The sequence below is a fragment of the Mesoplodon densirostris genome, chromosome 11 (genome assembly GCF_025265405.1).
Source record: "Mesoplodon densirostris isolate mMesDen1 chromosome 11, mMesDen1 primary haplotype, whole genome shotgun sequence".
NCBI lineage: Eukaryota > Metazoa > Chordata > Mammalia > Artiodactyla > Ziphiidae > Mesoplodon > Mesoplodon densirostris.
In genome coordinates, this window is record NC_082671.1 from 27,919,806 (window position 1) to 28,063,984 (window position 144,179).

The window sequence follows — 144,179 nt, forward strand, 5'->3', positions numbered from 1 at the left end:
CTTAGCAATGAAAAGGAGTGAACAATTGATGCATGAAACAACAGATGAATCTCAAAATAATCATGTTGAATGAAAGCAAAGACAAAAGAGTACATACTGTATAACTGCATTTATATAAAAATCTAGAAAATGCAAACCAATCTATAGTGACAGAAAGCAGATCAGCGGCTACCTGGGGATGGAGGGGATGTGGAGGACAGGAGGGAGAGATAACACAGGGCATTGAATATGTTCAGTCTCTTGATTTTGGGGACAATTTCACGAGGGTACACACATAGCAAAACATCAAATTGTACACTTTAAATATGTGAAGTTGATTGTACGTCAGTTATACCTCAATGAAGCTGTTAAAAATAACATTTGGAAATGAGACACTGATATATAATATTTGTTAATTTCCTCCTTTATTTGCTTTTTCTTTCATTTAACAGAATTTATTGAGTGTCTCAACTGTGGCAGAAGGTAAAAGAGGAATGAGATGGTCTGCCTCTAAGCCCAGTAGGGGAGGCAGGCAGTGACAGTTCTGCATGGTGCTCTTGCTGGATATATCTATAGGAAGCTAAGAAAATGTCAAGATCAGTGTGTGCGTAGGGGCCATTTCCGAGGGCCTTAACTCTGAGCTGTGTTCTGAAGGGTAAGGAGGCGGTTAGGGTCAGTGAGGAGAGGGTGTATGTGTGGTGGCCCCAGCAACTTTGTCTTAAGCAAGGCATGGAGTGAGAGGACCAGGGCTTGCCACAAGAAAGCAAAGTGTGGAGGAGGGGAGGGTTCTGAAACAAGGCAGGATGGGTAAGTAGGGACTGATGACTAAGAGCTTCGGAAGCTGTGATCAGGAATTTGGCTCTGATATTGAAGGCATGGGGAGCCAGAGAGGCTTTCAAGCAAGGAAGAATGAGATCAGAGAGCACGGTCATTCAGGTCAAGTTGATAAAGAAAAAATTATATCTTTCCCTTAGATTGTCTATCATTATGGTTAAGCAAGCATATTTAATTGCTCTCCAAGTCCTGCTAATGGCTCTTCCTGAGTCACGTTCAGATGTGTCCAATTCTTTCCATGCCCTTATCAGTGCTTGCATGGGTTACCACCACATTCTTCAACTGATGTCTCCTTCAATCCAACCTCTCTCTTTGATACCAGCAGCTTAAAATGGTTTTCTAAAACTCAAATCTTCAGCCTCCAGTCTTGCGTCTTACCAGCACTAATTCCATAGTTCCAGTAATGATAATCACAGCGTTTACGATATGCCAGGAACTGTGCTAAGCACTTTACTTTTATCCCATTAAGTCCTCCCAATACATTATTATTATCATCATTATTATTTTACAGAGGAAAACACTGATACTTAGTGTAGGGGAGGAAAAACTTTCCTTTACCCTCTCATGTTCAGTGTCTGGGACCTGCAAGTTAAACTGACAAAAGACAGATAGATTAACAGGAGAAAAAAACAGAGTTTACACATGCAACGCATAGGCACATGAGAATTCAGTGATGAATAACTCATAGGGGGTGGTTAAAATTTTGTGTTTATATACCTAACTTAGTAGGTGTTGATGAAAAATTAATTAATAGTCAATCGAGAGAAGAAATAGAGGTTTTTTTCCGAGCCAACCTGAGGATTATAACCCTGGAGACAGTCTTTCAGAAAACTCTGAGGACTGTTCCCCTACTTAGAAGTCGAAAGCACATTTATATACATTTTTGAGACAAAGGATCATTCATCAAAATGACACACTGACATTTTACATAACGTTAACCAGAGGTACAAAGTCCAGACCTACATGTAGGAAGGGAGCAGCAGGTCACCATGACCCCTTACAGGATTAAGAAAAGAATGTTATCTTCTAAGGAGTTACATTGCTGGCGTCAGAAGAAGGGGAAAAAATGATCTTTATTGTTGAGCAGACATTCCTGCCTTTGAGGAGGTCTGGTCAATGTATAATGTAGATGCACATTGCACGTTAGGAAGAGCCCCATCAGGAAGGGCATCTGCTATGCTTAAATTTTCTTGTCCTGCCTTAAAAAACATATAGTTTATTTCATCACAGGTGATGGGGAAGGAGAGAAAGGGCACTTATGGGCATGACTTTTTGGGAAGATAAATGGTTTTTTTGGAGAATAGATAGGAGATATGATAGTCTTGGGACAATGTCTGTTTGGGTGTGGTGCCCACTTCTCAAGTCCAAGAAGATTAAAGTTGTTCTCGAGGAGGGGTTTTACGACAGTTGAGTTCTTTTGGGAGAGTCAGCTTTAGGCAGATAAGAGATTCCAGAGATTTGAGATCTCTTTCACTCAAAATAATTCCTGTTCCACAATGGCATATCCTAATCCCCTTCATTAGGAAGGTTTAATAATGTGCCCAAGGACATACAGCTAATAAGTATAATTAAATAAGTTGTTCAAAAAACCCTTAAAAACAAATTTGAGTATGGGGATAAACTTTTTTTACTTGCACTTGCAAGAGTGTCCAATTATTAGAGAATTGGCTTGTGTACAAAAATGTAGGCAGCCATTTAAAGGCAAAAATCACAAGGTCAGATGATAGCTCAATTGTTATCAGACAGTTGATGGGTCTGCTTTGTTGCATTTGGGTCAATTTTGATAAAAGCGAGACAGTTCTTTCAATTAAAAAGAACAAAAGGGCGGGACTTCCCTGGCAGTCCAGTGGTTAGGACCAGGCAGCTCCCAATGCAGGGGGCGCCAGTTGGGGAACTAAGATCATCTCGCATGAAAAGTGGCGTGACAAAAAAAAAATCAACACCAAACAATAGAAAAGAAAATCCACGTTTGTTTCTCAGGGTTTACAGTCTATTTCTCTTGGCTTATCTGGTTTATCTTATCTTGTAGGAATGTAAGGCCTTTTTTTGGACTATGGAATGAAAGTTTCAGAAAAAACCATTTCAGCTGCACTATAGAGAGTGGGATAGAGGAAGGCAGGATTGCAGAGATACCAGTAGCAGGAGTTCAAGCAAGCAATCATAAGGCAGAGGCAGGAGGGATGGAGAGAAACAGATCGATTTTAAAACTATCACTGGGATAGAATACAGAAGCTGGTTAAAAACAACAATCCTTGATTTCCCTGGTGGCGCAGTGGTTAAGAATCCGCCTGCCAATGCAGGGGACACGGGTTCGAGCCCCGGTCTGGGAAGATCCCACATGCCACAGAGCAACTAAGCGTGTGCGCCACGACTACTGAGCCTGCGAGCCACAACTACTGAAGCACCCCGTGCCTAGAGCCCCTGCTCTGCAACAAGAGAAGCCACCGCAATGAGAAGCCCGCGCACCGCAACAAAGAGTAGCCCCTGCTCTCCGCAACGAGAGGAAGCCCATGCGCAGCAACAAGACCCAAAGCAGTCAAAAACAAATAATGTGGTTTGATTGCTCATCCATTAAAAAAAAAATCCTTAGACAAATTGATTTTTCAACCGGGGGTGGGTGGCATGCGGGATCTTAGTTCTCTGACCGAGGATGCAACCGCGCCCCCTGCAGTCCAAGCGTGCAGTCTTAACCACTGGACTGCCAGAGAAGTCCCTAGACAAACTGATCTTGAACATCTACTAAGAATTATTACTAGCAAGAGAATCAGTGAGTGTTATTGAAATGAGAAGTTACAGTTGAAAAACAAAAAAGATTGTACGTGTATGAAAATTATTATAAAAGGGAGGACATATTATGATTTAATCCCAGTTGAATATAAGCGTCATTAAGGGTTTGTGCTGTGTCTATTTTGCTCACCGCTCTATGCCCAGTGCCTAGAAGTGTGATTGACACGAAGCAGATGATCCACGGCTTCAGAGTGGATTTTTTAGAAATTAGTATTTGACATTCCCTTATTTCCCAAATGAGGTCAGGGCGCCGGCTGATTTCGCACTTCCTGTCCCTTTAAGAAGCCCAGGTAAGGGAGAGAAAGTGCTGCCGGGAAGGAGGGCGGAGCAGGAGGGCGGGGCGGGGAAGGGGGTGCTGCGTGTTGGCGGCCGGCTCCGGGGGGAAAGTGGGACCCAGCGTGCAGTTGTAAAGAAGGCGCGAAAAGAGGCGCAAAGGCGCGTGACAGACCTGCCCTGTGCTTAGCTTCCCAGGACGGTGTTAGCACAGCCAGGTAAGGAGAAAAGGAGGACTGTGCCTGCCCCTTTAAGACTGACTCCCGTCCTCCATCGAGGGAAGTTACGTGCTAACACTTTGGAACTTGCCCCTTTAAACCTGTCTTCTTAACCGTACCAGGTACCAAGTGTACACCGCATAATCACATATTCATAACGGATGCTTCATTGGTGCTGGTGTGGGCGGGGCGTCATCGGTCTGCATGACAGGGTGTCCAAAATCAATCATCTTGTATTTGCTCTGCTTTCTTTTCAAACCTTAGGCTCGTTAGATTCAAGGGCTGACCCAATCCTTCCCTACGCAATTAGTCCAATGAGGTCAGGCGGTTAGAGACCCTGAGATTACAAGGGATAAACGTGGGCTGGCACACCCACTTAAGGTCTGTCCTTGGTTCACAGACAAACATTTTGCCTCTCCTCGTGTCTTGGTATTTTAACTAATTGCCCACGTTTAAAAGTGGGAGTTTATGGATAAATAGCTGGATTGTTTTGAGAAATTGAAAGATCTGGCCACGTGTCCCCTGGCTGGCTCCTTTGGACTGTTTTGAAATAGTTTCCAGTTTGCCACAGCCCTTCTGTGATCTAACAACCAGCCTGCATCACTCATTTGTCACCAGTCTGGCCCTGGGTAGGCATGAGTTTGGGGCCCCTACTCTAAGTACTTGGGTGGACGTAAGACTATTTATATATTTATGCAGAACAGATCAGAGATCCCAAACAACTGGGTGTATAAGTTGTGCTTAAAGTGCTCTTCCTCATTCTTGTTTTTATCAAGGTGTCTTTCTATTAAGTCCAGGTTTGGTAAAGATGACTCATCAGAGGTATTTACGGAAAGAGATTTGGGAGTTGATATTCTTTTATTACAATTAAATCCATAGTTTTTTGTTTGTTTTGTTTTTGTTTGTTTTTAGGAAAACACCTGAATCTTGATTACATTGATGTTTTATGCTAGGACTATCTTTATTGAACAGTCAGTATAATTTGTATATCTCTAACCACAGTTACAATGCACAATCTCGGCTACACTTCATAAAGGCAAGAACTGTGTTTGCCCTGATAATTGCTCTATTCCATTACTAGAATCTAAGCTTCCTGAAGATGGGGACTTTGTTTATTTTGTCCACAGTTGCCAAGCACAGTGCCTGCTTAAAGGGAAGTGATTTATTAAATGAATGAAAGAACTTTAAAGGTATACCTTATTTTATGTAAAAGGCGTGCTCCTGAGGATTCTCTCAAAATCAGATGCTTGTATATTTGTTGTTGTAAGTTACTAAAAAGGATTCTGTTGTGGAAAGGCATCTTTTAGAAGATTGGATTTTCCTAAATTAATGCACCGACGCTTTCACCTAGAATGAACTTGCACTTGTGCATCATCTGCTACAGAGCTAACACTTTCTTATTATGCAACAGGATTTGGAAGTGTTGGTGAGCCTTGGAGTTTTCAGTATTATTTATGTTTTTAGAGGTCCAGAGATTCCAGCTGAGATCAGTTTGGCAGCCAGACCCTTATTCTTTCCCCAGGAGGAGCAGCTGTTATCAAGAGCAGCACCAACAAACCTGTGCTTTGGGACAGGACCGATGGCCTTGAGCCCAGGTTGGAGAGCGTTTACATCATTTGCCATGAACCGCTGTGGTGTCCTACGGAAGGCTGTGAGAAGCAGCGGTTTTCCCTTGTTTCTCTGGGGCCACTGCCCCTGGAGGGGAACCGGAAGCTTCTTGGACCCTGAGATGAAAGCTTTCCTGGAGGAGAACACTGAAGTCACCAGCCGTGGTAGCCTCACCCCTGAAATCCAGTTGCGGCTTTTGACCCCCAGATGCAAGTTCTGGTGGGAAAGAGCTGACCTGTGGCCCCACAGTGATCCTTACTGGGCAGTCTACTGGCCAGGAGGCCAAGCCCTGTCTAGGTACGGCCGTAAGTGAAGCGGGAACCTTTAGGGCTCCGCGTATCCTTACTCTTTTCAGCCCCTTCTAACGCCTTGTTCTCCCTGCTCCTCACAGAAAACCAGAGTAAAACCCCAAATTCTTTTCTTAATTTAGAGCAGTTTAGGAATAGTTTTGGGTTGCTTTGTTGCATAGCTTTACCTTCTGCTCCAAGCTTATCAAGGTGTTTCCTGATATATAGCTCTCTCCCCAAGAGAAATCCTAGGTCAGCTGTCAAGACCCTAGGTGGCTGGTCATGATCCAGAAATCTCACACTGTTCTCAGGTTCATGGTTCATGATGCATGGCCTGTGCAGAGTTCCTCAGTGGAGCTTAAAGCCCCAGTCTTTCAGGTCGCCTGGTTCAATCCTGTAAATATTGCTCCTTAAACCTTACACTTCCTCCATCATTGCCTCTTCCCAGGCTCCCAAAGAACGAGGGATGTGAGTGATTGGGACATCACTCAGGTGAACTCTGGAGTTGCACCTGCATTAAAATGATTTTTTAAAAAATATTTATTTATTTATTTATTTATTTATTTGGCTGCGCTGGGTCTTAGTTGTGGCATGCGGGCTCTTAGTTGCGGCACTGCCTCTGCTTTTTTTTTTTTTTTTTTTGCGTAGCCGGCAGGATCTGCATTTTTAAGGTTCCCCCTTTCTAACTCCCCATACTGGAAAGGTCTTCTTTAGGACATTTTCTCACACATTCACACAGTGCTTTTTATTAAAACAGCCACTGAAACAAAGGCAAGAACTTAACAGCATTTTAATCTAGTCTTTGCTCTTAGACTGGTAAATGATTTAATCTTTTTATGCCTTGAGGTTACAAAACTGAAAGGAAAACGATAAGGACTTCTCTTTCACAGGAATGGTATGGTCTAGCAGAATTCAGGTTGTATATAGTTTTAAATGCAAAATAAATAAATGCAAACATAGAGCTTTTGGAGAATCCCAAGTTCTGGAAAACTTTCCAGTATCTAACAAGTCCAATATTCTGGCTGTTGTGTTGCCAAATTTTCAAGCTTTATTTACTTATATCATTAAAAAAATACATTTTAAGTGTTATCTATGCAAGTTGTTTATCAACTCCAAATGTAAGTGCCATCAAATTCCTTGAGACTGTCTGAATCAGAGGTCACAAATAAGTGATCCACAGATGTGTTTTCTTTGGCCTTTACTTGTAAACTTAAAAAAAAAAATCAGTTGCTAACATTTCAGACTTGAGGGATTGCGTGTACAAATTTATTTCGATTTGAAAAAAAAGAATCTCTGGGGAATTCCCAGGTGGTCCAGTGGTTAGGACTTGGCGCTTTTACTGCCTGGCCTGAGTTCAATCCCTGGTCGGGGAACTAAGACAGCACAAGCCACGAGGCAAGGCCAAAAAAAAAAAAAATATCTGATAACACTGGATTTAAATCTCTGATAACACCCCATTTCTGTGGGGCAACAATTAGCTCAAGATGGGTAACAGCTGCCCCTTTAGACAGGGTACTACATCCCTGCCTTGCCATAGTTCCTTAGTCTTTTTTTGGCTTGCTGGATCTTAGTTCCCTGATGGGCCCTCAGCAGTGAAAGCATGGAATGCTATCCACTGGACCGCGAGGGAATTCCCTCTGCTCTTCTTTATTATTACAATACTAAGGTCAAGTGTCAGCTGACATTTATTATTTCAGTGTTTTCCCATTCATCTTCACTTGCTTGGTAACTACTTAGCCCAGGTCCAAATTCTTTGGTTGAGCTGGACTTTGATTGTACCTTATCAGAGAGGTCATTGTAAAACAGTTCAAGCAGTACGTAAAACCACTCTCTGTTGAACAATGTAAAGGAGACTGTGAATTTTGCATCTAGCTTACTGAGTCCTGATTTTAGCAGTATTTTGTCAGTCTGTGTTTTTGGTGCTTAGTAGTTTCTGGATCATAGTAAGTGCTCAATACTTCTAAAAAGTTGACTTGAAGAGCATGATTAGTCAGTTGTATGGAACTGCTCTTCACACCTGCCAAAGAGAAAGACCAAAATGACTAGGTCCTCTCTCTGCCACCTCTGCCCAGCTCTTAAGATTGACATTTTATGTCATTCTAGTCAGGCCAAACTTGCCCATGTTGGACCAAATTCTTCTGCTAAGTTTCACTATTTCTTTGTCCAGTCAATCCAAAGAAAAATTTTTGTACACCTCTTATTGACCTTCTTCTATCTTAGATAATGTTTTCCCTTTTCTTTCTAATTTAGGTATATTTTGGATAATCCTGATGTTGTCAGAGGAAAATCTGTGTTAGATATTGGGAGTGGATGTGGAGCTACAGCTATCGCTGCTAAGATGAGTGGAGCTTTAAGGATATTGGCCAATGACATAGACCCTAGTAAGAATTGCACATTTTAAAATATTTGAAGCTCATCTTTTTTTCTTCCAGGATAAATATCTACAGATGCCTCAACCCATCTTAGACTAGCCCATTTCCATGTAAATCTTATAATCTGATATTGTGAACTTACTCAGTGGGACATTATCTGTGGGAATCCTATGAGGCCTGAGTTGATGGTGCATTTTTCACAGGAGGACTTCCATTTGTGTCTGGCAGATATACCAAAGTGATACCAACCTGGGAGCACTTACTGTTGGTCATTGCTGGGCTAGGCATTTCCTGAAATATGTAGGTAGTGTTTAGTTGACCAAAACCCAAGTGAAGATAGGCCAGTGTCTTTGAGGGAGATTTTATTCCATTCGAACCCAAGTTGAGACAGGTAAGTTTTAATTTTATCTGATTTTCTTTTAGTCTTCCCTTTCACTGAGGATCTAGCCCTTGAGGAGCCTTATTGTATATGGGGTCTCAGTTCCAACTTGTCATCCTGCTCAAGCATAAGGCTTGTAGATCAGCAAATGTTCCTTAAAACCTCAACATTTCCAGGTGTTTGGTATTGTTTTATTTTCAGGATATTCATATATTTGAGAATTGCAGGAAATAGCTTATATTGGCATATGCTTTAGGCTTCTTTACCTAAAAAAAAACCAACTTTCAACAGAATGGGAAAAAAACATATTGTTGGAGATTTTCTAGATTATTTAAATTAATTAATAGGGAATTAAAACAACCTAGCAAATATCAATTCACTATGTGCTTTTTTAAAGTTGCAGGAATGGCTATTACACTAAACTGTGAGTTGAACCAACTGAATCCTTTTCCCATTTTAACCAAAAACATGCTGGATTTGGAACAAGATAAGTGGGATCTTGTTGTGCTTGGAGATATGTTTTATGATGAAGACCTTGCAGACAGTCTACATCAATGGCTGAAAAATTGCTTTTGGGTCTACAGAACTCGAGTACTGATTGGTGACCCTGGGCGACCCCAGTTCAGTGGACATAGCATTCAGCATCAACTGCACAAAGTAGCAGAATATTCACTTCCAGAGCCTACTAGGCAGGAGAACAATGGACTGACAACAAGCACGGTGTGGGAATTTCAGCCTTGAGCTGTTGAAGTACCTCCAATATGGATATAGCTATGTTTGGGTTTAACCCTAAAAGACTGTCCAGTTCAAAGAAGGAAATTTGTGTTAAATGGTAAATCTTGTTTCCAAAATATGAAGGTCGAAGTTTTGTCACCCTTTGTCATGTAATTTGTTCTCCAGTAAGCCAAATATAGAAATCTCTATCTGTAATTTTTTTTTCTAGCTTTACTGTTACAGGAATATAATTATAGAAGGGAATATCCACATGTAATTTAAGTAGCTGAGAGGAATTAGATATTTTAGCAGAGTCTCTTTCTACAGTTGAGGACAACTGTGATGTATCTTTGAATTAAACAAAATAAAAAATACAGAATACTATATTTTAAAAAATTATGTTAAGATCAGAGATGCAGTTGGTATGGTACAGAATACAGTAAGTCCCTACATACGAAGTTGTGAGCTTTCAAAGATATTAAAGTGCCCCTGTATGCCAGCTGTTGTACTGTACTACCGTACTTTTCAAGGTACTCTACTGTAAGATGAAAAATGTTTTATTTTTTGTTTTTTATGATTGTGTGAAAAGTATTATAAACCTATTACAGTAGAGTACTGTATAGTTGATTGTGTTAGTTGGGTACCTAGGCTAACTTTGTTGGACCTACGAACCCACTCTCGTAATGGAGCTCGTTCATATGTAGGGGACTTACTTTACATGGGCTTCGGAGTGAGGCCACTCTGTCACTTTCTAGTTGGGATTTTGGGCTAGTTAAGCTCTCTGAGCTTTCATTTCTTCACCTATAAAATAGTAATAAAATTTAATAAACTGCACCTCAAAGGGTTATTATAATAAATGAAAGTATAAAGTGTGTAATGGGCTTCCCTGGTGGCGCAGTGGTTGAGAGTCTGCCTGCCGATGCAGGGGACACGGGTTCGTGCCCTGGTCCGGGAGGATCCCACATGCCGTGGAGCGGCTGGGCCCATGCGCCATGGCCGCTGAGCCTGTGCGTCTGGAGCCTGTGCTCCGCAACGGGAGAGGCCACAGCATGAGAGGCCTGCGTACCGCAAAAAAAAAAAAAAAAAAAAAAAAAGTGTGTAATATAGGATAAGTACATAATAGGGCATCAATTAAGAAACACAGATAAAGATTTTAGAATTTCCTACATACTCAGTACTGTGTTACCTTATGATGCCTCTTTATGGTTTACTAAGGTCAGCTAGAAATTGGTTATGCCACCACTACATGCCCCAGCTTGTCAGGATCTTATATATCAATAAGAACATTAGGACATAAATGAAAAACAATGTGAAGAATGTGTATAGTATACACTATTTATGTAAAAAAGATGTATGTACGAGCTCCTACATATGAATGTATGTGTAAAGAATGCATATTTACTTGAAGTAGATATAGAATATCCCTGGAAAGAAACTGGTAACAGTGGTTGTCTTCTGAGAGGGTACCAGGTGGCTGGTGGATGAGGGTGGTAGGGAGACCTAGTTCTTACTTTTGGGTCTTGTAATTTCGTACCGATTACATGTATTATATTTCCTATTCTCCAAATTAAAACAAAACGTGACCACGATATATGTTACAGGTATAAAACGCAGCCTTGCGCGTGTACCGTTGACGCTTGTACAACATGGGCGTTAGGGGTGCTGACTACCCCACCCACCCCCTGGAGTTGAAAATCTATGTATAACTTTACAGTCTGCATCCGGGGATGGATCGCGTAGTACTGTAGTATTTATTGAAACAAACCAAACAAAAACACATATAAGTGCAGTTCAAACCCGTTTTGTTCAAGGGTCAGCTGTACTCTCCTGTTCTCATATACCGCTTAGGAATTGTTTATGACACTTGCATTATATGCTTTCTAATAACACACACATGCCAGTGGGATTAGGATACCAGGGAGACATGATCAGAGCTATAGTCATTCAAAAGAAATGTAGAGAAAGCAGTTAAGGGCAGGTTGTTGCTTAGACGGGAAAGCAGTATCGATAGGTGGGTGTTTTGGAGCTGGGTCACAGAGGGTCTTGTGATTCTGGAACTCTGGAAGTCAGAATTTATTACAACCCAATGAATCAACTCTTGTTGTATCCAATTTCCATTGGTCTACCGGGGCTTAATTATAAACTCAAAATTTTGATTCAGCATTGGTTAAAATGAATGGAAATGATAGGCTACAGTGGCACTGGATGGCATTTGAGAGGAAAGAGCTTTGTTGACATATTCTTTGAAAATTCAGGATAGTCTGCTGGGTATTGTCCTTCTCAGCAAGATAAGAAAGAGAAAATTAAAGGAAATTATACTCTGGAGCACTGTTGGAAATCAACGTGAAGAGGCCAAGAGTAGATTTAATTTTAAATATCTATGTGGGACTTCCCCGGTGGTCCAGTGGTTGACAGTCTGCCTTCCAATACCTGGTTGGGGAACTAGGATCCCATATGCCGCAGGGCAGCTAAGCCCACGCACCACAACTAGAGAGGAGCCCAAGCGCCACAATGAAAAGCCTGAGTGCCGCAACAAAAGATCCCGCGTGCCGCAACTAAGACCCAACACAGCCAAAAATAAATAAATTAATTAATTAAAAGAAATAATATCTACAACACTGTTTCTGTTATCCTTTCTTAAGTATTTACGAGGAGGGTACAAGAAGGTCTTTGAGATGTCCAAATATTACTTAAAATATTTTAAAATCGCCCATATATATAACGGTGATCCTTGAAATGACTTCATAGCATAACAGATATGTTTGTATTAAGACTGTTCACGTTTAAGGAGATTATTGATATAGCTGGATTAATTTCTACCATATTTATAACTGCTCCCTATTCGTTGCCTTTGTTCCTTGTTTCTTTTTTGTGTTCTACTTTTTCTGCCTTTTCTGGTTTTATCTTGTTTGTGTGTGCTGCGTCTCACGGCTTGTGGGATCTTAGTTGCCTGATTAGGAATCAAACCCCGGGCCCTTGGTGGTGAGAGCACAGAGTCCTTAACCACTGGATCACCAGGGAATTCCCCCTTTTCTGGTTTTAATTGAGGATTTTATGTGATTCCATCTTCTCTCCTCCCTTAGGATGTCAGTTATATTTATTAAAGAAAATTTGTTAGCAGTTGCCCTAGAGTTTGCAGTGTATAGTTACAACTAATACAAGTCCATTTTGAAATAACAAACACTGTACTGCTTCATGATTTTCAGTTTGTTCAGCTTTTATCTTGTGAGGACAGGAGTGATGACTTCCAATCTCTGTACGTCACAGACCAGAAACTTGAAGTATGGGTATTACTTTTATTTATTTTCTTGTCTATTCATTCAACAAATATTTGGGTGCTTATTATGTACCAGACACTGTTCTAGGTATTGGAGATACAGCAGTGAAAAACAGAGAAATAATTTGTCTTCATGAAGCTTATATACTAGGGTGGGGAGACAATAAATACAAAATAAAACATGTCAGATGGTGACAGATGGAAAGGGGAAAAATAGAGTTTAGAGTGACAGGTGAGGGTGACAGGGATAGGTAGGATAGGGATGGGAGACCCAAATTTTTTTTTTTTTTTTTTTTTTTTTTCTGCGTGCGGTATGCGGGCCTCTCACTGTCGTGGCCTCTCCCGTTGCGGAGCACAGGCTCCGGATGCGCAGGCCCAGCGGCCATGGCTCACGGGCCCAGCCGCTCCGCGGCATATGGGATCCTCCCAGATCGGGGCACGAACCCGTATCCCCTGCATCGGCAGGCGGACTCTCAACCACTGCGCCACCAGGGAGGCCCGGAGACCCAAATTTTAAACAGAGTGCTGAGAAACAGCTAAGGTAACTAGCAGTATAAAAAAAAAAAAGATCAAGCTGCAAACTGCTTTAGGATGATAAATCCTTTATAGACTAGACATCTGATACCTTAGATCTTGAAACTAGTTTCCCCCAAAGCAGAAAAAGCTATTGACTTGGTTAGGTGTTCAATATTAAATCTTACTGAATTTGTCTTTAGAAAAATTTCATAGATGGAACAGGCCCTACAAATTTTACACATATATACATATGTATCACCTTTGCAGTGGCAATATATGTTATCTACGCTATAAACATATCACATTTATAAAGTAGTTAATAGTAAGGACAAGAAGTAGAGTTGAATATGTAAACCCTTCCTTCTAAACATATACAAGAAATCTACCATAGCACACTTTCCCTGTTATTCACTACATCACAGTTAAAATAGGAAATCTTTAAGAAAGTTCCACTGAGACAGGCTCATGGCACAGGGACTATGCTGAATTTGGGGGTAGTTTAAGCACAGTATACTTCACAGAATTTTGTGATTATAGAGAGTAATACATTTCATTTGAAAACTAAAACCTGTGTGTTTATTTCACAATGTGAAACCAGTAGAGCTTCAGGATACCACCTCTGTGATGACATTTCGTGTTTACTCATTCTTACATATTCTTGACTGCAGGTTTTAAGGATGAAAGTTTGTAGATGAATAGCATGTATTTGGGAAAAGTAGCCATACTCAGTAACATTCATATGCTGAATGGCTAAGGTATATGATGTCCTGGATTATGACATTAAACTATTATATTTCTTTGTTTCATTGAAATAATAAATTCTGTGAAGAAGTTACAGGCCTGATGTTCAGCTTTGCTTTTTGGCCAGTGGACATTTAAATAATTTGGAAGGTAGCAGCCAAAAAATAGCTAGGAAGGTAATTACGCTTTTAGAAATAACTTTACTTAGAATTCTCCTAATGTTTATCCATATTGGTAAATTTCTCTTACAGCAGCTCAAATATCTAGGTAGGAGAAGGAGATTTCCAGGGAAAGCAGGTAATTTAAAACTTTGCTATTAAAGAAACAAACACAATACCCTTCCCAAATACATCAGAGGGCATGCTAGGATTGTCATTTCAAGAACAATCACTCCTCAAACAAACATAGAAATAATAGCACTATTAAAATGTTTAAGAGCCTGGTTAACTTCAAAGCATAAATCATATTATTGGAAAGCCAATCTCTAGATCGTTGTTTCCTGGGAAAGTAGTATGACGATCATAGCTTTGATAAGCTTCAATAAGCATCAATATACAGTCCACGTCACTTGCTTTAGTTTGTTTGGGCCTACTAATTGCTCCAAGACTTCTCGTGAATGATCTACAAAAGAAAACAATGACAATATATTAATTCACAGTAATCAAAGATATTGAATGTGTCCTCATGTATAAACTGGGGATGATGATAACTATTATATCTCATAGGGTTATTTAAAGGATTAAATGAGATGATATATAAAGCATACTATAAGCTAAAAATACATTTAATTAGTGGTAACCATCACTATTATTAGCTGCAGTAAACATATTATAGTAATACTTCTAAAAAACAGGTATTTACTGTTTTCTCTGTAATTTCATCTTAATTTCACCAACCAGAGAGTAATAGAGTTAAAGTTTCTCAGGGTCCTGGCAGGAAGTAGATGACACACTAAACTAGGGTGCTTGAACAGGTTTTAACTACAAAGGAGTGATTAAAGAAAGCATGGTTAAAGAAAGCCAACAGGGGCTTCCCTGGTGGCGCAGTGGTTGAGAGTCCGCCTGCCGATGCAGGGGACACGGGTTCGTACCCTGGTCCAGGAGGATCCCACATGCCGCGGAGCGGCTGGGCCCGTGAGCCATGGCCGCTGAGCCTGCATGTCCGGAGCCTGTGCTCTGCAACGGGAGAGGCCACAGCGGTGAGAGGCCTGGGTACCGCAAAAAAAAAAAAAAAAAAAAAAGCCAACAGGTATGGTAAAACACCTTGGGAAGCTGCAACATGCCCATAGAGGTTAGGGGACAGAGTAGTTACTAGAACAGGACAACCTGACCTGTAGTTGAACATTTTTCCATGTCATATAATATTTATAAAACACAATTTTAAATAGATAACTATTACATGAATTCCTTGTAATTTAACCAATCTGTATGACTGTACATTTAGATGGTTTTCAATTATTCACAATATATAGCAGTGATTTTAATATAGTTTACATATCTTTTGCAAAGTCAGTTTTATAATTTAATGCTTTTAATGCTTTAATGCAAAAATACTGCTAAAATTTTATTACTTTAAAAATTATTCAGGAGTTTAATAAACTTGTTCCATAGATACAACCTATGTTGTATGTATAACATATCTCTAACCTAGTCTTGGGAAATTTCTAGTTTAGTAGTTCTCAGACTTAAAGATTTCGTAGACCACTAGGAAAAAAAGCAGGCCCAACACATTGTTACTAAGTTTTATTTTAAGTAAAACAAAAATAAGCCAGAACATTAAAGATTTAGTGTAAGAAAGAGAACTAGAGAGTGTTTGGAAACAAGAAGTTATAGTTGTGAAAACGAAGGTTTACTTCAGCAGCTAATTTTTTTTTTTTTTTTTTTTTTTTTTGTGGTACGCGGGCCTCTCACTGCTGTGGCCTCTCCCGTTGCGGAGCACAGGCTCCGGACGCGCAGGCTCAGTGGCCATGGCTCACGGGCCCAGCCGCTCCGTGGCATGTGGGATCTTCCCGGACCGGGGCACGAACCCGTGTCCCCTGCATTGGCAGGCGGACTCTCAACCACTGCGCCACCAGGGAAGCCCAGCAGCTAATTTTTTTAAAAGCAGCTAAAAATATAACAAATGCAGTTTTCATTGTCATAAAAAATATCAGTTATTATAGAGGAAGTCTGTTATTACAGGAGATCTAGATTAAGGACAGGTTTCAAATAGGTTGAAAGTAAAAGGATGGAGAAAGATATATCATGCAGACAGCAACTGTAACAAAGCTGTAGTGGTTATACTAATAGAAGAGGGAGGAACACTTTCCAACTTATTCTCTGAGGTCAATATTACCTTGACACCAAAGCCAGACAAAAACATCACATACACAAAAAACAACAGACCAATATTTCTTATGAATATGTACTCAAAAATCCTCAATGAAGCACAAGCGAACCAAATCTAGCAACACAGAAAGGGTTATATGCCATGATCAACTGGGATTTACCCCAGGAATGCAAGGTTAGTTTAACATCTGGAAATCAATTAATGTAGTACACTGTATTAGCTTCCTCTTGCTGCTGTAACAAATAACCACAACCTTAATGGCTTAAAACAACACAAATTTATTATTGTACAGTTTTGAAGGTCAGAATTTCAAAATGGGTCTTACTGGGCTAAAAGCAGGTATTAGGAGCTTAGCATTCTTTTTGGAGGCTCTAGGGGAGAATCCACCTCCCTGACTCTTCTAGCTTCTAAAGGCCACCACATTCCTTGAATTCCTCCACATTCAAAGTGAGCAACATTGGACAAAGTCATTCTTATGCTGCCATCTCTATGGTTCTCCTTCTTCTGTCTCCCTCTTCTACTTTAAAAGACCCTTATGATTACATTGGGCCCACCTGGGTAATCCAGGATAATCTCCCTATTTTAAGGTCAATATACTTGTAGGTTCTGAGCATTAGAACATGGACATCTTTGGGTGGGGACATTTTTCTGCCTATGGCACCCATATTAATAGAATAAAGGACAAAAATGACACGATCATTTCAATAGACACAGAAAAGGCATTTGATAAAATCCAACATTCATGATAAAAACATTCAACAAACCAGAAACAGAAAGGAACTTCCTCAACCTGATAAAGGGCATCTATGAAAAACCCACTGCTAACATTATCCTTAATGGTGAGAGACTAAATATTTTCCCCCTAAGATCAGGAACAAAGATAAGGATTTCTCCTTTTGCCACTTCTATGCAACACTACACTGGAGGTTCTAGCCATGGAAATTAGGGAAGAAAAGGAAAAGGCATTCATGTTGGAAAGGAAAAAGTAAAACTTTATTTGTAGTTAGGTAATATGGTACTAAGGAATCCACTAAAAATTAGAATAAATGAGTTCAGCAAGGTTGCAGGGCACAAGATCGATATACAAAAATCAAATTATTTCTACACAATGAACAATCCAAAAATTAAAAGCAGCTCTTTGCCCTTTTCCTGTTTTCCCATTTGGGTTCCCCTCTAACCTTAAAAGAACCTAATTATAGGAATGAGATCACTAAGCAATTGAAACTAACTCCTAACTTATGCTCTCCTGAATGCACATGATGCCTTGTCTAACCTGTTGATTCTTTTCCTAGATAAAAAGAAGTAAGAATGAAGAATTAAGCAGTTAAAAAAATGACTTGCTTTCTACCCCCAACAGCTCCCTTAGCAATCCTGCAGGCAGACCATGCAGGCAAGGTTTTCTTCTCTCTGAAGAAAGAGTCAGCCAGTCTGCACTCAATGGAGAATGATGCAAAACCCAACCTCATGCCTCAATGATTCAATGAGATTCTTTCCCCCATTTTTCCATTTAAAAACTCTCATGGCTGAGCAGAATCTCTGGAGTTGGTCTCTGGACACGAGTTTACCATCTCCCCAGATTGCCAGCTTTTCTTTTTCTTTCTTCTTCTTCTTCTTCTTATTTTTGGTCACATCGTGTGGCTTGCGGGATCTTAGTTCCCCGAGCAGTGACTGAACCCGGATCCTTGGCAGTGAAAGCACAGAGTCCTAACCACTGGACCGCCAGGGAATCACCCCGGCTTTTCTGATTAAAGCACCTTTTTTCCCCTTTTCTTAATGGTGATATCTTTTTATTTTTTCTATTATTTATTTTTGGCTGTGTTGGGTCTTTGTTGCTGCAGGCAGGCTTTCTCTAGTTGTGGCGAGAGGGGGCTACTCTTCCTTGTGGTGTGCGGGCTTTTCATTGAGGTGGCTTCTCTTTGTTGCAGAGCACAGGCTCTAGGTTCATGGGCTTCAGCAGTTGTGGCTCGTGGACCCTAGAGCGCAGGCTCAGTAGTTGTGGCGCATGGGCTTAGTTGCTCCACGGCATGTGGGATCTTCCCGGACCAGGGCTCGAACCTATGTCCCCTGCATTGGCAGGCAGATTCTTAACCACTGCACCACCAGGGAAGTCCCAAAGCACCTTTCTTTTCTACTGACACTTGCCTCTTGAATTATTGGCATATTAGTGGCAAGCAGCCAAACCTGGGTTCCGTTACAAAATGAAAGTAAGAAAATAATTTCATCTACATTACCATCAAAACGAATAAAATACTTAGGAATACGTTTAACAAAAGAAGTGAAAAACTTATACTCTGAAAACTACAAAACATTGTTGGAAGAAATCAAAGAAGATCTAATAAATGGAAAGATGTCCATATTCATAGATCAGAAGACTTAGTATCATGTTCATAGATCAGAAGACTTAGTATTAAGATGGCAGTACTCCCCAAACTGATCTACAGATTCAATGCAATCCCTAGCAAAATCCCATCAAATGTTTAAAAAGAAATTGACAAAATGATCCTAATATTTACATAGGAATTCAAGGGACCCAGAAGAGCCAACACAGTTTTGAAAAAGAACAAAATTGGAAACGTGTACTTTCCGATTTCACTTTAGCTGATGCTTCTAAGACTATTTTGGCATTTTTACTAGTTATGAATATATTATCAAATATTATATGTAAATATTTGTTTTCTGACTATATTTGTAGGAATTTATTATTGTACATAAATAGAAAAACACTTTTCCCTCTAGTTGTGAGCATACAGTATATTTTTATGTAATTTAAAAAATTGGATGCTAGAGGGCAGTATTACATTACTCAAAGTCTCCTCAGGCTGCTTTTCTTTTCCCCATAAAAGTATAGAGTATTTAGAGCAGTGAGTCAATAGTAGGAATATTCAATGCCTGTAAGTTTATTACGCTATAGGGAGAAACTGTGGAGTCTCTAAGTATTTCATATCTCTTGCCAGAATACTCTGTAGAAACTGTGGAGGAGGAAAAAGAATTTTCTCTTTACCCTTCTGAGTTCTTAGCTGAGATCCCCTGTGACCAAAGACAGGTTAACAAGAGAAAAACAAACAGAAGTTTGTCAACAAGTATACTTCATGTATACATGGGAGATACCCAGGAAAAATGAGTAAACTCCCTGAGAGGGCCCAAGCCACCACCTTAACTACCATCTTCAGCTAAAGACAAAAGAAAGATTTTGGGGTTGTTGGGAGACCGGTTATGGGAAGTTACCAAGAAAAGCATAGTAGACAAGGGTAATGAAACCAGGCAGGACCCTGTTGGGCCCTCCTGGGTACAAGCCCCTCCATGTCTCCCACTTCCTGTTTGCAGAAAAAGCTTTCGTCTCCTAGGCCTTCCCCAAGTTCCAAAGAGCAGACTCAAAACAGTTAATGATTAGAGAAGTAGAAAATATAGAAACAAAGAAAGCAGGCAAGCAAGAAAAGTAATAATAGCTTGAACAATAGAGTCACAGGACTCCTAGTTCCTCCTGAAGGGATAGAGATAACAATCTGACATATCTTTGAGTTGTTCTGCAGAAACTAGGACCCCACCCTACCCCACCCCCAACTAGGTGAAGGATGTTGACTACATGCTGACCACCAGCACACAGACCCCAGACTGACTGGAACCAGGAGACTGATGATTAAGATTCCCAGAACATCACCCTGTTATTTCACCACCAACCAATCAGAAAAATGTCCACAAGCTGATCACACACCCTGTGACCCTCATCCCTAACGTTGTCTTCAAAACCCTTGACTGAAAGCCATCAGGGAGTTCCAGCCTTTTGAGCATCAGCTGTCCTTTCTCCTTGCTTGCACCCTGCACCACAACCTGGTGTCAGTAGATTGGCTTTGCTGCACACAGAGGAAGGAGACCTGATTTCGGTTTGGTAACAGTAAGATTCACTATACAGATTTAAGTCAGTGCCTTCTCCACTGAATATGATTCTGATTTAGAGTCACCCTTCCCTTCTTAGTACAGAGAGGGAGACACTTTACAAATGGAGATTTCCTTTATAAATGTATATTTTCCTTACAAAAGGGTAACTTCTACTGCTTTCAGAGCTCCTCCAGTGTCTGCTATTTCTGAAGAAAAATTAGCTTAAAATAATCCTTATGCCGAAGAGGCATATTTTGGGGTGGCTTATTCTGCCACTCACCGAAACACAGACTCTCAGGACTGAAAAAGACTCTAAAGGTCGTTTATACCAATCACACTACTGATGCTTGATGTCGCTCTCCTACTTCCTTCCCTTTTCTACTAATAGTGAAACCACTTGACACCAAAGGCTTAGGAAATTGCTCTACTGGGGAAAGAAGTAGAAACTGTGGATTAGGTGATTTAGGTTTTTACTTCCAGTTCTACTATTAACTATTTCTAAGATTTGGGGCAAGCCACCTAAATTCATTGTATCTCTGTTCCCTTATCTTTAAAACAAGGGAGTTGTGTAGATGACCTCTAAGGAACCTTTTACCATCTTTCTAAAAATCTCTGACTAATGTAGTTGGAGACCACTTTTTGAAAGAGATTCATTACGGGAGCTTTTGGAGCCCCAAGAAAAAGAAGAAACTATGGGAAATATAAGTTAAACTAAGTTTTTCAAATGGTCAAGGAAAATGTAATTTAGACATTTTTATAGAATACACAGTGAAAAAAGTGAGGCTGGACACATTTTTACAAACAATGATCAAGGTTCTAATGCTTCACTACAGTGTACGGCATAAAGAAGTTTCGTAATTCTGGATTAGTAATGTATGAATAAGTAATGATAAGGAAAGAGAATAATACAGGATTTAGAAAATAAAATATATGAAATTTAGGGCTTCCCTGGTGGCGCAGTGGTTGAGAGTCCGCCTGCCGATGCAAGGGACACGGGTTCGTGCCCCGGTCCGGGAAGATCCCACATGCCGCGGAGCAGCTGGGCCCGTGAGCCATGGCCACTGAGCCTGCGCATCTGGAGCCTGTGCTCCGCAACGGGAGAGGCCACAAGAGTGAGAGGCCCGCGTACCGCAAAAAAAAAAAAAAAAAAAAAAAAAAAAAAAAATATATATATATATATATGAAACTTAACATATATATATATGAAACTTAAAAAGTAGTTGTCCTTGAAGCAAGGAATCAGCTTTAATTACAGGGAAACTCTGAAGCAAACCACTTGTCTCTTTGTGGTAAATCTTGACATTTATTATATAGGAATCTAAGTAAAGAACTTGCTTATAAGGTAATCAAGCTGAAACAAATCCTCTGATATCACTAAAATTTGAGTCGATTCAGTCAAAGTGGCAGATTTCCTGTTGGGTTTTTCTGCCTTTCAATGTAAACATAGGGACTCTAGTGCTAATTGCTTTATTGCCCTTCTAAAACCTAAACTTAGATGCCTGTGATTACTGTGAAACACGTCTAGATGATAGAAACCGAAATGCACGTCCATTGTAGGAGATTAATAAAATTGTGTGAGTTGAAATTACTGAAAATCATTGCAGACATAATTTAAATTAAAATAATTTAATACATTTAAAAATTATTTTCTGTTTCCATAATGTCTATGATCTACAGTATTTTAAATAGCAGCTTAGTTTTTTGGTCTCTTCTGCAGAAATAAAATCAGAGTCCTTCTAACAGTTTCAAGACTTAATTTATAATGTGGAGTTTTGCTTACAGTCTGATTGTAATGTTAAGAAATTTTATAAAAACTTACAAATACAGTGGAGAAGATAAACCTATTAATTCAGGGAATCTGATGAGTAACTACAGTTGACACTGCCAATTTGGGGGTCAGGTTGCTTTGAGGATAACATAACACTAGAATTGCACAAACATATGATATACATACATTCTTTTTATAGAATATGTATCGTTATTGTCTTATCTAGTCAGATGTGAGTAATCACATGAATACGTAAGAGGAAACATATAAGGTGTCATGAAAGAAGAAAGAACATTTATTTATCAGGCAAAAATAAAGCATTTGTCTTCTCTGGAAAAAAGAGAAATTAACAAATAAATATAAGGTGAATATATTAGCCCACTTTATTTTCACTCAGTGATGGTAGCAAAAATATACAATGATAGGTGCTGACGGGAAAGCGGGAAGAGTAGAGATGATCTGGGTAGTTGAAAAACATCAGCTTTTTTTCTCTTTAAGAATCTTTATCGGTAAAAGCTATTGTATGTGAACTCTTATATTATTATCAGATCACCCAATTTTATGACTGAGAATTATATGTGAGGAAAAGTTGAGGTCCACAGAAGTTAAGTTATTCAATGTTTTGGAGAGATGGTAGGAGACTAGGAATTGGTGCTCATTTCACTTTATCTTGAGATTTTTGTTTAATCTTAGCACTGTTATTAAAAACTATGTCACAATGGACCAATACCATTTCAGTTTCTCACTTTCCTCTTCTGTGAAAAGAGGGATCAAAATAATAATATGTGAATTATTCTGTGTTAAAAAAATATGTGGGAAATGCTTGGGTGGGGGAGCAAAACGTGCCAACCCAAAATGTCTCTTTGGCATGAGGATTATTTCAAGCTGATAACAATCAAGGTCCAAAAGACTCAAGAAGAAATTTTGACCTTCCCCCTTACTGCCTAAAAGAAGTATAGATCAAGTTATCGCCAGAGGTTGTCTGCAAAAATATGGGCTAGGTGTGGTGGTGGAAACTCAGCAGGGCCTAGAGATGAGAGTACCTTTATGGCGCAATTGCGCTGCATGGCCCAACAAATATTTGTTTACCAAACATTTGCTTTTTCATCTTTCATGTGAATTGCCTTCCTCCCTTTTGAAGTCCCAAACCTCTACCCCCGACATCCTCTTTAGCTGCTGAAAATGTTATTTAAGGTGAGGGTTTCAGCCATTTTGGTGAGTTACTCAGTTCTCCTGGGTCTCTTCCATGTATACATGTTATTACACTTTGTTTGATTTTCGCCTCTTAATCTGCCTCCTATCAATTTAATTCTTAGACCAGCCGGAAGAACCTAAAAGGGTAGAGGAAAACGTCTAACTCCCTGGCACTTAGATAAAAAAAGGTTAAGTTTCTTAGCAATAGTTATTTCTCAGAGCCTTTGAGCAATTAATATTCATTAGAGTGGTATGTCGCATTTCCCAAACATTTGGACATATAAACATATTTTGTTTTATGCTTTATCCCTTGATGTCTTCTAGAACGCCGTACCGTATAACTGTAGTTAGTGAGATCAAGGGGTTGTGGGGCAGATCAAGGAAAAAGATACGACCACAAGATGGCAGTAGCACACAACGAGCTTTAATTGGGCAGCACTTGGGTAGGTTTGCATGGAAGGGGAGTCCCTCACCACACAACCTCCGCTTACTCAGAAAGGGAGTAAGGTAAGGGAATTCCCAGAAGACTGAGCTGAGGAGGGGGGTTATGTGGCTGTTGCTCAGCAGCAAGATAGTTGGTAAATTCAGTATTCTGAGCCATTATGTGGATGTGGAAAGATTTAGTGGGATTAAGCTTTCCTAGTATCTATAATCATACCAGGTAGGCATTTCTCTTGAATTCACCGATAATACATCTTTAGTTTCCAGTGATCTCAGTAATTATATAATTTATCTCAAAAGTCTTCTGCTTTAAAAATCAGACTAATGACTGCAACATATTTTCCAGACTTCAAAATTCCTGTTTGTTAGTCATTTCTATACTGATACAGGCACCTTTAAGCATTTTATTATTGGCCTTGTTGTACGCAAATTTTAAGTTTTTGGTTGTACCTTCTAAAGATTTCATTACCTATAGGGTCTTTGATGATTGTTTTAAGCAGTCTGCCTAAGGATAAGTTTTTCTGGTTGACTGTGTGTATAGTTTGTCTTCACTTCTATTAAAAGTAGAGGGGAAATGCCAAATTAACTATTTCCTAATTGTAACCAGAAAGATAATCAAGATAAAATTAGCAAAGGCTGAGTTTATAACATGTTATGTAGCCTAGTTATCCTGAGACAAATACAACAGAACATTAAAACATTAACTATTTCAGCTAAGGTTCCAGGACTAGAGGTACCAGCTACTCTCTCATTCCAAAATGAGACTTGTACATGATTTGCAAATGCTTGGCTGAAAACTCATTTTGGAATCCGTGGTGCCTCATCCAGTCAAAGATATAAAAGTGTTAAAGTGGGAAGTGATGGAAAACTGGAAATTGAAGAAAGGATTTCTTTGAAGACAGTTATGATTTGAGTTGTAGAAAGAGGGTTGCAGGTGCTTGCTCTTGCCTTCAAGCCTAGTGAGGGGGGCTCTAAGGAGATCAGCTGGAGAATCTGATTTGTCCCTTGGTGCTTGGGAAACACATTACACTAATATCAGACCTAAGAAAACTAAAAAGCAAAAGGCTATGGTAAGAGTCCATGTGGCTAAAGAGAGGACTGAAGTTGGGAACTAACCTGCACTCTTACTGTCTAAAGTATTGTGTTTCCTGTGGACAGATGTGGGCTGGCATGGGTTGCCTTGTAGTTTGCTCATGAAAGCAACTTGGATGGTCTAGGAAACCTCAGCAGAAAGAGACTGAAGGTGTACCGCCAGCTGCCTGGGCGCAGAGGAAAAGAAAATGCTAGCTACTGGCCAGAAGAGACACATTTGCTTGAATCAAGAGAACTGTAGATATAGGAGATATATGCAGTGATGAGGGGAGTGGCGGAAAGTGGACCCTGAAGAAGATCAAAAGTGCCCCACTTTTGAGAGAGTACGGATCAGGATCAGCTCCCCCACAGAGCCCTCAGGGCTGACGCTAGATCACAGCGGTAGTAGTCAAGTTAGACTTTTCTCTCCCTTCCCTTCCCTTCTGCTCACCGCAGTCCCACCCTGTACTGACATTGGTGGGGTCAGAAACCATGGTGGGCAAGCTGGGAAAGGAAGAAGAGAAGCGTGAGGTGGTAAAACAGAGAAATTAATAACGTCCCCTTACCCACAGCAGCTTTCCACCTACAGCAAACTTGAGCTGACTGGAGGAGCAAAAAGCTTTAATTTGAACTTGTTTGAAGTATTACATGGGTCTAAGACGTTCTAATTGCTGAAATGAGAGGGTTTCAGTGATATGAAATGACAAGACTTTTAACTATCTGAGAATGATAAGAAAAGTTAGTGGCACGTGTCAGAGATTTTCATTTGGCTTTGGGAAATATTAGGCCCTTTAGAGCAAATTTGTAATTAATATAGTGTGAGGAAAATGGAGTCACTTTATGAGTACCACTTTCTTGTTCAATGTATTGATTAAATTTACATATAGCTCAGTGAGTAGATTTACATACTTTTAGTTGGTATTCTGAAAAGACCTATTATCAAAAATTGCTGTTATTACATTTCACATATTATGGTCTCCTCCACCTTACAATAATAGCCTACTTGTTAGAATATAATTTTCTGCCTTGATTGATGACCAGAGAGCCTCTGCCTGCCTTCTCATAACCCCCAGAATAGTGTTCACGTGTACCAATTCCCCGTACTCAGTCACATGAATTTTTCTGGTTCTAAATTATTTTCTTAAAATTATGATTACTAATTTTTAATAGGTAAAATCATTCACATGATACAAAATTCAAAAGGACAAACGGGTATATGGTGAAAGCTTTTTCCTAGTCTTGCTTCTCCACAACCTTCCCTAGAGGTACCCACTGGTAACAGTTTCTAACGTCACTTTTGGCTTTAGTGTACTGAGAGATGTCTGCCTAAAATAAGATTTAGTCTTCATTATAGATGTCACTGATAACCAAATACAACCCATTACAGGCTTAGTTTAGATTGGTAGTCCAAACACAAGAAAAACCAGATGTCAGAAGGACTTCTAGGGCTTCCCTAGTGGCACAGCGGTTGAGAGTCCGCCTGCCGATGCAGGGGACACGGGTTCGTGCCCCAGTCCGGGAAGATCCCACATGCCGCGGAGTGGTTAGGCCTGTGAGCCATGGCCGCTGAGCCTGCGCTTCCGGAGCCTGTGCTCTGCAACGGGAGAGGCCACAACAGTGAGAGGCCTGCGTACCACAAAAAAAAACCCAAAACCAAAAAAAAAAAAAAAAAAAGGACTTCTAGGACAGTAACTATTAGACTGTAATTAGGAAAAAGAGCTGGAAGGGCTGGGCATAAGTACTGACTCACACATAAGATCCTGGTTATATTGTGGTATGGGACTCACTGTAGGGGTGATGTGAAAGGGGTATTATGGCTCTTATACAAGCCAAAAGGGCTGTGACTACTTTAGTGAAGTACCACATTAGCCAAATGATTCTGAATCTCAATGGCTACAGCTTGATGAGATTACAGTTAACAGGTCATTTATGGGCCTTCCCTGGTGGTGCAGTGGTTAAGAATCCACCTGCCAATGCAGGGGACATGGGTTCGAGCCCTGGTCCAGGAAGATCCCACATGCCGTGGAGCAACTATGCCCGTGCACCACAACTACTGAGTCTGTGCTCTAGAGCCCACGAGCCACAACTACTGAGCCTGCGTGCCACAACTAATGAAGTCCGCGTGCCTAGAGCCCGTGCTCCACAACAAGAGAAGTCACCACAATGAGAAGCCCACACACCCCAATCAAGAGTAGCCCCCGCTCGCCACAACTAAAGAAAGCTCGTGCGCATCAACAAAGACCCAACACAGACAAAAATAAATAAGTAAATAAATAAAATAAATTAGAAAAAAAGCAGGTCATTTAGCATATTTGAAAGATGTAATATTATAAACTTGACCTCATAAAGTATAATGTTTAATATCATGACCACTACCACTGCCACCATCATCCTCCTCAAGGCAGTTAACATTTACTGAGCATTTGCCATCACCACCATCACCATCATCATCATGACTTAACATTTACTGAGCCCTCACTATGTGCTAGGCACCATATGAAGTGTTGTCAGATAATCATCATGACCAAGTTTATGAGGTAGATACTGTCATTATACCCACTTAATGGGAGGAAACTGAATAATGGAATGGGTTAAGTAATTTACTCAAGGTCACACAGTTATTAAAAGGTGAAACCAAGATTTGAACCCAAGCAGCCTCATACTAACCTGTTACCAGGGGGCATCCATGGAAGAGTAATATACATATATGAGGACAGCAAGTAAGGACAGCTTCTACAGCCTCATCAGTCAGATTCACACAATATCCCATATGAATCTCCTATTTAAAAATAAAGAAAGTACAATCAAAAGAAAAAATAGGACAATAATAACAGTGTGAAAAAGCCTGGGAAATACTGTACTCTGATAACAAAAAACCCAAATATCTACTTGCAAGAAAAACTCTATAGAAAGGACCAGTGAAAGTCTGTAGTAATTTGGAAGGTATAGCAGCTTTAAGAGTTAAATGCTCAACCACTTTATAAGGCAATTTGGCAGTATCTATTAAAACTGACAGTAAGTATGCCCCAGAACCCAGCAATTCCAACTGCAGATGTCCATAATATAGAGAGAAACTCTTGTACATGTGCGTAAGGAAACAACTTATAAATATGCCAATTGCAATATTTTCTGTAATAGTAAAGAAGTGGAGACTGGGTAAATAAATGGTGGTTCATTAATATATTGTAATAAGATAAAACAGTTACAATGAAAAATATCTATTTGTATTAATAGACATAAATCTTAAACATAATGTTAGTTCAGACACTTTAGAAAACAGTATTGTAGCATCTTATAAAGCTAAACATGTACTCAACTATATGACCCAGCAATTTCATTCTAGGTATTTACCCCCCCAAAATGAAACCATATGTCTACACAAAGACTTGTATGCAAATGTACATAGCAGTATTTATAATAGTCCAAAACTGGAACAACCTGAATGTCCATCAAATGGTGAATGTATGAACAAACTATGTCATATTCCAGACTATGGAATACTACTCAGCAAAAAAAAGGAATGAAATATTAACACATGCAACAACATGGGTGAATCTCAAACACATTATGCCAAGTGAAAGAAGCAAAAGAAAAAAGTAAAAAACCAAAAGACAATTTACTGCATGATTCCATTCATATAAAAGTATAGACAAGGCAAAACTATACTGACAAAATCAGTGGTTGCGTGGGAGAGGGCCACAGCAGGGCACTGACTGCAAATGGATGGGAGAAAACCTCTTAGGGTGATGGAAATATTCTATACTTAACTGTGGTCGTGGTTACAAGGCTGTATAACAATTACCAAAATTCATCACACTGTACACTTAAAATAGGTGAATTTTATTGTATGTAAATTAAACCTCAATAAAGCTTGAAAAAATTTTAAAACATAATTTTGAATAAAAAAGCAAATTGTAAAATAACACACACACTATGAAACTATTATGTACTATTTAAAAACATATAAAACAATACAATATCTTATTTATGGATATATATACACATACGTACACATATGCCTAGAGAGAGAGATGAAGTATCCAAATATGGAAGGACAGATACACAGAAGAGTGGTTACCTCTGAAGGAAGAAAGGGGGAATGAATAAGGGGAGGGAGCTTTAGATGTAACATATAATAATTTTTTAAAAAAGAACTGGAACAAATGCAGAAAATGTTAAAATTCCAGTGTTTGGTCCACAGGTCTCTGTTATATTACTTTCTATACTTTTTCATATATTTGAAACATTATCTATCTTTTGTTTAATGTTCTAATTCAGAACCCTTTTGCATTGCTGGTGAGAGGTAAAAGGGTACAGTTGCTATGGAAACAGTATGGCAGTTTCTCAAACAATTATATATAGAATTAGCATATGATCTAGCTATTTCACTTCTAGGGATATACCCAAAAGAATTGAAAGCAGGGACCCAAACAGATATCTCTGTACACCTATGTTCATAGCAGCAGTATTTACAATGGACAAAAGGTGGAAACATATCAATGGATGAATGGGTTAAAAAAAATGTGATTATAATGGGCAAATTCATAAAGACAGAAGATAGAACAGAGATTGCCAGAGGCTGGGGGAGAAGATAATGGGGAGTTACTGTTTAAAGGGTAAAGAGTTTCAATTTGGGATGATGAAAAAGTTCTGGAGATAGTTAATGGTGATGGCTGCACAATGATGTGAATGTACTTAATTCCACTGAACTGTACACTAAAAATGGTTAAAATAGCAATTTTTATGTATATTTGCCCACATTAAAAGAATTTAACAACTCTGGAAATAAGATTCATGTGGTAATTGATATGTATACTTATGGTAATATCAACTTTTCAGGAGAAAAGAAATACTATGTTGGTGTACATATTATAATTAATCATATCTTAGAAATAAAGGAAACTTTGAATATATTGAAAACTCATAAAAATTGAGGCAGAAAGCATTGTATATTATACATTGGCAAAGGCATCCTATGATATGAATTGGCAAAGGCTACAGACAATGAGATACAACTGAGAACAAGAGATGGAAGGAACAGTGTTCAAGTCAGGTTTCATTTAAAATATATTAAGGCATTAAAAGAAAGAAAATGTTCAACTCTGGCAAATTGGGGTCCTAGCAAAAACTGTGAATTCACAACATAACCTTTATGGGAAACAATTCAGCAATATGAATTTGGGACCATTAGAAAAAGGATTCATACCTATTGATCCACTTGTTTCATTTTGGAGAGTTCATTATAGCAATGGAAGAAAAAAGTGATATGTCCCAACATATGAATATTTCTAGTAGCTAAAAGCTGTAAATAATCTGAATTACCAACATTAGAAAAATGATTAAAGGAAAGTGATACATAACATGGACAGATTTTGTTCTCTGATATGCCAGTGCCTAGAACATAGCAGATACTCAATAAATATTTGTTTAATAAATGAATAATTTTATACAGCAAATAAAACTTTTAATCATGAAGACTATAGGAAACTATAAAATGTAATATGAAGTTAAGAATATGATAAGATTTATTAGGTGCTACCATATGTCTGGAACTGCAGTCAAACCTGGGGATAAAATGATGACAAAGTGATGAACAAAATGGTCCATGCTCACTGAGAACTCAGATCAACAGAGATTTCAGAGGCAATCCTGACATTCAACAAACGCTGTAGCATACGTTTGTACTAAATGTCAGTCTTGAGGAGAGGTCCTTAGACTTTGAATCAAATTTATTTTCAAATTATAAACTATTTAGCAACATTGGTAATTTAATTGTCCAGAATTGAACAAATTAAAAGCAACAGATTAAAAGAGGGTATCTAATAAATAGCAGGCATACATGTTACCCAAAAGAGAAGAATCAGTTAAAAAGATGAAGACATTTGTATTTCAGTTTCAGTCAGAAATTGTGGTCAGAAAGATGCTATGAGCCAAAGGTTAAAATATATTCGTTTAAGGAAGGAATTAAGTTCTAACAAATTTCGGAAAGATTTCCATTAAAATGTTTTGGCACTTAACAGAAATAAGCTTTGGTAAACTGAAAAAGTGAAAAATTCAATGACACTACAATGACCAACACATTGGTTACTGGATTTTTTCCTAAGTCTGCTTAGGTTGGTGCTCCTAATTTTATAAAGCTGAAGTAAATATGTAGGTATATTTCCTACCACTGCATAACAACTAATTTCCTGGTGGTTTTATTAGGAAGTGATAAACTAGGTTATCTGTTTGAGAACTTTGTTAAAAATGATGGTGACGAACACACCACTGTAAAGCAACTATACTCCAATAAAGATGTTAAAAAAGAAATGATGGTGATTATAGGATAATGTAAAAATTGAATAACCTAATGAATATAAGGCAGTAGCATGGAGGCTAGAATGTAGTAAGTGCTCAACAAATGTTAGTGTTTAAACAGTAAAAATTATGGCAGTTATTGTCCCTACAGTTAGAATGCAATTTGGAATTTGGAACTTCATATTTTAAAGAAAGGAATTTCTTAATTAAAAGATTTGTAAAAATATATATGCTATTTTATGTACACACATACACATACACACATAAATACAAGCAGGATGCAAATATATAAATATCACCAAAAGAACTATTTGAGCATTAAATCAAGCAGAAATATTTTGGCAAAAACATGGCACCACCATTCTATTATAATAGTGATTACTAACTTTTATAATTAATTTATAGCCAGCTTACTTCCAAAAAGGATTTGATGTGACTTATTGTTGAAAAGCACAGCTATATTAATTATGAGTGGGCTTCCCTGGTGGCACAGTGGTTGAGAGTCCGTCTGCCGATGCAGGGGACACGGGTTCGTGCCCCGGTCCGGGAGGATCCCACATGCCGCAGAGCGGCTGGGCCCGTGAGCCATGGCCGCTGAGCCTGCGCGTCCGGAGCCTGTGCTCCGCAATGGGAGGGGCCGCAGCGGTGGGAGGGCCCACGTATGGCAAAAAAAAAAAAAAAAAAAAAAAATATATATATATATATATATATATATAATTATGAGTAAAAACAAAATAAAACACTGTAAACTGAAAAAGGAAAAAAAACAAAATCTTGGGACAAAAGGCTTCTTAATTTTAGAAATAGGTTACAGGTATCACATCAGTCATTGAATACAAAGGCTGAACACTAATTTATGATCTTTTTAAACAGCCGCACAATGTGGCTTCTGGAGAGGAAAAACCTTTTCTCTATCCTCTTATGTTTGTCTTTGGAAGCCTTCGGATTAAACTGACAGTAAGATTAGCAAGGGAAAAGATGAAGTTTATTCACAAGTTCACAAAGAAAGTGGCTCAAAGAAATGGCTAGAATTTAGAGTTTATATACCATCTTAATAGGAGAAGGGGAGGGGGAGAAAGGACACTCAGAAAAACAGGTGACTTTTTAGGGAAGACAAAATGACCTTTAGGAGAATAGATGGACTTAACAATAATCTTGACGTGACAATATTTATTTAATGCAATTTGTCATCTGACTTCCCCACGTATAGGAAGCCTACCTTAAAGGGGGTTTGAGGCAGTTGAATTCTTTTGGAAGGGTCTGCTTTTAGGCAGATGGGGGAAGGTGGGGTTTAAGACAAAGTCTTTTTTTTTTTTTTTAACCCTTGTTTCTCAGACATCTTCAGATCAAAATAATTTTTATGCCACAGTGGTATAGTCTGGATCCCTTCATGGATTCAGAAAAAGATGATGGCAAGAGAATAAATACGATGTCAAGAAAAATAAACTGGCAAGAGAATAAGTATTCCTGGTAAAAATATCAGTCAGACATGAAAATTCTAAAGAATGTCGTTTTACATTGATAAATTTTCAGTATTTTCATCCATAATAAGACTATCTTTAAATGTATTAGAAGCTAAAATTTCTGGAGAATAAGGACTTTTATTGGAAGTAAAATGGGTTTTATTATAAAGTATACTTTATCTCCTAACTTTAACCAGTTTTTCTTCACTCTGGGAATACAGAGGTGGAGGCAAAAAAAAAAAAAAAAAAAGTCCATGGAAATACCTAATGAGAATAAGGCACTGGTTGTCTTCTAGGTTTAAAAAGGAATTTCTGAGGATAATGTGAATTCAGATAATCATCATCTTTACAGATATTTTAAAATTACCTCTAATATCTTGGCACAAGGTCCACTAACAAGCGCAACCACACCACTGTCAGATACCTGAGCAAAGGAAAAAAGGAACATAGCACGTAAATGGAGATGATGGAAGCAAACTTTTATAAAAATTATTAATTATTTAGATATAGTTTTATTTCCTCCCGTTTGGCAAACGTGTCTTAGCCACACATACCTTCCACCCTTACTGAAAATAATTGGGGGGGGGTGCCAAATTATACTGTAATTATTTAACTACCAAAGCATGAAGCCAACAATTTTAGTGGACTTCCCTGGTGGCGCGGTGGTTAAGAATCCGCCTGCCAATGCAGGGGACACGGGTTCGAGCCCTGGTCTGGGAAGATCCCACATGTTGTGGAGCAACTAAGCCCTTGCGCCACAACTACTGAGCCTGCGCTCTAGAGCCCGCAAGCCACAACTACTGAAGCCCACACACCACAACTAGTGAAGCCCGCACACCTTAGAGCCTGTGATCCACAACAAGAGAAGCCACCGCAATAAGAAGCCCGTGCACTGCAACGAAGAGTAGCCCCTACTCTCCGCAACTAGAGAAAGCCCGCTCGCAGCAACGAAGACCCAACATAGCCAAAAATAAATAAATACATACATAAATAAACAAATAAATAAAAAATTTTTTAGCAACAACAAAAAGAATTAGGTTGAGTTATGGAAATACTCTGGGCAAATACATACAGTCTCTACCTTTCAAGTCTGTATTTCATTTACCTGAGTAGATGAAAAATCAACACACTGCAAAAATGGGCAGTTTTCTCCTAACGCCTGCAAGGACACATCAGTAATACCTAAGCAGCCACCTAAATCAATGATCTTTAGCAGCCGGCAATTGAGTGCAAGAGCAAGGACTCCTTCATCAGTGAGATTGCAGCATCTTTTCAAAGAAGCTTCGTGCAGGTAAGAACAAGATGAAGCCACAGCTTTTATTCCTGAGGGAAAACATAATTCTGTATCAATGAGCTATATATGTTTATATATGAGAAATGTGACTGATTTTCATTTCAGCAATCACCAGTACTGATATATCCAATTGCATGTTAGCCTTTTTCAAAGTAGTGCATGTGGGGATATACTTTATTTCCAGTGATGTTGTCATTATTTAAAACTCTTTTGGAATGTTTCAAGAATTCTCTACATAATCTGTAGTATATTCTTCAGAATATCTGCAATTAATGACAAGACTTTTTTGTTTATGATTAGACTTGCTTTTAGGAAATAGCCAAAAGTCATTCAGAACCAAAATAGGTAATTAAATAGTAGATGATACTTCTTTTTGTTAAAAGTTTTAAATAAAGTTAATTTTCTCGTGGACTCTGAAAAGAAATCACAAGTTAAATGGCCCAAATGTCTTAAGTAATAGTTTTCATGCTTATCCTTAGGAATCATACCTGTATCTCTGTGTTCTCTCTTCCCTCTTTGATTCTGCCCTTTGCTACCAACATGCTCCTTCTTTGTTAGCCTGGACCAATCTTACATTTTATTAAGGGTCAAGAAAACAGAAGCCCTTAAATCCAATTCAACTGATGTAAAAGCACTTTAGTGACAGGTACGTGAATAATGTGCCACATAAATAGAAACGTACTTCAGGAATCCTGGGCCCTTCAGTCATGGACAAATATTATAGCCCTGTTAAAAGACACTTTCATGGGCAAAATACACAAAAGGGAAGATGGTAAATTCGTGTGTAGGTCATTTTTATTGTTTTCCATATCTTAAGAAAGAACTCTTATTTTATTCATCAGTGTCCAGCATGAAAGTTCTTTTTAGTGAATCAATATTTGTGTAAACATTTTAAAACTTATGCTTCTTTGCAGTATTATGAATATCCTAACTTGCTAACCGAGCTGATTGTAAAATAGAGCCAACTACCCACAAGATTTTTCAGAAACCTAGGTAGCCAAGTAACTCTTTCTTTCTTATACTGAAGAAAAAGATAAAAATCCTCTATTGAAAAAAAATGGTAAAAATCCATTAATTCATGTAACAGTCACACTGAAAAATGCAGTTTGTCTGGCTATAAAAAACTGTAACTGGAGAGGCCCATGTACCGCAAAACAAACAAACAAACAAAAAACTGTAACTGGACAAGGCCGGTACCAAGTTCAGCTGCTTGCTGCTCGAAAGGCCAATACTCCAGAGACAAGTGTTGGTGGAAAAGGAAAAGTTTGCTGTATTCAGGAGGCCAGCAACCTGGGAAGCTGGTGGACTACTGTCCTAAGACCATCTCCAAGTTGCCGGACGGGAGACAAAGATTTTATAGGCAGTGTGAGGGAGGGAGCTTCAGGGTACATGAGCAGTTTGTACACAATTTTCAGATTGGTTGGCATCAAGGTGAAGTTTCAAGCAACACCAATCTTCTGGTTTCAACCAGTCTGGGGTCTACGTGCTGATGGTCAGCAGTTTTCATCTTGTGGGGGTATGCTTCCTGTAAAAACAACTTAGGAGTGTGTGTTAGACCTTTATATCTTTCAGGGAACTGGGAGCTTGGTGATTTTGCTATATGACTGGCTTATAGTATAAACTGTTCCCATCTTCCAGGCCCATGTCCTTGAAATTGGTATCTGGAATGAAGTTGGTATCTGATTAGTTGGTATCTGGAATTAAGGATTAGTTCTTTCCTAGTCAATCAGTCATTGTCTAATATAGTTTTATGTCAGCAGAAGTGGAAAATATATGATTAGTTTTGTGCTGTTCAAAATGGGGCAGCTTATGCTCTGGCTACAAAAACTATGCAGTGAATAGGCTGAGAGGAGAGTGCCTAGTAAATTTAATCTGATGATGATGATTTAACTTTCTGTTGTAATATTACAAGAAAGCCTTAACAAAGTATGAACTGGTCATTTCTTGTTTCACTATACTAGGTAAAATATTTAAAATATAGAGGTATCTATCCATGTTTATTTTAAGTATGTTTAAACTTCAAGGTAGTGACTTAGTGTATTTCCCAACTTTCAGCACTGATTATAAGCAAGAATTCTAATTTGGATTCTTTAGCTTAGTTTGAATATTTTATTGATAAATATAGTTCCTATTTCTTTGACATATTTATACTCTCTTTTAACATATTTTCCCCTTCTCTGCTCCAAAATTATGCCAGATGGTGAACAGTACTCAACCAATTCATTGTGTTAATAAGCATACCTTTTGAAGTTATGGAAATTCTGTTTTCTTTTGAGGAATTTAAAATTAATTTCTTCAATTTTCTGCAGTTACATAGGTGCAGGAGAGCAGTATCTGAAATATCACAGCTTCGTAGATCTAGAGTTTGGACTTCAGGATGTAAAATCTATAATAAATACATGATTTTGAGAAATTAATATTTCCTATAAATATAAATGTTTATTCCATATTCAGTGTTTTGATGGTCATAACAGACAAACAGAAGGTGGAAAATACAGCAAAGAATACAGAAACATATCTGTGTGAAGACAGATACATACAGCAGGAAAAAACCAACCAACTTCCAACTGGAGGTGCAGCTTCTAGTGTCCCCAAAGTCTCACTGGGACACAGAGCACTGTTGAGACAGCTGGCAGAGAGTAAGGACCCACTAGACCTGCAAGCAGAACCAAGGTGGTGGGAGGAGCTTATCCTCTTCCAGTGGTTCCTATTATTAGAGATTCTAACTCTGTGTCTCTTTGCTCAGCAAGTACGAGTCTTTAAGCACTTATATACCAAACGCTTATCTAGAATATTTACCTCCTTCATTTTTCTTTTTGGGAGCTAGTACAAACAAACCCAGTATTACTGAGTGTTTACTTGAGGACAACAAATAGCAGGTCAATTTCAAAGCATTCTGAGTTCTTTTTTTTTGTGGTTTGCAGGCCTGTCACTGTTGTGGCCTCTCCCATTGCGGAGCACAGGCTCCGGACGTGCAGGCTCAGCGGCCATGGCTCATGGGCCCAGCCGCTCCGCGGCATGTGGGATCTTCCCGGACCGGGGCACGAACCCGCGTCCCCTGCATCGGCAGGCGGACTCTCAACCACTGCACCACCAGGGAAGCCCTGAGCTCTTTTTCTGGGGGTATTTTCCTTCTCTTTTGCTTTATTTTTATGAAAATAGAAATGGCTTATACTTTTCTGAACATGAAAGTAATGTACTGTTATTGTAAAACATTCAGACAGCACAGAAAAATTATAGAAATGATACAAATAACTATTTCTATTTATTGAGCCCTTACCAGGAAGGGTACTGTGTTATATAAAATATGTCATTTAATATTCTCTCTCTCTCTCTCTTACATACACATACACATACACACACACACACACACACACACACACACACCACCCTAAGAGATTGGTCATTGCTATTTTATAAATGAGAAAATTGAATCACTCGGAGCTTAAGTAGCAACACAAAGTACACAGCTAAAAAAGGAGCCGAGCTAGGATGGGAAGCCAGGTCTTCCTAATTCCAAAGGCCATGCGTTTAACTAGTTATAGCTAAAATTACCCATAATATCAACACCCAGTGACAAACATAACGTTAGTTTTGATGTTTTATGAGTTTTTAAAAAAACGTTTGAAGAACAATGGGATCAGATCGTATATATTTATAAATGGGCACTTTTTAAAAAATAATTAATTGTGGTTACATACTATTTCATTTTACGCATGCACCGTAACTTATTAAATGTATCCTACACTGGCAAACACTTAAGTTGAACATTCAGACTGATTTTAAGAGGCAATATAGTACAGTGTATAAACGAGCATGTACTCTGGAGGCAGGCTGCCTGAGTTCCAAGCCTGTGATTGTGATCAAGCTCTGCTTTCTTTTTGTGCCTCACTATCCTCATTAAGATGAGGATGATATTTGTGAGAAATAAAGGCGATCATTTTTTAAATGGAATAAGACATACTAGAATAAAACAGAAAATATCCAAGTGTACTGTACAGAGTACTGTTACACACAGGTGTGGCTTGTGCGCTAGCGTCACAATGTAACATATATATTTCTTATTGTGGGTCTTTTTTTTGCCATTTGTTTATTCACCCTGCATTTTAATTTTTTTCCAGCTTTATTAAGGTGTACTCAATCAAAAAGTTTAAACTTCTTGAAAATATGGGGTTCATGGATGCTATCACCATGAAGACAAGAGAAACACCTGAAAGAATAGTGGGAGAAGATTTTTTAGAAACTATTACACATGGACATTCTGGTTATCGGGAGAAAAAAAGAACCCCAACACTTCATTATATTTTAAAATTATTACGAATCCTACTATAAACCACTGTTCCAAAAATCTGAAACCATAGCTAAACAGTAAACTATAATAGCTTTACAGGCTATACATGCTCTTTGTATATGCTCTTACCTCACTTATATTAGAATCTGTTATCTGCCCCTGCACGCTCATTATTTTGATCAGTCTATCTTTTATGTTGGGTGGCAAAGGCTTAATGTCTGTGATGTATCTCGAAATATTCTTCATGAAGCACCAAAGGCATCTGAAATACAAATACAATATAGTAAATTACACTGTACGGGTACTGATTCCTAATATATTTTTTTAAATAGATCTTTATTGGAGAATAATTGCTTCACAATACTGTGTTAGTTTCTGTTGTACACCAAAGTGAATCAGCCATATGCATACATATACCCCCATATTCCCTCCCTCTTGAGCCTCCCTCCTATCCTCCCTATCCCACCCCTCTAGGTCATTGCAAAGCATCGAGATGATCTCCCTGTGCTATGCAGCTGCTTCCCACTAGCTAACTTGTTTTACATTTGGTAGTCTATATATGTCGATGCTACTCTCACTTCATCCCAGCTTCCCCCTCCCATCCTGTGTCCTCAAGCCCACTCTCTATGTCTATATCTTTATTCCTGCCCTGCAACTAGGTTCATCAGTACCTTCTTTCTTTTTAGATTCCATATATATGCATTAGCATATGGTATGTTTTTCTCTTTCTGACTTACTTCACTCTGTATGACAGACTCTAGGTCCATCCACCTCACTACAAATAACTCAATTTCGTTTCTTTTTATGACTGAGTAATATTCCATTGTGTATATGTGCCACATCTTCTTTATCCATTCATCTGTCAATGGACATTTAGGTTGGTTCCATGTCCTGGCTATTGTAAATAGTGCTGCAATGAACATTGTGGTACATGTCTCTTTTTGAATTATGGTTTTCTCAGGGTATATGCCCAATAGTGGGATTGCTGGGTCATATGGTAGTTCTATTTTTAGTTTTTTAAGGAACCTCCAAGTGCTATTTGTTAGTGCTTAGTCCTTTCATAAACAGGGTGTACATTTTATATGAATATTACAACTTAAGCTTGGTACGATGCAAAAGCCTAGTCTGTGCTCAGTTATGGGCAAGTTTCTTTTCCTCTACAACTTTTTCTCATCATACCTCATTTACTAAAATGCATTCTGATGACAAGATATTTTTCTTAAGTCAGTCTCTCCAATTCCTAAGACACAGTTTCCACCAAGTTTTTAGTCACATATTTCTAACTAAACATTAAATTAGGGCCTACAAATTGACAAATTTTATTTGTTAACCCAACAATCTTGCTTTCACTATTTTTCTTAAAAATTATGCAGGTATTAGAATCACTCAAGAAAGAACTGTAACCACAAAGATTCCACAAATAGTACAAATCACAGATAATAAACTTAGTGCCAGTATTGCACATGCACAAAGCAGGCAACAACCGAGACCTACATGACCAACATACCCCATATGTGGCCTGAGATTCCAACTATCCGAGACACTCATATGTTAAACAAATAATACAAACCTTATTTAATTTCTGCCTACAAATACTCCCTCATATATACACTTTTACATTCATGAATAAATATGATCATACACTTGAATTTTTTTAGTGCAATCTTTATTTTTTCTTCTTTTGGTTGCCTCTGCCTTTCCCTCTCCTTTCCTTCCCCCTTCCATTATTTAGTTCCTCACCCTGTTCCGTGTATGTTCCCTCTTATTTTTTCTCTGTGCTTGTACACACACATGTGTGCTCACACATGTATGTATGTACTCAAACATACATTTAAAGGGTTAGGTTGCGGGTGGGGAGAGATCACTGTTTCCTAGAATGGCATCACTGTATACTTACTTTTCTACACCCTCTTTCACTCAATAATACCTTAGGAAATTCTTTAAAACATCAAGTGTGGTTTTAACTCTCCTTTAATGCCAATATAATATTTCACAGTGTGGATGACTTTAGTCATGAGATGAGAATTCCATGGTAACATATGGTGTCAGATTGTTTTCTTCATATTTCCATCAGCAGTGTTGGAGGGTTCCCTTTCCTCTACATCCCTAAGCAGTAGGTATTATTGTTCATTTTATTTATTTTTCCATTATGTCCATTTCCCAATCTCATCCCCCACCACTCCAGGAAACCATTCTAATGTCTGGTATGTATCCTTTTGTTGTATGTACCCTCTTAACATGATTGTTATATGGATATATTTCTAATTTATGTATGTGGTATTTGTCATAGATTTGCTTAGTCTTTCACTCAGCACTGTTTTTTGTTTTGTTTTGGTTTGGTTTTTTGTTATTTATTTATTATTTATTTTTGGCTGCGTTGGGTCTTCATTGCTGTGCGTGGGCTTTCTCTAGTTGCAGTGAGTGGGGGCTACTCTTTGTTGTGGTGCATGCGTTTCTCATTGTGGTGGCTTCTCTTGTTGCAGAGCACGGGCTCTAGGTGCATGGGCATCAGTAGTTGTGGCTCACGGGCTTAGTTGCTCCGCAGCATGTGGGATCTTCCCGGACCAGGGCTTGAACCCATGTCCCCTGCATTGGCAGGTGGATTCTTAACCGCTGTGCCATCAGGGAAATCCCTTAGCACTGTTTTTAAGATCTACTTACTCTTAAATGTTGGAAGATCTCATGGGTGAAAAGTGGTATCTCATTACTTTAATTTGTATTTCTTTAATTACTAGTAAATTTAGTATCTTTTCATAAACATGCTGGTTATCTAGATTTTCTTTTCTCAGGATTGTCTATTCATATCCTTTGTCTATTTTGCTGTTTTTTACTTAAATGTGTAAGAGGTATTTTTGTGGCCAAATACATGACTGATTTTGTATATGCTCTATAAATATTCAGAGAATGTAAACTCTCTGAGAGATGTAATGTTCTCTTTCTGTGTATTATATGTGTCTAAATATCTCTCTCTGTGTATGTATACACAAATATATTATGTGTATATGATTATTTATTGATTAATACACAAATATCTTATGTGTATATGATTATTTATTGATGAGTATCATTTAATTCTTCTATGTTCTTATTTTTTCTACTAAATCTGTAGAATTCTTAGTTTGCAATACTTGTATTTTGAAATCAACTTTTCTTTTTATTTCTACAAGTTTTTGCTAGTTTATGTACATTACCATTTTATAATGAAAATTTTCAAAAATACAGAAAAATAAAATAGAATGATATAAATCATGTACCCCAAACCAAGAATTTAAAAATTTATTTTATCATTTTGTGTCAGGTACCTTTCATAAGATATAAAACACTTCAGATAAAATTAAAGCCTCGTCTGCCTATTTAGGTTTACTTTCTTTATCTCCATTTGCAGAAACAACTATTACCATGAAGTTGTTCTTTTCTTTTTTAATTTTTATTGGAGTATAACTGATTTAGAATGTGTTAGTTTCAGGTGTACAGCAAAGTGAATCAGTTTTACATATACATATATCCACTCTTCTTTAGATTCTTTTCCCACATAGGCCATTACAGAGTATTGAGTAGAGTTCCCTGTGCTATACGGTAGGTCCTTATTAGTTATCTGTTTTATATACAGTCGTGTGTAGATGTCAATCCAAACCTCCCAATTTATCTCTCCCCCTCTCCCTACACCCTGGTAACCATAAGTTTGTTTTCTATGGCTGTAACTCTATTTATCTCTTGTAGATAAGTTCATTTGTAACCTTTTTTTTTTTTTCTTTTTGCGGTACGCAGGCCTCTCACCGCTGCGGCCTCTCCCGCTGCAGCGCACAGGCTCTGGACGCACAGGCCCAGCGGCCATGGCCCACGGGCCCAGCCACTCCACGGCACGTGGGATCCTCCTGGACCGGGGCACGAACCCGCGCCCCCTGCATCGGCAGGCGGACTCCCAACCACTGCGCCACCAGAGAAGCCCCTAACCTATTTTTAGATTCCACATATAAGTGATATATTTGTCTTTCTATGTCTGACTTACTTCATTTAGTATGACAATCTCTAGGTCCATCCATGTTGCTGCAAATGGCATTATTTTGTTCTTTTTTATGGCTGAGTAATATTCCATTGTATATATGTACCACATCTTTTTTATCCATTCCTCTGTCGATGGACATTCAGGTTTTTACCATGTCCTGGCTATTGTAAGTAGTGCTGCAATGAACATTGGGGTGTATGTATCTTTTTGAATTATGGTTTTCTCTGGATATATGCCCAGGCGTGGGATTGCTGGGCTGTATGGTAGTTCTATTTTTAGTTTTATAAGGAACATCCATACTGTTCTCCATAGAGGTTGTACCAATTTACATTGCCACCAACAGTATAGGAGGGTTCCCTTTTCTCCACACCATCTCCAGCATTTACTGTTTGTAGTTTTTTTTTTTTTTTTTTTTTTTTGGCTGCATCAGGTCTTAGTTGCAGCGTGCAAGATCTTCATTGAGGCATGTGGGATCTTTCGTTGTAGTGCACAGGCTTCTCTCTAGTTGTGGCACACTGGCTCCAGGGCATGTGGGCTCTGTAGCTGTGGTGCACGGGTTCCAGAGCACATGGGCTCTGCAGTTTGTGGCACACGGGCTCTCTAGTTGAGGCATGTGAGCTCAGTAGTTGTGGCGTGCGGGCTTAGTTGCCCCACAGCATGTGGGATCTTAGTTCCCTGACCAGTGATCGAACCTGTGTCCGCTGCATTGTAAGGCAGATTCTTTACAACTGGACCACCAGGGAAGTCCCTGTTTGTAGATTTTTTTGATGATGGCCATTCTGACTGGTATGAGGTGATACCTCATTGTAGTTTTGATTTGCGTTTCTCTAATAATTAGTGATGTTGAACATTTTTTCATGTGCTTTTTGGCCACCTATATGTCTTCTTTGGAGAAATGTCTATGTAGATCTTATGCCAATTTTTTGATTGGGTTGGTTTTTTTGATATTAAGCTGCATGAGTTGTTTGTATATTTTGGAGATTAATCCCTTGTCAGTTGCTTAGTTTGCAAATATTTTCTCCCATTCTGAGGGTTGTCTTTTCATTTTGCTTATGGTTTCCTTTGCTGTGAAAAAGCTTTTAAGTTTAATCAGGTCCCAATCATTTATTTTTATTTTCATTAATCTAGGAGATGGATCGAAAAAGATCTTGTTGTGATTTATGTCAATGAGTGTTCTGCCTATGTTTTCCTCTAAGAGTTTTACAGTATCCGGCCTTATGTTTAAGTCTTTAATCCATTTCAAAACATTATATTAATAATATAATTAATTATTAATAATATAATTATGATATTAATACTAATAATATTAATAAGATTAAATCCATTATATAACATTTCAGATAAAATTAAAGCCTCTGTCCACCTATTCAGGTTGACTTTCTTTTTTTTTTTTTTTTTTTTTTTTGCGGTACGCGGGCCTCTCACTGTTGTGGCCTCTCCCGTTGCGGAGCACAGGCTCCGGACGTGCAGGCTCAGCGCCCAGCCGCTCTGCGGCATGTGGGATCTTCCCAGACCGGGGCGCGAGCCCGTGTCCCCTGCTTCGGCAGGCGGACTCTCAACCACTGCGCCACCAGGGAAGCCTCAGGTTGACTTTCTTTATCTCCCTTTGCGGAAACAACTACTACCATGCAGTTTTAAAAATAGTCCATGATTTTATTATACTTCTAATACTAAAGTATATATGCATAAAGAGCATATAGTATTCGTTCTGTACTTATAAAATATCATGTATTAAGTTTCCTACCATGACTAAATTTGACAATTGTCCTTATAATTGTGACAGTTTTCTTTTTTATAAAACTATGGTGTTGGTTGCAAATTTATGATCATTTTATCTTCTCGTGGAACATTCCTTTTACCCTTAAGTAATGTTCCTATCTATATTGATGTTTTTCACTTCAGTAAAACCATTCAGTTTGGTTTTACTATTGCTCCACCATCTTTCTTTGGCTTCTTTTGCTAACATCTTTGCAAGATTCATCTGCGTTGTTGTAGATAGCTATAGTTTGTTCATGCCCATTTTCACTGCTGCATAATATTCCACTGTATGAACAATTTATTTATCTATTTGACTGTTGATGTACAGTGTGGTGGTTTATAATTTTTTACTATTAGGAATATTAATATGAATATTTTGGGATATGTCTCGGTACACATGTGCCTATGTTTCAATCAAGTACATACCTGGGAGTGGAACTTCTGACTCATATGGTATGCATATGTTTAGCTTAATGCCCAACAGTTTTCCAAGGTGTTTGTACTGATTCAAGATCCTACCATCAGTCAATGAAAGTTTCTGGAATCCATATCCTTGTCAACACTTGGCATTGTCAGTCTCTTTAATTTTTGCCAGTATAGTGAGACTATAGTAACAATGCATTGTGGCTTTAAATTTCAATCCCAGATTATTAATTTGAGCACATTTTCATTCCTTTATTGTATTGATACATTTGGATAGTCTCTTGGAGTTTCTGTCCAAGTATCATGTCCAGTTTTCTTTTGGGTTGACTGTTTTACTTAGTGGTACATAGGAGTTCCTCTTATATTACAGACATGAGCCTTCTGTTGATTATTTATGTTGTAATTATAGACTCCCATTCTGTGGTTTGCCTTTTCATTCTCTTAATCATGTTTTATGTTGTGGAGAAGTACATTTGATGAGGTCCAATATGTGTTTTCTTTATAGCAAGTATTTTTTTGTGTCCTGTTTATGAACTCTTTCACTGTTCTACATTCATGAAAATAGTCTCCTATGCTTTCTTCTAGAAAAAATTCATTCATTGTTTTACCTTTCACTTTTTGACTTAAAAACCCTCTTGTAATTGATTTTTGCAATTGTCAAGAACTGTGCAGAGTCTGAGAGTTTACCCTACTTACTAGTTTATGAGTTAGCTTTATTACCATTTCATGAATGCTAGCAGAAGACATGAGATCCATGGGTCAGAGAAAAAGGACTTTATTACTAATGACAAGAGCAGTAGCCAGAGCTTCATGTTTCTGTTGGTTCCCCATGCCCTCCAAGTCCTGCAAATATAATGTAGGTAGGTCCAGATAGATGTTTGCCCATGCAGTGGGTTGTATTACAGGAGAGGAACACTGAGCTTGGGGGAATTCACCATTCTTATAGCAAACTGAAGCAAGCCTGCTCTTTTTGGAAGGAGAAAATACTTCATCCCTCAAGTCTGTTTGCTACAAACACAACCTTGAGAAATGTCCTAGGTAATCAAGGCCCCGCATTCTTGGTATACCCAGCAAGAATGTGCAGGTCCACAGCACTGCCTCTCCCAACAATCTACCCCAACATGTTCTTGGCTGAATTCAAATATTCATGTAAGTATGCCACTCTGTCAGCCATTTAAATTAATTTGACCAACAGAGGCTAAAACCAAATCCGTTCAATTTGTCACTTAAAGCATTTAATTAAAGCTACTATCAATAGTACTCCAAGTAGCAGGATAGGGCCAACCTGCAGTAATGATGACCTCAAAAGTGCCTGCAGGCAGCCATAAAAAGAAAGGAAACTGAGTTATTTGTAGTGAGGTGGATGGACTCTGTCTGCCACACAGAGTGAAGTAAGTCAGAAAGAGAAAAACAACTACTGTATGCTAACACATATATATATAGAATTTTTAAAAAATGGTTCTGAAGAACCTAGGGGAAAGACAGGAATAAAGATGCAGATATATAGAGAATGGACTCGACAACGCGGGGAGGGGGAAGGGTAAACTGGGACGAAGTGAGACAGTGGCATGGACATATATACACTACCAAACGTAAGGTAGATAGATAGTGGGAAGAAGCCCCATAGCATAGGAGATCAGCTCGGTGCTTTGTGACCACCTAGAGGGGTGGGATAGGGAGGTTGGGAGGGAGACACAAGAGGGAGGGGATATGGGGATATGTGTATACACATAGTTGATTCACTTTGTTATAAAGCAGAAACTAACACACCATTGTAAAGCAATTATACTCCAATAAAGATGTTAAAAAAAAAAAAAACTTAAAAAAGAAAAAAAAGTGCCTGCAGGGTCCCAGACTCAGCTAACTGTGAAAAAGTATGGAATGGGTGGAGGTGGGGGACTAGTAGGTCTTATCTTAAGACAGGATGTGGTCAAAATCCAGTCTATCATCCATTATGAAACATGCAAAGGAATTTAGGTGGTTATTTCAATGACTACCTTTTTCTTTCTTAGGGCTTTTAATTTTTAAAAAATCTGTCCGTTATTTTATCTATATCCTTCCCTTAAGGATAACTGCTCCTTTGTTTTTGAACATTTCCAATATCTTTGTTTTAAAATATTTTTCAAAATTCTATTGTCTGTAGTTCGTAAAGTGTCAATTCTCCTATTTTCTGTGGAGTCTCTTTCATGCTATTTTTTTCTTTAGATACTTTATAAATTTTGGCTGTTAATGCTTCTTTGCACAAGTAGTTTTGCATGAGAGTCCTGTATTCTTTGTGTTGTGAAAGCAAACCTCATAGAGAAGGTTTCAGTTTTCCTCTTCTTAAGGACTCTGTCTTTATCTTGTTGAACTGCAATAACAAAATACCATAGACCAGGTAGCTTAAAAAGAAATGAACTTTAATTTTTACAGTTCTGGATGCTGGAAGTCCAAGATCAAAGTGCCAGCATGGTTGGGTAAGGGTTCTCTTCCTGATTCACAGCTGGGACCTTCTTTATGTGTCCTCACATGGTGGAAGGGGCCAGGGATTTCTCTGGAGATTCTTTTGTAAAGGCACTAATCCCATTCATAAGGCTCCACCCTCATGATTTAAACACCTCCCAAAGGCCCCAGCTACTAACAGTATACCTTTAGGGGTAGGATTGCAACATATGAATTTTAGAGGTACAAAAACATTCAGACCATAGCAGACCTCATAAGTATTCACAAATTCCAAAGCATAGTTAACTGTTATGTATCCATTTTGAGGATATTAACAGTGAAAATTCAAACCATACACCTGCACATAATAAATGCACGAGATACTAGTTTTTAAACAGGAATTCTATTTTTGGCTGGGACTTTATATCCTTGCCATTGATGTGGGCTGCTCTTGGAAGAGTGTGACCTCAAGCTAGGTGGCTCTGCAACAGAGGTAGATTCTGATGGAGCTGAGTAATGGAAGCTATCTGCTCACCCTCCTCCCACAGGAGGGCAGAAAGTCCTTCCCTGAAGGGTGAGCTGGATGGCACATCTCCATGGATTTCACTCCTGTTTTCCAAAACTATGCATTATTTAGGTTGTTTACATGTTTTAAGTAATTCATACTGGATGGACTACAACAAATAAGAAAGGTAACGAGTTTACACTCTCAGCTCTCATTATCCTCAACTCTGTTATGATATTGAAATCAAATGCTCTACCATCGACAGAAAGTGATGTCATTTATTCTAAAAGTTAAAAGCTTAACTAAAAAAGATCATTTGGGGAGTAACTGCTTTATTAAGATATAACTGATATAACAGTGGTTTTTAGTGAATCCACAGAGTTCTGCATCCATCATCATTATCTAATTCCAGAAGATTTTCAATACACTAAAATCAAATCTTGTACCCATTAGCAGTCACCTGCCAATCCTCCCCACCTTCCACAGCCTAGGGAACTACCAGAAGCTCCACAGAAATCCCTAGCCCCTTCTACCATGTGAGGACACATCGAGACAGGGTGTTATTTTCTGTATCTCTAGATTAGCCTATCTGCACATTTCATATAAATGGAATCATAAAATTTGTGGTATTTTATTACTGGCTTCCTTCACTTAGCATAGCATTTTCAAGTTCATCTACATTGTAACATGTATCAGCACTTCATTCCTTTTTACCGCCTTTTGTTTATCCATGCATCAGCTTATGGGTATTTGGGTTGTCTCTACTTTTGGGCTATTATGTATAATGCTGCTATAAACATTTGTGTATGAGTTTTTGGATGGACATATGTTTTCATTTCTTTTGGGGACATATCTAAGAGCTCAGTTGCTGGGTCACATAAAACTGTTGGGTCATATGGTAACTCTATGTGTAAACATTTGAGGAACTACTGAACTATTTTCCAAAGTGGCTACACCATTTTATGTTCCTACCAGCAGTGTGTGAGGGTTCCAATTTCTCAACATCCTTTTCAATATTTGATGTTTTCTTTAATCTTTTAAAAATTTTTATTTATTTACTTATTTATTTTTTTGGCTGCACCAGGTCTTAGTTGCGGCACATAGGATCTTCATCATGGGATGCAGGCTCTTAGTTGTGGCATGCGGACTCTTAGTGGTGGCATGCACATAGGATCTAGTTCCCTGACCAGGGACTGAACCCGGGCTCCCTACATTGGGAGTGTGGAGTCTTGACCACTGGACTGCCAGGGAAGTCCCTAATCTGTCTTTTTTTTTTTTTTTTTTTCTTTTTGCTGTATGCGGGCCTCTCACTGTTGTGGCCTCTCCCGTTGCGGAGCACAGGCTCCGGATGCGCAGGCCCAGCGGCCATGGCTCACGGGCCCAGCCGCTCCGCGGCATATGGGATCCTCCCAGACCGGGGCACGAACCCGTATCCCCTGCATCGGCAGGCGGACTCTTAACCACTGCGCCACCAGGGAGGCCCTGTCTTTTTTTAATATACCCATCCCAGTGGCTATGAAGTAATAACTCATTGTGGTTTTGATTTGCATTTCACTGCTGGCTGATGATGTTGAGCATCTTTGCATGTGCTTGTCAGCCATCTGTATATCTCCTTTATAGAACCATCTGTTTAGATCCTGCTCCCACTTTTAAGTTGGGTTTTGCTATTTATAGTATTCTTAGTTGAGGTTTTTCTTTCAGCACTTTAAATATGTCATCCCACTACCTTCTGCCTCCATTGTTTCTGATAAGAAGTCCACTGTTAATCTAATTAGGCTTCCTTTATACATGAGTAATTTTTCTCTTGCTGCTTACAGGACTTTCTTCTGGTCTTTGGCCTCAGCATTTTTACTATGATATTTGTGTTTAGATCTCTTTGTATTTATCCTACAAATTCATTGAGTTAATTTCAATTCACTGAGTTTATTGGATGTGTAGATTAATATTTCTCATTAAATCTGGCTTTTAGCTATTATTTCTTCAAGAATTTTTTCCTGCTCCTTTCTCTCCTTTTGTTCTGGTATTCCCATCACATGTATGTTGACATGCTTATCCCATACTTCTCTGAGGTTCTGTTCCATTTTCTTCATCCTATTTTCTTTCCACTCTTCAGATTGCATACTATTATTTATCTTCAAGTTCATAATTCTTTCTTCTGCCAGTTCAAATCTACTACTGAGTCCCTCTAGTGATTTTTAAATTTCAGTTATTGTACTTTTTCAATTCCAGAATTTCCATTTGGTTCTTTTTTATATCTAATTTCTATCTCTATATAAATATTCTCTATTGTATCTACTGTATGAGACATTGTCATCATGCCTTTCTTTACTTCTTTTATTTTCCTTTTTTTGAAATTGAGGTGAAATTCGCATAATATAAAATTGATCATTTAAAGTGTACAATTCAGTGGCATTTTGTATATTCATGTTGTGTAACCACCACCTCTATACTTATAAAACATTTTCATTAGCCCAAAAGAATACTTACACTTATTAAGGAGTCAATTTCCATTCCTCTTTTTCCCCAGTACCTGGCATCTACCAATATGCTTTCTTTCTCTATGGAATTTTCTGTTTCAGGTATTTCATATAAATTAATTCATATAAATGTGAACTTTTGTGTCTGGCTTCTTCCACTTAGCATAATGTTTCTGAGGTTCATACATGCTCATGTATCAGTATTTTATTCCTTTTTATGGCTGAATGATATTTCATTGTATGGATATATCTCATTTTGTTTATTGATTCATTGGTGATGGACATTTTGGTTGCTTCTACATTTTGGCTGTTGTGAACACTGTTACTATGAACATTTGTGTACAAGTATTTGTTTAAGTACCCAGTTTCAATTCTGTTGGGTACATACCTAGGAGTGGAATTGCTGGGTAATATGGTAATTCTATGTTTAACTTTTTGAGGAACTGCCAAGCTGTTTCTCCCTTGACTTCTGTAAGTATGGTATCCCTTAGTTCTTTGAACACATTTATAGTAGTTTCTTTACGTCTTTGCTAAGTCCAACATCTGGGTCCTCTCAAAGGCAGTTTCTGGGTAAATACAATAAAAGCTGTTACCACTGTCTTAGACCAGGGGTCAGAAAACTATGGCCAATGGGCCAAATCTGGCCTGTTATCTGCTTTTGTGTATAAAGTTTCCTTGGAACACAGCCATGTCTGTTCATTTATATACTGTCTATGGCTGCTTTCACACACTGTAATGGCAGAGCTGAGACCATATGGCCTGCAAGTCTGAAAATATTCATTGTCTAGACTTACAGCAGTTTGCCAATATCTACCTTAGATAATGGTAATACTATTAAGATTAAGGCTTATATTTTTACTGACTCTTGGACTATTGCCAATTGCCTAGTCACCTGGTCTGCCATTTGCAAGACCACAGTTTGGTAGATTAAAGATCAAGTCCTCTTTAGGACTGTGAATTGTAGAAACAAATTATAGCTGATATACATGGCAATGGCTCATTCCCTAATGGAATGGGCTGGATTCATGCTGTTAATTAAGTATGCCCCACCCAGATCCCTGTCATTGCTACTGGGAATCCATCATCACACTGAACATGGCAACACATCCACCATCATGGCCGAGGAAAGTAAGGATTATCTGTGTCTGATGTTAAAGCTACCACTGCATGCCAGTCTTGTGCCTCCTTTCAAAAGTTTGCCTGTTGGGCTTCCCTGCTGGTGTGGTGGGTAAGAATCTGCCTGCCAATGCAGGGGACATGGGTTCAAGCCCTGGTCCAGGAAGATCCAACATGCTGCTGAGCAACTAAGTCCATGTGCCACAACTACTGAGCCTGCACTCTAGGGCCCATGAGCCACAACTACTGAACCCACATGCCACAACTACTGAAGCCCATAAGCCTAGAGCCCGTGCTCTGCAACAAGAGAAGCCACCACAGTGAGAAGCCTCTGCACCTCAACGAAGTGTAGCCCCCACTTGCTGCAACTAGAGAAAGCCCATGCACAGCAGTGAAGACCCAACACAGCCAAAAATAAATAAATAAAATAAATTTTTTTAAAAAAGTTTGCCTGTTTGTTTTCTAATGAAATAGGCCACAATACATGGAGTGTTGTCCCCTCTCACTCCTGACAAGCTGACTATATTGAGCCTTTGACCACTTGCCTTGGGTCCTCCATTGATGCCTTACTGTTGTCGATACGTTTTCAGGTTATGGTGTCACTGTTCCAGTCTGATCAACCAACTCAAGCCACATTGGCCATAACATAAAATGTGTTATGTTTTTGGCCTTTCAGGCCATATGCAGTTGGACAGTATGATGTCTCTTATTGCAAATGTTCACTCAACACTGGACCAATAATCAAGGTATTCAATGGACTTTCATATCCCTTATTATCCTCAAGCTGCTGGTTCCAACAAGAGGTAAATGGATTTTTTAAAAAGTCAACTAAAGAGATTTCTGACTCTACCTCCTTAACTTTCTCCTGGTCCACACATCTTAATTAAATGCAAACATCCACTGAAAGAGTTGACATCCCCTTGGCCACCTTCTAGATAATGATCAGGATTAAAGGGGTGGAGGATTATCTTGACCAATTCTGAAATTTTAGAATTCTACTCTGACATTTCCTGAGCATGATACATCTTTCTTTTCCCTAATAGCTACCCCAAGCCAGTCTGGTTGGTACAGCTGGGTGGCAGCCTGGCCAAAAAGGAGCTTATAGAATTCAAACTTAATCTTAGTTTAGTCACCTGCATTCTCCTTTTGGATTGAACTGGCTCTAGATCAGAGTCAGCAAACTATAACCCATGGGCTGAGCCTGGTCTGCTGCCTGCTTCTGTAAATAAAGTTTTATTGAATCAGTCATGACTGTTTCTTTATTATGTATTGTCTATGGCTGCTTTTGCTCTACAAAGGCAGAGTTGAGTAATTGTGACAGAAGCCTACAAAACTGAAAATATTTCTCTTCGGCCCTTTACAGAAAAAGTTTGCTAACCTCTATCCTATGAAGATAATGACCATTTGGTTGAGTAACTGCTCACCAAGTTCCCCTGCAGTAACCCATGCCCATGAAGGTGGGAAATATGATGGATTCCTATAAATTTTGGAAAAATATCCTTGTCGGACTACCCTGGTGGTCCAGTGGTTAAGACTCCACACTCCCAATGCAGGGGGCCCAGGTTCAATCTCTGGTCAGGGAACTAAGATCTTGCATGTTGCACGGTGTGGCCCCCCCAAAAAATAAATTAGGGGTACCTTCAAGATGGCAGAGTAGTAAGACATGGAGATCACCTTCCTCCCCACAATTACATCAAAAATACACCTACATGTGGAATAACTCCTACAGAACACGTACTGAACACTGGCAGAAGACCTCAGACTTCCCCAAAAGCAAGAAAATACCCACATACCTGGGTAGGGAAAAAGAAAAAAGAAAAAACAGAGATAAAAGAATAGGGACGGGACCTGCACCTCTGGGAGGGAGCTGTGAAGGAAGAAAAGTTTCCACATACTAGGAAGCCCCTTCACTGGCGGAGATGGGGGGTGGGTGGGGGGGAAGCTTCGGAGCCATGGAGGAGAGCACAGCAGCAGGGGTGCAGAGGGCAAAGCAGAGAGATTCCCGCACAGAGGATCGGTGCCGACCAGCACTCACCAGCCTGTGAGGCTTGTCTGCTCACCCGTTGGGGCAGGTGGGCACAGGGAGCTGAGGCTTGGGCTTTGCAGTTCAGATCCCAGGGAGAGGACTGGGGTTGGCTGCATGAACACAGCCTGAAGGGGGCTAATGAGCCACAGCTAGGCGGGAGGGAGTCAGGGGAAAAGTGTGGACCTGCCTAAGAGGCAAGAAACCATTGTTTCGGGGTGCACGAGGAGAGGGGATTCCTTACCTGTCTGCCCACAGAAGGCAGAGCACCGCCTAAATGAGCTCCAGAAACTGGTGTGAGCTGCGGCTATCAGCTCAGACACCAGAGATGGGGAGGAAACACTAACGCTGCTGCTGCAGCCACCAAGGATCCTGTGTGCAAGCGCAGGTCACTACCCATACCCACAGGGAGCCTGTGCAGCCCACCACTACCAGGGTCCCATGATCCAGGGACAACTTCCCTGGGAGAACACACATGGTGCGCCTCAGCCTGTTGCAATGTCACACCGGCCTCTGCCACCGCTGGCTCACCCCGCATTCCAATTATAACTACTGTACCCACCCTCTCCTGGCATGAGTGAGCCAGAGCCCCTAATCAGCCGATGCTTTAACCGCATCTTGTCTGGGCAGGAACAGAAGCCTGAGGGCAACCTACAGGCAGAGGTGGGGGCAAAACCAAAGCTGAACCCCAGGAGCTGTGCGAACAAAGAAGAGAAAGGGAAATTTCTCCATGCAGCCTCAGGAGCAGTGGATTAAATCCCCACAATCAACTTGAGGTACCTGCATCTGTGGAATACCTGAATAGACAACAAGTCAACCCAAAATTGAGGAGGTGGGCTTTGGGAGCAACTGTGGACTTGGGGTTTGCTGCCTGCAACTGACTTCTTTCTGATGTTTATGTTCATTGTAGTATGGTTTTTAGCACTTGTTATCATTGGTAGATTTGTTTATTGGTTTCGTTGCTCTCTTTTTAAAAATTATTTTATTTTAATAATTAAAAAATTTTTTTGTTTTAATAGTTTTATTTTACTTATTTTTTATTTATTTTTCTTTCTTTTTTTCCTCACTTTTCGTCTGAGCTACTTGGCTGACAGGGTCTTGGTGCTCCAGCCTGGTGTCAGGCCTGAGCCTCTGAGGTGGAAGAGCCGAGTTCAGGACATTGGACCACCAGAGACCTCACAGCCCCACGTAACATCAATTGGGAAGAGCTCTCCAAGTGATCTCCATCTCAGTGCTAAGACCCAGCTCCCCCCAACGGCCAGCAAGCTCCAGTGCTGGACACCCCATGTCAAACTACTAGCAAGAGAGGAACACAACCCCACCCATTAGTAGAGAGGCTGCCTAAAATCATAGTAAGTTAACAGACACCCCAAAACACACCACTGGACTCAGCCCTGCCCACCTGAAAGACAAGATCCAGCCCCACCCACCAGAACGCAGGCACCAGTCCCCTACACCAGGAAGCCTACACAAGCAACTAACCCAACCTTACCCACTCGGGGCAGACACCAAAAACAACGGAAATTATGAACCTGCAGGCTGTGAAAAGGACATGCCAAACACAATAAGTTAAACAAAATGAGAAGACAGAGAAATATGCAGAGATGAAGGAGCAAGGTAAAAACCCACCAGACCAAACAAATGAACAGGAAACAGGCAGTCTACCTGAAAAAGGATTCAGAGTAATGATAGTAAAGATAATCCAAAATCTTGGAAATAGAATGGAGAAAAAAAAAGGAAACGTTTAACAAGAACCTAGAAGAACTAAAGAGTAAACATACAATGATGAACAACACAATACATGAAATTAAAAACTCTCTAGAAGGAATCAATAGCAGAATAACTGATGCAGAAGAACAGATAAGTGACCTCAAAGATAAAATAGTGGAAATAACTACCACAGAGCAGAATAAAGAAAAAAGAATGAAAAGAATTGAGGACAGTCTCAGAGACCTCTGGGACAACATTAAATGCACCAACATTCATATTATAGGGGTCCCAGAAGAAGAAGAGAAAAAGAGTCTGAGAAAATATTTGAAGACATTATAGTTGAAAACTTCCCTAACATGGGAATGGAAATAGTCAAGCCCAGGAAGCGCAGAGAGCCCCATACAGGATAAATCAAAGGAGAAACACGCCAAGACACCTATTAATCAAACTATCAAAAATTAAATACAAAGAAAAAATATTAAAAGCAGCAAAGGAAAAGCAACAAATAACATTCAAGGGAACCCCCCTAAGGTTAACTGCTAATCTTTCAGCAGAAACTCTGCAAGCCCGAAGGGAGTGGCAGGACATATTTAAAAAATGAGGAAAGGGAAAAACCTACAACCAGGATTACTCTAACCAGCAAGGATCTCATTCAGATTCGACGGAGATATTAAAACCTTTACAGTGGCTTCCCTGGAGGCGCAGTGGTTGGGAGTCCGCCTGCCGATGCAGGGGACACGGGTTCCTGCCCCGGTCTGGGAGGATCCCACGTGCCGCGGAGCAGCTGAGCCTGTGAGCCATGGCCACTGACCCTGCATGTCCGGAGCCTGTGCTCCGCAACGGGAGAGGCCACGGCAGTGAGAGGCCCGCGTGCCGCAAAAAAAACAAAACAAAACAAAAACCTTTACAGACAAGCAAAACTTAAGAGCATTCAACACCAGCAAACCAGCTTTAAAACAAATGCTAAAGGAACTTCTCTAGGCAGGAAACACAAGAGAAGGAAAAGACCTACAAAAACAAACCCAAAACAATCAAGAAGGGCTTCCCTGGTGGCGCAGTGGTTGAGAGTCCGCCTGCCGATGCAGGGGACACGGGTTCGTGCCACAGTCTGGGAAGATCCCACATGCCACGGAGCGGCTGGGCCTGTGAGCCATGGCCATTGAGCCTGCGCGTCTGGAGCCTGTGCTCCGCAATGGGAGAGGCCACAACAGTGAGAGGCCCACATACCGCAAAAAAAAAAAAAAAAAACAATTAAGAAAATGCTAATAGGAACATACATATCGACAATTACCTTAAATGTAAATGGATTAAATGCTCCAACCAAAAGACACAGACTGGCTGAATGGATACAAAAACAAGACCCATATATATGCTGTCTAAAAGAGACCGACTTCAGACCTAGGGACACATACAGACTGAAAGTGAGGGGACGGAAAAAGATATTCCATGAAAATGGAAATCAAAAGAGAGCTGGAGTAGCACTTCTCATATCAGACAAAACAGACTTAAAGACTATTACAAGAGACAAAGAAGGACACTACATAATGATCAAGGATCAATCCAAGAAGAAGATATAACAATTGTAAATATTTATGCAACCAACACAGGAGTGTATAAGGCACACGCTAACAGCCATAAAAGGGGAAATCAACAGTAATACAATCATAGTAGGGGACTTTAACACCCCATTTTCACCAAAATGATCATCCAAAATGAAAATAAATAAGGAAACACAAACTTTAAATGACACATTACACAAGATGGACTTAATTGATATTTATAGGACATTCGATCCAAAAACAACAGAATACACCTTCTTCTCAAGTGCTCATGGAACATTCTCCAGGATAGATCATATCTTGGGTCACAAATCAAGCCTTGGTAAGTTTAATAAACTTGAAATTGTATCAAGTATCTTTTCCGACCACAATGCTATGAGACTAGACATCAATTACAAGAAAAAAACTAAAAAATACAAACACATGGAGGTTAAACAATATGCTACTAAAAAACCAAGATCACTGAAGAAATCAAAGAGGAAATCAAAAAATACCTAGAAACAAATGACAGTGAAAACATGATGAGCCAAAATCTACAGGATGCAGCAAAAGCAGTTCTAAGAGGGAAGTTTATAGCAATACAATCCTACCTCAAGAAACAAGAAAAAAATCAAATAAACAACCTAACCTTACACCTAAAGCAATTAGAGAAAGAAAAACAAAAAAACCCTAAAGTTAGCAGAAGAATCAAAAAGATCAGATCAGAAATAAATGAAAAGGAAATGAAGAAAACTATAGCAAAGATCAATAAAACGAAAAGCTGGTTCTTTGAGAAGATAAACAAAATTGATAAACCATTAGCCAGACTCACTGAGAGAAAAAGGGAGAAGACTCAAATCAACAAAATTAGAAATGAAAAAGTAGAAATAACAACTGGCAATGTAGAAATCCAAAGAATCATGAGGGATTACTACAAGCAACTAAATAACAATAAAATGGACAACCTGGAAGAAATGGACAAATTCTTAGAAAAGCACAACCTTCCAAGACTGAACCAGGAAGAAATAGAAAATATAAACAGACCAATCACAAGCACTGAAATTGAAACTGTGATTAAAAATCTTCCAACAAACAAAAGCCCAGGACCAGATGGCTTCACAGGCAAATTCTATCAAACATTTAGAGAAGAGCTAACACCTATCCTTCTCAAACTCTTCCAAAATACAGCAGAGGGAGGAACACTCCCAAACTCATTCTATGAGGCCACCATCACCTTGATACCAAAACCAGACAAAGATGTCACAAAAAAAGAAAACTACAGACCAATATCACTGATGAACATAGATGCAAAAATCCTCAACAAAATACTAGCAAACAGAATCCAACAGAACACTAAAAGGATCATACACCATGACCAAGTGGGGTTTATCCCAGGAATGCAAGGATTCTTCAATATACGCAGGTCAATCGATGTGATACACCATATTAACAAACTAAAGGGTAAAAACCATATGATAATCTCAATAGATGCAGAAAAAGCTTTTGACATAATTCAACACCCATTTATGATAAAAACTCTCCAGAAAGTAGGCAGAGAGAGCACTTACCTCAACATAATAAAGGCCATATATGACAAACCTAAAGCCAACATCGTTCTCAATGGTGAAAAACTTAAACCATTTCCTCTAAAATCAGGAACAAGACAAGGATGCCCACTCTCACCACTATTATTCAACATAGTTTTGGATGTTTTAGCCGCAGCAATCAGAGAAGAAAAAGAAATAAAAGGAATCCAAATCAGAAAAGAAGAAGTAAAGCTGTCAGTGTTCACAGATGACATGATACTATACTTAGAGAATCCTAAAGATGCTACCAGAAAACTACTAGAAGTAATCAACGAATATGGTAAAATAGCAGGACACAAAATTAATGCACAGAAATCTCTTGCATTCCTATACACTAATGATGAAAAATCTGAAAGAGAAATTAAAGAACCACTCCCATTTACCATTGCAACAAAAAGAATAAAATACCTAGGAATAAACCTACCTAAGGAGAAAAAAGACCTGTATGGAGAAAACTATAAAACACTGATGAAAGAAATTAAAGATGATATAAACAGATGGAGAGATATACCATGTTCTTGGATTGGAAGAATCAACACTGTGAAAATGACTATTCTACCCAAAGCAATCTACAGCTTGAACACAATCCCTATGAAACTACCAATGGCATTTTTCACAGAACTAGAACAAAAAATTGCACAATTTGTATGGAAACACAAAAGACCCCAAATAGCGAAAGCGCTCTTGAGAAAGAAAAACGGAGCTGGAGGAATCAGACTACCTGGCTTCAGAGTATATTACAAATCTAGAGTAATCAAGACAGTATGGTACTGGCACAAAAACAGAAATATAGATCAATGGAACAGGATAGAGAGCCCAGAGATAAACCCGTGCACATAGGGTCACCTTATCTTTGATAAAGGAGGCAAGAATATACGATGGACAAAGACAGCCTCTTCAATAAGTGGTGCTGGGGGCTTCCCTGGTGGCGCAGTGGTTGAGAGTCCGCCTGCCGATGCAGGGGACGCGGGTTCGTGCCCCGGTACGGGAGGATCCCACATGCCGCGGAGCAGCTGGGCCCGTGAGCCATGGCTGCTGAGCCTGCGCGTCCGGAGCCTGTGCTCTGCAACGGGAGAGGCCACAACAGTGAGAGGCCTGCGTACTGCAAAAAAAAAAAAAAAAAAAAAAAAAAAGTGGTGCTGGGAAAACTGGACAGGTACCTGTAAAAGAATGAAATTAGAACACTTCCTAACACCATACACAAAAATAAACTTGAAATGGATTGAAGACCTAAATGTATGGCCAGATACTATAAAACTCTCAGTGGAAAGCACAGGAAGAACACTCTTTGACATAAATCACAGCAAGATCCTTTTTGACCCACCTCCTAAAGAAATGGAAATAAAAACAAACATAAACAAATGAGACCTAAAGAAACTTAAAAGCTTTTGCACAGCAAAGGAAATCATAAACAAGACGAAAAGACAACCCTCAGAATGGGAGAAAATATTTGCAAATGAAGCAATGGACAAAGGATTAATCTCCAAAATATACAAGCAGCTCATGCAGCTCAATATCAAAAAAACAAACAACCCAATCCAAAAATGGGCAGAAGATCTAAATAGACATTTCTCCAATGAAGATATAGAGATTGTCAACAAACACATGAAAGGATGCTCAACCTCATTAATCATTAGAGAAACATAAATCAAAACTACAATGAGGTATCACCTCACACAGGTAGAATGGTCGTCATCAAAAAATCTACAAACAATAAATGCTGGAGAGGGTGTGGAGAAAAGGGAACCCTCTTGCACTGTTGGTGGGAATGTAAATTGACACAGCCACTATGGAGAACAGTATGGAGGTTCCTTAAAAAACTAAAAATAGAACTACCATATGACCCAGCAATCCCACTACTGGGCATATACCCTGAGAAAACCATAATTGAAAGAGTCATGTACCACAATGTTCATTGCAGCACTATTTACGATAGCCAGGACATGGAAGCAACCTAAGTGTCCACTGACAGATGAATAGATAAAGAAGATGTGGCACATATATACAATGGAATATTACTCAGCCATGCAAAGAAAGGAAATTGAATTACTTGTAGTGAGATGGATGGACCTAGAGTCTGTCATACAGAGTGAAGTAAGTCAGAAAGAGAAAAACAAATACCATATGCTAATACATATACATGGAATCTAAAAAAAAAAAAGGTTCTGAAGAACCAGGAATAAAGCAGACATAGAGAATGGACTTGAGGACATGGACAGGGGTAAGGGTAAACTGTGACAAAGTGAGAGAGTGGCATGGACATATATACACTACCAAATGTAAAATAGCTAGCTAGTGGGAAGCAGCTGCACAGCACAGGGAGATCAGCTCGGTGCTTTGTGACCACCTAGAGGGGTGGGATAGGGAGGGTGGGAGGGAGACGCAAGAGGGAGGGGTATGGGGATATATGTATACATATAGCTCTTTCACTTTTTTATACAGCAGAAACTAACACAACATTGTAAAGCAATTATACTCCAACAAAGATATTTTTAAAAAGTAACAAAAAATAAATTAAAAAAATAACAAAAACAAAAATCCCTTTGTCCCTCCTGCCCTTGACCACTGTGAGTAGCAGATGATTGGAAAAAAGTGCAATCATTTGCATTGGTATGGGGCACACCAATTTTATGGTCATAAGGGATGTCAATAACTCCAGAACCTGGGGAGGGAACACTTTAGACCCTGGGAAGTCAGTACTTAAGGAAGGGGAGGAATTAATCCTCCCTTCCACCTCTAGATCCAGCATTGCACCTTGGCAAAACAATTATATGGTCCACCTGAGGCAAGCAGCCGCTGCAGCTGACAATCTGACCTACTGTTGGATTTCTCATCATTGTCTTTGTGCTATGATAACTGAATAATTCATGTGAATATGGAAGGCCCTGAAGTATTCTGCTTTGCCTAGCCTCTCTTCATAAGGGTATAAAAACATGGACCAGCACAACTTGTTTCAATATGACAAATACAAATGCATGTTTTCCTTGATGTCCAAGTGATCTTGAGCTACATGTTAACAATCAAGGCTGCAACTACTCAGTGACACTTTCCCATGTCATATAGGCAAAACAATGTCATGGTGATCCAAATCAAGTTTAATAATAAATCCAAACTAGAGTGACCTGTGTCGCTTTGTTTTATATGCCTGTATATAGAGAATAGGCCATGGAATATCTCTCAGTTGGGTTTCTTTTCTTGGCCCATCCATTATATATGTCCCTGTAATTACAGATAACAGCACCAAAGATTAACAGGTAAACTTAAATTTCCTTGTACAGGTCATAATGGAGAATATCCTGGGCTTACACTACATCTTGGATTTCTGAAATAACACCTACTGGTCTCCCCTGGGATTTAGTCACAGTTGCCTGACTCTGGGACTCTGGAGTCATAGCTGAAGTCAATATTGCCAGTTGGCCTCATCCTCCTTTTGGGAGCAATATTAATAGCCTTAGTTGATGGCTGTATGACACAAATTGAATATATTTGGTCCTAGCCTCTGCTGATTAAATGAATCAGTGTGGTGAAGAAGCGTCATACTCATGCGATAATTTGTCAGAAGCTAAGGTGGTAGGACCAAAAGGTGAAATGTTGGGAAAGGCAGTTCTCTACAGGTTTTTCATGGCCTTACCTTTCTTGCTGGGAATGACAAGATTATAAGGCCCTGACACTCTATCTGGGCCACTCTCAGGGTTGTGTTTACAATGAACAACACTGTGAGATAATGTCTCCCTCCAGAACAAAGAGGTTGCTTACTGCTTGCTATAAAATGCAGAGTCCCCAAATTCAGAGTCTGTCTCCTGTAACACAACCTGCCCTTTGTGTAGGTATCCAGCTTGGCCTTCTGTGTTGCTGGCTTGTGTCTTGGAGGTGAAGGGGAAGTGACATAAACATGCTAATGCTCATGCTGCTTGTTGTGCAATGAATAATAAAGTCCTTAGGGTCTCTGACCCAAGACCCAAGCCTTTAGTCTTCTACCAGCACTCGCGAAACAAGACCAAGCTAAAAACATTTTAGCTTGAAGAAGAGAAAAATCAAATTCCACAATCACTCCTCTTATATTTTCCTTTATACAGATTTCAGCTATATTTTAAATGTTTTCTTCTTTCCATGATAACACCCTTTTTTCTCCCCCCTCCCTCTTCCTCTCAGTCTTTTTCATTTTGTTCTTGGTCTCTTCTCTGAGTTCAGGCTGTGCCATGTGTTCCACAGAATAAAGGGTTTCCTCTTTCTGTTCCAGTTCCCTACAGCAGCACTAGCAGAGAGCCGGGACAGAAACAAATGAAATATTTCTTAATATGCTGCTATGCGAACTATTAAATGGCTCACAAAGACCATCCAAAGAGCCTGTTGGTCAAACAAAGCAAGTTTATTAAATTCGCTGCAGCAAGGGTTTAACAGGGTTTTGATAGTGTCTTAATAGGGGAAAGGTAGGGAAGAGCACATTTCAGGATTTGGGGATGAAAGCTCAAGTAGTTTAAGAGGGTTCTTCCCCTCCAAGATGGGGAATGGGATAGGATTAGGCAAAATTTGTGATGTAATGGTTTAAGACTGATGGACATGGGGTCTTGAAGTAAGCATCATGAATAATCTATCCTGATAAATATAATATTTGCCCTAACAATCAAAATGTTTACCCTAATAACCAAATGTTTATTTATTTATTTATTTTTTAAAAAATAATTTTTAATTTATTTATTTATTTATTTTTGCTGTGTTGGGTCTTCGTTTCTGTGCGAGGGCTTTCTCCAGTCGTGGCAAGCGGGGGCCACTCTTCATCGCAGTGCGCGGGCCTCTCACCATCGCAGCCTCTCCCGCCGCGGAGCACAGGTTCCAGACGCGCAGGCTCAGTAGCTGTGGCTCATGGGCCTAGTTGCTCCGCGGCATGTGGGATCCTCCCAGACCAGGGCTCGAACCCGCGTCCCCTGCATTAGCAGGCAGATTCTCAACCACTGCGCCACCACGGAAGCCCCTAACCAAATGTTTATTTAGATAAACTGATTGCAGAAATTTCCTGGAGCAAAAAGTTATATTGACATAAGCAATCTTAGTTCTCAATCCCAAAGGTTAACACAGGTGGTCTCAGTTCTCAAGACAAAAATGAAAAGTGGTCAGCTAAAACTAAACAAATCTTCAAAGCTGTAAAAAAAAAAAAAGGTGTGGGTGTGGGAGGAGAGATAGATATTTCACCCAATATGAACTGCTCTAAATTTTAAAGTTAAAAGAAACAACTTATTAATATTTAGCCAATCAATTATATGGTAAATTAATCTAACAAAGAAATGAATTCAGGCAAAATGGCCTGCTTCTAATGTAAGTGTTGCATAAAATTTGGTCTTTGGCCTCCTTTTCTTCTCTCTATATCCTCTTCCTCAAACTTAACCATGGCTTCACCTACTATCTATAAGTTTACTCCTAATCTTGGACTTATTCCCTGATATCTCTTTCAAATTAAAAATTATATTTTTCCAAGGAAGACACACAGATGACCAATACATGAAAAGATGCTCAGTATCACTAATCATCAGAAAAATGCAAATCAAAATCACAATGAGATGTCACCTCACACCTGTCAGAATGGCTATTATCAAAAAGACAACAAATAACAAGTGTTGGCAAGGATGTGGAGAAATGGGAATCCCTTTGCATTGTTGGTGGGAATGTAAATCGGTGTAGGTGCTATGGAAAACAGTATAAAGGTTCCTCAAAAAATTAAAAATAGAACTACCATATGATCCAGCAATTCCACTTTTGGGTATTTATCCAAAGAATATGAAAATACTAATTTGAAAAGGTATCTGCACTCCCATGTTCACTGCAACGTTATTTACAATAGCCAAAATATGGAAATAACCTAAGTGTTCATCAGTGGATGAATGTATAAAGAAGATGTGGTATATATACTGTGGAATATTATTCAGCCATAAAAAAGAATGAAATCTTGCCATTTGCAACAACATGGATGGACCTAGAGAGCATTATGCTAGTGAAATAAGTCAGACAGAGAAAGACAGATACCATATGACTTCTCTTATACGTGAAGTCTAAGAACAAAAATGAAAAAAACCCCAACCAAAAGTTCATAGCTACAGAAAACAGATTGGTGGTTCTCGGAGGTGGGGGGTGGGAGAAATGGGTTAATTGTTGGGGTTCTTTTAGTTTAAATAAATTGAATTTAAAATGTTTTAAATTATATTTCTAACTGCCTATTTCAACTGGATGTTCTAATTAATTTTCCTGAAAAGATACTTACTCCTCCACAATTATCTAACGATATCACCATTCTCCTGGTCAACAAAGCTAAAAACTTTACAGTAATTTTTAATTTTTGCCTTTCCCTGCTCCCCTTATTCAAAATTGTTCACCATATCACAGATCCAAAGGATTCTCCAAGGCAGTGCTACTCAAAGTGCTGGTCCAGTGAAGAGGTTAAGAACTTATGTAAGGATGTAAACCAAGTAGTTTTCCATCATGGAGAAGTCCCATTCCTGTGGACTTAACAGTGCACTTAGTAAAGCAGTTGACTGCTATTCTGGACCAAGCTTGTTACCAAAGTAACAGAAACCCAAGGTAACCCAGAAATAGCTTGCTGAACAACTGCCAGTCTGACCATATCTCATCCCAAAAAAGGTTAGAAAATATTATCCTAAATGTGGACCTTTACATGGGAGACAACACTCTAGTGTGACAATGAAGGTCACATGGTCATCTTTTTCCTTTAATTCCAATTTTTGGATAATTTTTCTTAATATATTCTTGTTTCCTCTTTTTTCTCTAAGCACTATGTTTTCAAGTTCCATCCATGTGAATGTATACACATCTACTCTTTACTTTTCTAATAGCTGCATAACATTCCATGGCACCTCTCCCAGTGACGGACATTCCAATTCTCTTTTACCAGAATGAATTCCACAAGAACATCTTCACATATGTCTCCTAGTTTGGGCTCTCCTTACTCCTTTCCAAAATCTTAAAACAGTTTCCTGTCTTCTTATTTTTAACTGCTCCCTAATTCAACTCTCCCTCTGCTCCCAGCAGTTCCAAAACTTTTGACAGCTTCCCATGTTACAGAATTAAACACTCTTATTTCATTTTGGTGGCCAAGGTTCTGCTCCTAATTATGTGGCTTTATGTCTTACTATTACACTATTCATATTGTATTCTCCAGCCAAACAGAAATACTATTTTCTGGTCTTCTCATATATTTCTAACTTTCCTGTTCATCAAGCCTTTGCTCTTATTATTATACTCTTTTAAAAATATTTATTTATTTATTTATTTATTTTTGGCTGCATTTGGTCTTCGTTGCTGCACGTCGGCTTTCTCTAGTTGTGGCGAGCAGGGGCTACTCTTCGTTGCAGTGCGCGGGCTTCTCATTGCGGTGGCTTCTCTTGTTGCAGAGCATGGGCTCTAGGTGCATAGGCTTCAGTAGTCGTGGCATGCAGGCTCAGTAGTTGTGGCTTGTGGACTCTAGAGCACAGGCTAGGTAGTTGTGGCTCATAGGCTTAGTTGTTCCATGGCATGTGGGATCTTCCCGGACCAGGGATCGAACTCGTGTCCCCTGCATTGGCAGGCAGATTCTCAACCACTGAGCCACCAGGGAAATTCCTGTACTCCCTCTTGAACACATTTCCTCCCATTTGTAAATCCAGCTTTTGTGGTATTATTATACCTAGATTATATTTATTCATATACTTGTCTTGTGCTAGTCCCATAAGACTATACCTCTTTTATGCTAGTTATTTCCAACAATCATCAGCATAGTGCTTCATATGCCACATGTCCTCTTTAAATACATGCTTAACTGAATAGTAACTCCTAAAAATAAGGAACTGTGGGTACAAAGACTTGATTCTGGCCCCAGGAGTTCATAGGATCATTTGCATTGAACCCTCAAGGAGCCTTAGAATAGAGATTGGAACTAAGAGTAGGAACTAAGCTAGGCCTTAGGAAAAAAGGTCAGGTCTTAGGTAACATATTCCTTGTTACAGTGCTTTCCATGGTAGGAATGATATAACATTAATAACTAACGTAAATGAATACTTACTATGTGCCAAACACTGTCTTATGGAATTTACATGTACTGGCTTTTAATCCTCACAGCAGTTCAGTAAGGTAGGTAATAATATCATCATCTTCCATTTACAGAGGAGAAAACTGAATCCCAGATGAGTTGTAACATTTGCTCAAGATTGTATAACTAGTAAATGTTAGGTGTATGTATAGAACCAATGTAGTCTGTTTTCCTAACTTGCACCCTTAACCTACTGTCTTTACTGACAGAAAGGATATTCTGTTTGGATGAGGTGTAAAAGTTTCACCAAGAACTAAAGCAAAGATACTTTTCTCAGGACTCTACACAAGTCTGATTCTACATAAAGGAGAATCAACAGATTTCCCTTTTATGAAAATTGACTGTGGACCGAGGGCCAGAAGTTTATGAAATATAACACAAATGTCAAATCCTACTGTTTTAGAAGGCATTCAGTAGATTATAGTGATTGTTCTCCTTAGCCTTAACTTTTTTACATGGGAATAATAATGGACCGAAAGCTCCTGGAGAGAAGCAATTGCCATTATAACTGCAATTTTCAGCACAATTTCTGGCATGAAATAACTAATAATAACAATAACTAACACTTAGTAGAGTTTATTATTTGCTAGTGTTAAAGTAAAATAAAATGGAGACCAAGCTTGAAAATCCTCCAAGCAAACAAAACCAGTTAGGCTGCATAAGTTAAACTTAATCTATTGATAGCTTATTTCATGAACATAAGCAAAAGGTAACAGATTATTTCTTGTATATGCCTCTGATAACAATAAGCAGAACTTAAATCATCTTCTAAAATAGTATAAGATAAACACTTTTAACCAGTCTCCTGTCATCTGTAAACTCCCACTGTAACAACCAATCATCGTAAATGTTAAACAACTTCCTCATTCTCACTTTATAAACCATCCGGTAACTACACGCCTCTGAGCTTCTAACCACTTTCAGTTTGAAGCCTCTCTGTTCACCAATAGCTTATTTCTCACTCAATAAAATATTCATATCAAATAAATCTCTCTGAATTTTCTTTTGACAGTTTTTGGTGTCAGAAGTGGGACCTACAGAAGATCCCTGATTAGTCAAGAGGCTGGTGAGTAAACAAGTGCCAGTACTCATGGAGCCCATTATGCTTACTGCTTTCTCACTGACCAAGAAGTTTCACAGTACATCTCTCTTGAATCCAAGCTTCACTCCCTTTCATGATGAGCTCTCCAATTTTATTGAGCAACTATTGTTGAAACTTTTTGATAAGTCACCCTATTCTGTTCCAAAAGTGGGGGAGTGTAAATTCCCTGTGTTTCAGAACAGCTGTTCAAAAACAGGACCCCTCAGGCGGCTAAAAGTGCGGACCCCAGAGACGAGCGTGGGACGCTAGGGCTGCTGCTGCCGCTGCCAAGAAGCCTGTGTGTGAGCGCAGGTCACTGTCCACGCCCCCTTTCCAGGGAGCCTGTGCAGCCCGTCACTGCCGGGTCCCGGGATCCAGGGACAGCTTCCCCGGGAAGGCGCATGGCATGCCTCGGGCTGGTGCAACGTCACGTTGGACTCTGCCGCCGCAGGCCCGCCCTGCACTCCGTACCCCTCCCTCTCCTGGGGCCTGAGTAAGCCACACTCCCCGAAACAGCTGCTCCTTTAACCCCATCCTGTCTGAGTGAAGAACAGACGCCCTCCGGTGATCTACACGCAGAGGCAGGGCCAAATCCAAAGCTGAGACCCGGGAGCTGTGAGAATAAAGAAGAGAAAGGTAAATCTCTCCCAGCAGTCTCAGAAGCAGCGGATTGAAGCTCCACAATCAACTTGATGTACCCTGCATCTGTGGAATACATGAATAGACAATGAATCATCCCAAATTGAGGAGCCGTGTGGATGAAAGTCTCTTGGTGCTGCAGCCAGGAGTCAGTGCTGTGCCTCTGAGGTGGGAGAGCCAACTTCAGGACACTGGTCCACAAGAGACCTCCCAGCTCCACATAATATCAAACGGCAAAAATCTCCCAGAGATCTCCATCTCAACACCAGCACCCAGCTTCACTCAACGACCAGCAAGCTACAGTGCTGGACACCCTATGCCAAACAATTAGCAAGACAGGAACACAACCCCACCCATTAGCAGAGAGGCTGCCTAAGATCATAGTAAGGCCACAGACACCCCAAAACACACCACCAGACGTGGACCTGTCCACCAGAAAGACAAGATCCAGCCTCATCTACCACAACACAGGCACTAGTCCCCTCCACCAGGAAGCCTACACAACTCACTGAACCAACCTTAGCTACTGGGGACAGACACCAAAAACAACGGGAACTACGAACCTGCAGCCTTCAAAAAGTGGACCCCAAACACAGTAAGATAAGCAAAATGAGAAGACAGAAAAACACACAGCAGGTGAAGGAGCAAGATGAAAACCCACCAGACTTAACAAATGAAGAGGAAATAGGCAGTCTACCTGAAAAAGAATTCAGAATAATGATAGAAAAGATGATCCAAGATTCTATTTCCAAGATCCAAAATCTTGGAAATAGAATAGACAAAATGCAAGAAACAGTTAACAAGGACCTAGAAGAACTAAAGATGAATCAAGCATCGATTAAAAACACAATAAATGAAATGAAAAATACTCTAGATGGGATCAATAGCAGAAAAACTGAGGCAGAAGAACGGATAAGTGAGGTGGAAGATAAAATAGTGGAAATAACTGCTGCAGAGCACAATAAAGAAAAAAGAATGAGAACAACAGAGGAAAGTCTCAGAGACCTCTGGGACAACATTAAACGCACCAACATTCGAATTATAGGGGTTCCAGAAGAAGAAGAGAAAAACAAAGGGACTGAGAAAATATTTGAAGAGATTATAGTTGAAAACTTCCCTAATATGGGAAAGGAAATAGTTAATCAAGTCCAGGAGGCACAGAGAGTCCCATACAGAATAAATCCAAGGAGAAATACGCCAAGACACATATTAATCAAACTGTCAAAACGTAAACACAAAGAAATCATATTAAAAGCAGCAAGGGAAAAACAATAAATAACACACAAGGGAATCCCCATCAGGTTAACAGCTGATCTCTCACCAGAAACTCTACAAGCCAGAAGGGAGTGGCAGGACATAATTAAAGTGATGAAGGAGAAAAACCTGCAACCAAGATTACTCTACCCAGCAAGGATCTCATTCAGATTTGATGGAGAAATTAAAACGTTTACAGACAAGCAAAAGCTGAGAGAGTTCAGCACCACCAAACCAGCTTTACAACAAATGCTAAAGGAACTTCTCTAGGCAAGAAACACAACAGAAGGAAAAGATCTACAATAACGAACCCAAAACAATTAAGGAAATGGGAATAGGAACATACATATCAATAATTACCTTAAATGTAAATGGACTAAATGCTCCCACCAAAAGACACAGATTGGCTGAATGGATACAAAAACAAGACCCATATATATGCTGTCTACAAGAGACCCACTTCAGACCTAGAGACACATACAGCCTGAAAGTAAGGGGATGGAAAAAGATATTCCATGCAAATGGAAATCAAAAGAAAGCTGGAGTAGCAATTCTTATATCAGACAAAATAGACTTTAAAATAAAGACTATTAGAAGACACAAGGAAGGACACTACATAATGATAAAGGGATCGATCCAAGAAGAAGATGTAACAATTGTAAATATTTATGCACCCAACATAGGAGCACCTCAATACATAAGGCAAATACTAACAGCCATAAAAGGGGAAATCGACAGTAACACATTCATAGTAGGGGACATTAACACCCCACTTTCACCAATGGACAGATCATCCAAAATGAAAATAAATAAGGAAACACAAGCTTTAAATGATACATTAAACAAGATGGACTTAATTGATATTTATAGGACATTCCATCCAAAAACAACAGAATACACATTTTTCTCAAGTGCTCATGGAACATTCTCCAGGATAGATCATATCTTGGGTCACAAATCAAGCCTTGGTAAATTTAAGAAAATTGAAATTGTATCAAGTATCTTTTCCGACCACAATGCTATGAGACTAGACATCTATTACAGGAAAAGATCTGTTAAAAAATACAAACACATGGAGGCTAAACAATACACTACTCAATAATGAAGTGATCACTGAAGTAATCAAAGAGGAAATAAAAAAATACCTAGAAACAAATGACAATGGAGACACGACGACCCAAAACCTATGGGTTGCAGCAAAAGCAGTTCTAAGGGGGAAGTTTATAGCAATACAATCCCACCTTAAGAAACAGGAAACATCTCAACTGAACAACCTGACCCTGCACCTAAAGCAATTAGAGAAAGAAGAACAAAAAACCCCCAAAGTTAGCAGAAGGAAAGAAATAAAGATCAGATCAGAAATAAATGAAAAAGAAATGAAGGAAACGATAGCAAAATCAATAAAACTAAAAGCTGGTTCTTTGAGAAGATAAACAAAATTGATAAACCATTAGCCAGACTCATCAAGAAAAAAAGGGAGAAGACTCAAATCAATAGAATTAGAAATGAAAAAAGAGAAGTAACAACTGACACTGCAGAAATACAAAAGATCATGAGAGATTACTATAAGCAACTGTATGCCAATAATATGGACCACCTGGAAGAAATGGACAAATTCTTAGAAATGCACAACCTGCCAAGAGTGAATCAGGAAGAAATAGAAAATATGAATAGACCAATCACAAGCACTGAAATTGAAACTGTGATTAAAAATCTTCCAACAAACAAAAGCCCAGGACCAGATGGCTTCACAGGCCAATTGTATCAAATATTTAGAGAAGAGCTAACACCTATCCTTCTCAAACTCTTCCAAAATATAGCAGAGGGAGGAACACTCCCAAACTCATTCTATGAGGCCACCATCACCGTGATAACAGAACCAGACAAGGATGTCACAAAGAAAGAAAACTACAGGCCAATATCACTGATGAAAATAGATGCAAAAATCCTCAACAAAATACTAGCAAACAGAATCCAACAGCACATTAAAAGGATCATACACCATGATCAAGTGGGGTTTATTCCAGGAATTCAAGGATTCTTCAATATATGCAAATCAATCAATGTGATACACCGTATTAACAAAACTAAGGAGAAAAACCATATGATCATCTCAATAGATGCAGAGAAAGCTTTCGACAAAATTCAACACCCATTTATGATAAAAACCCTGCAGAAAGTAGGCATAGAGGGAACTTTCCTCAACATAATAAAGGCCATATATGACAAACCCACAGCCAACATCGTCCTCAATGGTGAAAAACTGAGACCATTTCCACTAAGATCAGGAACAAGACAAGGCTACCCACTCTCACCACTCTTATTCAACATAGTTTTGGAAGTTTTAGCCACAGCAATCAGAGAAGAATAGGAAATAAAAGGAATCCAAATCGGAACAGAAGAAGTAAAGCTGTCACTGTTTGCAGATGACATGATACTATACACAGAGAATCCTAAAGATACTACCAGAAAACTACCAGAGTTAATCAATGGATCTGGTAAAGTGGCAGGATACAAAATTAATGCACAGAAATCTCTGACATTCCTATACACTAATGATGAAAAATCTGAAAATGAAATCAAGGGCACACTCCCATTTACCACTGCAACAAAAAGAATAAAATATCTAGGAATAAACCTACCTAAGGAGACAAAAGACCTGTATGCAGAAAATTATAAGACACTGATGAAAGAAATTAAAGATGATACAAATAGATGGAGAGATATACCATGTTCCTGGATTGGAAGAATCAATATTGTGAAAATGACTCTACTACCCAAAGCAATCTACAGATTCAATGCAATCCCTATCAAACTACCACTGGCATTTTTCACAGAACTAGAACAAAAAATTTCAAAATTTGTTTGGAAAAACAAAAGACCCCGAACAGCCAAAGCAATCTTGAGAACTAGAAACGGAGCTGGAGGAATCAGGCTCCCTGACTTCAGACTATACTACAAAGCTACAGTAATCAAGACAGTGTGGTACTGGCACAAAAACAGAAAGATAGATCAATGGAACCGGATAGGAAGCCCAGAGATAAACCCACGCACATATGGTCACCTTATCTTTGATAAAGGAGGCAGGAATGTACAGTGGAGAAAGCACAGCCTCTTCAATAAGTGGTGCTGGGAAAACTGGACAGGGACATGTAAAAGTATGAGATTAGATCATTCCCTAACACCATACACAAAAATAAGCTCAAAATAGATTAAAGACCTAAATGTAAGGCCAGAAACTATCAAACTCTTAGAGGAAAACATAGGCAGAACACTCGATGACATAAATCACAGCAAGATCCTTTTGGACCCACCTCCTAGAGAAATGGAAATAAAAACAAAGATAAACAAATGAGACCTAATGAAACTTCAAAGCTTTTGCACAGCAAAGGAAACCATAAGCAAGACCAAAAGACAACCCTCAGAATGGGAGAAAATATTTGCAAATGAAGCAACTGACAAAGGATTAATCTCCAAAATTTATAAGCAGCTCATGCAGCTCAATAGCAAAAAAACAAACAACCCAATCCAAAAATGGGCAGAAGACTTAAATAGGCATTTCTCCAAAGAAGATATACAGACTGCCAACAAACACATGAAAGAATGCTCAACATCATTAATCATTAGAGAAATGCAAATCAAAACTACAATGAGATATCATCTCACACCAGTCAGAATGGCCATCATCAAGAAATCTAGAAACAATAAATGCTGGAGAGGGTGTGGGGAAAAGGGAACACTCTTGCACTGCTGGTGGGAATGTGAATTGGTACAGCCACTATGGAGAACAGTATGGAGATTCCTTAAAAAACTACAAATAGAACTACCATATGACCCAGCAATCCCACTACTAGGCATATACCCTGAGAAAACCATAATTCAAAAAGAGACATGTACCAAAATGTTCATTGCAGCTCTATTCACAATAGCCCGGAGATGGAAACAACCTAAGTGTCCATCATTGGATGAATGGATAAAGAAGATGTGGCACATATATACAATGGAATATTACTCAGCCATAAAAAGAAACGAAACTGAGCTATTTGTAATGAGGTGGATAGACCTAGAGTCTGTCATACAGAGTGAAGCAAGTCAGAAAGAGAAAGACAAATACCGTATGCTAACACATATATATGGAATTTAAGAAAAAAAAATGTCATGAAGAACCTAGGGGTAAAACAGGAATAAAGACACAGACCTACTTGAGAATGGACTTGAGGATATGGGGAGGGGGAAGGGTAAGCTGTGACAAAGTGAAAGAGAGGCATGGATATATATACAGTACCAAACGTAAGGTAGATAGATAGTGGGAAGCAGCCGCATAGCACAGGGAGATCAGCTCGGTGCTTTGTGACCGCCTGGAGGGTGGGATAGGGTGGGTGCGAGGGAGGGAAACGCAAGAGGGAAGGGATGTGGGAACAGATGTATATGTATGACTGATTCACTTTGTTATAAAGCAGAAACTAATAAAAAAAAATTAAAAAAACCCAAAAACAGGATCCCTCCGAGTTAAGATGTCCTAGAGAATTAAGGTGAAGAAGGGTTCCACCTGGTCCAAATCACAGGCAAGGATCTTGTGCCTTTTGGAAAAATGGGTGAACTTTATGAAGGATGACTGGAATTGCAGTGGCCGCTTTGGGGAACCTTTAATTTAGATAAGATAGTCCACCTGAGGGACACCCTTAAAAAGAGAATATTCCAAATTTCTCAGAGACAATGGTAGGCAAAAGCTTCTAAAAGACAAAATGACTCCAAAAATAGCTTCTCTAAAAGAATCCTTACAGCACACAGAAAAAAATTTACCAAAAAATTTTGGTAAAAATCTCTAGCCATCAGCAGGTAACCTTAATTTATTCCATCCGCCAGAAATAATTTGGATCCAGCTATTCTTTTGAGTTTTATATTACTGTACCTGACACATGGTTAAAATTTTAAAATGAAAGTTATACAATCTCTATTTGTGTCTGTCTATATATTTATGTATATACGAATTCATGTATGGTCTGTGATATTTTTTAAAGAGCTCTATTTAATCTGCTTAAAGGAAAATAATCACATATAAATTAAGTGTTCTTAAAACTCTCAGAAATATAGAAACTAATCCAAATGCTTTTCAAGTTAGTGTGATCTGGAATGATTTTTGGTAAATAAAAGCTACTTCAAATGTGTTGTTTTAATAAAATAGGCTTGTCCTTAGGGTTGTCAACATTAAATATAATGCAAATATACAAACATTTCTACCCAGGTTTACTAGTAAAATAAGCTCATGCTATCTCTACATTACAAAGTTTGGCAGCAAGAAAAACAATGTAAGATGATGATTATCTGTTTAATGTTTAATCCAAGAACATTTACTAAAAACAAATAAATTAAATAGATGTAAGATAAAAGTTTATACTGTTAACTTAAATGATATTCATTATCTATTATATCCTATCTAGATCATTTCCAAATAAGATAATACACTGAGGGCCTCCCTGGTGGCGCAAGTGGTTGAGAGTCCGCCTGCCGATGCAGGGGATACGGGTTCGTGCCCCGGTCTGGGAGGATCCCATATGCCGCGGAGCGGCTGGGCCCGTGAGCCATGGCTGCTGAGCCTGCGCGTCCGGAGCCTGCGCGTCCGGAGCCTGTGCTCCGCAACGGGGGAGGCCACAACAGTGAGAGGCCCGCATACCGCAAAAAAAAAAAAAAAAAAAGATAATACACTGAAACATTAATTGCTAAACATAAATTTATCATAACTTTTTGGCTTCTTAATTTTTACAGATAAAAGCTACTTGGGGTTATAATAAACATGTCTTTTGCCAGATTAAAAAACTGTACTATCGAAAACATGAACAGGTCAATTATGAATGTGAATGAAGTTGAATCAGTAACTTAAAAACCTCCCAAAAGTTCAGGACCAGATGGCTTTACAGGTGAACTCTACCAAACATTTAGAAAAAAGTTAGCACCTGCCCTTCTCAAATTATTCCAAAAAAAGTGCAGAATGAGGAACGCTTCCAAACTCATTCTGTGCGGCCAGCATCACTCTGATACCCAAACCAGAAAAAGACATCACAAAAAAAGAAAATTACAGGCCAATATCACTGATGAACATAAACACAAAAATCCTCAACAAAATATTAGCAAGCTGAATTCAACAATACATGAAAAGGGTCATACACTACGATCAACGGGGATTTAACCCAGGGATGGGATTGAATCAATCTCATCCAAGAATGTTTCAATAACCACAAAGCAATTAATGTGATACACCACATTAACAAATTGAAGAAAATCATATCATCTCAATAGATGCAGAAAAAGCTTTTGACAAAATCCAACAAAGATTTATGATAAAAAAACTCTCAACAAAGTGGGTACAGAGGAAATATACTTCAACATAATAAAGGCCATATATGACAAGCCCACATCTAACATCATACTCAACAGTGAAAAGCTGAAGGCATCTCCTGTAAGATAAGAAACAAGACAAGGATGCTCACTCTCACCACTTCTATTCAACATAGTATTGTAAGTCCTAGCCACAGCAATCAGACAAGAAAAAGAAATAAAAGGAATCCAAATCAGAAAGGAAGAAATAAAACCATCACTGTTTGCAGATGACATGATACTACACAAAGAAAATCCAAAAGACACTGTCCAAAATCCTACCATAATTCATCAATGAATTCAGTAAGGTTGCAAGATACAAATAAATATACAGAAATCTGTTGCATTTCTGTATACTAACAATGAACTATCAGACAGAGAGATTAAGAAAACAATCCCATTTACAACTGCATCAAAAAGAATAAAATACCTAGAAATAAATTAACTAAGAGGGTAAAAGATCTGTACTCAGAAAACTATAAGGCACTGATGAAAGAAATTGGAGATGACACAAATAGATGGAAAGATACACTGTGTTCATGAATTGAAAGAATTAAAAATGTTAAAATGACCATACTACTCAAGGCAATCTACAAATTCAGTGCAATTCCTATCAAAATACCAATGGCATTCTTCACAGAACTAGAAAAAATAATCTTAAATTTTGTATGGAAACACAAAAGACCCTCCAATAGCCAAAATAATCTTGAGTAAGAAGGTCACAGATGGAGGTATCATGCTTCCTGATTTCAAACTATACTACAAAGCTACAGAAATCAGAAGAGTATGATACTGGCACAAAAACAGAAGCATAGATTAATGGAACAGAATAGAGAGCCCAGAAATATACATTTCTGGTCAATTAATCTATGACAAAGGAGGCAAGAATATACAATGGGGAAAAGACAGTCTCTCTAGTAAGTGTTCCTGGGAAAACTGGAAGCTACATGTAAAGGAATGAAATTAGAACACCATATATCACACCATATATAAAAATAAACTCAAAATGGATTAGAGGGGCTTCCCTGGTAGCACAGTGGTTAAGAATCCGCCTGCCAATACAGGGGACACAGGTTCGAGCCCTTGTCCAGGAAGATCCCATATGCTGTGGGGCAACTAAGCCTGTGCACCACAACTACTGAGCCTGTGCTCTAGAGCCCACGAGCCACAACTACTGAAGCCTGTCTGCCTAGAGCCCATACTCTGCAACAAGAGAAGCCACTGCAATTAGAAGCCTGTGGTGCCACAACGAAGAGTAGCTCCCACTCACTGCAATTAGAGAAAGCCCATGCACAGCAATGAAGACCCAATGCAACAACAACAACAAATGGATTAGAGACTTGAACGTAAGACCTGAAACCATAAAATTCCTGGAAGAAAACATAGGCAGTATGCTCTCTGACACTGGTCTTAGCAATATTTTGGGGTACATCTCCTCAGGCAAGGAAAACAAAAGCAAAAATAAACAAGTGGGACTATATACATCACACTAAAAAGCTTTTGCACAGCAAAGGAAATAATTAACAAAACAAAAAGGCCATCTACTGAATATAAAGATATTTGCAAACAGTATATCTGATAAGGGGTTAATATCCAAAATATGCAAAGAACTCATACAATTCAACATTAAAAAAACCAAACAACTCGATTAAAAAATGACCAGTGGAACTGAATAGATATTTTTCCAAAGAAGACACACAGACAGCCAACAGGTACATGAAAAGATGTTCAATATCACTAATCATCAGGGAAATGCAAATCAAAACCACAGAGATATCACTTCACACCTGTCAGAATGGCTATTATCAAAAAACAACAAATAACAAGTGTAGGCAAGGACGTGGAGAAAAGGGAACCCTTGTGCACTGTTGGTGAGAATGTAAATTGGTGCAGCCACTATGCAAAACAGTATGGAGTAATCAAGACAGTGTGGTACTGGCACAAAAACAGAAAGATAGATCAATGGAACCGGATAGGAAGCCCAGAGATAAACCCACGCACATATGGTCACCTTATCTTTGATAAAGGAGGCAGGAATGTACAGTGGAGAAAGCACAGCCTCTTCAATAAGTGGTGCTGGGAAAACTGGACAGGGACATGTAAAAGTATGAGATTAGATCATTCCCTAACACCATACACAAAAATAAGCTCAAAATAGATTAAAGACCTAAATGTAAGGCCAGAAACTATCAAACTCTTAGAGGAAAACATAGGCAGAACACTCGATGACATAAATCACAGCAAGATCCTTTTGGACCCACCTCCTAGAGAAATGGAAATAAAAACAAAGATAAACAAATGAGACCTAATGAAACTTCAAAGCTTTTGCACAGCAAAGGAAACCATAAGCAAGACCAAAAGACAACCCTCAGAATGGGAGAAAATATTTGCAAATGAAGCAACTGACAAAGGATTAATCTCCAAAATTTATAAGCAGCTCATGCAGCTCAATAGCAAAAAAACAAACAACCCAATCCAAAAATGGGCAGAAGACTTAAATAGGCATTTCTCCAAAGAAGATATACAGACTGCCAACAAACACATGAAAGAATGCTCAACATCATTAATCATTAGAGAAATGCAAATCAAAACTACAATGAGATATCATCTCACACCAGTCAGAATGGCCATCATCAAGAAATCTAGAAACAATAAATGCTGGAGAGGGTGTGGGGAAAAGGGAACACTCTTGCACTGCTGGTGGGAATGTGAATTGGTACAGCCACTATGGAGAACAGTATGGAGGTTCCTTAAAAAACTACAAATAGAACTACCATATGACCCAGCAATCCCACTACTAGGCATATACCCTGAGAAAACCATAATTCAAAAAGAGACATGTACCAAAATGTTCATTGCAGCTCTATTCACAATAGCCCGGAGATGGAAACAACCTAAGTGTCCATCATTGGATGAATGGATAAAGAAGATGTGGCACATATATACAATGGAATATTACTCAGCCATAAAAAGAAACGAAACTGAGCTATTTGTAATGAGGTGGATAGACCTAGAGTCTGTCATACAGAGTGAAGCAAGTCAGAAAGAGAAAGACAAATACCGTATGCTAACACATATATATGGAATTTAAGAAAAAAAATGTCATGAAGAACCTAGGGGTAAAACAGGAATAAAGACACAGACCTACTTGAGAATGGACTTAAGGATATGGGGAGGGGGAAGGGTAAGCTGTGACAAAGTGAAAGAGAGGCATGGACATATATACAGTACCAAATGTAAGGTAGATAGATAGTGGGAAGCAGCCGCATAGCACAGGGAGATCAGCTCGGTGCTTTGTGACCGCCTGGAGGGGTGGGATAGGGAGGGTGGGAGGGAGGGAGATGCAAGAGGGAAGGGATGGGGGAACAGATGTATATGTATGACCGATTCACTTTGTTATAAAGCAGAAACTAAAAAAACCCCCAAAAAACAGTATGGAGATTCCTTAAGAAATTAAAAATAGAACTACCATATGATCCAGCAATTCCACTGTTGGGTATTTATCCACAGAAAACAAAAACACTAATTCAAAAGGATATATGCACCCCTATCTTTACTGCAGCATTACTTACAATAGCCAAGACATGGACGTGACCTAAGCACCCATCAACATATGAATGGATAAAGAAGACGTGATATGTATTTTAAAATGGAATATTACTCAGCCATTAAAAAGAATGAAATCTAGCCATTTGCGACAATATGGATGGACCTACAGGACATTATCCTAAGTGAAGTAAGTCAGAGAAAAACAAATACTGTACGATTTCACTTATATGTGGAATCTAAAAAACAAAACTGAACAAACAAAACAGAAATAGTTATAGATACAGAGAACAAAGAGCTGGTTGCCAGAGGGGAGGGGATGGGGGGCAGAAAAAAAACAGGTGAGGAAGATTAAGAGGTACAAAATTTCCAGCTGCAAAATAAATGAGTCATGGGTATGAAATGTACAGTGTGGCGAATATAGTCAACTACTATATAATATCTTTGTTTGGTGACACTGTAACTAGATTTATCATGGTTATCATTTTGAAATGTATAGAAGTACTGAATCACTATGTTGTGTAACAGTAACTAACATAGTGTTGTAGATTAATTATACTTCAAAAACAAACAGCAAACAAATTCATAGAAAAAGAGATCAGATTTGTGGTTACCAGAGGCAGGGGGAATTGGACGAAGGCAGTCAAAAGCTACAAACTTCCAGTTATAAGATAAATAAGTACTAGGGATATAATGCACAACATGATAAATATAATTAACCCTGCTTTATGTTACATATGAAAGCTGCTATGAGAATAATTTCTAAGAGTTATCATAAGAAAAAAACCCTTTTTTTCTATTTCTTTAATTTTGTATCTGTATAAAACAATAGATGTTCACTAAAAAATTGTGTATGTAAGTCATTATGCTGTACATTTCAGAGTTACACAGTGCTGTATGTCAATTATATCTCCACAAAACTGTAAGAAAAAATTATACTGTGAGAAAACATCTCTAAAAAATATAATTTTTTGTAATTATGTATTCATGAATTTGCTAATCTACTATAGGATGCTGCTATTACGACAGTTCACAACTGCATGCTTCCTAGTTTTCACTGGAAAATAAACGTTAATAAAGGTTAAAATTTATAATCAATATATAAAAAAATACTAGAAACAAGAATGAAAGAAAACAACTTTGTATATAAAGTATGAGAGGAAAATGGGATGTATTTTTAGAAGAAGAGCATGCAAAGAATTTAGGTTGTATTTTTGTTATGGAAAAAAGAGAGTAATTTTGTACAGTAATTTTGTAAAGTAAAATTACTGTTCATTCCAGAATGAGAAAGAGAAAAGGAATAACACAAACTCTAAATGGATATAGAAAGTGCTTGAATTTTATGTTGGAAGGTCAAAGTTAGCTAAAATTATAAGGGTTTTAAAAAATGAGCTCAATAATAAACTGAAACAAACTAGAACGTTTTTACCCTCTGTGTTAAAAGCACAAAGTTTCTTAAATTATTGGTCTGCTCTTAATAAGATACAGTAAGTCCCCTACATATGAACCCTCAAGTTGCGAACTTTCAAAAATGCGAACGTGCATTCGCATGTCCAATCACATAAGTTAGTTCACGTGTCTGGCATACATAGTCACAGGTGTGCATCCTCTACAAGGGTTGTGTTTTTGCGTACTTTACTGTACAGTGCTGTATAGAGTACAGTAGTACAGTATCTTTATTTCAAGCCCAGGATGTCCAGAAGTAAGCGTAAAAGCAGCAGTATACAGCCGATTGTGTTAGTTGGGTACCTAGGCTAACTTTGTTGGACTTATGAACAAATTGGACTTACAAACGTGTTCTCGGAACAGAACTTGTTTGTATGTAGGAGACTTACTGTATTATAAAAGGTTTTTCTTTACCTTTTGTGTAAACTGTCTAGGAACTAAAGATTCTGTGTCTTAGCAAAATAATTTCCTGTGCTTCATGTTATCTTTATCAGGTCCTTAACTACTTAGGAAAACTGAATCTTTACAACATTACAAGAGGTAAGGTTTTTTTGGTTTTGTTTTGTCTTTTACAAATATGTAACTTTCTGTATTTGCTTTTGAAATCTTTTAGTTGTCACTTTGGCTGAATAGGTAACTAAGTTTTGCTTCACAGTAAAGCATTTACAATCAACTACAGGCCAAAATGCTTTGTCTTTATGGAGATTCATGGAAAGGACCCTGACAAGTACTCTGGAATACAGATTTCTGATAACTTTAAGCTCATACCACTAAACTGAGTAAGAATTTCTAGAACTCTAATGGAGAAACTGCTTAATTCATAAAACTGCTAACCCAAGATCAAGCAAAACAAGGATTAATTACATGGGACCAAATGAACTGATGAAAATAATTGTAACTTTTATGACTTTGTTTGAAACACTGTCAGTTCTTCAATGCTTGTTTTCCAGATTTAAAGAACCCTTTTTTCCTCTCCTTCTAAGCTATCTAAACTTAAAACAATTTGGTAAAGTATACTTTTAAAAACAAAAATGAAACATTTATTTTTTCTCCTTACCTGATCCCTTCAGAATTAAAACAAACAAATTAAAAAAAAACAACCCTTACTGAGTATTCTTATTTTCATGGCAATATAGATATTTGCATAAATTCAATAAGAATCTGTTCTCTTTGTAACAGGACACAACTGGACAAGTCCTTCGCTTGCCTTCTTAGCATAAAGAGGCTATTAAAGATCTAACCTGAGATCTTACTTATTAAGATCTTATCTTACTTATTAAGATCTTATCTTACTTATTAAGACAGTTTTAAGGATCTAAAGTAGACTTTATGGAGCCAATAAAGCCCCTTGGATATTACCAAAGCTTTGACTGGAGTACCGTATTTGAGAATGTGCATAAAGTCACTGTTCTTGCTGCACTTATGTAAATAACAAGCCAAGTTTAAAGAGACTAGACTTATTTTACAAACAAATTACTTGTGATTATCTTTGGTAAAAATGAGGTGACTACAGAGAGAAAAATTATGTTTAAACAGAAAACTTTGGCATATTCATAATCAAATTCGAGTCCTGCTTATTGTCTTTGAGGTTTTGTATCTAACTGTAAACTGGACTGGATCCTGAACTCTTCTAGTTTTCTCCAATATCTGGCTATGACTCTCCAAACTAATATTTTCAATTTCCTCCCACCCTCTGACTTGATATAAAAACTAAAACTGTCCTTTTCCTCAAACCCTACAAGCTACAGCTTTCAGTCTTGATATAGACTTCGGAGAAGTCACAACAGATCACATATAGACAAGACAACCTTCATACCTACTTCTATGTAGGCGACTCAGAGCTCAGCAGAACACCTGATGACATCATCAAAGACATTCAAACTGCAAACCAGGAAAATCTATCAGTTTGAAACTGCCACCTTCATTCCACCTTCATCCAAAAGTCCGAGCTCAACTCCAAAAATTTTCTCGACTGGCTGCTCTCTAGACTCAACAACTGCATTTATAATTTGTTCCAACTAATCTTTAATCTTTGCCTTTCTTTTGTTTCCATAGAAATGCTTCTTATTGAATACTTGATTGCTCACACCATATAGAAGCCTACTTAGATGGAAGCTTACCTATAACACCGCCTCCTAAAATAAGACATCCTCATGTTTATCCCATCTTAAGTAATCATGACATAGTTCAGTACTATAAGGCACTAATGCAATACTGAAAGGCTTATTTCCACAGGTCCATAAAGCTTTCTGTGATCTGCTTCCAAAGAAGACAATGTGCCCCATATATTAGAACCTAGAGACTCAGTTTATTGGAAAAGACACCAACAAAAGACTGCACTTAAACCTCATTGGGAGAGACCTTATTCTCTGCAAAATCTCTACAGTTACAGCAAGAATCTGTAAATTCTTTAGCCAGAGTTATTTTAGACAACTGCATAGCCTTAGACACCCTAACCACCCAAGACAGAAGTGCATGTACTGTAACTGGTAAAAAAAAAATGTTGTTTCTATGTTAATATATCAAAAAGATCTTAAAGATCAGATGCCAGTCTTTAATCAAATAGGCAACGCTTCTTCCCTTGATTATTTAGTTGGTTAAATCATGGCTCCTGGGACTCTGCTCTGGAGAATCTTTCAATCCTTGACTACTATTCTCCACATAGTCATTATATTAACCTCCCTAAGTGCCTTGTATCCTCTCAAGAGTTTAAATGTCTTTCAGCGACTACTCACACATCATATGTTATCCATCAGGATTAGACAACTGGAAGAACTCAATGATCCCACTGACCGTGTCCAGGGTGACTATGTAACTGCCGGTAACAGCAATTACATGACCATCCATCCCAAGGACTACATCAAAGGGGTAGTGAGAGTAACACCATATTGGTTCACACTCTAAGCTTGCCGAGAGAAAGACCAAAAGTCGGGGACTTTTTAAATAAAATAAATGGAGACCAGGCTTGAAAATCCCCCAAGCTGACCAAGCCATGTAGACCGCATAAGCGAAACCAAATCTAGTTTATATCATGAACATAAGTGACACTTAACAGGTTATTCCTTGTAAATGCCTCTAATAATCAACTTAAATTGTCTTCTTAAAATAGCGTAAGATAATCACTTTTAACCAATCCCCTGCTGTCTGTAAACTCCCAACGTAATAACCATTGTAAAGGTTAAACAGCTTCCTCGTGCTCACTTTATAAAGCCATCCTGTACCTACATGCCTCTGTGCTTCTGGTTTCTGCCTCAATAAAATATTCATATCAAGTAAACCTCTCTGAAATTTCTTTTAATACTCGGCAGCCTTCTAAGGATTTAAATATGTTACGTTTATTGCTCACTACAACGCCATGAGATAGGTACTGTTATTATACTAATTTTGTAGATCAAGAACTAGGGCCCAGAGAGGTGAAGCTACTCTCCCACAGTCACACAACTGGAGAATAATAGCAAAACCGGGAGCTGAACCCAGCAAGCACAATCAAGGATTTGAGCGCTGTGTCAAAGAAGCAATATTTATCCCTGTTACAGTAACTGGGTGGAACTTTGATGAAGGCTTCTGAGAGCCCCATCCAGTGTTTTGTTTTTTGTTTTGTTTTGTTTTACCAAGGCTTTCAGCTCCCATCAGAGACAGGCCGCTGCCAGAAACCGCCCGGGCGTGCAGCTGTCAAAGCTGACTGATAGGACATCTATCGGGGGCCAGAGGGGCAAGCCTGCCGGGCAGCCCCCCTGGTACGACGGTCCTCAGCGAGGAGAAGACAAAATCAGAGACCCAGGTCTAGAAACACCCGCGGGGCCTTCTCGGTGGGAGGCAAGAAGGGGGCGGGGAAGGGGAGCCGCGCGGGGCGGCGGGCGCGGGCGGCGGGCGCGGGCGGCGCCGGGGCGGGGCGACAGGGAGGCGGGCGGGGCGGACTCACAGATCCAGGAGCTGACTGACCCGCTGCTGGCTCGGCATCGCGGCCGCCCTCGGGAGCCTCTTCCGCGGTCCCGGGGCCGCCGAAATCCAGCCAGAGACCGTCTGTCAACTCCTGCCCCGGAGAGACGCGTAGGCCCTTGTGACGTAGCCCGCCTCTTCCGGTGACCAGGCGCGGGCGCGCTGGCGACTGCCGAGCCCCTTTGGGGCGGAGCCCGGCGCGCTGCGCCGGAGCGGCGGCGGGATAAAATGGAAAGGAGCCTTTCGCTCAGAGAAGCGCTGCGGCAGTTGTCGTTCTGCAGCCCTGTGGCCCGGCTCCGGGGGCTTCCCGAGTCGGCCAGCCCGGCGCGCGACCTAGCTCGGTACCCCTGGAGCCGCGCGTGGCTGCGAGGTCGCTGCTCTTACTACAGGGGTGCGTTTGATGCTGGGCCGAGCATCTGGCGATGCACACCGGGGACCCCCTTGGATACAGACTCCATGACCGTCAAACAGAGAGTTTTAGCGGATCCGAGAGTGACTGCCGTTTACCGAGCACTTTCTGGAAGAAAGCACGCAGCTTTCAGTAATTAACCATATTCTTTTAATCCTGTGAAGTCGGAATTATTTAGCCTTATTTTACAGAGGAGGACATTACGTGCCTACAAAAAAGCTCAGTAAGCATTTCATCATGGAGCCAGGGGCTTGTGTTCAAATCAGAAAATTTTCTGAAGAAGAGGGACCTTTCCCCAGGTGGAATTGTCTCTCCTTGGTTATGCTGCAGAGAACTTGATACTTTTTGGTGCTTTTTCATTCTTCCTTGTAGATTAATTTCATTCTTCCTTGTAGGTTATATGTCTTCCTTTTGTAAGCTTTTGAAAGTTGGAACCCAGTCTTGTTCATCTCTTCAGGATGCTGCTTATTCAATCAGCACGCATTTACCAAGCACTGAAGGAGGGCAGGGATTGTGCTGGGTGCTGAGGATTCAGTGGTGAACCCTTGAACCAGACAAGTAAAAAAAGACAATCAGAACAACTGTTAAATGCTAAGATGGAGTTAGTTCTACTGGAACACCCATGGAAGGGTGGGGGGAGCAGGTTGAGAGAAAAACGTGGTCTGTTAGGGACAGCAAATAGTTCAGGATGGCTACAGTGGAGAGTGGTGAGGTGCATGTAGAGGAGGGAACAGGCAAACTTTTTCTATAAGGGGGCAGAAAATAAATATTTTAGGTTTTGTGGGACATCCCTTGTTGCTGAACCGAACTGGGCTCCGCGTGTCCTACCTGAAGCCAAGCTGATCTACTGACCACTGGGTTGTGGTGAGGGAGAGTACAGGGCGCCAAGCAAGAAGAACAGGCAGCTGATGCTCAAAAGACCGGAACTCACCTGATGGCTTTCTGGCAAGAGTTTTTAAAGGCAACACTACAGGTGAAGGTGGCAGGTGCATGATCAGCTCACGGACATTTTTCTGATTGGTTGGTAGTGAAGTAACGGTGATGTTTGGGGAATATTAATTATCAACCTTCTGGTTCCATCCAGTCTGGGGGTCTGTGTGCTTGTGGTCAGCGTGTGTTCAACATCCTCTACCTGGTTGGGGATCTTAGTTTCTGCAGAACAACTCAAAGATATGCATCAGATTGTTATCTACATCCCTGCAGGAGAGCTAGGAGTTCTGTGGCTATTGTTCTAATCATTAACTGCTTGAGTCTGCTCTGGAACTCATGGAAGGCCAAGCAAGAAGCAGGGGATACGAGAAGTTTGTACCCAGGAAGGCCTCACAGAGTCCTGCTTTGTTTCAGTCCCACTTTTCTTTGATACTCCTCAATCCTGAGGGGAACAGGGGCGGGACAAGAAAGGGAATAAGTTTTGGACAAGAGAGGTTAATTATAAACTTGGCAGGGAAACTCGGTTTTAGGAGGACTGGGTTTCATCCTTGACCTTAGGAGGTCACAGCTACTCACCTTGTAGCTCAAAACCAGCCATAGACCATATGAATGGCGGGGGTGGGGGAGGTGTGTTCCAATAAAACTTTATGGACGCTGAGGTTTGAATATCATGTAGTTGTCAGTGTTATGAAATATCATTCATCTTCTGATTTTTTTCAACCATTTAAAAATGTAAAAACCTTACATTGAAAACTGTACAAAAACAGGCAGCGGCCTAGGTTGGATGGCTGTGGTGGCTTGCCTTCTGATCTAGAAAGCTAAAATGGGGGCGTGATGGCCTGTGCTATGTTAAACAGTTTAGGCTTTGTCTGAAGTACTTTGTGCACAGTCATAGATAGGTTTTAAGCAAGGACGGTACATGCATAGGAAGGATGTTTTTGAAAGAACTCTAGCTGTTCTGTAGTAAACGAATTATAGCGGTCACAGATGGAGACTTGGAGACCAGAAAGGTGTCTTTTGCTAATAGCCTAAACTTAAGTAATAGCAGCAGACTGGATAGACAGATTCAAGAGGTAATGGAACTAGAGCCAATAGGATTTAGAGATTGGTTGGAGTGGAGGGAAAAGAGAAGAGTCAAGGCTAATTTCTAGGCTTTGGATTTGGAGAATTGGGTGACATATGGTGATGCCATTTTAACAAGCTGAGAGGATTACAGGGGTTTTTTGAAGAGAAGGGGAGATTAAATTTTGGACATATGAATTTTGCAGTGTCTATGGAAGATATAGCCTTGGGGCTATAGATCTGGAAATTATGCCGTTTTGCTTTTAAAGGTGAGATTGAACAGCAGCAATAGTACATGTATTTACTTATGAATTCAGTACTTTGGGGGAAGAATCGTCTGCTGCTCTGGGAGTCATTTGGACCTTGGAAGACCTTGACAGATCAGATAAGGGCAGACTTCATGGTCCTTCCTATCTGTTTGTTGAGTGCTGCCCAGCTTGAATGCTACACAGCTATCCATCTAGGTCTTCCTGCTGATTACCTGATTCTTCAACACCAGCAAGGTGCAGGCCACTGCCCCAGTATTATGAGATGTTAAACTTTGGATGCCTGCGTTCTTCTAGATAGTCAGAAGAAAATGTCACAGCTGCTTTTTTATGTTTTTTTCTTTTTAAGAAAATGTCAATTATATAAAAAGGTAAGATAACAAAGTCCTAGTTATTTCTAGCCAATTATTTTAAAGGTCAAAGATTTGTAAACCCTCATGATATCACAATTCTTAGAAGTGTTTTTACAATGATTTCCTGCAGATTTTAGGGCCTACAATTTACAAACTAGCCTCTCAGTTACTTAGCATAACTATGACAAGAATTTGAGTTTCTTGCCACTGAATAATATAGGTCTGATGTATGTTGTGGTTGCCCTAAGGTACTCATCTCATTCCTACCTTATTTTTTGGCAGCGATGTGGTTTGGGGACTGACTTCATCTTCAGTGGTGGGTCCAGATTAAGGCTAATCAGTGATTACTATAGTAATTGATTCAAAGGTTAGCAGGCCTAGATTAATCAAGAAACCACAATATTCCCTCAGCCACCAAGATGGGTTCAAGAATGGGCACGTGGGCATGTGAGTGACCAATAAGAAGCAGGAAAAGTTTTTCTGGAGATTTCTGGGAAAGAAGTTTCCTCAAATTTATTTGTATGATGCTTTGTGAAGAAACACTCTGTTCTCTCGTCATTGTCATTTTGAATGAAGTTAAACAGGAAAACAGAGTAAGAGAATCACAGGAAAACAGCCAGAGACCTGATTGAATCATGCATGAACACCACCCCTCCTCTTTACTATCAGATGACAAAAATAAAACAATTTCGCAAGGAGTTTGATATCCTTTATTCAAGGGGAAACAATCTATGGATTGGGGGAATACAGTACTTCACAAACAGTGGAGCACTCTTCCTGAGGGATGTTTGGGCAACAGTGCATTTTACACAGTGCTCAAAGCAGCAATGAGGAAATGGCATGATTGGCTAGGAGGTCAGGGATTTCCTTATAAGGCTAGCAGGTCAATCAGGGAATAAGGAAAGAGTATTTGGCTTAAGTTGATTGGCTGGGGTTGCATATCCGAAAACAAGGAAATCACAGTTTCTTGGCAGTTGGGGATTGGCTGGCTGGATACACTGTGCTTCTGATCAAGCAGAGCATTTATAGGAACATGAAAATTAGATATCTAAGTTTGGGTTTGTTGACATGCCATCCTGGGCAGGAGCAGCCTCATCTTGGACCTAGAAATTTATTTCAACACTACTTTCTGTTATATAATTCAGTTAATCCCCTTTGTTGTGGGAAAAATTGGTTGACTTGAGTTTTCTGCTTCTTGCTGCCTCAAACAGCCTAACAGTTAACATATTCATAGCAGGAGTCACCAACATATAGACAGAAATTGAAGGTATAGGAATAGATGAGCTCACTTAACAGGTGTATATAGAGTGAGAACAATCAGTCCTTGGAGAGATAGCTGAGGAATAGCAATTGGCTGGCAATTGACACGGAGAAGGAATAGCCAAAGAGGAAGGGAAAAAATAGTGGGGTACTACAGAAGATAAACTTCATCAAAATTGTCACATGCTACAGAGAGGTCAACTAAGATAACACTTGAAAGTGATTTAGCAGCAAGGAGGTCACTGAGGGTCACTGAGGGTCACTGGGGTGGTGGTGGAGGATGTAACCTGATTGTAATGAGAGGAATGAATGGGAGGTGAGGGAATGAACACGTAAGTACAGTAAGTCCCCTACATATGAACGAGTTCCATTCTGAGAGTGTGTTCTTAAGTCCAATTCATTTGTAAGTCCAACAGTTAGCCTAGGTACCCAACTAACACAATCGGCTATATAGTACTGCACTGTAATAGGTATATAATACTTTTTGCACAAATAATACATAAAAAACAAAAAATAAAACATTTTTAATCTTACCGTACGGTACCTTGAAAAGTACCAGTAGTACCAGTTATATCACTGCTGCTTTTACTCTTGCTTCCAGACATCGTGGGCTTGAAATAAAGATACTGTACTACTGTACTCTATACAGTACTGTACAGTAAAGTACACAAAACCACAACCAGGTGTAGAGGATGCACGCATGTGACAATGTACGCAAGACACGTGAACTAACTTGCGTGATTGGACGTGTGAACGAACGTTCGCATCTTTGAAAGCTCGCAACTTGAAGTTTTGAGTACTGTATCCCAACTCTCAAATAAATACTTGTTCAAATGAATTGCTGCTTCTATTTAGATTCATGCTGAGAAGAAAAATAGATTTTATAAGGCTATGTAGCCCTACTTCAAAGAAGGTAAAATGGGGCAATTCAGAACTATTATTTATGGACCTATTTACCCAGATGTCAAACATGATTAATACTCACATGAGTTCACGTAATCATCAGTCTGAGGTATCATGCTATTTTATAAAGTGGGAACTTTCCCAAATAAAAAGGTGTGTCAGACTCCAAACACTATGCTCTTTCTACTCTGTTTGGGCGCTCAGGAGAGAGGTTTATGGTACATCCAGGACCAGCAATATAAAAGTGATTAAGAATTTCAAGACAGTGAGCAGAGCATTAAACCAGGGGTGGGGCCTGTGCAGCTGCACAAGTGGCCCCCCCCCCATGAGTCTGGCTCTTGGTGCATCCGACCTCAGGACTTCCCAAGAGAATCAGTTACAACTACTGACTATTCAGGAGCTCTGTCAAAATAAAATTCAGAGACAAATGTGAACACAGGGAAACATTTTTACTAGCAGTGCAAGGGAGCTAGGCCTTTAGAAAAAATGGCTCATCAAATAGAATGAGAGGAAATTGTAGCTCAGATGATATGGCAGATATTTATAGTTCAGATACAGCAGTTGACAATTCAGATTGGAAAAGAACAAGATGTTCCTGTCTTTTGGTAAGGAAAACAGGATGTTCTTGTTTTTGTGGCTTATCTCAGGAGGCAAAGCTTTTAGGATTTCCTGTTAGTCAAGGCTTTTAGGAGGTTCCTATTATTCATTGTTTATCTTGGAACGCAAGGTTATTAGGAATGGAAGTCTTTTCTGGTGCATGGTCAGTGATTTGTGGACAGTCTGGGCAAAGGGCAAGATGTCATTTTTCCTTTCTCGCCTCTTTGCTTGCTGTGTCCACTTTACTGTAGTTACCTCTAACTCGGAACCTTCTCCATTTCCTTCCCTAGATACCATATAAAGAAAACTTTATTATAGTTTGTTCCTCTGGGTAGGTTATATAAGAATAACAAACAATATTACTTTCCTTAAATCATGTTATTCATTCCTAGTGTGTGTATACAAATATATAATAAGTATATATATATAAAATGATTAAGTATATTTCTTATGCTATATATAAGTGAATATTGCGTCAATAATAAGAGCATGTATGCACATAAGCAGATGGCAATAAATTGTTCAAATCATCTTTACATGTCATATCTCAAAATATAAGAATAGGCCATGAGTTAGGTTCTTCACTCTTAAGCCATACTGATTATATCTGGATTCAAAACAGCAATTGGGGACTTCCCTGGTGGTGCAGTGGTTAAGAATCCGCCTGCCAAGGCAGGGGACATGGGTTCGAGACCTGGTCCAGGAAGATCCCACATGCCATGGAGCAACTGAGCCCATGTGCCACAGCTACTGAGCCTGTGCTCTAGAGCCCGCGAGCCACAACTACTGAGCCCATGTGCCACAACTACTGAAACCTGCATGCCTAGAGCCCGTGCTTTGCAACAAGAGAAGCCACTGTAATGAGAAGCCCATGCACCACAATGAATAGTAGCTCCCGCTCACCGCAACTAGAGAAAGCCCACACGCAGCAACGAAGACCCACCACAGCCATAAATAAATAAATAAATAAATAAATAAATAAATAAATTAATTAAAAAAAATAACAGCAATTGCTCCTCTAATATGAATTTTCAATTCAGTATAACATGTACATCATCATCTATTACTAACCCCAAGTCATTTCAGTTGGCTATTGTTAGAGTGACCAGGTTAGGCCCAAGATGGAATCATTTATGTAAAGCCACCACATTTGCAAACCAGAGTTTAACTTAGCTTCTATCCTCTGCTATCTCAATGGAAGACCTAGGCCAACCAGTCAACGCTTGCCTGCTCAGTAGAAGTTAACCTGACCTGGCTCCAAGATTTCCCTTTGCTCCATATAATGGAAGTAACACAGCCATTGGTTAAAACCAATCAGCAAATGCCCAGTGTCACTTCCTTATACCTCCTTGCTTTGGTCTGTAAACATTTCTTGCCTTGTATGGCTCTTTTGAGCTCCTTTCTATCTGCTAGATTAGATGCTGCCCCATTTATGAATTGCTGAATAAAAGTCTACTTGATCAGTAAATTATCTCTGGAAAATTTTCTTTTAACAGTATCGATGACAACTATGAATATTTATTGAGTGGTTAGAATAATGCCTTGCACACAGTAAGCATTTTACAAGTTCTAACTCATATAATCCTCAAAGTAACCCTGATTGGTAGGTATCATTATCACCCATTTTCCAAATGAGGAAACAGAGGTCCAAAGAGATTAAGAAACATGCCCAAGTCCACATGGCTTATCAGTGGTAAAGCTGGTATTTGAAGCCAAGCAATCAGGCTGTACAGCTGGATTCTTAAGCACGTAGTCATAAGCTATGTGCAAAAGAATCAAACTGGACTGCTTTCTCACACCATATATTTGAATAACTCAAAATGGATTAAAGGCTTACATGTAGTCCTAAACCATAACAATCCTGGAAGAAAACATAGGCAGTATGCTCTTTCACATTGGTTTTAGCAATATTTGGGGGGGTACGTCTCCTCAGGCAAGGGAAACAAAAGCAAAATAAACACGTGGGACTATATACATCAAGCTAAAAAGATTTTCACAGCAAAGGAAACTATCAACAAAACAAAAAGGCCATCTGCTGAATATAAAGATATTTGCAAACAGTATATCTGATAAGGGGTTAATATCCAAAATATACAAAGAACCCATACAACAACAACAAAAAAACAATCGGATTAAAAAATGAGCAGCGGACCTGAATAGATATTTATCCAAAGAAGACACACAGATAGCCAACATATACATGAAAGGATGCTCAACATCACTAATCATCAGGGAAATACAAATCAAAATCACAGTGAGCCATCACCTGACACATGTCAGAATGGCTATTATCAAAAAGACAGGGCTTCCCTGGTGGTGCAGTGGTTGAGAGTCCGCCTGCCGCTGCAGGGGACGCAGGTTCGTGCTCCCGTCCGGGAAAATCCCACATGCTGCGGAGCGGCTGGGCCCGTGAGCCATGGCCACTGAGCCTGCGCATCCGGAGCCTGTGCTCCACAACGGGAGAGGCCACAGCAGGGAGAGGCCCACGTACCACAAAAAAAAAAAAAAAAAAAGAAGTAACAAGTGTTGGCGAGGATGTGGAGAAAAGGGAACCCTCAGGCAGTGCTGTTGGGAATGTAGATTGGTGCAGCCACTATGGAAAACAGTATGGAGATTCCTCAAAAAATTAAAAATAGAATTAGCATATGATCCAACAATTCCACTCCTGGATATTTATCCATAGAGAACAAAAACACTAATTCAAAAAAATACGCACCACTATGTTCACTGCAGTGTTATTTACAATAGCCAGGATATGGAAGCAACCTAAGTGCTTATCAATAGATGAATGGATAAAGAAGATGTGGTATAAAAAATAATGAAATCTTGTCATTTGGAACAACATAGATGGACTTAGAGGATATTGTGCTAAGTGAAATTAATTAAATCAGACAGAGAAAGACAAATACTATATAATTTTACTTATATGTGGAATCTGAAAACCAAAACAAGTGAGCAAAAATAAAAAAACAGAAACAGAGTCATAGATACAGAGAACAAACAGGTGGTTGCCAGAGGGGAGGACTTGTGGGGAGAAGAGAGAAATAGGTGAGGGAGATTAAGAGGTGCAAGTTTCTAGTTATAAAATAAATGAGTCATGGGTATGAGTTGAACACTGTGGGGAATATAGTCAATAATTGTAATATCTTTGTATGGTGACAGATGGTAACTATATTTATCATAGCGATCATTTTGAAATGTATAGAAATATCTAATCACTATGTGTGTAACAGAAACTAACATATCATTGTAGGTCAATTATATTTCATAAACAAACAAACTCATAGAAAAAGAGATCAGATTTGTGGTTACCAGAGGCAGTGAGTGTGGAGGGGAAAGTGGATGAAGGCAGTCTTCCAGTTATAAGATAAAGAAGTACTAGGGGTGTAATGTACAACTTGATAAATATAATTATCACTGCTGAATATTATATATGAAAGTTAAGTTGCAGTGCGCTTGGGGTCCCATGGATCTCTCTTGCTTCAACAGTGTCTGGACTGAACAGACCCAGGGACGCCTCCTTGCTCCAGCCTCTGCAACTATCCTCCAACCTTTTTTCCAGTTGCAACCTTCAGAATCAGCCACTGGCACCAGCCAACACCATTTTTTGACCTCAACTCCTTACAAACATGACCTCCCAGATTCGTCAGAATTGACATGCATGTGAGGGCCTCCCACACCTACCTCTCTCTGGGCTTCTATTTCCACCGTGACTATGTGGCCCTGAAGGGCGTGGGCCACTATTTCCACGAACTGGCCAAGGAGAATCGCAAGGGCACCGCTGGATCATCTCTTGAAAAGACAAAATCATCGTGGCAGCCACGCCCTCTTCCAGGATGTGCAGAAGCCACCTCAAGATGAGAGGGGTAAAACCCAGGATGTTAAAGAAGTTGCTATACTCATGGCAAACAACCTGAACCAGGCCCTTTTGGATCTGCATGCCCTGGGTTCTGCCCGTGCAGACCCCCACCTCTGTGACTTCCTGGAGAGCCACTTCCTAGATGAGGAGATGAAACTCATCTAGAAACTGGGCGACCACCTGACCAACATCTGCAGGCTGGCTGGTCCCCAGGCTGGGCTGGGTGAGTATCTCTTCGAAAGGCTTAAAAGGCTTAACTGAAAGCATGACTAGGAGCCTCTGAAGCCCAGAAACATTTGAGGAGCCCCTCGGGTGTCAGGGCTCCTACCTGAAGCCCCACTCTGCAGCCTCTAGGCAGCTTTTTAACCACCCTGGAACCCTCTCCCAAGCCTTGGACCAAATGAAAACAGTAAAGCGTTTGGCAGAAAAAGAAAAAAAAAAGAAAAAAGAGAAAAAGAAAGCTAAGTGAGTAAATGCTAAGATTTTCTTCATCACAGGAAAAACATTTTTTTCTGTTTAATTTCATATCTCAAGAGATGATGGATGTTCACTAAACTTTTTGTGGTAATCATTTCATGATGTAAGTCAAATTATTTTGCTGTATACCTTAAACTTATATGTGCTGTATGTCAATTATATCTCAATAAAATTGGAAGAAAAATAAAAAAGTCCTTTACTATTGTGTTACTGTCAAGTTCTCTCTTTATGTTTGTTAACATTTGCTTTATGTATTTAGGTGCTCCTATGTTGGGTGCAAAAATATTTACAATTATAAATATAATACATTATATTTATTGTTGGATTGATTGCTTTATCATTATGTAATATCTTTGTCTCTTGTTAGTCTTTTTTTTAAAAAATTATTTATTTATTTATTATTTATTTATTTATTATTTATGGCTGCATTGGATCTTTGTTGCTGCGTGCAGACTTTCTCTATTTGCTGCAAGTTGGGGCTACTCTTTGTTGTGGTGCGCGGGCTTCTCTTTGCAGCGGCTTCTCATTGTGGAACATGGTCTCTAGGCACACGGTCTTCAGTAGTTGTGGTGCACAGGCTCAGTAGTTGTGGCTCGTGGGCTCTACAGCGCAGGTTCAATAGTTGTGGCACATGGGCATAGTTGTTCCGTGGCATCCTAAACCGGGATTGAACCCTTGTCCCCTGCACTGGTAGGTGGATTCTAAACCACTGCGCCACCAGGGAAGTCCTACAGTCTTTTTTAAAGTCTATTTTGTCTGATATAAGTATTTTTAACCCAGGCCTTCTTTTCATTTCCATTTGCATAGAATATCTTTTCCATTCCCTCACTTTCAGTCTGTGTGTATATTTAGATCTGAAGTGAGTCTCTTGACGGTAGCATATATATAGGTCTTGGTTTTGTATCCATTCAGCCACTCTATGTCTTTCGGTTGGAGCATTTAGTCCATTAACATTTCAAGTAATTATTGATAGGTATGTACTCATTGCCATTTTGTTTCTTGTTTTCTGGTTGTTTTTATAGTTCTTTTTTTTCCCCTTTCTTCTTTTGCACCCTTTGTGATTTGATGATTATCCTTAGTGTTATGTTTGGATTCCTTTCTCTTTTTATGAGTGTGTATCTATTGTAGGTTTTTGGTTTATGGTTACCATGAGGTTTATATATAATTACCTATATACATATACTTGATTATTTTAAGTTGATGATCTCAAGTTTGAATGCATTCTAACAACCTTGCAGTTTTACTCTGCCCCCACTGTTTAACTTTTTTTCTTCTTTTTCTTTTTTCCTTTTTTCTTTTATCTTTTCAACTAACGTTTAATACTTTTGACATCATATTTTACATCTTTTTGTTTTGTATATCCCTTAAATACTTAGTGTGAGTATAGATGCTTTTACTACTTTTGTTTTTTAACCTTCCTACCAGCTTTACAAGTGGTTGATCTGTTAACTTTACTGTATGTTTGCCTTTACCAATGAGATTTTTCCTTTTCATAGTTTTCACGTCTTGCTGTGGTCTTTTATTTTCTGCTTAGAAAAGCCCCTTTAACATTTCTTATAAAGCCAATTTATTGATGCTGGGCTTTTAGCTTTTGCTTGTCTATAAACTCTTTATCTCTCCTTCAAATATGAATGATAGCCTTGCCAGGTAGAGTATTCTTGGTTATAGGTTTTTTTCCTTTAATTCACTTTGAATATCATGCTACTCCCTTCTGGCCGGCAAAGTTTCTGCTTGAAAAGTCAGCTGACAGTCTTATGGGAGTGCCCTTGGCCCACTGATGAGAGAGCCTGGGTCTTGGGAGTGAGGGGGTCCAGGACCGACTGATCCCTTCCCACTGGTGGGCAGGTAACCCCTGGTGCTAATAGGCTAGAGGGAAGATTCTAAATTGGCGCTTGTCAACACCATTATCTTCATGGCAGAATGAACTTAGAAGAATGGCTGCCACCAGTTTCTGTCACCAGGGGTGATTCCCAGTTGCCTCCTGCCTCTCCCAGAGGCTCTCCAAGATCAGCAAGTGGGTCTGACCCAGGCTCCTTTCAAATTACTGCCTCTGTGCTAGATCTTAGAGCATGTGATATTTTGCATGCTCCCTTTAAGAGTGTAGTCTCTGTTTCCTACAGCCCTCTGGCTCTTCCATAAGCAGCCCCACTGGACTTCAAAGCCACATGTTCTGGGGGCTTATCTTCCTGGTATAAGACCCCTGGGCTGGGAGGCCTAATGTGGAACTCAGACCCCTCACTCCTTGGGGAGAATCTCTGAAATTGTGATTATCCTCCTGTTTGTGAGTTGCCTACCTAGGGGTATGAGTCTGGACTATATTGTGTCTCCACTCCTCCTACCTATCTCACTGTGGTTGCTTGTTTATATTTTAGTTGTGGAAAATCATTTCTGCTAGTCTTCAGGTCATTCTCATAGATAGTTGCTCTATAAATAGTTTTAATTTTTGTATGCCCATGGGAGGAGGTGAGCTCAGGGTCTCCCTACTCTGCCATCTTGACCACATCTATGATTTCCGAGCAGGAAAATGGCAAAGATGGGAGTAGAAAGTAGACAATCCCTTGTCTAGTACCTTTTTAAAACCTGATCTTTAGGTTATAACTTTGAAGGGGGCTAAGGGCAAATAGAATAAAGATATGCCAAATGAGCCACTACTTTATTCTCCTACCATATGCAGGTTATTTCCCAGTAGGAGTGTCCTTAATTCAAGGTAATGTGAAAATAACATGCATTCTTTTATTTAATTTCTTTTTATATCTCAACTTATGTCTTACTCCAAATTGGAAACAATAGTGCCCATGATCATGAGTTCTTGTGCATTGTTAAAATTTTCCATTAGCTCGACCCATGATTTAATTTGTTTCTAGGCTATAGATCCATGTCTTTCAAATTCTCATGAGTTTGAGGCATACAGTGTATGACTCCAGATCCAAGGCAGGAAACAGCTGGGCAAATTCAAACAGGATAAGTAAGGAGGTGTTAATAAAGGGGCTGCTTACAAAAGTTTGGACACAGTTAAGGGAAAGCAGGGGTAATAATGTTTCAATACCTTAGGACTAGCAATAGCAGGAAGCCCTTACCTCTCCTAGTCCTGAAAGGGCAGGGAGGGAAATTTACCAAAACCTGGAGAGAATGGCCATACCCACCTAAAAGGAGCTATGGTCTTTGGGTCAGTTAGGGAAAACAGCCAGTGGCAACCCAGCCAGGAGGGAGCTGGAAGAATAAATACTCTAACCCATTCTCTATCTCTCCTTTTGATCTGCTGATGCGGTCATGTCCTCAACCCAACCAGAAATCAGAGGTCAAGGGATCCTAGTTTATGCAATCTATAAAGGTCGGCTTGTTAGAGCCCAGAGTAGAGAAGGATAGAGTGCAAAATATCCAATTCATAAACAGACCACTGATTTTTAGATAAAGTAATTAAATATCATTAACATTTTGAAAATTAAGAATAATAGCTTACTAAAGCCAACATAATAATGATCAGCTTTGTAACAGTGAGAGGGATGGCAATTGTCCTTCATCAGGATGCTGACCCACTGCAAAGACAACCTTGTCTTTTTCTAGTTAGCGTCACCAGTTATGTTTATTTTTACAAAATTATATGATTCCTAACTCACATTTATTGGTCATTTAAATGGGAGCAAATGCTTGGTACTTCTGTCAGACAGTCAGACTTTTAAAATCCATTAATTACATTCATTCAAACAGATATTTAATACCTACTATGTGCCAGGCAGCATGTATCAGTAAACAAACATGCCCTCTTGGAGTATAGATTTTAGTGTGAGAGATAGAAAACAAGCACACAAACAAACAATATGTGGAGATAAGATAAGGACTATAAAGAAGAAGATAGGATCAGGGAGAGAGAGGGTGTCAGGGAGAGGCAGAGAGATGAGAGAAGGATTACTTTTGCTCGAATGGTCAAGGGAGGCATCTCTGGGGCTGTGACATTTCTGCTGAAACCTATTAAAAGATAACCTGAAGCTTATTAAAATTTTTGAGAGTTTATTTGAGCAAAAATTGCTTAGAATTGGGCAGTGCCAAACCAGAAGTGGTTAGGAGTGTTATGCTAACAGGATTTGGGAGGAAAGACTTACACAGAGAAAGCAAAGAAGGAAATTATTTGGTTGGCTATAGCTTAAAGCTTAGTGGGCTCTTTGTGATTGGTTAAGTGTTTTAATATCATAACTTTGAGGCGTTTACAGGCTTAGATTTTGGTTTGCTTACATAGGATGCCATGGCATTAGAGCCAACCCCAATCTAGTTGTTTCCCTATTTAATTGTTTTATACTTCAGACCTGAACTATAAAAAGGAGCTAACCATGCAGAGGTCTGGGGACAGAGGGAAGAGAAAGACTCTCGTGAAAGGAAAATAAAAATGGAGTCAGCATTGCTAAGAGAGCTCTCTAAAATGGAGCCAGGAGACCATTAAGGAAGTATGGCTTATGCACATCTCAGCCTGGATGGAATCTGACCTTTTGACCTGATGAAGTAATCCAGAACACCTGCCAGAAACCCAAGATACCTATTGGATCCTTACCCTAAAATAATTCATGATAGTCTATCTAATTATTGGACTCATACCCTAAAACAACTTGTAATTCCTAAGGACAAATATTTTCTGACTCATATCAGAGTCAATCACAATTCTTGCCAGGCAACTTTTAACAGCCTTGTCTTTTTGTCTTTATAAGTTCCTGACCCTTTCTCTTCCTCAGAACTCTCCTTTGGGTTCACCTGAATCTGTGTCTCTCGAATTGCAGTTCTTAAGACCCCAAATAAACTCCTTTCTTATTTGCAGCCTCCTGCATTATCTTTTTGGTTGACACTCTGATGCAAAAAAATGCACTTAGTAAAGTTTGAAGGGCTGAAAGAGGTCAGTGTGGAGCGGGGAATAGTAGGAGATAAGATTGGAAAAGTCAGAAGCCAGACCAGGTAAAACCTTGATGACCAAAGAACTGAATTTGAATGTTATTCAAAATGAAATGGAAAATAAACAAGCAGTTATATCAGTTTCATTCTTCAGGACAAAGGTAGAAAACTGCAGAATACTGAAAGTAAAAGCATTAAAATTCAGATGCATGTCCTCTACCTCTCAGCTTAAAGCTGTAGATGATCCATGTTTTATGTTGTATGTGACTGAAATATGTTATTAAAAAGTATTTTAAAGAGTATTTTAGGGACTTCCCTGGCAGCGTAGTGGTTAAGAATCTGCCTGCCAAATCAGGGGACATGGGTTTGAGCCCTGGTCTGGGAAGATCCCACATGCCGCCGAGCAACAAAGCCCATGTGCCACAACTACTGAGCCCATGCGCCACAACTACTGAAACCCCTGTGCCTGGAGCCCATGCTCCACAATAAGAGAAGCCACCACAATGAGAAGCATGTTCACCACAACAAAGAGTAGCCCCTGCTCGCTGCAACTACAGAAAGCCTGTGCACAGCAGTGAAGGCACAATGCAGTGAAAAATAAATAAATAAATAAATTCAAAAAAATTTAAAAAGAGTATTTCAGTTATCACTGTTAGGAAAAGCAGCCGTCAAAATTCCTGCACTCTATGTGCCTTTTAACTTTGAAAACAGCAAAAGGAAACATGTTCTTTACAGATATTAATGTCAAAAGTTAAACATTTTCAAAGTCTAACTAGAATAAATAACCAGTGTTTCCTACTACCTACATGGGGTTCACTATGTACTATTTTTGTGAGACTTATCACAGAAGGATCACAGACCCACTTTAGACTATACACATAGCAGGTCACCACTTACCTTTGTGTAGTTGGATGTGTGTGGAATACCTGTATCTATTAGTGGCAGTTTTTTACTGTAATGGAGGAAGAAAAAGCAGTATCACTGTATACGGGCCATCAACCCCAATCAACTACTCTTCCCACTGCATTCATCTGTCCTCATGGCTAATTTTTTAAAAATATATACATATATATTTATTTATTTGGTTTTGCTGGGTCTTAGTTGTGTCACACGGGTTCCTTAGTTGTGGCATGCAAACCCTTAGTTACGGCATGCATGTGGGATCTAGTTCCCTGACTAGGGATCGAACCTGGGCCCCCTGCATTGGGAGTGCAGAGTCTTATCCACTGCGCCACAAGGGACGTCCCCATGGCTAACTTTTAATAAGTATATTTTTGCATTACGTACATTTTTAATCAGCCTGTCCCGTTTAGATTGTATATATCATTATATCTGACATTCTTGTAACCACTGTGTGATCAATAAGATTCCTATTGATCAATAAGATTCCTATAAGAATTCTGCTGTCTAAAGACAAAAATACCATGCTGAGAGGGGTGACTTATATCCCACATTAGTGGGTAGACACTATTTATAGGATCTTTATTATTTATTTATTTATGGCTGTGTTGGGTCTTCATTGCTGCGTGCAGGCTTTCTCTAGTTGTGGCGAGCAGGGGCTACTCTTCGCTGCGGTGCGCGGGCTTCTCATTGTGGTGGCGTCTCTTGTTGCAGAGCACAGGCTCTAGGCATGGGGGTTTCAGTAGTTGTGGCACGTGGGCTCAGTAGCTGTGGCTCATGGACTCTAGAGCCCAGGCTCAGTCGTTGTGGCGCACGGGCTTCGTTGCTCCGCGGCATGTGGGATATTCCCGGACCAGGGCTCAAACCCGTGTCCCCTGCATTGGCAGGTGGATTCTTAACCACTGCACCATCAGGGAAGTCCCTATAGGATCTTTAAAACAAGTACATTTGTAATGAACTAAGGTGAATAAAGGTACAACTAAAAACTGTCCCCCAAAAAAAGATGCAATGAAAACCACTAAAGGTTTAAAGAAGGGGATTGTTACCATTTGGGCTGCAGTGTGAAGAATGGAGGAAGCTGTGGGGAGTGAATCACAGCATGTCTTGAACAGAGCTGAGCCTGGTTGTGGTTTCCCCAAAGGCTACACCTCTCCAGAGCCCCCACCTAGAATCCTCACCCCCCTTACAAGCAGGTGGAAGGTGCCCTCCAGGGAAAAAGAACAGTGGTGCTGCTGGAGATGGTGGTAGCGGTGATGGTGTTACGGAGCGCATGTCCATGTGCCTGACACAGAGTGAGGCCAGATACTACTCAAATGACAGGTTAGAGCAGAGAAAAGTTTATTTCAGGGCCACACAGGAGCTCATGCATGAGAAAAACCTTGAACTCCCCAAAGGCTTTCAGCAAAGCCTATTTAAAGGCCAGGGGAGGGAGGGGCAGGGTTAGTTGTTGCAGACTTCTCGGTGTTGGAGCCTTTGTTCTGGCAGCTGTTCACGTAGGGCAAGTCATGATGTTCCTGTAAACCTCCAACAAGAGAAATGATCATCTCTGTTCTGCAACTTTTTGTCTCTATATGAATGAACTCTTAAAAATCAGAGCCTTGCAAATAAGCTCTCCTGTATATTTCAGGCTCTAGGCAACATTCTTGTACAAAAGGTGCAGAGCCCACATGACTAAGCACAGGCAACGGCACAAAGGTTAAAGTAAAATGGAGCAGATCTAATATGGAGTCAGATTTGTTCTTCCTTATTACAATGGCATCAGGAAGCATGTGTATCTACAGGACCTCAGTGCCTGGGGCTCTGAAGCCTTTGACCCTGGGTTGCTGTCATGGCAGTGATAACCCTTGGAATCTCTTCATCACAGACCCCTAAATCTCAGAACCATGGAGCCTGCATGGCTGGGCTCTGACCTCAGAGTCTGAACCCTTATTTTGGCCCAAGATTAGTGTGATATTGTGATTTATAACAAGAAATATATATTTATTTGTTCTTCGTCCTGTTTCTGGCAAAGAGCTCCTAATACCCTTGTACTTTCCTAAGCAATAAGAGCAAGGAAAGCATCTTTTGTTATAGTATTTGGTCTTTGTTCCTAAAACAGCTTCAGAGGAACATCTCGTTCTAATAGGGAAGAACAAATTTGACACCATATTAGATCTGTTCATTTTTCTTTAACCTTACTTTAACCTTTGTGCTCTGTTGCCTGTGCTTAGTCATGCTGGCTCTGCACATTTTGTAAAAGAATGTTGCCTATAGCTTGAAATATACAGGATAACCTGACCGTGACCTGACCTGAACAGAGAATAACATCTGTCTTGTTGGAGGTTTACAGGAACATGGTGACCTGACCAACACGGACAGTTGCAAGAACAAAGGATCCAATACCAAGAAGTTTGCAACAACTAACCATGGCCCTCTCTCAACTTGCCTTTAGAAGGGCTTTGCTGAAAGCCTTCAGGGAGTTCGGGCTTTTTAAGGCGTGAGTCATCCACCTCCTTGCATGGCCCTGCAATAAACCTTTCTCTGCTCCAAACTCCGAATTAAAGTATTGTTTGGCCTCACTGTGAGTTAGGCACAGGGACTTGAGTTCAGTAACATTGTTATTCATAAAAAGCCCCTTTCAACTACACCTGAGTTTATGTTAATGAGTTGACTTTTGGAAAGCTCCTAAGGATGGGGGCTGGTTGCCAAGGGAACCAGCTAGTGATTAGATGGTTGGAACTTTCAGCCCCTGCCCCCCAACCTCTGGGGAGGGGAGAGGGGCCTGGGACTGAATCAATCACCAATGACCAATGATTTAATCAATTTTGCCTGTGTAGTGAAGCGTTCCTACAGATCCAAAGGAAGAGGTTCAGAAAGCTTCCAGGTTGGTGAACACATGGAGATTTGGGGAGGGTGGCACATCCAGAGAGAGCATGGAAGATCAATGCCTCTCCCCCTAAAACTTGCTCTATATATCTCTTCCATTGGCTGTTCCTGAGTTATATCCTTTCATAATAAACAGGTAGTACATAAAATATTTTCCAGAGTTCTATGAGGCACTTTAGCAAGTATAACTGAACCCAGGGAGGGGAACCTCCAATTTATAGCTAGAAGGTCAGAAGCCCAGGTGACAACCTGGACTTGCAATTGGCATCTGGTGGGAAGGCAGTCTTGTGGGACTGAATCCTTAACCTATGGGACCTGATGCTATCTCCAGGTAAATAGTGTCAGAATTGAGTTTAATTGTAGGACACCCAGCTGGAATTGCAGAACTGCTTGATGTGTGGAAAACCTACACAGCTGGGGTCAGAAGTGAAGAAGTGTAGTAGTGTAGTATTTGTCGTGGTCCAAATGTGGGTTGGAAAAGAATTTCCAGACACAAGGCAGAATATAAAGAAGACAGAATTTATTAAAGGGAAGGGTCACTGCCAGAACAGTGGGCTGACTTCCTGATAATCCAGGAGAGCCGACCCCATGCAATGGTTACTGGTCTGTTTTTATAGACAGGGAACAAGGAACATGTGAGTCACCTGCTGATTGGGCAGGGTATGTATACTTCCAGTGTGCAGAGCGGCAGAAGAACAGGACAAATACCTTTCCTTATATGGGATGGGAAAGGAGCAGGGCATGCTGCTTGGGAGGGTTCGGGGATATTTTAATGGTCGCTATGTGACAGAGTGATAAGAGTCTGGTAACTCTCTGTCCCTGTGATGTTAGCCTTTGAGTTTATCTTGTTTTTTGTCCTTGGAGCACCACAGTATTGAGAGTAGGGGAGAAAAACACAGAAGTGAGTTTTCCTTAGACTGAGTCACTTGACTCCTAAGTAATTCAATTTCTTCACTTGTAAAATGGCAATAGTAATATAGTACCATACCTAAAACCCATGAGGACAGGTATGTCTCAGAATTCAAAACTTTCAGGATTTTAGAAAGATGTCATGGTACATATACCAGATATTATGAGACACCCCTATGGGGGTCTAGGGCATAATCAAAACATTAACATTTCTGCATTGAAAGGTATCAGAATTATGGGGCACAGACTCTTAAGATGGCCCCACAGTGCCTCCCTGGTGGCGCAAGTGGTTGAGAGTCCGCCTGCCGATGCAGGGGATACGGGTTCGTGCCCCGGTCTGGGAGGATCCCATATGCCGCGGAGCGGCTGGGCCCGTGAGCCATGGCCGCTGGGCCTGCGCATCCGGAGCCTGTGCTCCGCAACGGGAGAGGCCACAACAGTGAGAGGCCCACATACCGCAAAAAGAAAAAAAAAAAAAAAAAAAAAAAAGATGGCCCCACAATCCCCATCTCCTGGTGGTATGTGATCCTGTCCCTTCAAGTGTTAGGCAGGACCTGTAACTTGCTTCTGACTGAAAGAATAAGGCAAAGGTAATAGGGTGTATATGATTAGACATATGTGATTATGTGATTATGTTATATAGGGTTGCAGCACTCATCTTGCTGGAGTCTCAGTCTCAGCCTCCCCTCGCCCCACTTCTTACCGGCTTTGAGGAAGCATGTGGCCACATTAGGGGACCCCATACAACCAGGATGTAGGCAATCTCTGGCTGACAGGCAGAAAAAGAACAACAAAAAAACACCCAAACTGAAGCCCTCAGTTCTACTAACTCAAGGTATGCATTCTGCCAATAACACGAGTGAGCTTGGAAGTGGATCCTTCCCCATGTGAATTCAGAAGAGACTGCAGTCCCAGCTGACACCTTGATTGAAGCCTGGTGAGACCCTAAGCAGAAGACCCAGCTGAGCCACACTCAGACTCCTGACCAACGGAAACTTAGAGACAGTTAATATATGTTGGTTTAAATCACTAACTTTGTAGTAATATCATTACACAGCAATAGAAAACGAATAAAGGTATGGCTATTCATGCTTTTCCCTGATCTTTAAAACTAATAAATAAAAGATATAAAAAATTATAAATAATTGAAATAGCCTCACATCTGTTTGAGACAAATTTTGCCACCAAAAGAGTTTGGGCAGCAAATATAGGAAAAGTCTGTTGGTTTTCAGAGGTTTTTTGTTTCTGAATTACAGATTAGGGATTGTGAGCTTGAGGTATATAAATTTGCAGGGTTGCTGTTGGATGAAAAAAGATACCATGTGTAATGGGCTTGGAATAGGATTTACCACCCAGGAGTACTCCATAAATATTGGCTACTCTTATGATTAGAATCAGAGCTCCTGGGGCAGGTCAGCCTGTCTGCTCTGTTATTCCTTGCCAAGTCACTTCTCCTCTCAGGTTCCCCATTTGTAAGAGGAGGGCCTCTCAGAGGAGTCCAGAAAGGGTCAGAAACACCTATGTGTTGAGCCCCTGTTCTGGGGAGCCTCTGGGCTGGGTGCTCAGCGAGCTGTAATGTGAATTGCTCTTGAATGAAAAGGCCTATGGTCTGCTTGTGGCCTTACTGCAGAAGAGATGCACAACCCTGGGGAAATGGCTTCTTGATGAGTCTCAGTTTTTCTGTCTGTCAAATGGAGCTGGTTGGGCCTTCCCACCTAATTATTTGTATGACAAGATATACTCACTCTGGACTGAGGGATTATTTTTGTCTTGAATATTATTTGAGGGGAAGAACAGGTGCAAGGGTTTGTCTGGCTTCTCTTCATATACACAAAGGAAACAGAAATGTTCCTGACCCTAATCCTAAACCCCACCCCTACCCCCACACAGAGCACAGAGGAGGGGCTCCTTTCTTCTTGCCTAGTCTTCTGTGCAACTAGAGTGGGGACAGCAGTTCTCCACCCGCCCAGACCACCATACCCACCTCTGCATTCCTCATATCTCACACAGAAAAGATCTGTGTCAGTACCCCTCTCCCACTTCCCCCACTAGACTGTGGGTTCATATGGTCAGCCCAATGCCCTGCATGCACCTTGGCAAAAGTAGAGTCAGTGAAAATAGGAAGAGTGGGGAGTTTACCAGGTGAACAGGAGGGTGAGACAACACTTCCCACCTGGACACGCACTGATGACAGCCCCAGGGATGGTCAGAGTAGTCAAAGTTGGATATATTTTGAAGATTGAACCAATAGACTTGCTGAAGGACTGGAAGTAAGGGAAAGAGAGAAATAAAGGTGTTGTTCATTCATTTTCAACTAATAATTACTGGTTATTGACTAGATACCAGGTACTACCTAAGATGCTTCAGGTACAGTGGCAAACAAGAGAAGGACCCTGATCTCAAGGAGCTTTCATTCTAATTGATGGAGACAAGCAATAAACACAATATTACAGAAACTAAGTGCTAAGAGGAAAACAAAAGAGGGCAATGTAGGGCCTCCCTGGTGGCGCAGTGGTTGAGAGTCCGCCTGCCGATGCAGGGGATACGGGTTCGTGCCCCGGTCTGGGAGGATCCCATGTGCCGCGGAGCGGCTGGGCCCGTGGGCCATGGCCGCTGGGCCTGCGCATCCGGAGCCTGCGCATCCGGAGCCTGTGCTCCGCAACGGGGGAGGCCACAACAGTGAGAGGCCCGCATACCACAAAAAAAAAAAAAAAAAAAAAAAAAAGAGGGCGATGTAATAGATTATGAGGTAGGATAGATGTGGCTGAAAACCTAATTCAAAATGCTTTAACTTTAAGGGTTTTATCTCACATGAAAAGTCAATGTAGGATGGTTCCAGGGCTGGTTACTCAGTGGCTCAATGGCATTGTGACTCCAGCTCAGCATCTCTGTGATTCTCTTGCGTTTTCCTCTCATGCTTGTAAGATGGTTCTGTGGGTCTAAGCAATATATTCTCATGCTAAGGTGTCTAGAGGCAGGGAAAATGGAACTGTGTTTTCTCACATCTCCCTTTCTAAGAGCACAAAATATTTGCCTAGAAGAACCCCCAGCAGTACCCTTGTATTATAGCACATACCATGACTAAACTAATCATTGCCAAGGGAAATGAGACATCACCTTTGGCTTAGATCAGTCGTGCTTTATCTCTTGAGTTGGGGATGGGTCTGACTGCCCCTGTAGCATACGGCCACCTGATACTTGAACAAAATCAGGGTTCTGTTAAAAGAGAAGAGGAGGGCACAGGGAATTAGTGTAAGCAACAAACACTGTCATCCACAGAGAGTCAGGGAATAATTAAAAGGGTAAGTTGGTCTCCCTAGAGATGGTAATGTTTTACTTGAGACTTGTCAAGAAGTTGTCAGTCTTATGAAACCTGGAGACTAGCATTCATGTGTAAAGAGCAAATGCTCTGCTTATGGGTACAGGGTTTCTTTTGAGGGGGATAAAGATGTTCCAAAATTGACTGTGGTGATGGTTGCACAGCTCTTAATTAATTAATTTATTTATTTATTTATTTATTTTTTGTGGTACGCAGGCCTCTCACTGCTGTGGCCTCTCCCACTGAGGAGCACAGGCTCTGAATGTGCAGGCTCAGTGACCATGGCTCATGGGCCCAGCCACTCCGCGGCATGTGGGATCCTCCTGGACCGGGGCACGAACCTGTGTCCCCTGCATTGGCAGGCGGACTCTCAACCACTGCGCCACCAGGGAAGCCCAACTCTGAATATATTAAAATCTATTAAATTATATACTTTACAAGGATATGACTAGATCTGATAGGCATTTGTAACAGATCAATTTGGAGCCATAAATTTGGGAAGAGTATCTGCAAAACAAATAACAGAAGAAGACCAGTCCCTAGAGTATTAAAAGTACTCCTACAAATCAATATGATAAAAGAAAAAGAACACAATTAGAAAATTTGCAAAATACTTGAGTAGGCAGTTCTCCAAAAGAGGAAATGCAGTCAATAAAGATATGAAAAATGTTTAATATCATTAATTAACCAGGAAAATACATATTAAAACTGCAATAACGGAGGCAGAGTCAAGATGGTGTACTAGGAGGATGTGGAATTAGCATCTCCTCACAACTAGGGCATCTACCAGGCACCGGTGGGGGACCACGGACACCTAAGGGGACGGGAGGGAACCCCAGCGACCGGGTAGGATGTGAGGTGTGGGGGGAGTGAAGGGGGAGGAGAAGTGGAGGTGGGACGGGACTGGCACCCCTGAGGGGTGGCTGGGGGAGGGGAAGGGATCCCACGCCAGAAGGGGGGAAATTGGGGAACCGTTGGGAGGACAGAGGATCAAAAGGGAGCGTGGCCAGGTTTCCCCTGACCATTTGGACCCCCAGGAACCTGCTGAGACCCCAGGCCTGATCCTCTGCCCACCTAGGCCCCCTCCAGCCAGGCAGGTCCTGAGGGAGTGGGAGGGAGGGAAGGGAGAGCAAAAGTAAAGGCCGGGCCTCTGGGACGGCACCCCAGAGGGGCAGCTGGGGGAGGGGAGGAGTTCCTACACCCAGAAGGACCCATCCACAGTTAGAGGTCCAGTGGGGAAGGGGGAGACCATGGGGGAGAGGGTCGGGGAGGGGTGCAAAGGAACAGAACAGAGCGGGGCCAGCGCCTTCCCTGTCCACTTAGGCACCGGGGAGCCTGTTGAGCTCCCAGGCCTAACCCTCTGACCTCGGAACCTCCCTTCTGCTGCACAGAGCCCAAGCCCCCCAATACACCCCCACCCAGGGCTCTACCTCTACACTCGGAGACCCCCTCCAACAGAGCTGGGCCTAAACCCCACCCACACACCTTCACGCAGGGCCCTAGCTCCAAACTCTGGAACTCCACACTCCAGAGGCCCTCCTTTCCATGTGCTGCCTCTCCCCTTCTGCACAGGTCCTAAGTAGAGGCCCCGCCCCACGCTTGAACGATGCCCTGCCTAGGCCCCGCCCCACACTCAAACATCACCCCCCCCACCTGCCTAGGTCCCGCCTCACCTAAACCCCGTCCCTGCCTAAGTTCCACCACCCAACTAAACTCCGCCCCCATAGCCAAGGGTTTTCTTTTCTTCTTTCTTCCTCTGTTACATCAGGGTTCTGTTTTACCTTGTTGATTCATTATTGTTGATTCTTTTATATTTCTATTTTTCCTAATGAAGCTTTTATTTTCTTAACTTTATTTTATTCTTTATACTTTGTTAGTGATCTCTCCTTTTGGCTTGTTGCCCCCCACCTTTTCCCCCCTTTTTCTGCTGTGTTTTATTTTACCTTGTTGCAGTGGTTTCAATTATACTTTTATTTTTCCTAAAATTTTTTTATCTTTCTAATTTTATTTTGTTATTTATCCTTTGATATTGTACTGCTCCTTTTTTCTTTCTTTCTTCCTTTTTTAATAACATTAAACTGACCATCTTAACCATTTTTATTAAAATAATTTTAAAAATTTATTTACTTATTTATTTTTGGCTACATTGGGTCTTTGTTGCTGTGCGTAGGCTTTCTCTAGTTGCGGTGAGCAGGAGCTACTCTTCATTACAGTGCACAGGCTTCTCATTGCGGTGGCTTCTTTTGTTGTGGAGCACGGGCTCTAGGTACGTGGGCTTCAGTAGTTGAGGCATGTGGGCTTCAGTAGTTGTGGCACGTGGGCTCAGTAGTTGTGGCTCACAGACTCTAGAGCACAGGCTCAGTAACTGTGGCACACAGGCTTAGTTACTCCGTGGCATGTGGGATCTTCCCTGACCAGGGCTCAAACCTGTGTCCCCTGCATTGGCAGGTGGATTCTTAACCCAGAGCCACCAGGGAAGCCCTTTTTATTTTTTAATTTTTTTTACCATGCCACAAAGCTTGCAGGATCTTGGTTCCCAGGCCTGAGGTCAGGCCTGAGCTCCTGTGGTGGTAACTCCAAGTCCAAACCATTGGACTAACAGAGAACCCCAAACCCCAGGGAATACTAATTGGAGTGAGGCCTCCCAGAGGTCCTCATCTCAGCACCAACACCCAGCTCTATCTAACTGCCTGCAAACTCCAGGGCTGGATGACTCAGGCCAAACAACCAGTAAGACAGGAATACAGCACCACCCATCAAAAAAAAAAAAAAAAGAAAAAAGAAATGGCAAAAAAATATCTTACTGACGAAGGAGCAAGGTAAAAACCTACAAGACCAAATAAATGAAGACAAAATAGGCAAACTACCTGAAAATGAATTCAGAGTAATGATAGTAAAGATGATCCCAAATCTCGGAAACAGAAAGGAGAAAATACAAGAAACATTTAACAAAGATCTAGAAGAACTAAAGAGCAAACAAACAGTGATGAGAACTAAAGAGCAAACAAACAGTGATGAACAACACAATTACTCAAATTAAAAATACTCTAGAAGGAATCAATAAGAGAATAACTGAGGCAAAAAAACGGATAAGTGAGCTGGAAGATAAAATGGTGGAAATAAATGCCAGGGAACAGAATAAGGAAAAAAGAATTAAAAGAATTGAGGACAGTCTCAGAGACCTCTGGAACAACATTAAACATACCAACATTCGAATTATAGGGGTCCCAGAAGAAGAGAAAAAGAAAGGGTCTGAGAAAATGTTTGAAGACATTATAGTCGAAAACTTCCCTAACATGGGAAAGGAAATAGTCACTCAAGTGACACAGAGAGCACCATACAGGATAAACCCAAAGAGAAACATGCCAAGACACATATTAATCAAACTATCAAAAATTAAATACAAAGAAAAAATATTAAAAGCAGGAAGGGAAAAGCAACAAATAACATACAACAGAATATCCACAAGGTTAACAGCTGATTTTTCAGCAGAAACTCTGCAAGCCAGAAGAGAGTGGCAGGGCATATTTAAAGTGATGAAAAAGAAAAACTTACAACCAAGATTACTCTACCCAGTAAGGATCTCATTCAGATTCCACAGAGAAATTAAAACCTTTACAGACAAGCAAAACTTAAGAGAATTCAGCACCACCAAACCAGCTTTACAACAAATGCTAGAGGAACTTCTCTAGGCAGGAAAAACAAGAGAAGGAAAAGACCTACAAAAACAGACCCAAAACAATTAAGAAAATCGTCATAGGAACATACATATCAATAATTACCTTAAATGTAAATGGATTAAATGCTCTAACCAAAAGACATAGACTGGCTGAATGGATACAAAAACAAGACACGGGGACTCCCTGGTGGCACAGTGGTTAAGAGTCTGCCTGCCAATGCAGGGGACACAGGTTTGGCCCTGGTCCAGGAAGATCCCACATGCTGTGGAGCAACTAAGCCCATGTGCCACAACTAGTGAAGTCTGCACGCCTAGAGCCTGTGCTCCACAACAACAGAAGCCACCGCAATGAGAAGCCCACGCACCACAATGAAGAGTAGCCTCCACTCGCTGCAACTGGAGAAAGCCCACACACAGCAACAAACACCGAACACAACCAAAAATAAATAAATAAATAAAACAAGACCCATACATATGCTGCCTACAAGAGACCCACTTCAGACCTAGGGACACATACAGACTGATAGTGAGGGGATGGAAAAAGATACTCCATGCAAATAGAAATCCAAAAAAAGCTGGAGTAGCAATTCTCATATCAGACACAATAGACTTTAAAATAAAGACTATTACAAGAGATAAAGAAGGACACTAATAATGATCAAGTGATCAATTCAAGAATAAGATATAACAATTATAAGTATTTATGCACCCAACATAGGAGCACCTCAATACATAGGGCAATTGCTAACAGCCATAAAAGGGGAAATCGACAGTAACATAATCATAGTAGGGGACGTTAACACCCAACTTTCACCAATGGACAGATCATCCAAAATGAAAATAAATAAGGAAACACAAACTTTAAATGACACATTAAACATGATGGACTTATTGATATTTATAGGACATTCCATCCGAAAACAACAGAATATACTTTCTTCTCAAGTGTTCATGGAAGGTTCTGCAGGATAGATCATATCTTGGGTCACAAATCAAGCCTTGGTAAGTTTAAGAAACTTGAAATCATATCAAGTATCTTTTCCGACCACAATGCTATGAGACTATATATTAATTACAGAAAAAAACTGTAAAAAATACAAACACATGGAGGCTACTCAATATGCTACCAAAAAACCAGGAGATGACTGAAGAAACCAAAGAGGAAATCAAAAAATACCTAGAAACTAATGACAGTGAAAACATGATGAGTCAAAACCTATGGGATGCAGCAAAAGCAGCTCTAAGAGAGAGGTTTATAGCAATACAGTCCTACCTTAAGAAACAAGAAAAAACTCAAATAAACAACCTAAACTTACACCTAAAGCAATTAGAGAAAGAAGAACAAGAAAACCCCAAAGTTAGCAGAAGGAAAGAAATCATAAAGATCAGATCAGAAATAAATGAAAAAGAAATGAAGGAAACAATAGCAAAGATCAATAAAACTAAATGTTGGTTCTTTGAGAAGATAAACAAAATTGATAAACCATTAGCCAGACTCATCAAGAAAAAAAGGGAGAAGACTCAAATCAATAGAATTGTAAATGAAGAAGGAGAAGTAACAACTGACACTGCAGAAATACAAAGGATCAAGAGAGATTACTACAAGCAAGTCTATGCCAATAAAATGGACAACCTGGAAGAAATGGACAAATTCTTAGAAAAGCACAACCTTCCAAGACTGAACCAGAAAGAAACAGAAAATATAAACAGACCAATCACAAGCACTGAAATTGAAACTGTGGTTAAAAATCTTCCAACAAACAAAAGCCCAGGACCAGATGGCTTCACAAGCGAATTCTATCAAATATTTAGAGAAGAGCTAACACCTATCCTTCTCACACTTTTCCAAAATATAGCAGAGGGAGGAACACTCCCAAACTCATTCTATGAGGCCACCATCACACTGATACCATAACTAGACAAAGATGTCACAAAAAAGAAAACTGCAGGCCAATATGTCTGATGAACATAGATGCAAAAATCCTCAACAAAATACAAACAAACAGAACCCAACAGCACCTTAAAAGAATCATACACTATGATCAAGTGGGGTTTATTCCAGGAATGCAAGGATTCTTCAATATACACAAATCTATCAATGTGATACATCATATTAACAAATTGAAGGATAAGAACCATACGATAATCTCAGTAGATCCAGAAAAAGCTTTTGACAAAATTCAACACCGATTAATGATAAAAACTCTCCAGAAAGTAAGCATAGAGGGCACTTACCTCACTTACCTCAAAATAATAAAGGCCATATATGACAAACCCACAGCCAACATTGTTCTTAGTGGTGAAAAACTGAAACCATTTCCTCTAGGACCAGGAACAAGACAAGGTTGCCCACTCTCACCACTGTTATTCAACATAGTTTTGGAAGTTTTAGCCACAGCAATCAGAGAAGAAAAGGAAATAAAAGGAATCCAAATGGGAAAAGAAGAAGTAAAGCTGTCACTGTTTGCAGATGACATGATACTATACACAGAGAATCCTAAAGAGGCTACCAGAAAACTACTAGAGCTAATCAATGAATCTGGTATAGTAGCAGAATACAAAATTAATGCACAGAAATCTCTTGCATTCCTATACATTAATGATGAAAAATCTGTAAGAGAAATTAAGGAAACACTCCCATTTACCAATGCAACAAAAAGAATAAAATACCTAGGAATAAACCTACCTAAGGAGACAAAAGACCTGTATGCAGAAAACTATAAGACACTGATGAAACAAATTAAAGGTGAAACAAACAGATGTTTGTTCTTGGACTGGAAGAAACAACATTGTGAAAAAGACTATTCTACCCAAAGCAACCTACAGATTCAATGCAATCCCTATCAAACTACCAATGACATTTTTCACAGAACCAGAAGAAAAAATTGCACAATTTGTATGGAAACACAAAAGACCCAGAATAGCCAAAACAATCTGAAGAAAGAAAAATGGAGCTGGAGGAATCAGGCTCCCTGACTTCAGACTATGCTACAAAGCTACAGTTATCAAGACAGTATGGTACTGGCACAAAAACAGAAATATAGATCAATGGAACAGGATAGAAAGCCCAGAGATAAACCCACGCACCTATAGTCATCTTATCTTTGATAAAGGAGGCAAGAGTATACAATGGAGAAAAGACAGACTCTTCAATAAGTGGTGCTGGGAAAACTGGACAGCTACATGTAAAAGAATGAAATTAGAACACTCCCTAACACCATACACAAAAATAAACTCAAAATGGACTAAAGACCTAAATGTAAGGCCAGACACTATAAAACTCTTAGAGGAAAACATAGGCAGAACACTCTTTGGCATAAACCACAGCAAGATCCTTTTGACCCACCTCCTAGAGAAATGGAAATAAAACCAAAAATAAACAAATGGGGGCTTCCCTGGTGGCACAGTGGTTGAGAATCTGCCTGCTAATGCAGGGGACACGGGTTCGAACCCTGGTCTGGGAGGATCCCACATGCCGTGGAGCAACAGGCCCATGAGCCACAACTACTGACCCTGCGCTTCTGGAGCCTGTGCTCCACAACAAGAGAGGCCGCGATAGTGAGAGGCCCACGCACCTCGAGGAAGAGTGGCCCCCACTCGCCGCAACTAGAGAAAGCCCGTGCACAGAAACGAAGATCCAATACAGCAAAAATAAATAAATAAATAAAATTAAAAAAAAAATTTTTTAAAAACAAGAAACAAATGGGACCAAATGAAACTTAAAAGCTTTTGCACAGCAAGGGAAACCATAAACAAGACGAAAAGACAACCCTCAGGATGGGAGAAAATATTTGCAAATGAAACAATGGACAAAGGATTAATCTCCAAAATATACAAGCAGCTCATGCAGCTCAATATCAAAAAAACAAACAACCCAATCCAAAAATGGGCAGAAGACCTAAATAGACATTTCTCCAAAGAAGATATACAGATTGCCGACAAACACATGAAGGATGCTCAACATCACTAATCGTTAGAGAAATGCAAATCAAAACTACAATGAGGTATCACCTCACACCAGTCTGAATGACCTTCATCAAAAAATCTACAAACAATAAATGCTGGAGAGGGTGTGGAGAATAGCAAACCCTCTTGCACTGTTGGTGGGAATGTAAATTGACACAGCCACTATGGAGAACAGTATGGAGGTTCCTTAAAAAACTAAAAACAGAACTACCATACAACCCAGCAATCCCATTACTGGGCATATACCCTGAAAAAACCATAATTGAAAACGAGTCATGTACCAGAATATTCACTGCAGCACTATTTACAATAACAGGACATGGAAGCAACATAAGTGTCCATTGACAGATGAATGGATAAAAAGATGTGGCACATATATACAATGGAATATTACTCAGCCATGAAAAGAAACGAAATTGAGTTATTTGTAGTGAGGTGGATGAACCTAGAGTCTGTCATATAGAGTGAAGTCAGAAAGAGAAAAACAAATGCTGTATGCTAACACATATATATGGAATCTAAAAAAAAATGGTTCTGATGAACCTAGGGGCAGGACAGCAATAAAGACACAGACGTAGAGAATGGACTTGAGGACACAGGGAGGGGGAAGGCTAGGCTGGGATGAACTGAGAGAGTGGCATGGACATATATACACTACCAAATGTAAAATAGATAGCTAGTGTGAAGCAGCTGCATAGCACAGGGAGATCTGCTTTGTGCTTTGTGACCACCTAGAGGGGTGGGATAGGGAGGGTGGGAGGGAGATGCAAGAGGGAAGGGATATGAGGATATATGTATGTGTATAGCTGACTCACTTTGTTATACAGCAGAAACTAACACACCATTGTAAAGCAATTCTACTCCAATAAAGATGCTTAAAAAAAAAAAGAATGCCAGGTGAAGAGAAAGTGACACACATGAGGGGAAGACCGTGTGAAAAGGCCCAGGGCCAGCTACAAGCCAAAGAAAGAGGCCTAGAGCAGATCCTTCTTTCACAGCCCTCAAAAGGAACCAGCCCTGCCAAGACCTTGATTTCGGATTTTAGCCTCCAGAACTGAGAAACAATACATTTCTATTTTAAGCCACCCAGTTTGGGGTACTGTGTTATGGCAGCCCTAGGAAATGAATTCATATGTCAATGTTCAGCCCCTTAACTCTTTTCCCTTAATAAATAGAACTCAACTATTTATAATAGCCAAGACATGGAAACAACCTAAATGTCCATTGACAGATGAATGGGTAAAGAAGATGTGGTACATATATACAATGAATATTACTCAGCCATAAAAAGGAATGAAATAATGCCATTTGCAGCTACATGGATGGACCTGGAGATTATCACACTAAGCACAGTAATTCAGAAAGAGAAAGACAAATACCATATGATACCACTTATATGTGGAACCTAAAATATGACACAAATGAACTTATCTATGAAACAGAAACAGACTCACAGACATAGACAAGAGACTTGTGTTTGCCAAGGGGGAAGGAAGTATTGGGAGTCTGAGACTAGCAGATGCAAATTATTACATGTAGAATGATAAACAACAAGGTCCTACTGTATAGCACAGGGAACTATATTCAATATCCTGTAATAAGTCATCATGGAAAAGAATATGAAGAAGAATATATATATTTACATATAACTGAGTCACCTTGCTGTATACCAGAAACTAACACAACACTGTAAATCAACTATACTTCAACTTAAAAAAATAATATAAATGAAAAAGAAAAGAAATAAAGCTCATTCCATGTCTCTACACAAAGATCTACCTCATTAGTTTCTTTTCTTTTCTTTTTTTTTTTTTTGCAGTACACAGGCCTCTCACTGTTGTGGCCTCTCCTGTTGCGGAGCACAGGCTTCTGGACGCGCAGGCTCAGTGGCCATGGCTCACGGGCCCAGCTGCTCCACGGCATGTGGGATCTTCCTGGACCCGGGCACGAACCTGTGTCCCCTGCATTGGCAGGCAGAGTCTCAACCACTGCGCCACCAGGGAAGCCCCTCATTAGTTTATTTTCTTAACTTAAATATTTCCCTATTGGTTGTTATTTAGCTTTTTTTCAATATTTTGTTGTTCCCTACAATGCCATAATGTACTATCTCTTTATACATATATCTTTGTGCACATATGCAAGTATATCTGCCGGGTAAATTCTTAGAACTGCTTGGCCAAAGGGTAAAAAATATTATATATTAAGAATAAAAATAAGTTAGTGGCAAAAGAAGCCTCGAATAGCCAGAAAATGAAAGAGGGGTGAATCAAGTGGGGGGATAGAGTTATCTGGACAGCAGCGTTGACACCACTGGGTAATGAAGTTATCGAGGGGCGTTCCTCCATCTTAACCTAGAAGTCAGTTTTGCTTGTAGCCTTTGCTCTAACCAGAGACAAGCTGCTTCCCACACTTAGGATGCAGAAGCTAATTCAGAAGGATATTTGTATCTTAAATGCTCTGGTGAACTGTGAATGATATACAAGTGCAGGGTTAACCTCCCCGAGGAAAATGGCTCCCGGTTAAAAACCTATGTGTGAATTTTCAGACCCGACCATAGGCAATTACAAAGGCTCTACCTGGCAGGCCTCACAGGGTGGGGGGAAAGCTGCCCTCCCCACAGGGGATTTGGTGCAGGGCCAGTGCACGGCAGTCTGTGAAGGGAGATGCAGCCAAGGACTCAGGTCCCCCTGGCAGGTCACGCTCTTCGCATATTTGCATTCCTGGCCCAGGTGCCTTCATTCCTAAGTCTCTCTCTCTCTCCCTCTTTTTTTAAAATTGAAATATAGTTGATTATCTGAGGTCTTGAGGTCTTTTTCAGGAGGCTCTACTAAGCCCTGCTTATTGTGAAGAGAGGGTTGGGGGAGATTTGAAGGCACTTTTCCCCACTCTGACTCTGTACCCAGTACTTTTCCACTCCTCACCCTTCTCCCACCTTCCTCCCCAACACATGCTCCTCAGGGTCCCTAAAGCTGCTGGAGCCTTTTGCTCTGGGTCCCTCAGCAGTGAGCCGACCCTCACATCTGTGCTGATCCATCTGACCCTCCACCTGTATGCCTTCCCATGGGGGAAAAATGGACCATGGGGAGTTGGCACCTGCTCTAGTCTCAGCCTCCTGCTTTACCATCATAGGAAGAGATTAAAGCCTTGCTGCTTTAATCGGCTACTCTGACACCTGGCAGCCTAGCTCTCTCCCAACTCAGCAGAGCCCCTGACATCCCCCTGGGTAAGACTTCCAGTGCTCAGTGGTCTCACCGTCAATTAGGCAACAGCTACTCAGGAGTTAAGCATATTAAGCAATCTAAACATTGCCCGATCTCCACATTGCCCATTTCCATGGGACTAGGAATATCTTTGTGATAACCAGACAACAAATCTCTTTGCCCATCTTGTCTCTCTGTATGAAATTCTCAGCATCACTTAACCTGCAAAGGGGCAAGAAGAGGAACTTAAATTTACTGAGTGTCTACTCTCTATGTCACTCCTTTTACATATATCATCTTGTTTAATCCTCATAACAACCCCTTGTAGTGGGGGCCATCATTCCTATTCTACAAATGAGAAAACAGAGTAACTTCCCCAAACTCAAACACCTGGCAAGCAGTGGTACCAGGATGCTAGCTGGGACCCATCTGCAGTGCTCTGTGCACCACCCGTAAGGGCAGTGGCACCTTGGTTAGCTGTGGAATCTGCCCTTGCCTGGCTCTTGGGGAAGATGCCCAGAAGCACCCCAGTAGTGGGGCTGCCTGTACCTTCGGGTCATCTTTCACACCCGGGAAGAGGTTGTCCTTCAGCCCTTTCTGGCAGTGCTCACATGTGCAGTCAAAGTAGTACTGCTTCTTCAGCTGCTTCTTGCATTCTTAGCTGACGTTGAGGAAGTCGATATAGGACATGGTCACCTCTTCTCCTTCTGAGATCTTGCCCAGGGCCTGGAGCTCAATTCTGGAGCAGGGTAAAGGAGAAGAGTCCATCAAATCTGGGGTGGGATGTATGCTCTTCAAGCTTTCAAGAAGTTGAGTCTCAAAGACAATGACCTCCACTAACACTGAGAAAACTCCAAAGGGGGAGATGTGATGTAAAGGACAGTTTTCTGGATAGTTCTGCTCTACTCATTATAACAATCAAATCTGCTCCATTCAGCTAATTGCTCTGGAATCAGCTCAAATAGACTCCCAGTAGAGGGCTGGGCTCCGCCATAAAAGCGTACAAATCTTCCACACCTGCAATTCTCCCTGTGCATTAAGCTACTGATAGTCTATAACAAAGGAAGAGAGAAATAATAAGGCAAAAACGCCAAACAAGAGAAGACTTGATAGGCATTTCTGGTTAGTTTGGAGACTGCTTCTCTCAGAAACATGCACATTCAGTTACCCAGAAGCTTGGCCGGTCTGTGTCTAATTATAAGCCCCTTCTTACCTTAACGTTTGGTCCAATGGTTCAGACCTAATTTATGTGAGGAGACTTATGCCTGGAGATCTCTGAGGCAAATAAAGGCCAGCTCTTTATTAGCCACACCCCACCCCCCAAAAAACAACTGCAATAACATAACTGTATAAGCCACTAGCTTGGTAAAAGTGGGAAAAGATGTGACATTACCAAAACATTGACAATATCAATGCAAACTCACCCTCTACTAGTTGTCAGAGTATTAAATTGTTGTAACTATTTTGGAAAAATGAGGATGCATACCTTCATGTTTATTAGACAGTCCAATATCTACACTCTCGTAGATAAAGATCTTAGAGAAACTTGCACATAAGTATCAGGAGACATGTATCAGAATGTTCATTGTAGCACAGTTAATAACTGAAAACATCCCAAAGTCCATAACTAGTATAATCTAATGGTATTAATTATGGTATGTTATATTATAAAATTTTATACAGAGCTACAGCTATATCCATCAGGATGGATGGAGCTTACGAACATAATATTGAGAAAAAAGAAGCAAGTCACAAAAGAACATATACAGTTGGATTCCATTTATATAATTTCAAGATTGATAAAACTAAACTGTATTGTACATATATATATATATATGGTAAAACTGAAGTAAAGCAACAGAATGATCCAAAGCACAAATAAATAACTACTGTGGTTATCTCAACAGGAGGGAAGAGATATGAGTAGGAAGTAGCCTTTGAAGCATAGAAGTTCCATTTCTATGAAGCACAAAAGTTTTTAATTATGATGAAGTATAATTTATATATATTTTTCCTTTGGTTGCTTATACTTTGGGTGTCATATTTTAATCCACAGTCACAAAGATTTATCCCTAAATTTTCTTCAAAGAGTTTTACCTCATACATTCAGATCTTTGGTACATCTTAAGTTAATTTTTGTATATAGTGTGAGGTAGAGAGTTCAACATAATTCTTTTGAATATAGTGTTCAATTTCTAAAGCTGTGTGTAGATACATGGACATTCACTTTATAATATATTGTATATACTCTTCTGTATGTAGACTATATTTCATAGATTTAAAAGTATAAATAAGAAATAATCACTTTGGATACTGTGTGTGGAGAGCAAGTTGTAGTGGAACAAGAGACAAATCAGGAACACCATTTGGAATGTCTCATGGGTTTTTGGCTGAAGCAAAAGGGTGGATGGTGGTGCCATAACTGAGACAGCAATGAATGCAGAAAGCACAAGGTTTGGAGGGAAGAAACAAAATTATCTTTAGGATATGTTAATTTTGAGTAGCTTTTTAAATACCCAAGCAGAGAAGTCAAAAAAGCAACTGGAGGGACTTCCCTGGCCGTCCAGTGGTTAAGACTCCGTGCTTCCACTGCAGGAGGGCATGGGTTCGATCTCTGGTCTGGGAACTAAGATCCTGCATGCCGCATGATGCGGCAAAATAAGTAAATAAATAAAAGCTCTTAAAAAAAAAAGACAAACAATTGGATAAATGAATCTGAAGTTTAGTGAGGGAAGCAGGGCTATAGGAATCTATACCATATTGTTGTCATAAAGCCATGGGACTGGTTGAGATTATACAGAGAAAGAGTATAGACAAAGAAGAGGAGAGTATCATGGACCCAGCCCTAGAGTGTGCTAATATTTAGAAGATAGGTAGAGAAAGAGGTAGGTACTAGAAAGGAGACTAAGAAGGAACAGCCAGTGATGAAGAATTTTGGAGACTGTGACTTAGAGAAAAAAATGTGGCATAGAGAGAAAAATGTTTCAAAGAAAAAAGAATGGTCAAATATTGCTAAGAGATTACCTATTATTTGGACAGAGCCCTAATCATTAGATTTGACAAGATAAAAATGTTTGGCGGGCTTCCCTGGTGGCGCAGTGGTTGAGAGTCTGCCTGCCGATGCAGGGGAAATGGGTTCGTGCCCCGGTCTGGGAAGATCCCACATGCCGTGGAGTGGCTGGGCCCGTGAGCCATGGCCACTGGGCCTGTGCGTCCGGAGCCTGTGCTCCGCAACGGGAGAGGCCACAACAGTGAGAGGCCCACATACCGCAAAAAAAAAAAAAAAAAGTTTGGCGACTTTGATAAGAGATATTTCATTGGTGATGCAGATAAAAGCCTGATTGGCTTTACACGACACACTGGGGAGTTGGACAAGTGGCCAACTTTTGGTTTATTCATGTTTTTTACAGTTTCTTTTAAATAAGATCTGGAGGCATATTATCGACCACCTATTCTTCTTTATAAAGCAATTCATGTATTGTTATTAAAGTGCACCTTGCATTGTTACATGTATTTAGCGGGTGTAGCATCAGAACTGAATCCAGCATACTCCTTCAGTCTATGTTATAGCCTACAAAATACTGATAATCTAAATAAAAATATTTTCTCCTGAAGCAATGGATTTTAGTAATGAGCAGAACAAAAATTGCTTTAGCACTTCTCCTTCATATACCACATATATGTCAAGAACTGATTCATTTTCTAGTGGTTAGTGGCTTCATCCGGCTCTAAACAATACTTGGCAGCATATACACAGGACCATAATTCCTCTTTCACATTGTATGGCATTGACATTACACAATGATAAATAACACGACAATGGCATTTTGCCAATAGCTTGTTTTGCTCTGAGTGTATTTTCAATAACTATGCAGCTGATTTTTACAAACCTTTCAAGAACAAAAGAACTACCTGTTTTAGTGTATAAGGAGTGCAACTTTGTATAAAATATCTGCAGTCTTGGCCTCTTTCTGACTTTAACAAAAGAATTATTTAATTTTGTACCATAGTTTTTGTTTTAGTAATTAAAAATTTAATTAGGTTACCAGAAGCCACAGTGTGTTTTGTTAGAAATTGAAATGAAAACATTAACTTCATGCCGAAACTTGACCAAGTTTCTCAGAAGATAACACAGTGAGAAAAAAAATAACTGGATTGTGAGTTTTTAGATATCCACTCTCATACCTGTGTTTATATTTTTTCTTTTTCACTTGTTTCTATGAAATTATCATATTTGCCTCTTGATTTACCTAAAAATGGAAGTCCTGTTCATTTTTTTACATTTATGACATTCTGAACTTTAATGTTTACATTGCTATTTTTATCATTATGTTTTTGCTTTAGTAAAACACTTTCAAAATCCTTGATAACATTTTTTTTTAAACACTGAAGTCCACACAACAGTAACCACATGAAAAGTTAGTCTTGTGAAAATATTTTAAACCAAGATGAGTTGCACCTGGTAATTGAATGTTAGTGGAGACAAACTGCCAAACACAGTTTTTAAAGTGCATCTTGTACCTTCAAAAATGAAATTATCACAAAAAATATAGTGGGACGTAAGATTTGAAGACAGCAGTGTAAAGTTAGAATTTTTCCTTTTTGGGGAGTATCACTCAGAAGTGACAAGCAGACTGAGCAGAAGAAATTATGAGACAAATCCCTAAATTACAAAAAGTAGAAAGGCTGAATATGGGAGGATGTTAAGAGTGCATATTTTAGAAAGATCTTGTTAGATTTAGGGTTTGGGATTGGATATGGGTCAGGGTTAGGATTAAGTAGCTAAATATACTGCCTAAAGGTTAAGGACATAACTTAAATCTCTTGTTAGCGCCTAAATCTTTCATTTCAGAGGTAGGAATGAGATTCACAGGCTGTTTGAAGGAGCTTCTTTAGACCCCATACAGTTCCAAGCAGCAGAGAAAGTGTAGCAACATACGTGTCACATGGACAAGTTGTTTTTGCAGAGAACAGTCTGCATCTGTGACAGTCAGGGAGAAGAGAGACTTTACATTGCAAACATCCCTGTAATGGCCTACCTCCATTGGCTGGGGAGAAGTCAAGGCCAAATAAACTCACACACAGAATGCTGGGTCATAATCCAAATTCCTGATGGCTTGAAAAACAGTAGAGAGCCAGAGTAGCAGGAAGCTGCCTGGGTGGGCAGGAAGCCAGAAAGTACAGTGTTGGCCTAAGGAAGTATTCCTATAGCAATACAGTTGTAGTGGGTACCAAACCTTGGAATGGCAGCTGTATGGACAAACTGAACCTGGAACACTCTAAGCCCAAACTCCAAGAAGGATTGAGTGGTCCTGGTTACTGACAGAAACAGAAACAAACCTTGTCTGAAGAAGAGCTGTCTAAGTTTGGTTCAGAGACTCCCATATATTATGATCAAGCAATGAACTCACAAACAGGACTACCAAACACACAAGAAGGCAATAACCATGAGTGAGAGTCAGCAGAAACAAGGAACAGCAGATTTAAATTTCCCAAAGATTTCAAGTATTGGAGTTATAATTACATACATATAACACAAAACACATATATGGGAAGTGTGTTAAATAGAGCATGCAATTTAAAAAGTGAACATTCATCTAAAAACACTCAGGAATGAGCAGAAATATTTTGGAAACAATCCAAAAGAAATCAGAAATAAAAAATATAATTGTTGGCAAAAAAAAAAAAACCCTCAGTGGAGAGATTAACTAGATTAGATAACTCAAGTGAGAATTTGTGAACCAAAAGATATATCTGAAGAACTGCAGGAAAGAGAAACAAAAACAACAAAAAAGGAAAATATGAAAGAAAGATTAAAGAACATGGAAGATAGAACGATATGATCTAACAATTGATAGAGTTCCAAATAGAAAGAAAAATGAGAAAGGAATAGAGATAATATATAAAGAGATAATGGCTGTGAACTTTCCAGAACTGATGAGAAACATAAACCCCAATCTTGAAAGCAAAGAAGAAAAAAATAATGGAATAGGAAACAAATAATTCAAGAAAAAACTGCAGAAATGAAAGGAGACTTGAGTCTGAAAATGTGAAAGGACACATATTAATTTTAAAAATGATCCCACATGGTCAACACCAATATATGTCCTCATAACATTATTAGATTTCAAAAATAAAGTATTCTTTGAAAGTTAAAGAAAATAAGTTACTTATAATTAGGAAAACTTAGGCTGACTTTGTATTTCATCACAACATTCACTCCTAGAAGACATTGTAGATATAGCAATACAGACAAAATCCTCAAGGAAAGAGGTGTGACCCAGGAATTCTATACCCAGTCAAACTGTTGCTTAGGTATAAAGGTAAACAATTTTGAAAACACAAGATTTTAGGGGTATTGTTTCCATGAACTCATTTGAATAATCTGCCAGTGGACACATTTTATCAAAGAGATGACTAGAAAGAGTAAGGTAGATAGCATAAGGACTGCTGATAAATAAGACTAAAACTAAAACAAATGAGGAGATAATTGTTATTAAACAGAAAGACAATATTAAGAAAGATAATATAATTAACTAAAATTGGGAAGTTGTGGAGAGAAAGGGGAGAAGGAAGAGGAAAGCTACTAATTTAATTACTGTTCAGAATAGGGCATTTATAATGTCTAAAGAAAGAAGATTAAACATTACATAAAAATACAAACATTCATAATCATCAGAAGACTGCACATAAAACCATGCAAAATCTCACACAGGAAATTACTTTTTAACCTTGAAAACGTGAATCATAACACAAAATAACACGACATAACCATGACTAAATATATCTTTCATGTCAATAATTATGATAATTATAAATGAGTTAAACTCACCCAGTAAATGGGGAAAAGTCATATTGTATACAAAACAAAAATAATTTAACACTGTAAAGAATGAGAAACTTAAAACCATCAAAAGAATAGGAAATGAGGGCTTCCCTGGTGGCACAGTGGTTGAGAGTCCGCCTGCCGATGCAGGGGACACGGGTTCGTGCCCCGGTCCGGGAGGATCCCACATGCCATGGAGTGGCTGGGGCCGTGAGCCATGGCCGCTGGGCCTGCGTGTCTGGAGCCTGTGCTCTGCAATGGGAGAGGCCACAACAGTGAGAGGCCCGTGTACCACAAAAAAAAAAAAAAAAATGAATAGGAAATGAAAAGAAAAAAATGATAAGTGGGCAAACCTGAATAGGCTAATGCAAAAAAAAGTGGTCATGATCTTCATTTCAAATATGACTGAGTTTGGGACAAAAAGCATTAAATAAGAAGAAGGGCACTTCATATGTTAAAGGGCCCAATTTAGAGAGAGAGCGTTTACAGATATTTATGTACAGATAACATGGCATCAATTTAAACATAGCCCTTAAAGTAAAAGTTAAGGTCTACACAGAGAAGTGAACAGAAACACATTAGTGGCAGGATACTTTAGTTCATCCCCTCAGTCTATGACAAATAAAGCACATTAAAAAAAAAGAGAGAAGGATATAGTGGGCTTAAATAACATAATTAATAAGGTAAAATTAATTTATAGATATCAAATCCTGTGATTCTGAAAATAGAGAATATACCTCCTATTTATATTCCCAAGTAAAAAGGAAACCTCAATAAATTCTAAAAAAGATAAAACAGTACAGACAACTTTCTCTAGTAGCAATGCAATAAAACTAGAAGGTGTAACAAGAAAACAAAATCCTCTACCCATCTGGAAGTAAAATATCTTAGGTTAAACAGTTCTTGAGCCCAAGAGAAAAATCCACATAGAATTACAACTACTTAGAAAATAGTGATAATGAAAACATTACATATCAAAACATATGTGATATTGCTAAAACAGTGTTCAGAGGAAATATTATACTTTAAATACTTTTATAGTATGCCATACTAGCAGATATATTGACCTGGATTTGTTCAAAATAGCTAGGGATTGTACTAGGGAATTCCAAAAACCTACTACATATATAAACATACTAGTTAATGCAGAAATCACTAGCAGCAAAATTATAACCCAAGAATCAATGGAGGATCTGTCTCCTAAGGCAAAAGAAATAAAAGCAAAAATAAACAAATGGGACCTAATTAAATTTAAAAGCTTTTGCAACAGCAAAGGAAACCATGGACATAACAAAAAGACAACCTATGGAATGGGAGAATATATTTGCAAATGATATGACTAAGGGGTTAATATTCAAAATACATAAACAGCTCATACTACTCAATATCAAAAAACCAAACAACACAATCAAAAAGTGAGGAGAAGAACTGAATAAATATTTTTCCAAAGAAGACAGACAGATGATCAGGAGGCACATGAAAAGATGCTCAACCCACTGATTATTAGAGAAATTCAAGTCAAAACAACAATGAGGGGCTTCCCTCGTGGCGCAGTGGTTGAGAGTCTGCCTGCCAATGCAGGGGACACGGGTTCGTGCCCCGGTCTGGGAAGATCCCACATGCCATGGAGCGGCTAGGCCCGTGAGCCATGGCTGCTGAGCCTGCACGTCTGGAGCCTGTGCTCTGCAATGGGAGAGGCCACAGCAGTGAGAGGCCCGTGTACCGCAAAAAAACCCCAAAACAACAACAATGAGGTAATACTTCACACCTGTCAAAAAGTCTACAAATAATAAATGTTGGAGAGTATATGGAGAAAAGGAAACCTTTGTACCTGCTAGGAATGAAATTGGTACAGCCTCTATGGAAATATGGAGGTTCCTCAAAAAACTAAAAATAGGGAATTCCCTGGCAGTCCAGTGGTTAGGACTCAGCACTTTCATTGCCAGGGCCCAGGTTCAATCCGTGGTTGGGGAACTAGGATCCCATAAGCCACATGGTGCAGCCAAAAAAAAAAAAAAAAAAACCTAGAAATAGAACTACCATATGATCCAGCAAATATACAAAAACACTAATTTGAAAAGATATATGCACCTCAATGTTCATAGCAGCACTATTTACAATAGCCAAAATATGGAGGCAAACCAAATGCCCATCAATAGACTATTGGATTAAGAAGACGTACTATGTATATATGTATACAATGGAATATTACTCAGCCATAAAAAAGAATGAAATTTTGCCATTTGCAATGTGGATGGACTTGGAGAGTATTATGCTAAGTGAAATAACTCAGACAGAGAAAGACAAATACTATATGATATCACTTATGTGTGGAATCTAAAAAAATAATACAAATGAATGTATATGCAAAATGGAAACAGACTCACAGATATAGAAAACAAACTAGTGGTTACCAAAGGGGAGAAGGAAGTGGAGAGGGGCAAATTAGGGGAATGGGATTAAGAGATACAAACTACTATGTATAAAATGGTAAGGAGCAAGAATATATTGTATAGCACAGGGAATTAGAGCCATTATCTTGTAATAACTTTTAATGGAGTATAATCTGGAAAAATACTGAATCATTATGCTGTACACCTGAAACTAATATAAATAATATAGTAAACCAACTATACTTCAACTTAGAGAAAAGTCAATGTAATTCTAGGAATCAAAGTGTCTTTCAAATTCTTCTGGTATCAAGGCAAAACTGTGAGTCTGCAAAGCAACATTTCATTAAGGGAGACTATTGCAATAGGCAGATACTCAAAACTGAAGCCAGAAACATCTCTGAGAAGGAGTGCCCAAGCACAGCTTTATATGCAGAGACCATGGGACAGGTGGCTGTGGAAAGAAGAAGTGGTGTATTAAAATTGGTAAGGAAAGTCCTGAGCTTAATGAACTATGTCAAATACTGCAAAAACAGGAAGGCCAAGGCAGGAAGTATTAGTCAGTGGTTAGGCACATGGGGTGGAGTCTGGGTCTTAGATAGAGCAAACAAATTACAGTGTAGAAAGTTTGCATAAAGTTCAGGGCCTAACCTTCCTTTAACAGACTAAAGTTATGTCAAGCTAAGTTTGACCAGCCTTTTCACTGGCTGTCAGTGCCTTCTTAAATGATTTTGGTTTTTAAGCAGATATAAATTGCATATATTCCAAGTTATGCTGACACAAACATATCCTAGAATCTTGCTCTACAAATATTCCAAACTAGGTCTTATTCACAGGTGAATAAATCACAAAGCATCTAGAAAATTTCACTATATCAACTAATAAGAAAGAATGAAAACAAATGAGGTATCCAAATGAAGTTCAACAAAGATCAGAAAAATTAATCTAAGAAAACAGAAAGAGGAGATTAAAAAGATAAAAGTAGAAATTACTTAATTATAAAACAAACAAACAAAAATGGTAGAATTAAATAATTCAAGAGCTGGTTACTTGAAAAAGTAGACTTTTGGCTAAGTTAATTAGGAAAAAAGCAAAAATATACTTGGTGCAAAAAACTGGAAATTCTAGATAAAATGGATACTTTTAATTTTTTTATTAATATTTATTTATTTGGTTGCTCCAGGTCTTAGTTGTGTCACACGGGATCTTTAGTTGAGGTATGCAGGATCTTTAGTTGCAGCATGCAAACTCTTAGTTGCGGCATGTGGGATCTAGTTTCCTGACTAAGGATCGAACCCGGGCCCCCAGCATTGGGAGCATGGAGTCTTAGCCTCTGGGACACCAGGGAAGTCCCAAAATGGATTCTTTTTAAAGAAACTATCATTTACCAAAACTGATCTCAGAAGAAAGTCTAAACGAATTAATTACCATAAAAGAAAGCACAAAAAAAGCTCCAGGTGCTTTTCATAGGTGGTTATGCTGCACCTTTCAGGAGCACATAATGCCAAAATTATTTAAGCTATCCCAACATATAAAGAAAGAAATCTTCCAAATTCTTTATACAAAGCAAGAATAATTTCAAAACTAAATCTGACAAAGACTATAGGGGAAAAAAACTGGTCATTAAACTCACTTGTAAATATTGGTGAAATAATACTAAATAAAATATTAAGAAAGGGAATCCTGCAATACCTTAGAGAAATAACATGACAAAATCGGGTTTATTTCAGGAGTACAAGGATGATTAAATATTAGGACATATATTTTATGAATAGATCTGAGAAAGATCAATTCTACAGACTTTGAAAAGAATTTGATAAAAACATTTAACATCTACTTTTGAATCAAAAATGTCATTAAAAGAATAAGAATATGGCTGAGTAATATTCCATTGTATATATATGCCACAGCTTCTTTATCCATTCATCTGTCGATGGACACTTAGGTTTCTTCCATGTCCTGTTTATTGTAACTAGAGCGGCAGTGAACATTCTGGTACATGACTCTTTCTGAATTATGGATTTCTCAGGGTATATGCCCAGTAGTGGGATTGCTGGGTCGTATGGTAGTTCTATTTTTAGTTTTTTAAGGAACCTCCATACTGTTCTCCATAGTGGCTGTATCAGTTTACATTCCCACCAACAGTGCAAGAGGGTTCCCTTTTCTCTACACCATCTCCAGCATTTATTGTTTGTAGATTTTTTGGTGATGGCCATTCTGACTGCTGTGAGGTGATACATCATTGTACTTTTGGTTTGCATTTTTCTAATGATTAGTGATGTTGAGCATCCTTGATGTGTTTGCTGGCAATCTGTATATCTTCTTTGGAGAAATGTCTATTTAGGTCTTCTGCCCATATTTGGATTGGGTTGTTTGTTTTTTGATATTGAGCTGCATGAGCTGCTTGTAAATTTTGGAGATTAATCCTTTGTCTGTTGCTTCATTTGCAAATATTTTCTCCCATTCTGAGGGTTGTCTTTTTGTCTTGTTTATGGTTTCCTTTGCTGTGCAAAAGCTTTGAAGTTTCATTAGGTCCCATTTGTTTATTTTTGGTTTTATTTCTATTTCCCTAGGAGGGGGTCAAAAAGGATCTTGCTGTAATTTATGTCAAAGAGTGTTCTTCCTATGTTTTCCTCTAAGAGTTTTATAGTGTCTGGCCTTACATTTAGGTCTTTAATCCATTTTGAGTTTATTTTTGTGTATGGTGTTAGGGAGTGTTCTAATCTCATTCTTTTACACGTAGCTGTCCAGTGAGGTGGATGGACCTAGAGTCTGTGATACAGAGTGAAGTAAGTCAGAAAGAGAAAAACAACTACTGTATGCTAACACATATATATGGAATCTAAAAAAAAAAAAAAGGTTCTGAAGAACCTAGAGGCAGGACAGGAATAAAGATGCAGACGTAGAGGATGGACTTGAGGACACGGGAAGGGGGAAGGGTAAGATGGGACGAAGTGACAGAGTGGCATGGACATATATACACTACCAAATGTACAATAGATAGCTAGTGGGAAGCAGCCGCATAGCACAGAGAGATCAGCTTGGTGCTTTGTGACCACCTAGAGGGGTGGGATAGGGAGGTGGGAGGGAGACGCATGGAGGAGGAGATATGGGGATATATGTATATGTATAGCTGATTCACTTTGTTATAAAGCAGAAACTAACACACCATTGTAAAGCAATTATACTCCAATAAAGATGTTTAAAAAAAAAAAGAATATAGTACACTTCCTTAACATGAATCTATTTTAACCCCCAAGCCAGCTTATGTTCAATAGGAAAATATTAGAGCCACTCTTATTAACAAAAGTTTTAAAAAATAATGACTACTATTTCCACTAACATTTTCTATCTAATGTGATTATCTTTATAATTTGAAGAAAAATTAGAAGTATAAAAATACTGGACACAAGGATACCTGCTCTTGTCACTTCTATTCAACATTGTACTGAAGGTTCTAGCCAGGACAATTAGGCAAGAAAATGAAATAAATGACATCTGAATTGGAAAAGAACTAGTAAAATTATCTCTTTTTGCAGATAACAATCTTATTTAAAACAAATTCTGAAGAATTTACAAATCCATTAGGGCTAATAAATGAGTTCAGCAATGTTGTGGAGATATAATATCAATATACAAAAATAGTTGTATTTTTTTCTTTTAATTCTTTTTTTTATTACTTTATTTATTTTTGGCTGCATCAGGTCTTCGTTGCTGCATGCGGGCTTTCTCTCGTTGCAGTGAGTAGGGACAACTCTTCGTTGTGGTGCACAGTCTTCTCACTGCAGTGGCTTCTCTTGTTGTGGAGCAGGGGCTCTAGGCACGTGAGCTCAGTGGCTGTGGCTCACAGGCTATAGAGCACAGGCTCAGTAGTTCTGGCGCACGGGCTTAGTTGCTCCGTGGCATGTGGTATCTTCCTGGACCAGGGCCCAAACCCATGTCGCCTGCACTGGCAGGCAGATTCTTAACCACTGTGCCACCAGGGAAGTCCCCAAAATAGTTGTATTTCCATACACTAGTAATAACAATCCAAAAATGAAATTAAGGAAACAATTTCATTTACAATAACATAAAAAAGAATAAAATACTTATATTTAACCCCCAAAAAGTGGATGGCTTATACTCAAAAAACAAAACACCACTGAAAGAAATTAAAGAAAACTTGAAATTGAAAAGATATCTGTGTTCATGGATTGGAAGACCTAATATTGATGATATTCACCCAAATTAATCTACGAAAATTCCAATAGCCTTTTTTGCAGAGATGGAAAATCTGGCCCTTAAATTTCAATAGAACTGCAGGGGGCCCTGAATGACCAAAACAATCTTGGAAAAGAAGTTAAAAGTTGGAGGACTCACAGTTCCGCATTTCAAAGCTTATTTCAAAGCTGCTGTAATCAAACTGTGTGGTACTGGCATAAATGGAATGAATTGAGAAAACCCATACACTTATGATCAATTCATTTTCGATAAAGGTGTCAAGACAATTCAATAGGGGAAAGAATAGTCTTTAGCAAACAGTTCTGGGACAACTGGATTATCTACAAACAAAAGAACGATTTGGAACCCAAGTACCACACACTACATACAAAAATTAACTCAAAATGCATCAAGACCTAAATATGAGGTAAAACTCTTGGGAATTCCCTGGTGGTCCAGTGGTTAGGACTTGGCACTTTCACTGTTATGGGCCTGGGTCAAGGAACTAAGATCCTCCAAACCAAGTGGCACAGTCAAAAAACAAACAAACAAACAAACAAAAAATATATATATATAACTCTTATAATAAAACAGAGATATAAATCTCTGTGACCTTGCATTAAGCAATGGTTTCTTAGATATGACACAAGGAGCACAAGCCACACACACAAAAAAGATAGATTGGACTTCATTAAAATTAAAATTTTTTGTGCTTCACAGGTCACTATCCAGAAACTGAAAAGACAACCTATGGAATGGGATAAAGTATTTCCAAGTCATATATCGGATAAGGGATAAGTATTTTGAATATATAAAGAACTCTAACAACCTAACAATAAAAGACAACCCAACTTAAAAAATGGGCAAAGTATTTGAATAGGCATTTCTCCAAATACAAAGGGGCAATAAGCACGTGAAGATATGCTCATCACCACTAATCATCAGGGAGATGCAAATCAAAACTAAAATTAGGGGGCTTCCCTGTTGGCACAGTGGTTAAGAATCCGCCTGCCAACGCAGGGGACATGGGTTTGAGCCCTGGTCCAGGAAGATCCCACATGCTGCAGAGCAACTAAACCCGTGTGCCACAACTACCGAGCCTGCACTCTAGAGCCCGTGAGCCACAACTACCGAGCCCACATGCTGCAACTACTGAAGCCAGCACACCTAATGTCCATGCTCCACAACAACAGAAGCCACTGCAATGAGAAGCCTGCCCACCGTAATGAAGAGTAGCCCCAGCTCGCTGCAACTAGAGAAATTCTGCAAGCAGCAACAAAGACCCAGTGCAGCCAAAAATAAAAATTAAAAAAAAAGTAATGAACCTTGCTAATGTGGATGAGTCTTGAAAATATTATGCTAAGTGAAAGAAGCCAAACAGACACATATTTTATGATTCCATTTATATGAAATGTCCAGAATAGGCAAATTCATAGAGACAGAAAGTAGATTAGTGGTTGCCAGAGGTTAGGGGGAGGGAGGAATGGGAAATGCCTGTTAATGGCTATGGGGTTTATTTTGGGGTGACAAAAATCTTCTGGAATTAGATAGTGGTGATAGTTGTATAACTTTGTGAATATCCTAAAAATCACTAACTTACACACTTTAAAATCATAAATTTTATTGTATTTTAATTATATCTCAAAAATATTGCCAAGCTTTAAGTTATTGTATAGTAGTCAACTTTTCAAAAAAGGAAAAAAATAATTTTGAGGGAAAGGAAGTGGTAAATTTATAAATTATTTGCAGATGATATGATTATATACCCAGAAAATCTAAGAGGAAAACACAAAATCTTACAGATTATCAGACAATTGAGGTGGGTTAGTATGAAATTAATATTCAGAAATCACTCATTTTCATACATATAAACAACAAGCCATTCAAAAAGCTCTACTTACAATAGCAAAAGAAAGATTGAATTCCTGGGAATAATCTAACAGAAAATGTGCAGTAAACAAAGAAAATTTTTAACTAACTACCAAGGGAAACAAAAGAAGATTTGAATAAATGCAAAGGCACAGGATTGGATAACTTAACATCATAAAATGTAGAATTCTTTCTAAATTAATCTATAAAACCCACCCCTATTTTAAGAAAAAAAATTTAAGAGACAGACTAATTCTGAAGTTTATACACAGGGACTTCCCTGGTGGTCCAGTGGTTAAGAATCCACCTTCCAATGCAGGGTACGTGGGTTCAATCCCTGGTTGGGGAACTAAGATCCCACATGCTGCAGGGCAACTAAGCCTGTGTGCCGCAACTACTGACCCCGTGTGCTCTGGAGCCTGTGCGTCACAACTAGAGAGAAGCCCACTCATGGCAACGAAAAGATTCTACATGCCGGAACCAAGACCTGATGCAGCACCCCCCACCGAAAAAGTTTATATAGAATAAAATTAAATGAGAACATGTCCATGTGCCACAACTACTGAGCCTACACGCCACAGCTATTGGGCCCCCATGCTACAACTACTGAAGCCCTCGCACCTAGAGCCCGTGCTCTGCAACAAGAGAAGCCACTGTAATGAGAAGCCTGTGCACCGCAATGAAGAGTAGCCCCCGCTCACTGCAACTAGAGAAAGCCCGCGCAGCAACGAAGACCCAACGCAGCCAAAAATAAAAGGTTAGAAGTCTGACACAGGCCTCACTAGGCTAACATCAGGGTTTTGGAAAGGCTGTGTTTCTTCTGGAGGCTCTGGGGAAAAATAAATATTTCCTTTCTTTTTTCAGCTTCTAGGGGATGCCCACATTCCTTGGCTTATGGCTCCCTTCCTCCTATAAAGCCAGCAACATAGCATTCCTCTGACCTTGTTTCTGTTGTCACATCTCTTAGATCCTTCCTTCTGCCACTCTCTTTCACTTATAAGGAATTTTATGATCATATTGGGTCCACCCGGAGAATCCAGGATACTTCTCTCACCTGGAGGTCCTTAATCCTGGTTGCAAAGTCCCTTTTGCCATGTAAGGTGATATATTCATAAATTCAAGAGATTAGGACGTCGACATTTTAGGGGACCACTATTTTGCCTACAACACATGGAATCGATGAATATATCAGTTAAGACTACACTTGACTGCTTAAAACTGTAAAGGATCTCTTTGTCTCATGTACCAGGAAGTCTGGGAAAGGGGAGGTCCAAGACTAGTATGGTAGCTCAATAATGCCATCAAGGAAACCATCCCCTTTCGTCTTGCACTTTACCATACTTAGCAATGATTGCCAAGCCTCAGGCATCACACATGTGTTCCGGGGAAGAATAATGAAGCAGAAGGGGCAGTACCAGAAAAATTCAGTTTATATTTTATTAGCCAGAATTGAATCATGAGATCACTTCTAACGGAAAGGAAATCTGAGAAGGTAAGTTTTTAATTTTCCTGCTTCTCTAAAAAAGGAAGGAAAATTGAAATAAAGTTGAAATGAGTGACATATGTGCTAACCTACAGAAGGACTGCAACAACCAAGCGAACTTAACAAAGAATTTTATCTCGTTATTGAAGAGCAGGTAGCAGGTATTAGAATTTTCATGGACTATTTGCTACAAGTGTTAATACTGGTTGGTCGTTCAAAATTGATAAAAAGACTCACAGATCAAGACATGTTCCCGGCACCTACACCAGTTTACTTAGCTTTGAAAGATACACAGTAACAATGCACAAAGCCAAACAGCAGAGGCCTTCTGACATCTGGCAACAGGTTAGGTGCAGCTTCTACTCTCCTCCACTCCTCAGGGCTCAGTCCCAAGAATGAGGTAGAGCCCCGTGCAGACAACTTCACCTTAGGGCGGCCACCCTTCCTCTTCCCTGCCTGTGGGTGTCCTATGCTTGCTGCATGGTCTCTCTAGGAGTGAGTGCCAAGTCACAGGCCTCCCAGTGCAGCTGCAGCCCATCAGTCAGAGATTTCACAGTGAGTGCTTCTGTAAACCAGGTGGAATCTGACCCACTAACATTCCACATTTATCTTACCTCACTACATTCTGGAGAGCAGAGTGGCAAGAAGGCAAATCTAAGGTTATACCCACAGGGTCGCTGGGTCTGATCTGAGAATTCAGATCAGCTGAAAAAGCACCAGGTACCTAATAAATATTGTCCCATTCTTCCTCCTGAATTCAGAATCAATTGAGATATGAGTCAGACAGATGAAAGTCAAACTATCATCTTAATAAAGCTGACTGTAAGACGTGGCCAAGTGGGCACACTCACACTTTCCCCAGACTTATGCACTACTCACTGGCACAGTTGAAAAACACAGGCTTCCCCCGTAGAACAATAGAGGCTCATGGGGCTTCCCTGGTGGCGCAGTGGTTGAGAGTCCGCCTGCCGATGCAGGGGACACGGGTTCGTGCCCCGGTCCGGGAAGATCCCACATGCCACGGAGCGGCTGGGCCCATGAGCCATGGCCGCTGAGCCTGCGCATCCGGAGCCTGTGCTCCGCAACGGGAGAGGCCACAACGGTGAGAGGCCTGCGTACCACACATACACACACACAAAATAGAGGCTCATGTTAGGAGAGCAGACCCACTGCCTCCAAGACATAGGTCTAGAAAGTGGGGTGGAAGGGCCGAGCTGCTTGTTCTTCCCAACTCATGTGCCCAACTAGTTGTTCCTATTCCCCTGGAGAGGAGTAAAGGAGTGGTGGGGAGAGGCTGAGTGATTCTCAACCCTCCTGGCAATTGGCAGTCACCCAGGCAACAAACGTGCAGCCAGAGAGAAAGTTCACTGTGTGTGTGTGTGTGTGTGTGTGTGTGTGTGTGTGTGTAGTTTTCCTTTCTAATTAAGCTTTTTCTTTTGAGATAATTATAGATTCACATGCAGTTATAAGAAATAATTCAGAGAGAAGAACCCATATAGTCTTTATCTAGTTTTCCCCAATAAGAACATCTTGCAAAACTATAGTACAACATCACAACCAGGATATTGACATTGATACAGGCAAGATTCAGGGTTTCCATCCCCACAAGGATCCTTCATGTTGCCTTTTTATAGCCACAGCCGTTTCTCTGCTCTCTAGGAAGGTTCATTTTCAGTGTGCTCTGCTCTTTCATAAATGGCAGGTTTCCTCTGATGTATTTTCCTTTCTTTCATACAAAGCAAATAAAGACACCTTTTTACTTTCTTTTTTTTCCAACCAGTAAGACTATCTTTAGGCACCTAAAACCTATTGCCTCTAGGTTTCTTTTAACACTTCTGTCGTTTGAGAAAATTACCTAGAATCATAGCACAGTTCTTTGGGAAAGGGGGTGGGTAGAAAAATAAGTTCATTCATAAAATATTCTTCAGACATTCTTTACTTTTTAAATATCATGATCAAGGACTTCCGTCATGGCATAGTGGTTAAGAATCCACCTGCCAATGTAGGGGACACTGGTTTGAGCCCTGGTTCAGAAAGATCCCACATGTCGTGCGGCAACTAAGCTCATGTGCCACAACTACAGAGCCTACACTCTAGAGCCCGGGAACCACAACTACTGAGCCCGCATGCCACAACTACTGAAGCCCACGTGCCTAGAGCCCTTTTCCTGCAACAAGAGAAACCACTGCAATGAGAAGCCCGTGCACTGCAACGAAGAGTAGCCCCTGCTCGCCACAACTAGAGAAAGCCTGTGCACAGCAACAAAGACCCAACGCAGCCAATAAATAAATAAGCAAATAAGCAAATAAATAAATATCATGATCAATATAGTTTTCATTTTTTCTTTGTTGAACACAAAGCCATAATATTTCTGGGGCAGCTTTTATTTTTAAGATGTCTATGGCCATTAACTGTCTCCCTCCTGCTGAACTTTTCAGTAAACCAAATAACTAGTGTGCTTCTGATCATATCAGATACTAAAACACAAGTAGAAACGTGTTTGTTCTTTGATGACCCTTCATGACATTCTCAACTTCTCAGGACATCTCTAGCTTGGTTTACATAATAGAATTTCTGGCATCATTTCAGAACATTCTCAGAAATGTCCTCACTTCGCATGTCTTACTGCCTTGTCCCTCCACTTCTCCTGGTTTTCCAGTCCCCTCCTGGCCTCACTCTCTTCCCTCGCTCAGAGACCCTGTCAGCCATCATCATTTCCTGCATTCTCAAAGTTTGCACATTCATACTCTTCTGTTTCACTTGTGCTCTAACCTCACATGGCAATCTACCTTCTCCATTCCTATCAGGAGGCAACTTGGTAAAGAACATACAACATTAGGTTTTACATCTGACTAATTCACATCTTAATTTTGCTATTTTATCTGCTGTGGATACTTACTAACTTTTGCTCACCATCATCCAATCCCTTTTCATTGTTTCTTTTCTTCCAGTTCTGTTGAGATATAATTGGCATACAGCACTCTGTAAGTTTAAGGTGTACAGCATAATGATTTGACTTATATACATCATGGAATGATTACCACACTAAGTACATCAATCATTTCATACAAAGTTAAAGAAATAGTAAAAAAACTTTTTCCTTGTGATGAGAAGTCTTAGAATATACTCTCCTAACAACTTCCTTTCTTTTTTTAATTTTATTGGAGTATAGTTGATTTACAATGTTGTGTTAGTTTCAGGTGTACAGCAAAGTGATTCAGTTATACATATGCATATATTCATTCTTTTTCAGATTCTTTTCTCATAGAGGTTATCACAGAATATTGAGTAGAGTTCTCTATGCTATACAGTGGGTCCTTGTTGGTTATCTATCTTGCATATAGTAGTGGGTGTATGTTAATCCCAAGCTCCTGATTTATTCCCTCCCCGCCCCTCACCTTTCCCCTTTGGTAACCATAAATTTGTTTTTGATATCTGTAAGTCTGTTTCTGTTTTGTAAATAAGTTCATTTTTGTCATTTTTAAAAAATTAGATTCCATATATGAGTGATATCGTATATTTGTCTTTCTCTGTCTGACTTACTTCACTTAGTATGATGATCTCTAGGTCCATCCATGTGGCTGCAAAGGGCATTATTTCATTCCTTTTTATGGCTGAGTAATATTCCATTGTATATATGTACCACATCTTCTTTATCCATTCCTCTGTCAATGGACATTTAGGTTGCTTCCATGTCTTGGCTATTGTAAATAGTGCTGTAATGAACATTGGGGTGCATATATTTTTTGAATCTCCAGGTATAGGCCCAGGAGTGGGATTGCTGAGTCATATGGTAGTTCTATTTTTAGCTTTTTAAGGAACCTCCATACTGTTTTCCATAGTGGCTGTATCAAATTACATTCCCAGGAACAGTGCAAGAAGGTTCCCTTTTCTCCACGCCCTCTCCAGCATTTATTGTTTGTAGATTTTTTTTTTTTTTGGTGGTACATGGGCCTCTCACTGATGTGGCCTCTCCCATTGCAGAGCACAGGCTCCGGACGCGCAGGCTCAGCAGCCACGGCTCAAGGGCCTAGCCGCTCCGCGGCATGTGGGATCTTCCTGGACCGGGGCACGAACCCGTGTCCCCTGCATTGGCAGGCGGACTGTCAACCACTGCGCCACCAGGGAAGCCCTGTTTGTAGATTTTTTGATGACAGCCATTCTGACCAGTGTGAGGTGATATCTCACAGTAGTTTTGAATTGCATTTCTCTAATAATCAGTGATGTTGAGCATTTTTTCATGTGTTCGTTGGTCATCTGAATGTCTTTGAAGAAATGTCTATTTAGATCTTCTGCCCATTTTTTGATTGGGTTGTTTGGTTTATTTTTTGATATAGAGCTGCATGAGTTGTTTGTATATTTTGGAGATTAATCCCTGTCAGTCGCTTTGTTTGCAAATATTTTTTCCCATTCTGTGGGCTGTCTTTTCATTTTATTTATGGTTTCCTTTGCTGTGAAGAAGGTTTTAAGTTTAGTTAGGTCCCGTTTGTTTATTTTTATTTTTATTTTCATTACTCTAGGAGGTGGATCAAAGAAGGTACTGCTGCAATTTATGTCAAAGAGTGTTCTATGTTTTCCTCTAAGAGTTTTATAGTATCCAGCCTTACATTTAGGTCTTTGATCCATTTTGAGTTTATTTTTGTGTATGGTGTTAGAGAATGTTCTAATTTTATTCTTTTACATGTAGCTGTCCAGTTTTCCCAGCACCGCTTATTGAAGAGACTGTCTTTCCTCCATTGTATATTCTTGCCTCCTTTGTCACAGATGAATTGACCATAGGTGTGTGTCCTAACAGCTTTTGTATATAACATGCAGCAATGTTAATTGTATTTATCATGTTGTGCATTACACCCCTAGTGCTTATGTATATTATAACTGGAAGTTTTTACCTTTTGACCACCTTCATTCAATTCCCCCTCCCCCACCCCCTGCCTCTGGTAACAGATATGATCTCTTTTTCTATGGGTTTGTTTGGTTTTTTGTTTGTTTTCAAAGTGTAATTAACCTACAACACTATGTTAGTTCCTATTGTACAACACAGTGTTTCAATATTTTTATACATTTCAAAATTATCATAACATAACAAAACAGAAACAGAATCATAGAACAGAGAAGAAACAGGTGGTTGCCAGAGGGCAAGGGTATGGTGTAGGAGAAGAGAAATAGATGAAGGAGATTAAGAGTTACAAACTTCCAATTACAAAATAAATGAGTCACAGGGATAAAATGTACAGCTTGGGAATGTAGTCAATAACTATGTAATATCTTAGTATGGTAAGCGATCGCAGCCCCTTTTCTTTTGGTGACAGCTTCCCAATTCTCCTTTGATGAATTAACTCTCCAACACTGTGTTCCAATCCTGGAGGCACCCCGCTAAGTAAGCATATGACCTTTTCTAGGGCAAACAGTCTCTCTCTCTCTCTCTCTCTGGAATTGGACTCTGGAGTGGAGTGATCCAAAGACATTAAGTGATTTACACAGGCAGCTATGTCCTAAAGAATCAGTCTATCCATTTCTACTAGTGAGACCTGTGAAAATACTTTAGTTTCATCCTTTACATATTGGTTCACTAGCCTCCTCTTTGTTTTGCCAGCTTGCACACATCCTTTAAAAGAAATTCCTTTTATCTTATATTAGCCAGAGTAATTTTCTGTTGTCTACAACCATAAAACCCTAACTAACTAGCAGTGAAAGCTTATATTAGTGACTTAAATTCTGTATAATCAAGAAAATTATATTTACATATATGGATGTCATGAGGATTAAATGTTTAAACTAACTTAAGGGGTCTGGCATGCAAACACCACAATAAATCTGTGACCTCTAAACTCAGGTGAACATCCAACAGAGCTTAGCAAACTTTTTATTTGTTCTGAGCCATCTGCTTCTCCAAAATTCCCTCATCAGGTTTTTTTTTTTTTTTTTTTGCGGTACGCAGGCCTCTTACTGTTGTGGCCTCTCCCGTTGCAGAGCACAGGCTCCGGACACGCAGGCCCAGCAGCCATGGCTCACGGGTCCAGCCGCTCTGCGGCATGGTGGGATCTTCCCGGACTGGGGCACGAACCTGTGTCCCCTGCATCGGCAAGCAGACTCTCAACCACTGCGCCACCAGGGAAGCCCCTCCCTCATCAGGTTTTAACAAACCTTTACAATTTTCTTCAGGCTGTCCATTCAGCCTCCCCCTCAATCTCAACAGCCTGTCTCAAGTGTAACAGGAGAATGTCAAGGAGACAGAAGTGAGAGGTTTGCAGAATCTTGGAAGGTTTTATTGATCTTGTGATCTTGTCGGTGTCAGGATTTCTTAAACCCTGCTCATAAGAAGAACTTTTTGAAATAACATATATAATTAAAGCCATCTCAAATTTACAACGTTAATCAGAGTCTCCTTACCATCATCTGCATCCTATAGTAAGTGTTTGTGATACTCGAAGTGGTTCCTTTTGCACATATGCACCACTCTGTAATATGCAGTGTTAACTGGGTAGATCAATGGAGTGAGGCTGTAATTTGCTCTGCTGCTGAAATTCTTCCTCCTAATTTGATGAGGTCAGACGTGAAGGTCATGTCTGGTAGCTTATCTGCTTACTGTGGGCTTCTGGTATGCAGTGGAAGTCAGTACTATTCAGTCTTTGAACAACTGTTAGGATCAGAGTGCTCCTGGTTTGTCCTGGCACCAGAGATACTATTTGAAATTTTTGTGCCTTTTTCCCAGTCAATCATCAGAACATCAAGATTACATATGGCTACCAATAATTTATGTAGTAAAGGATGTGAATTATGTCTTAGTTACAAAAGAGTCTATAAAGCATTCTCAACATAACAAAAATACAAACATATCAGTATAAAGCACATCAGCCATAAATTTATGCAATACCAATGATAAGTAAAGAAGTAGCACTATGCTATGAAGGAACGTTAACTAACTTGAAAAGGTAGTTTCAGGGTATATAGAACCAAGGCTTGTACCTTTCTCATTGATTTCTGGATAAAGAGGCTCCCTTTTTATATTTTTCCTTTCCCTCCCTCCTTCCTTCCTTCCTCTCTGCTTTTATAAAGCTACATAAATAATCTAGGGCTAGCATTGTTTGTTAGACATGGCATTTTCTCAGTCTATGTGTTTCAATTTTTTTTCTACTAAAATTTCATTTTATTTTGTAATCACCGCCCCCCCCCCCAACACTATTGAAGTTTTTCAGTGTTTAGATATTTTTCTTGGATGAAACATGTTTCTTCTTGTTACCCCTGATCAGTTTTTCTTTTTTTAATTGTTTATTTTATGTATTTATTTTTGGCTGCATTGGGTCTTCATTGCTGCATGCGGGCCTTCTCTAGTTGCCGCGAGTAGGGGCTACTCTTCGTTGCGGTGTGCAGGTTTCTCATTGCAGTGATTTCTCTTGTCGCAGAGCATTGGCTCTAGGCATGTGGGCTTCAGTAGTTGTGGCACTTTGGTTCAGTAGTTGTGGCTCACGGGCTGTAGAGTACAGGCTCAGTAGTTGTGTCATACGGGTTTAGTTGCTCTGCAGCATGTGGGATCTTCCCGGGCCAGGGCTCAAACCCGTGTTCCCTGCATTGGCAGGCAGATTCTTAACCACTGCGCCACCAGGGAAGTCCCTCCCCCTGATCAGTTTTAAACCTCAGGACCTCAGTAGCACTGCTGACTGGCTTCTGGGCAGTCTTTTTGACTAGATGGGCTTGAAGTACAGAGATGGTTTCATCATTCTTAGAATGGAGGCTCTGGAGAGTGCAGCTTAAGAAGTTCTGAGTGCTCAGTCTCAATGACAGTGATTACACTGGCAAAAATAAGGATCAAGTCTTGAATAAGAGAAAACACCTGTCCACCTGACATCCGGTTTTGCTCTTGAGGAAGGGCACATACCAACATGGAAATGTTAAAATATCTGGTCTTGTATGCCTATGAACAGCGGGCTGCTCCCTGGTACCCTGTGATTGGGCATTACGGTATTATTGAGCATGATGAACCCTTGTTTGCAGCACATTTATATGGTAGAAATGTAGGGACAGCAGGAGTATCTGTAGTAGTAACAGCTGCAGGATGTGGACTCAGCGTCTATGCTAACAGCACACTGTGGGACATAACTCTTAGAATTTGGTCTCATGACAGTGATTGAGGAGAAGTTTAGGTATGAAACCGTGAGCATTCCAGGGAGAATTTGGTCTTAGTTGAGCAATTTTGTCTAGGAGGACAGAATGCAGCAAGGTTCTTGGAGACTTGGGACAGCCACCAGGAAGCATCTGAAGGAGGTGCTGGCACATAGGAGTTTGCAGGAAGTTGGGTGCAGCTCTTACTTTTACCATTCTCTGCAGAAACTAATTATTAGGGTGAGCCTTCTGCTCACCCTTTATTGCTTAGGCATGATTTCTTAAAATGTTTCAAATTCTAACCTGTGACTAGACTTAAACCATTTTTATTGCGCTTCAAAAATATTTAAAACATTAGAATCTCCTACTTTTTGTAACATCCCACTCAAAGTTGGTCATAATACTTCTTCTCTTAGCTGATATCCATTTAATCATTCATTTGACAAAGATGTGTTATGTGACATTATTATAAACTTTAGAGAAATCAATTTTGCTTTTAAAGTGGTTAGTAGAGTGATAGGTGAGCTATTTGCTACTATATTCAAATTATCCAGCAATAAGGCTTTACTGAACAAAGCAGTATGGGTGTTAGCATAAAAGCATGAACAAATACCCAGATAGCATACGTGAGAATTAACCAGGCAGAGAAAAATGATATATACTAAAAACCCACACATGCGTGAAGAACAATCTAAGAATGTATCAAATCAAAATTGTGTTCAAAGGAAAAATCATGTTTGCATGACGAACAGTAGAGTACCAGTTAGGACAATGAATACCCTTGATCACAGAACAATGAGAAATTCTTCCAGCAAGAGGGTGTGACTGCCAAATGGGATCATATAAAAAAAGTATGAAGGGAAAACTAATTTTGAGGGTATAACCAGGTGGAACAGAAACTGATTCTTGAAGTTCTGCTTCTGATTATCCAAGAGAGTTGTCCTCCCTTTTAACCATTTATGATAAGTAAAATAGTCAAGCATAAAAAATTATTTTGCTGGTGGATGTGACTTACTGCAGTACTAAATTTGCAAATTTTCCAATCATTTCCATTATTTATCTCAGACCTTTACTCTTTTATTCATTTTAGTAAGAACTTATGTGCAAACCATTGTGAAAAATTTAAAATGACAAATATGCCTTAAAAATTTTAAAGAAAGTGGGTTTTTTCCTTAATGAAAGAGTTTTTAACCACTTTCTATTTTCCTTTATTGTATTTTGGATTTCACTAGGATGGAACAGGCTGGACCATTGTGAGAGCCTGGATCTTGACCAGGTCATGGGGCTGGGCTAAGGTGGCAAGATTAACAGGCTCCACTGTCATTTCAGAGAAACGTCTAACCCAGTGGGCAAGGCCTGGTTTTCATGGGTTCCCATTCATAATCTGTAGGAAAAGTTACAGTGCTTGAAAATGGAAGACCTTGATTTTAATTGTCGTTTTGGGTTTTTTTTTTTTTTTTTTTGGCCAAGCTACACAGCTTGCAGGATCTTAGTTCCCTAACCAGGGATTGAACCCAAGCTCTCAGCACAGAGTCCTAACCACTGGACCACTGGGGA

The 144,179-nt window shown here is 39.6% G+C and overlaps 2 protein-coding genes and 1 pseudogene across 3 annotated transcripts; 2 read left to right on the forward strand and 1 right to left on the reverse strand.

Moving 5' to 3' along the window:
* Positions 1-3,959: 3,959 nt before the first annotated feature.
* On the forward strand, positions 3,960-10,423 carry ETFBKMT (electron transfer flavoprotein subunit beta lysine methyltransferase). The gene is made up of 4 exons (XM_060112770.1): positions 3,960-4,091; positions 5,614-5,996; positions 8,237-8,367; positions 9,135-10,423. The coding sequence occupies exons 2-4, from the start codon at positions 5,671-5,673 to the stop codon at positions 9,476-9,478; spliced, it is 801 nt and encodes a 266-aa protein (XP_059968753.1). The 5' UTR covers positions 3,960-4,091; positions 5,614-5,670; the 3' UTR covers positions 9,479-10,423.
* A 2,310-nt stretch (positions 10,424-12,733) lies between these two features.
* On the reverse strand, positions 12,734-84,065 carry AMN1 (antagonist of mitotic exit network 1 homolog). Of its 2 annotated transcripts, none has more exons than XM_060113580.1 (7): positions 83,929-84,065; positions 38,138-38,270; positions 35,959-36,103; positions 33,529-33,746; positions 32,791-32,847; positions 27,331-27,442; positions 12,734-14,606 (listed from the first exon to the last, which is right to left on the reverse strand). In XM_060113580.1, the coding sequence occupies exons 2-7, from the start codon at positions 38,252-38,254 to the stop codon at positions 14,533-14,535; spliced, it is 723 nt and encodes a 240-aa protein (XP_059969563.1). In that variant the 5' UTR covers positions 38,255-38,270; positions 83,929-84,065; the 3' UTR covers positions 12,734-14,532. The 2 variants fall into 2 exon arrangements, with proteins under 2 accessions (XP_059969563.1, XP_059969562.1); XM_060113579.1 differs by having other exon boundaries at positions 83,909-84,036.
* Positions 84,066-93,362: 9,297 nt separating this feature from the next.
* Positions 93,363-93,825, forward strand: LOC132499486 (ferritin light chain-like; annotated as a pseudogene).
* Positions 93,826-144,179: the final 50,354 nt, after the last annotated feature.

What these genes read in the sequence shown, in the direction of transcription:
- AMN1 (XM_060113579.1), bottom strand. Translation starts at nt 83,946, where the DNA reads ATGCCGAGCCAGCAGCGGGTCAGTCAGCTCCTGGATCT. An exon ending in GTCAGTCAGCTCCTGGATCT is followed by an intron (nt 38,271 to 83,908) that starts GTGAGTCCGCCC and finishes TTTGTATTTCAG; the next exon opens with ATGCCTTTGGTGCTTCATGA. An exon ending in TGGATGCCCCCTGGTAACAG is followed by an intron (nt 14,607 to 27,330) that starts GTTAGTATGAGG and finishes TTTCTTTTGTAG; the next exon opens with ATCATTCACGAGAAGTCTTG.
- ETFBKMT (XM_060112770.1), top strand. Translation starts at nt 5,671, where the DNA reads ATGGCCTTGAGCCCAGGTTGGAGAGCGTTTACATCATTTGCCATGAAC. An exon ending in GGAGGCCAAGCCCTGTCTAG is followed by an intron (nt 5,997 to 8,236) that starts GTACGGCCGTAA and finishes TTTCTAATTTAG; the next exon opens with GTATATTTTGGATAATCCTG. An exon ending in GGCCAATGACATAGACCCTA is followed by an intron (nt 8,368 to 9,134) that starts GTAAGAATTGCA and finishes GCTTTTTTAAAG; the next exon opens with TTGCAGGAATGGCTATTACA.